Below are 144,179 nucleotides of genomic sequence, written 5' to 3' on the forward strand. Positions count from 1 at the left end.
TCTAAGCAGGACTGAGAACAAATAGCAGAATTTTCTCTGCACAATTCAGTGCTAGATTGAGTGATGTCCTTACCCATTAATTAATCAGTAAACACAGCTGCATAAAGAATCTCAATGGACCTGAATTTAAAATGTTTTCTGAGGGAGAAGCTTGTTTTAAAGGCATTTGTTGTCGAATCAACTGGGAGACTGCAGATTATGCAAGATTATATTTTATCAATTTGGGAGAAAGCACAGAAAATGCTGGGAATGCACAACATCAGTATTTGAAAAGAGGTTAATGATTTGGATAGATAACCTTCATCAGAATAGTTTGAAGAAAGAGACTATAACTTGCTGCATACTTCAAACATTTTCCATTCTTAACCATGTTCAATCTTTGCGTAAATCAAATCTACTGAAAGAAATAAAAAGCTTCACACTGTGCGAATATGTAGCATTTGAAGGCACAAAATGTATAATGCACAGTGAGTTATTCATTCATGATCGATTAAGATATTCCTTACATCATCTCAAGGCATATTATTCTAAGGTATTTGTATAATATCAGATGCGATATTGAAATTCATTTTGTATGCAAAACCAACAAAATGAGGCACAAACATATTGCACAAAATTAAAAGTTCTCTGCCTGAATATGTGAGTAAAATGTCAAACCTGCTTTGTCTGTGATTGACAATGCAACCTCCACTCTTATAAATTTCAATCCATTCCAGCACAAACTAATTACTCGACTGGCTTGAACTGGTCCTGACCAGTATGTGATAGAACATGCTACGAATATTAAAGAAGTGAAGTAATTTGATCTTCATTTAAAGAGGCATAATACACTTCTATTTTCAAATATAGCTTGGAGCAGATTCCACTATTCTTAACTGAAGAAGTTGATTGTAGCAGTTATAAAATATCAAAAAACATTGTTTTTGAATTGCTGTGGAGGTATTTTCTCACAAAATAGTGTCAACGATCAGGAATATGTGGTAATCAAAACTCAGAGATCATCAATTAAAGTTAGTCACTCGGAGCTACCAATTCATTCAATGAGGAATTCAGGAGAAACTTCTTTACCTGAAGGACAGGAAAGCAATCTGGCACCTTTTCAAAAGTGATGCAGTGGGCCAAATGGTCTCCTTCTGTGCCATCATGACTTTATGACCCTACGACATGGAGCTTTTGAGCAATTTATTTTTCAGGGAAAGCCATACAAACAAATGAGGAAGAAAGACATAGAAGGGTATGTTGGCAGTCTAAGGCGAAATAAGGTTGGTGGTTACTGTGGAATGTAACCAACAGGCAGACCAGCAGTGGTGTGGACCTCTGCTGCAACTTCTACATTTCCGTGCAGGGCCTTGTGCTGTTTTATTATGCTAGAAACATAATATAAATAGAAATAGTTATTCTCTGCTGATTTCACCAATATCTGGATTAGTGGTGCTGGAAGAGCACAGCAGTTCAGGCAGCATCCAAGGAGCTTCGAAATCGACGTTTCGGGCAAAAGCCCTTCATCAGGAATAAAGGCAGTGAGCCTGGAGCATGGAGAGATAAACTAGAGGAGGGTGGGGGTGGGGAGAAAGTAGCATAGAGTACAATCGGTGAGTGGGGGAGGGGATGAAGGTGATAGGTCAGGGAGGAGAGGGTGGAGTGGATAGGTGGAAAAGGAGATAGGCAGGTAGGACAAGTCCAAACAAGTCATGGGGACAGTGCTGAGCTGGAAGTTTGGAACTAGGGTGAGGTGGGGGAAGGGGAAATGAGAAAACTGTTGAAGTCTACATTGATGCTCTGGGGTTGAAGTGTTCCGAGGGGGAAGATGAGGCATTCTTCCTCCAGGCGTCTGGTGGTGAGAGAGCGGCGGTGAAGGAGGCCCAGGAGGCAGAGTGGGAGGGGGAGTTGAAATGTTGGGCCACGGGGCGGTGTGGTTGATTGGTGCGGGTGTCCCGGAGATGTTCCCTAAAGCGCTCTGCTGGGAGGCGCCCAGTCTCCCCAATGTAGAGGAGACTGCATCGGGAGCAACGGATACAATAAATGATATTAGTGGATGTGCAAGTAAAACTTTGATGGATGTGGAAGGCTTCTTTAGGGCCTTGGATAGTGGTGAGGGAGGAGGTGTGGGCGCAGGTTTTATAGTTCCTGCGGTGGCAGGGGTAAGTGCCAGGATGGGAGGGTGGGTTGTAGGGGGGTGTGGACCTGACCAGGTAGTCACGGAGGAAACGGTCTTTGCGGAAGGCGGAAAGGGGTGGGGAGGGAAATATATCCCTGGTGGTGGGGTCTTTTTGGAGGTGGTGGAAATGTCGGCAGATGATTTGGTTTATGCAAAGGTTGGTAGGGTGGAAGGTGAGCATCAGGGGCGTTGTGTCCTTGTTACGGTTGGAGGGGTGAGGTCTGAGGTCTGAGTGCGGGATGTAGACAAGATGCGTTGGAGGGCATCTTTAACCACGTGGGAAGTGAAATTGCGGTCTCTAAAGAAGGAGGCCATCTGGTGTGTTCTGTGGTGGAACTGGTCCTCCTGGGAGCAGATCCGGCGGAGGTGGAGGAAATGGGAATACGGGATGGCATTTTTGCAAGAGGTAGGGTGGGAAGAGGTGTAATCCAGGTAGCTGTGGGAGTCGGTGGGTTTGTAAAAAATGTCAGTGTCAAGTCGGTCGTCACTAATGGAGATGGAGAGGTCCAGGAAGGGGAGGGAGGTGTCAGAGATGGTCAAGGTAAATTTAAGGTCAGGGTGGAATGTGTTGGTGAAGTTGATGAATTGCTCAACCTCCTCGCGGGAGCACTAGGTGGCGCCAATGCAGTCATCAATGTAGCGGAGGAAGAGGTGGGGATTGGTGCCGATGTAATTACGGAAGGTCAACTGCTCTACTTAGCCAACAAAGAGACAGGCATAGCTGGGGCCCATATGTGTGCCCATGGCTACGCCTTTGGTCTGGAGGAAGTGGGAGGATTCAAAGGAGAAATTGTTAAGGGTGAGGACCAGTTAGGCCAAACGAATGAGCGTGTTGGTGAAAGGGTACTGTTGGGGACGTCTGGAGAGGAAAAAACGGAGGGCTTGGAGGCCCTGGTCATGACGGATGTAGGTGTAGAGGGATTGGATATCCATAGTGAAGATAAGGCATTGGGGACCGGGGAAACGGAAGTCTTGGAGGAGGTGGAGGGCGTGGGTGGTGTCTCGAACGTATGTGGGAAGTTCCTGGACTAGGGGGGAATAGGACAGTGTTGAGGTAGGTAGAGATGAGTTCAGTGGGGCAGGAGCATGCTGAGACAATGGGTCGGCCAGGGTGGTCAGGCTTGTGGATCTTGGGAAGGAGGTAGAACCGGGCAGTGTGGGGTTCCCGGACTATGAGGTTGGAAGCTGTGGATGGGAGATCTCCTGAGGTGATGAGGTTCTGTATGGTCTGGGAGATGATGGTTTGGTGATGGGGTATGGGCTCATGGTCGAGGGGGCAGTAGGAAGAGGTGTCCTCGACTTGGTGTTTGGCTTCAGCGGTGTAGAGGTCAGTGCGCCAGACTATCACTGCGCCCCCTTTATCCGCTGGCTTGATGGTGAGGTTGGGATTGGAGCAGAGGGATTGGAAGGCTGGGCGTTGTGAGGGTGAGAGGTTGGAGTCGGGGAGGGGAGTAGACAGGTTGAGGCGGTTAATGTCCCGGCGGCAGTTGAAAATGAAGAGGTCGAGGGCAGGTAATAGGCCAGCGCGGGGTGTCCAGGTAGATGCAGTGTGTTGGAGGTTAGCGAAGGGGTCCTCGGAAGATGGGCTGGAATCCTGATTGTGAAAGTAAGCTCGGAGGCAGAGGCGACGGAAGAATTGTTCAACGTCACGGTGTGTATTAAATTCATTGATGCGTGGATGGAGGGGGATGAAGGTGAGTCCTCAGTGAGGGGGAGGTCTGGGGGGATAGTGAAAACTCGGCAGGGCTGGGAGCTGGGAACTGGTGTTGGTGTAGAGCTGGGAGTGGGGGCGGAACCTGTAACTGGAGTGGGTGTGATGGTGGGGGGATTGGAGGTGGAGTCATGAGCAGGGGTAGTGTTCCCCTCGTGGTTCTGTGGGGGTTGGGATAGTGACAGTGGGGTTTGTGAGGGGCATGTCAGCAGAATGCAGGTGAGTGGCGCTGGTGGGGGCGGAAGTGGTGGTGACCACGGCAGTAGGGGTGGCGGAAGTCACTGAGCATGTGACATCAGCGATGATGTAAAGGGCGTAAGTGGTGTCACGTGTGATGCATGAGGAATTGTGAGGTGTGGAAGTGGTTGTGGGAGTGGCCATGATGGGGGTGGAAGTGACATCATGAATCAGCATGGGGGTGGCAGCTGCATCAGCCGCTTGGCCAGGGGAATCTTCTGGAATGTTTGAGGAGCACTGGTTATGGAGGTGGGTAGATAAAAGTTTATTGTACTTACCGTTTTTGATGTTTGAGATGGAATTGAAATACTGTTTATTGAGAGTATGAATTCTCCTGAGGATGTAGTACAGAGTGGGACACCAATACTCTTCCAAGTTCACAGCAGCATGTCAGGAGAAACCTCCCTTCAGAATCGGGACCTGAGGAACTATTCTTGCACATTCTATTTCCAACAGGGACCATCATGAGGCTTATATTATTTAGGTGTCATAACACTATGATTGGTACATTGGTCACTATTCTGCTGCATTGAGTTAGACATTCTTGGAAGGAGCTGAGTAGAGATAGTTGGTGCACAATTTCTAATGTCCAGAGCACGAAGAGTTCTCTAAGTCGGTGGAGACAGGGAGCCTGAGGGGAAACAAGAAACCCAGAGATAAAAGCAGCAGCAGAGAATAGCAAAAGTATGTTTCAATCTTTCAAAGATCAGTTTCTAAGAAATAGAAACACCAAACCTGTAGTAAAGGAGCACAGACCTGAGAAGGTTTTATCTAGAGCAGCAGAACTATGGTGTATCCCTCAAAGATGACCTCAGCTGTGGAACTCAGTGATAAAGCAGTGACATACATAAGGAAAGCTGATTGATGAGTAGCTGTAAAGTATTTTCATATTTTTCCAGATCTCTCATTTCTGTGGTTTGTGGTCTAATAAATAGTGCAGCCACATACATGTACACCCTGTGCTGTATACGAACTCCAGGACACTTCGGGCTGGATTTAATGTTAAGGGTGGGCTTCTCACACCCTGGGACAAGGCTGTCACGTGATGCAGTTTTGCCTCCAACCGGGTGTTTTACCTCATACCACCAATGTTGACGTTATTTCTTGTAACCTAAGAAACTGAGTGTGGGCTCAGGATAATGATGAACCTGTCATAAATCACAACACCAGGTTAAAAGTCAACAGGTTTATTTGGAAGCACTAACTTTCGGAGTGCTGCTCCTTCATCAGGTAGTTGTGGGACAGGACCATAAGAGACAGAATTTATAGCAAAAGACTACAATGTCATGCAACTGAAATGATATACTGAACAAACCTAGATTGCTGGGGTTAGAGTGGTGCTGGAAAAGCACAGCAGGTCAGGCAGCATCCGAGGAGCAGAAGAGTCGACGTTTCGGGCAAAAGACCTTCATCAGGAATAGAGGATTGCTGTTCAGTCTTTCATCTTTTCGATGAAAGTTCATTAATATGTAAATCCCAGAACTACTTTTAAGTCTCATTATCAAGATAACTTGTGGGCGGCACGGTGGCACAGTGGTTAGCACTGCTGCCTCACAGCGCCAGAGACCCGACTGACTGTGTGGAATTTGCACATTCTCCCCATGTCTGCATGGGTTTCCTCCGGGTGCTCTGGTTTCCTCCTACAGTCCAAAGATGTGCAGGTTAGGTGAATTAGCCATGCTAAGTTGTCCGTAGTGTTAGGTAAGGGGTAAATGTAGGGGTATGGGTGGGTTGCATTTCGGCGGGGCGGTGTGGACTTGTTGGGCTGAAGGGCCTGTAAAGTAATCTAATTTAAAAAACTTAAGGTTTTATATTAAAAAAAACCTGTTGTCACTGCTCATAAAAATCCACCTGGTTCTATGAGGGAAGGAAATCTGCTGTCCTCACCTAACCTGACTTACATATGAGTACAGACCAATCATAGAGTCATATGATTTTAAGTGTTCTGCGAAATAGCCTAGCAAGCAATTCAACTGGATCAAAACACCGCTAAAAACTCTCAAATGAAACAGACAGACCACCTGCCATTGACCGAGGCACCAGAAACAACTACGGCAAGCTAGCTCTACGGAGTCGTCTTTACTAACATCTGAGGGCTTGTGCGAAAATTGAGAAAGCTGTCTCGCAGACCAGTCAAGCTACAGCCTAATGTTGTAATACTTATGGAATCGTACCTGTCATACACAACCATCACCATCCCTGGGTATAGTCTGTCCCACTGGTAGGATGGATCAAGCAGAGGGGGGGCGACACAGTTATATACAGTTAGGAGTGAGTTGCCCTGAGAGTTCTGAACATTGACTTTGGAACTCATGAAATCTCATGGCATCATATCAAACCTCCTGCTGATTACCATGTTCTGTCCACACTTGGCTGACGTGGAACACCACTTGGAGCAAGCCCGGATGATGGCAAGGGGGAAGCTTTGATGTCCATCATTTAGTACTATCATCACTGAATGATCTGACCCAATTATAGACACAGCTAGCAGAATGGGTCTGCAGCAGGGGGTGAGGAAACCAACAAAAGTGAACGTACTTGAACTCATCTTCAACAATCCACTTGGTACAGATGGAATGGTCCACAACAGCATTGACACAAGTGACTATTACACAGTAATTGTGGAGATGAAGTCCCATCTTCACATTGAAGATATCCTCTATTGTTCTGTGTGGCAATAACATTTTGCTAAATGGGACAGATTTTGAACTAGCAACTTGGGTGAAGTGACCAGGAAGGTTGAAAAAGGCAGGGTGGTAGACGTAGTCTATATAGATTTCAGTAAGGCCTTTGATAAGGTTCCACATGGTAGGCTGATCTGGAAGGTTAGATCACATGGAATCGAGAGGAGCTGGCAAATTGAATACACAATTGGCTTAATGGTAGGTACTTAATAGTGGAAGGATGTTGGTCATACTGAAGGCCCGTGACTAGTGGAGTGCCTCTGAAGTTAGTGCTGGGCCAATTACTGTTTAGTTTCTATATCTGTGATTTAGGTAAAAATGTCCAAGTCATGATTAGTAAGTTTACAGATGACACTAAAATAGTTGGTGCCATGGGCAGTCAGGAAAGTTGTGAGAAATTGCAATAGGACCTTGATCAGCTGGGAAAGTGGGCCAAGAAATGGCAAATGGAGTTTAATATAAATAAGTGTGAGGTGTTGCATTTTGGAAAGTCAAATCAAGGTAGGAGTTTCATGGTGAATGGCAGGGCCTTAAGGAGTGTAATGGAACGAGGGACCCTGGAGTTCAGGTGCACTGTTCTCTGAAAGTGGAGTCACAGACAGGGCAGTGAAGGTGGCCTTTAGCACACTGGTCTTCATCAGTCAGGGCATTGAATATAGAAGCTGAGAAGTTATGTTGCTGTTATACAGGACATTGTGAGGCTGTACTTAGAGTATTGTCTTCAGTTTAGGTCACCTTACTACAGAAAGGAAGTTATTAAACTGGAAAGAGTGCAGAAGAAATTTACAAGGATGTTGCCAGGACTCAACAGTCTAACATTATAGGGAGAGGTTGGATAAGCCAGGACATTTTTCTTTAGAGCATAGGAGACCGAGGTAGGGATCTTACAGAAGTGTAGAAGGTGATGCAAAGCATGGATAGGGTGAATGCACTCAGTCTGTTTCCCAGGGTCAGGGAATTGAGGATTAGAGGGCATCAGTTTAAGGTTGGCAGGGAAAGAATAAGAGGGAACCTGACTGGCAACCTTTTTACACAGAGGATTGTACGTGTATGGAATGAGCTGCTAGTAGAAGGGGCTGATGCAGGTACATTAACAACATTTAAAAGGTATTTGGTAAAATACATGGTTAAGAAAGATCTAGAGGAATATGGGCCAAGTGCAGGGAAATGGGGTTAGTGTTGATGGACATTTTAGTTGGCATGGACCAGTTTGGGCCAAAGGGCCTGTCTCTCGATTCTACAACTCAAGATAGGACAAACATGGGTAGTAAAATTGTACTCAAATATGCACTGCAAGCTTGTGGCTGAGCATACCCATTACCATAAAGTCAAGGAATCTGCCCTGATCGGATAAAGGGGGCAGAAGGACATGCCAAGAGCAGCACCAGATATACCTAAACACGAGGTGGGAAAATGGTGAAGCTACCAAACAGGACTACTTGCATGGCAAATGAATTAAGCAGCAAGTGATAGACAGAAAAAAGCAATTTCCCAGTGTGCAGTTCTGCCAAATGTTCCTCCATTAATGGGGGAGCCCAGCACATCAGTGTAAAGGGGAAGGCTGAAGTATTTCCATCTATCTCAGCTGAAAGCACTGCAAGGATGATCCATCTTGGCTTCTTCTTGAAGTGTCCAACATCATAGTTGTCAGTCTTTAGCTAATAGGATTCACTGCACATGATTTAGACTTTTAGAGTTGTACGGCACGGACACAGACCTATCGGTCTAACTTGTCCATCCCAACCAGATATCCTAAATTAATCTAGTCCCATTTGCAAGCATTTGGCCCATATCCCTCTAAACCCTTCCTATTTATATACCCATCCAAATGCCTTTTAAATGTTGCAATTGTACCAGCCTCCGCCACTTCCTCTGGCAGCTCATTCCATACACGTAACAACCTCTGCATGAAACGCTGCCCCTTAGATTTAAAAGAGACCTTTCTTCTTTTAAACCTATACCCTCTAGTTTTAGACTCCCCTACTCGGAGAGAAAGACCTTCGCTATTCACCCTTTCCATGCCTTCATAATTTTTAAAGGTCACCCTATTCAACACCTCCCTATAACACCAAACCTGGCAACATCCTTGTAAATCTTTTTGCACTTTTTCACTTTTAACAACATCTTTCCCATAGCCAGGGATCAGAATTGAATGCAGTTTTTCAACAGTGGCCTAACCAATATCCTGTACAACTACAATATAACATCCCAACCCCTATACTCAAAGCACTGACCAATAAAGGCAAGTGCACCAAACGCCGCCTTCACTATCCTGTCTACCTGTGACTCCACCTTCAAGGAACTATGCATCTCCAGTCCAAGGTCTCTTTGTTCTCCCCAGGATGCTACCATTATGTGTATAAGTCCTGCCCAGATATGCCCCAACAAAATGTGGTGCCTCACATTTATCAAAATTAAACTCCATCTGCCACACTTTGGCCCATCAGCCCATTTGATCAAGGTCCTGTTGTACTCTGAGATAACCTTCTTCACTGTCCACTGCATCACCAATTTTTGGTGTCATCTGCAAACTTACTAAAGTCGCTGAAAGGACTGGATACAGTAAAGGGCATGGGCTCTGACAATATTCTGGCAATAGTACTGAAGACGTGTCCTAGAATGTGTCACACCTCTAGCCAAACTGTTGCAGTACCACTACAATACTGGCATCTACCTGGCAATTTGTTTAAATATATCCAGTCTACAGGATATATCCAAAAGCAGGACAAATCCAAAGACTACTCTTGATTATCAGTAAAGAGATGGAAGGATCATTACCAGAGGTATGAAATATTTGTTCAATGACACCCAGTTCCATTCAGCTCCTGACCGCAATACAGCCTTGACTCAAATACAGATAAAAGTGCTGGATTCTAGAGGTGAGATGAGAGTGATAGGTCTTGTTGTAAAAGCCACACCTGACTGATTGTCGCATTAACGTGCCCTAGCAAAACTGGAATCAGTGGGAATCGGGGAGCAAATTCTCTGCTCCTCTGAGTCATGCCTAATGTAAAGGAAGAGGGTTGTAGCTATTAGAGATCAGTCATCTCAGCTCCAGGATATCTCTGCAGAAGTTCCTGAACCAACCTGCACCGCTGCTTCACAGCGGCAGCGACTTGGGTTCGATTCCATGGGTGACTGTGTGTGTGTGTGGAGTTTGCACATTCTCCCCATGTCTGTGTGGGTTTCCTCTGGGCGCTCCAGTTTACTCCCACAATCCAAAGGTGTGCAGGGCAGGTGAATTGGCCATGCTAAATTGCCCCTGGTGTTCAGTGACATATATGTTAGGGGCATTAGTCAGGGGAAGTGTACAGTAATAAGGTAGGGGATGGGTCTGGGTGTGTTACTCTTCAGTGGGCTGGTGTGGACTTTTTGGGCTGAAGGGCCTGTTTCCACACTTTAGGGAATCTATGATTCTATGAACCACTGTCAGCTGCTTCAACAAACATAAGTTTATAAAAATGTTAAGTGTTCAGATAGTCCAAGGCAAAATGCTTTGACAAAATGTATCCTTTCTCAGTGATTCCTAAGTTCTGTATTGCAAAATGAATATTTAGATACTCCAATTGAACCTTCGTCATAAGGACAGGGAATGCAAGACAAAGAATCTCAGTTGTAGAATAGAGTGCTAACACATAATGTATAGTACTGCCAGTTCCAAATTGAAGCTCACTCTAGATATGTTTTAATTAATCTGATCAGAGTTTTTAGTGTACCCCTTAAAGAAGATGGGGCTTTGAACCTGGAACTCTTGGTCCAGAGGAAGGGACACTGCCACTGCACCACAAAAGCTCACTTTGGATATGTTGTAGATTTTTAAAATCAATTTGTTCAGAGGTGACATTGCACTCCTCTGGAGCAGGTTGGTCTTGAACACAGGCCTCCTGGTTCAGAGATAAGAACACTACAACCATGCCACAAGAGTGCCTGAGGCTTGCTGTCCAGGCCCTGCCTAAATCAACATCTGAGACTGGATTTTCCACATTTGTCACACCAGACAGTGAGTATATCAACTTTGAGGCAGGAATTTCCTCATGGCTTTTTTTCTTTGAATGAGTTAGTTAATGTGGAATGCCTTTGTTTTTGATTTGAACACAGCTTGCTTAAAATACATCAGTTGCCTACTACGCTGAAAAAAAATTCAGCCCTTTGTGTCAATTATGCTGAATTATGGGGAGATTTGTACTGTGGACTCACATCTGCCAGAGATTGTCTCAATTAATTTTATTTATAACTAGAGACGGCTTTCAACTCATCAGCCTGGGCTAGATTCAGGCCATGTATCAAAGGTGAAACAGCAATGCACAAATTGACAGTGCAGCTCAGTATAGTTCATCTAGATAAGACAGAGAACCTTTAACACTTGAAAGACCAATTAAATGTACAAGACCTTGACAAAGAAATAAAGTTACAGTACTGCCTGCAGTCAAGGAAATGCATGGATGTTCTAAGATTATTCATAGGTGAATTTATTTTCATAACTTATTATAAGTGTAATATTCTTCTAAATACATGAATTGGAAAGATTACGGGAAAACAAAACTTATTTAGTTGCCTTTGAAGGACAGGCAAGTTCTGAAAGGAATGGGTTTGTGTGCATGATGATTTGCTCAATGAGGATTACTCGGTTTGAGAATCCAAAGGCCACTAATTGAAAGCAGAACGAGTCCTCACTGCGGGCTAGAAAGGAAATATTTTATCTCTTCAAAGGTTTGAAGGTAATTGTTTCATAAAAGTTCAATGTTTTCAGAGACCTATAGTTGCAGGCATTAGGAACAACTGAGCAAATGAGTGGAAAAACCTGATGGCATTATAATTCTCCTCATCATTGTTGCTATTAAACTTTGATGTGGAATATTATATTTTGCAGGTGACAATGACAACAAAGCTTTTTAAATGTAAACATTTTGTGTGCACTTAGTTAAAGCAAAACTGATATAATTTAACATGAAAAAAAATCAATGTGCGTACATTTAAACGTTTTGCATCTTTGTAGAATGACTTTCCATTGAAAAATATTTACTATAGAAAAGTTGTTGAGTTTGAATAATGTAAACAGAAATTTCTCTAGCATGTATGCAATGAGTGTAAAACAAATCAGTTTATTAACTGAATTGTCGAATGTGTTGACCTGATTTCCAAATTCTCAGGAAATTGCTCGAAACAGGTATAAGACAGAAATTGCTGGACAAACTCAACAGGTTGGAATGTTGTGAAACTTGAAAAGGCGCAGAAAAGATTTACAAGGATGTTGCCAAGACTACAGGCTTTGAGCTTTAGGGAGAGGCTGAATAGACTGGGGCTTCTTTCCCCATCAAGCATCGGAGGCTGAGGGGTGACCTTATAGAGGTTTATAAAATCATCAGGGGCATGGATATGTTGAATAGCCAAGATGTTTACCCCCAATGGGGGAGTCCAAAACTAGAGGGCATAGGTTTAAGGTAAGAGGAGAAAGATTTAAAAGGGTCCAAAGGGGCAACATTTCCAGGCAGACGGTGGTGCAATGTATGGAATGAGCTTCCAGAGGAAGTGTTAGAAGCTGGAACAATTACAACATTTAAAAGGCATCTGGATGGGTACATGAATGGGAATGGTTTAAAGAGATATGGGCCAAGTGCTGGCAAATGGGACTAGGTCAGATTGGGATGTTGTTCAGGGCAGACAACTTGGATGGAAGAGTATGTTTGCATGTTTTATGAATTCAAAACACAAGCCAGATCAGCCATGATCTTACTGAGTGGTAGAAGACTCCGAAAGGCTTACTTCTACTATTGGTTTGTATGAATCCAAAACGCTCTCCCTGACCTGCTTTTTCAAATTTAAGTTCTGCTTCTTGACACTATCATCGACGAGCAAGGGGTCAGCTTCCATCTGTTTGCTGATGACACCAGTTCTGCATCTCTACCTTTATCACTGATATCAGTGAAACTCCTGAATCAGTACCTTCAAAGCCCATACCAATACCATCTAGAAGGACAAGGGCAGCAGATACATGGGAACACCATCCCTTGGAAGTGTCACTCACCCATCCTGACTTGGAGATATATCTCAGCTCCTTCAGTATCACTGGGTAAAAATCCAAATGGATTGCTGCAGTTTAAGAACTGCCAGAGTAAGTGATAGATGCAAGTACGGTTATGACATTTAAAAGAAATTTGGATTGGTACATGAACAGAAAAGGCCTTTCCTTGACTGGCCAATTTAATATCCTCCTAGTGGCCTATCCCCAGTGTGATATTATCTCAGTGCTGAATAGTCTACAATACACTTAGAGCAGAACTTCTTGTGAAACCAGCTTCCAACAGCAAACATCAGCGTTGTGTTCTCCTCTTTCTTTAAAAGAAACTGATATTCAAAGTTCATTTCTCAATTGCAACTCAGTTAGAAAAAAAATAGGGACTGTCTCATCACTGGTCATAATTTATCTTCATATTTTCCTTGCAAGCGTCCTTGTAGCAAAGATATAAAGACCCAGAAAATCAGTGCCCCAAACGCCACCAAATACATCGTTGTTTACATCACTTCCTCTGGTGACATCACCCATGACTTCACCCAATGATCCCATAACAACACCCACTCCAGAAACAGTCTTAACCTCCACTCCCAAGTGCAGATTGGTACCAGGTCCTATCCCTCAGCTCTGCTGAGTTTTTATCATTCCCCCCAGACCTTGCTTTCATGGAGGATGAACGTTCAGTCCTCAGTAAAGGTCTCAACTTCATCCCATTATGTTCCCGGGTCAACAAATTCCATATGGGCTGCGACATCAAATTTTTCTTCCATCACCTCAGTCTTCCCCTCCATGCTTACATTTTTAATCATGACTGCCACCCACCCTCCAAGGGCCACTTCTTCCACCTCCAAAATACTCCATTCACTTGACATCTCATCCTCGTCTGTTACCTGCCCTTGACCTCTTTATTTCCAACTGCTTCGTGACATTGACTGCCTCAACTTATTCACTCCCTCACCCACTCCAACCTCTCACCCATTCAACACACAGCCCTCCAGTCGCTTTGCTCCAACATTAACCTTAACATTAAACCAACTGACAAAGAGGGTGTGCAGTGGTAGTTTGATGCACCAACCTGTAAACCACTAAAGCAGGCGCCAACTTGTGGACATTTCCTACTGCCGCCTTTGTGACCATGACCTCATCTCCATTCATCTCACAGACCATCCACAATCTCATCACCTCAGGGGGTTTCCCATCCACAGCCTCAAACCTCATAGTCCTGGAACCCTGCCCTGCGTGGTTCTACCTCTTACCCAAAATTTACAAACATGACTGTCCTGGTCAACCTATCATCTCCACCTCCTCCTGCCCCACCGAACTTACCTCCTCATGTCTAGATACCATCCTGTCCCCTTTGGTCCTTGGTCCAGGAACTCCTCACATACATTCAGGATATCACCCATGCCCTCCACCTCCTCCATGATATTTGTTGCCCTGGCCCCCAACACCTCATCTTCACCATGGACATCCAGTCCCTATACACATCCGTCCGCCATGATGAAGGCCTCCAAGCCTTCCATTTCATCCTCTCCCACAGATCCAACCAATACCCTTCCACTGACATACTCTTTCAATTGACGGAACCAGTCTTCACCCTCAACAACTTCTCCTTTGAATCCTCCCATTTCCTTCAGACCAAAGGGCTAGCCATAGACACCTGCATGGGCCCCAGCCATACCTGTCTCTTTGTAGGATATGTGGAACAGTCAATCTTCTGCAGTTACACCTGCACCATTCCCCATTTCCTCCACTACATTGATGACTGTATCAGTGCCACCTCATGCTCCCATGAAGAGGTTGAACAGTTCATCAACTTCTCTAACACCTTCCACCTTGACCTTAAGTTCACCTGGACACTTTTGGACACCTCCCTCCCCTTCCTGGATCTCTCTGTCTCCATCTCCAGCTACCGACTCAACATGGGCATCTATTTCAATCCCAGCGACTCCCACAGCTACCTAGACTACACCTCCTCCCACTCCTGCTCTTGTTAAAATGAGATCCCTCACTTTTTCTCCGTCTCCATCGTATCTGCATCCAGGAGGATCTATTCTACTCCAGAACATTCCAAATGGCCTCCTATTTCCAAGACTGCAATTTCCCCTACCACGTGGTCAGCAATGCCCTCCAGCGTATCTCCTCCACTTCCCGCATCTCAGTCCTTGAACCCCACTCCTCCAACCGTAACAAGGAAAGAATCTCTTGGTCTGCACCTTCCACCTCACTAATCTTCGGACACAGCACATTATCCTCTGCCATTTCCATCACTTTAAATCAGCCCCCACCACCAGAGATAAATTTCCCTCCCCACCTCTATCTGCATTCCAAAGAAACCAACTCCTTTGTTAGGTCCATGCCACCCACCAACCCAACCTTCACACCCAGCACCTTCCCTTGCTGCCACAAGAAGTGTAATTTCTGTACCCATACCTCCCCCCTCACCTCCTTACAAGGCCCCAAAGGACCTTTTCACATCCATCAGAGAATTTCCTGCACTTCCAAACTGCTCATCTACTGTGTCAGTTGCTCTCGATGTGATCTCTACATTGGGGAGACAGGACACCAACTCATGGAATGTTTTCAGGAACATCTCTGGGACACAGGCACCAAACAACCCCACTGCCCTGCGGCCAACCACTTCAACTCCCTCTCCCACTCCCCCAAAAACATGCAATTCCTGGGCCACCTCCACTGCCAAATTGAAGCCACCTGACGACTGGAGGAAGAACACCTTATCTTGCGCCTTGGGATGCTTCAAGCACACAGCATCAACTTTGATTTATCTCCCCTTCCCCTCCCTCATCCCAGAACCAACCCTCCAGCTCAGCACCACCCTCTTGAACTGTCTTACCTGTCCATCTTCCTTCCCACCTATCCACTCCACCCTCTCCAACCAACTTATCACTATCACCCCCACCTGCATCTACCTATCACCTTCCAAACTACATTTCCCATAGCCCCACCCACCTCATATTCATCTCTTAGCCCCCGTCCCCCCACCTCCCCTCATATTCCTGATGAAGTGCTTACACCCGAAACATCAATTCTCCTGCTCCTTGGAGACCTGTTGTGCTTTTCCAGCACCACACTTTTTGACCAAATGACCAATATAGTGTACAATAGATCTTCATTTTACAGAAAGTACCCCATATATCATGGGTATAGAGCCTCAATTAATGTGACCAAGGTAATGCAGATGTTGCTCACTTAGCAATGGGTGCATCTGGATGGAATTAAGATGTTTCAGGACGTCTTAGTGAAGGTGAACACTTTATTTTCTGTTTCCTGTAGTCCACATCTCATGTGAGAAATGTACAGAGGATGCAGTGTTAGTAGGTTTAGTATTCTCAGTCAGATTGCTTTATATCCATGGTCATTTGCTCAGCTTGGATGGAACTGTGTGAAAGTGAGGACTGCAAATGCTGGAGATTAGAGTTGAGAATGTGGTGCTGGAAAAGCACAGCAGGTCAGACAGCATCTGAGGAGCAGGAGAGTCGATGTTTTGGGCAAAAGCCCTTCATCATGTAACTGTAGCAGCTTATTTGTTGCCAGTGTTGATTACAGCAACAGGTGACAGCTTGGTGGCAACTGTGGTACTTAGATATGTGTAGCCGTCTACAATCTCTAGTGTTGCTTTGTCAGTGCTGACATATGGCAAAACCTCAGACCATTATATTTGTCCACATAATGTTGATGATTAAACTAAGCTCTCTGTAGACATGAAATAGTCTGACACATTGGCCATTGAAGGTATCTATGGGTATGAAATACTGGTGAGGCTTCATCAATGTAGATCTGATGAGACTTGGATTTCAGCCATCGAGAGCTTTCTGTCAGTTCTAGCATGTAAGTGGACATGTAAGTGAAGAAGGGCTTATGCCCAAAATGTCGATTCTCCTGCTCCTTTGATGCTGCCTGACCTGCTGCACTTTTCCAGCAACACATTTTTCAGCTCTGATCTCCAGGATCTGCAGTCCTCACTTTCTCCTGGCATATTACAGCAGCAAAGAGACGAATATGCGTCAATGTTAGTGTCAGCACACGGTCCTGTTTGACTTCACTGTGGACCTCCGAGAGTTCTGGTGTTGCATGGTTAAACTTGATCTTTCCCAGATTGTCAGGAAAAGGGGAGATCACACAGGGCAGCTCCAGCAGCAAGCCAGTTTTCCCAACAGCTTAAATAAACAAGCTCTGCTCAGCTAGTCAAACACTTTGAAAAGATCAATTAAGGCAAGATATGGCGAGCTCCACCATTCACAGTAAGTCTTTCATAGAATACGAGCATCATAGGCTAGACCAGCATTTGTTGACAATCTCTAACTTTCTTTGAGAAAATGAGCTGCCTTTTGAACTGCTATAGTCCATTCAGTGTAGCTGCACCCACAATTTTATTAGGGAGGGAGTTCCAGGGTTTTGACCAACTGACATTGAAGAAGTAGCAATATTGTTCTGACTGCAAAACCAAGGAAGATAAAATGAGTCACTATAACATACTAGTTTAGGCACTACTGTGTTGTCATATCCAGTTCTGGGCATGACATTCAAAAAAGAAAGCTTTTGAGAGGGCGTAGAAAAGACTTACAAATATGATTCTAATGTTGAGGGAGTTCATTATAGACATATATTAGAGAAGCTAGGTTAATGCTGATATCTGGTAAACCTGTACAAAATCATAAGGTGCCTTGTCAGACTAGACTGATAGAATCTCTTCCCATTGAGGAAAGGTTAAAGATCAGAGCATGCAGATTTCCGCTGATTTGTAAAAGAAGCAACAGCAACATGGAGATTAACATTTTCATGCGGTGAGTGGTTAAGTTTTAGAATGCATGGACTGAGTTGTGGTGGAGGCAGATTTAAATATGTCTTTCAAGTGGATTTGCTTAGACCCTTGAGTGCAGAGCAAAGGGAGGGGCGTGGTTCTAGCTGATGAGCTCTTGTAGACAGCCAGGCGAATGGATTTATTTGCATCCTCTGTGTTGTAAGTGTTCCATGATTCTTTATCTAGCCACCCCCAGATTCTCTGAAATATTGACATTTGATGGCACTTGCCATTTCATCCTTGCCGTTCAGTTTTTTTTAAAAGTGTGTATCCATTTTTTGCTTTTACTTTCAAAAAGCATTTCCATTTCTCTTTCAACAGTGTTCACTTCTCTCTGCTTGAAGCCTTTGGGAAGTCTGTTTGCTGTTTGGCAATCCCCAATTTCAACTGCTGGCAGTTTCAGAGAATGTTCAGATCAATTCTAAATGCTGAAAGAAAACACAGATCCTGATCATTGGAATATATCCTTGCCAATTATATTCTAATCCAAATAATGCCTGTTTACCTAATACCTTGTGCCAGAGTCTCTTTGGGAGCTGCTACCCCTTTGCCTCAGATAGAATGATGAGCATTTCTGGGTTTGCTATCCCATTAGTATGTATCTTCTGATGCTAATATCTCTCAAGATAATTGCTTTACAGTCAGAGGTGGTGAAATGGCTGCATCTACTTCTGTGCCTATGTGCCACACCATCCCCTGCTATTCTGTTTGGCTCCATGTCCTAACTGATTGTTTGGTAAACGTGCTTGGAAAAATAACGATGAAACATGCCATGGTGATTGCCGAATGTTGTGAGTGAACTATGTCTTGCTCCTTCCTTATCTCTGTACCTCACAGTGTGCTGAGGCAGGCCCTAGTAAGAATTGTCTGTTTAAAGACTGCAGTCCAATTCCAGACTCTCCAACAGGTTATGTCTACTTTACAAATTTATTTCAATGATACTTCCAAAAGGCATGACAAACAGCTTACTCAAGAAGCCTTTAAAAAAAAGCTATTTTGCCAGATCATCAATGGGAAATTTTATTTCCTATGATGCAAAACTGGCTTCCCTCATCTTGTGGAAATTTGCAATTACGCACTCCCTGGTCCCCCAATACTCAGCCCCACCACCCCTCTTCCACCACCCCCGCCCAGCTCGTCAATCTCCTCAGATTTAAGGATGTTGTATTCTGAAATGTATTCACAAGACTGGAAGACTGGAGTTGTGGTCAAAATGAGACCACGTCAGGAAGTCTTTCATTGATCTTGGCACCAACTATTTTCACCAAATGGGCAATGGTGACAGTTCGTAGTTTGCACAAATGCAGTTTACACGGAGCAAGCTAAACATGTAAAAGAGCAGCTGTGTTCACAAATACACATTTCATTAGTTTGGTGTTTAAAATGTGAGTTCTAGGCTTTAGATATTTGAACAAAAGATCTAAAGATGCTGAGTATTGGCAAGGAATGGTATCTCCCCCTTTCAGAGTTGTTATTTTTCACATCCACTTTATGGCCTTTCATTATTTTGTAAATTTAAATCGGATCCCCCCTCATTTTTGCAAATTGCATCGAGTACAGACCCAGGGACATTGACTCTTCATGTGGAAACCCTCCATCCCAGAGATCATTCTTCTAAACTTCCTCTGGACCCCTCCAAGGCCAGCACATCCTTCCTTAGATATGGAGCCAAAACTGCTCACAATAATCCAAATGCGGTCTGACCAGAGCTTTATACAGACTTAGTTGTATCTCTCTGCTTTTTGTATTCTAGCCCTGTACCAAATGAATAGTAACATTGCATTTGAATCTGCATGCTAATGTTAAGAGAATCCTGAACTGGGATTCCTTAGTTCCTTTGCATTTCAGATTTCTGAAGCCTTTCCCTATTTAGAAAATAGCCTACACCTCTCTTTTTCCTACCAAAGTACATTGTGTCACAGTTTCACATATTCCATCTGCCACTTCACTGACCACTCTCCTAGCCCTTCTTCAGCTATATGTCCCTCCACATATCTTTGTGTCATCTACAAATTTAGCAACAATTGCCTCAGTTCATTTGCTCAGTTCATTAATGTATAACATGAATAGTTGTAGCCCCAACTCTGATCCCTGCAGAACTCCACTAATCACTGGCTGCCAACCTGAAGAAGAGCCCTTTATCCCCACTCTGTGCCAGTCAGCCAATTCTCTATCCATGCCAATCCCTTGCCCCTAACACCAAGGGCTCTTATTTTATTCAGTGGCCTCCTGTGTGCCACTTTGCCAAAGGCCTTCTGGAAATCCAAATAGATCACGTTCTCTGGTGCTCCTTTCTCAAACTTGCTCATTACCTTCTCAAAGAATTCTAACAGATTTTTCAGGCATGACCTCCACTTTACAGAGCCATGCTGAGGCAACCCTTTTACCTATGTGCTTCTAAGTACTCCGCAATCTCACCCTTATTTATCCACCTTTAGACCTTTGGGCTCTCCGCACCTTCTCCTTAGTGATAGCCATTACATGTACCTCTGCCCTCTGACTCTGTTGAAGTTCTGGGATGCTGCTGGTGTTTTCCGCCATGAATAAAAAATTCAATGCGGGCAAATGTAAAGTACAGCATATTGGAAAAAAACCAAACAAATGCACACAGTTCATGGTTGATGTTGAACCAATCATAGTCGAAAAGTGCGGGGCTAGAAAAAGCACAGCAGCTCAGGCAGCATCTGAGGAGCAGGAGAGTTGACTTTTTAGGGCATAACCCTTCCAACCATGGCAATATAATGTTGAAATACAATTGCAAAGTATCAGAATAAAATCAGATTAAACTGTGCTGCTGAGGCTACAACTTGAGCACTCTGTCTAAATCAAGGGGAACATTCAAATGCAGGGGCTAGTGTAAAGAAGAACTATGCAGCTGATCGCCATTTATGAAAAGCTGAGAGACACATGGGGTTTTTGGTCTTAAAGGCATCTGTCTTAAAGACATAAATATATTACATCGAATTATTAAAAATTTACAGCATAAACGTAGGCCATTTATTCCAAATAAGGGAATCAATGGCCTCGTGGTATTATCGTTAGTCCAGGAATGTAGGTAATGCTCTGGGACCTGGGTTCAAATCCCACCATGGTAGAATTTGAATTGAATAAATATCAAGAACTAACAGTTGAATGATGACCAAGAATCCATTGTCAAATTTTGGAAAAACCCATCTGGTGAACTAATCTTCTTTAGGGAAGGAAATTGCCAACCTTATTTGATCTGGCTGAGGAATGATTACTGATCCAGATCTTAATTGCCTTTTGGACAATTAGGGATAGAGAAGAACTTCTGGCCTAGCCAGGGATGCTCTCATTCTGTGAGTGAATACAAAAAGTAGTCTTTGTTGGTATTTATATGTCTTGTGTGTCATCTTTCATTCCATCCACTTCATGTCAATTTGTTAAGATTTCTTTCTAATCCATTTCTTTGTGTTTATTAACAATTTTTCTTTTGAAGGAATGAAAGTTATTTGTTTCAACCAGTTCCTATGGTAGCAGACTTCACACTTCAACTCTTGAATAAAAGCATTCCTCCTTGAACCTGTCCTGGATTTATTAGTATCTATCTTGTACTCATGAACTTAGTTCTTGTATATGTTCTGGTTCTGAAGGGGATTAATGTTACATTGATTCCACTCTTGCTACTAATATCATATATAACCTGTGAAGAGACTAATACTTCTCTAGCTTTCAGAGGAAGCAAATATATTTGTACAAGCTCTCTGAAGTTCTAGTGATAATGTCTTGAATAAAATTAGCTGTTCTTACTACCATCATACAATAAACCTTCTAGTTATCTGAGAACACTGTCTCTTCTGTAGATACTCCTTGATGATGTATTATCTACTACTAATCAATAACTAGACCCAAAACAAAGCAAAGACAAAGGAGGATAGTGACACCAACCTGCCTGAAAGAACCCTTACTCCATACCACATACTGGTACAAGAACAGAAATTGCTGGAGAAACTCAGCAGGTCTGGCAGTATCCGTGGGAAGAAAACAGAGTTAATGTTCGAATCCAGTGATTCCTCATCAAAACTGTTAGCAGCGAGGAAAAAGTGGTACTTGTGCTGAAATCGAAGTGGTGGAGGGGGGAAGAAGGGGAGAGGTGAGCAGATAGTTGGAAACGCAGTCCAGAGAGAAACAGGGGGAGGGGAGAGCGAGAGAGAGAGAGAGAGAGAGAGATAATGAAAGGCATAAGAGAGAAGAAAGACTGAATAAGTGATAGCAAGGTGTAAGAAGAGAAAATGGGTTAGCTGTGCTGAATGCAACCAATATGATGTGTTAATAGGCCAAGGAGTACTTGGGGAATGGTTGACTATGCTAAAGCAACGCATGTCATGACAGGAGCGGGTGTGGGGGTGAGTTAAAACAATGGAATCAGTTGCAAATTGAGATGTTGTTTTTCAAGCTTGTGCTGAGGCTCTCTGGAATACTGCAGCAGGCTGTGATAGAAATGTTGCCACGGGAACACAGTGGTGTGTTAAAGTGGCAGGCAACTGGCACCTCAGGATTATTTTTGTGGACAGAGGATAGGTGTTCTGTGAAATAGTCACCAAATGTAGAGGAGGGTCCACATTGTGAGCAGTGAGTACAGCAGACTAGATTGATTGACGTGCAGGTAAGTGGCTGCTTCACCTGGAAGGTGTCTAGGGCCTTGGATAGTGAAGCGAGAGAAAGTAAACAGGCCTGTATCATACCTTCTGCCATTGCATGGGAAGGTGTCATGAGAGTGTGAGGAGATGTTGGGAGTGGAGGCAGAGTAGACCAGAGTGTTACAGAGGGAATTGTCCCTGCAGAATGCTGACAAAGGAGGGGAGGGGAATATGCATCTGGTGGTGGCATTGGATGTGACGGAAATGGCAGTTTACAATCCTCTTAATAAAGAGGCTGATGGGAAGGTAAATGAGGACAGGATGGGGTGGGGGATCCCTATAATCGCTTTGGGAGGGAATGAAAAGGGTGAGGGCAGAAATGTGGGAGCTATGGCAAAAGTGCCAGGAGAGGTCATCAGGGGAAAAAGTTACAACAGATTGGATTCTCTCATAAGTAGAACCATTCTCTCCTACATCTGTCCTATCCAATCCATTTATAATTTTAAATATGTCTGTACATTGTGCTTGAAGTCCTCTCTTCTCTAAAGAAAATAACTTTTAATTATTCCATATTTCCCAATAGAGGTCATCTCTAAAATTCTGGTACTGTTCTTGTGGATTTTTTTACACTTTCCCCAGGGCTTTCATATTTTATTTAGAACATGGAGACTGACACAATATTCTAAATGCAGTACAAACAGGGACCTATTCTTGTCTAAAATAGTTTCACTAATTTAGAATTCCATCCTAGAAATAGATCCCAGTGCTTTGTTTATACTTAAGTACTTTGTGAGCTGCAATGCTGCTTGTTTTTATATATATATATAATATCCCCAGATACATCCCAATTCTCGTCTGCCCCATTTAATTTCTAGTTTTGCATGATGTAGATAATGTTTCTATTTTCCTTATCATCGAGCATAAAGCTTACACTTAGCTGTGTTATCGCTAACTTTCTCGTGAACTGCCTCATCTGTAAGTTTTCTAATTTCACACTGCATTATTATGTCCTTCAGTTTGGTTTCAATTACAAATGTTGAACTAAGTTACTGATTCCTGAATCAAAATCATTAATCTTGATTGATTAAGCATGGTCCCAGCATTGATCATCGTGGGACACTTAATTCTTATTCCCCTTCAGCCAGAAAAACTAGCCTTTAGCCCATTCTCTTTTTTTACCCCTCTTCAGTTCATCTACTACTCCTTCAGGTGTTAGTTTGCTGGCTGCATATCTCCCAACATTTTTTATTACTCAAGCATGCGGCAAACACACCATGTGGAATCCTTGTAAATTCCTGCAAAGTTAACTTGCAAACGTAGGGCAAGGGGTCACAGTTTACAGGATTAAAAAGCAAATTTAGACTAATAGCTGGAATTTTATCTTCCTAACAAGTTGTTATTTTAACTTGTTTATTGTGGTGTGAAGAATTGGTGATAACAAATCAGTCAGGTGGGGACTATTCCCTCTGGAGCACTCTGGTGAACACTGGCTGAGATTTAAAATGAGGTGCTGATTTTCTCTCATCAGATTTTCATTCAACAAGAAAAGTTACATTCCTGCATCTCTTTGCCGCAAAGATTGAGTGGTTGAGGTTTCCTCCTAATCGGAAAATTAAGTAATCAGAAAAAAATTAGGAAAACAAAAGATGTACGAGAAAGCATTGGTCAGTAGGATAAAGGGAAATCCAATAATTGGGCAAAGAAGAGGGCTATTTAGAGACCAAAGAGATAATTTGTGTCCAGACCCAAAAGACATGGGCACAGTCTTCAATGAATATTTGCATTAGTCTTCATATTAGAAAAAGGGGGTGCTAATATAGACAACCAGGTGTACAGTGAAATGTTAGAATAAACTGACATAGAGCAAAAGAGAGAGAGAGAAAGAGAGAGAGAGAGCGAGAGAGAAGGAGAACAAGAGAGAAGGAGAGGAAGTCCTAGCGGGGTTTAACTAGCGGCCTTCAAGGTGGATAAAGTCAAAAGCCTAGATTTCCTTGGACCAGCGAAGTTTAAGCAGGGACTTGACTGAAGTGTATAAGACTATAAGAGGGTGGATTAAAAGGAACTGCTGCTGTTAGTAGAGGTGTTCATGAGCAGGGGCATAGATTTAGTAAGAGGTAGAAGAGCATTGAGGAGCAGGTTTTTGTGTTTGCGTTTGTGTTTTGAGTTTGTTGTGAATCTAAAAGAGTGGATGAGTCAGATTTTTTTAACATGTAAGCAGTATTTAGATACTCACTTGCGTTATCATAGACTGAAGAGCTACAGGTCAAGAGCTGGAAAATAGGATGAGAGTAGTCAGGTGTTTGCTGACCTTGGTGGAAACAATGGGTCAAATGGCTCAGTGATGTAAATACTGATGAGTCGATCAGCCTAGGAATCAGCCATGGAAGCCAGCAATTTTTGTTTCTGTTTCTGTTTCAGATTTCCAGTATCAGCAGTTCTTTTTTTTTAATTTTAGTGCGAATCTACCTATCTCTGACTTAGAAACTTTAAGGATTTTGCTTCCTCCACCTTTTCAGGCAGAGAGTCCCAAAGACCCTAACCTAAAACTATGATCTGATCTCTGTTTTAAAATGGAAACCTTTTGATTTTTAAATAGTGATACCTCGATCTCAATTCTCCCATAAGAGGAAACATCCTCTCCTCACCTACCTTGTCAAGATCCTTTGAGACCTTTTACATTTCAATCAAGTCATCTCTTACTTTTTTTTACTCCAGTAGAAACAATCCTAGCCTGTGCAACCTCTCTTTATAAGACAACTCAGCCATTCTAGGTATTATTCTAGTAAACCTTCTGCATTTTCTGCAGTTACATTCGTCCTTAAATAAGCTGACCAATGCTGTACACAATGCTCCAGATGGAGTCTCACCAGTGCAATGTATGATGAAGCATAACCTCCCAACTATTTTGATTCAATTTCTTTCATGATACATATTATTGTCAGCATTATACAAAATCTTTAGATTCTAATGTTGACATAATTGCAGTTCGTAAGTATCAGTGATAGGACACTAAAATCTTTAAAGTTTAGGGATGTATTCAGTGAATACTTCTGCTCAACTGGCTGAAGCAACCTGGATATAGGACAGAAGCTGGGTCCTCTATACAAAGTGGAAGTTTCAGATCTTATATACCTTCTCTGTTGGGGGACACATAACTTTTATTTCTTAAAGAGTCAACCCTTATCTTCAGGCTTTATTCCCTGTCTGGAACCGAAGTGTTAAAAAGGACCATCAACATATATATAAATGCTGTGGCAATTAAAGTATTCCCAGAAACTTGGAAAGCTCTGATGCATTATTCACTTCCTGACTTTTTACAATTTAGAAGACACAACTCAGGAGTATGATGGAACAAACTCCACTTGTCTGGTCAATTACCACACCATCAGTCTACTTTCACTCAACAGTAAGTTGATGGAAGGGGGCCATCCATGATCTATCCAGCAGTATTTGCTCCACCATAACCTGCTCACTGACACTCAGTTTGGCTTCTGCTGGGGTCACTGAACTCCTGACCTCATTGAAGTCTTGGTCCAGAAAGGGATAAAATATCGCAATTCTACATCAGAGATAAGAGTGACTACCATTGATGTTGAAGCAGCATTTGACTGAGTGTGGCATCATGAATCCCTACCTGAGTGTGGCATCACGAATCCCTACCTGAGTGTGGCATCATGAATCCCTACCTGAGTGTGGCATCACAAATCCCTACCTGTAATGAAGGACAGTGAAAATCAGGAAGAAAACTTGAAGTTATACCTGCACAAATGGAGCCGGTTGTGATTGTTGGAGTTCAATCATCTCAGGCCTAGAATACCACTGCAGGAGATTCTCAGTTCCTTCAGCTACTTCTTCAATGATTCTCCCTTCAGCCTAAGGTTAGAGTCGGGACATTTGTTAATGACTGCACAGTGGTTAGCACCATTCTGCAGATTCTGAAGTTGTCAATGGCCATATATAGCAAGACCTGGATAACAATAAGCCTCAGGCTGATAACATGTACAGTACACAAATGCTAGGCAATGGCCATTTCCAACAAGAGAGAATCTAACCATCTCCCTTCCATATTCAATGACATCACCATCATTGAATCACACACTATTAATATATAGGGGTTTGCCATTGACCACAAACTGAACTAGACTTGTTATATCCATAATGGGATGACAAGAACAAGTCAGAGATTGGCAATGTGTTGATGAGTAACTCATCTCCTAACTCCCCAAATCTTGTTCACCATCTATAGTACACAAGTCAGGAGCATGGTGGAATGCTTTTCACATGCTTGAAAGAGTGCAGCTCCAAAAACACTGAAGAGGTTCTACACCATTTAGGATGATGCATTCTACTTGATTGGCAGCCCATTCACCAATTCAAAAATTAGGATCCATTTTAAATGTTGGCCCAGAGAGTGATGCCCATATCCTACGAATGAATAAAAAGAAAATTCAACACTCTTGAGAAGATTTGTAGCTCAGGTTGAGGTGCTAGATGTAGGTTTGCTCACTGATCTGGAAGGTTCATTTTCAGATGTATCGTCACTGTTGTAGGTGTAACATCATCAGTGAACCTACGGATGAAGCGTTGGTGGCATGGCCTGCTTTCTATTTTTATGTTTAGGTTTCCTTGGGTTGGTGATATCATTTCCTGTGGTGATGTCATTTCTTGTTCTTTTTCTCAGGTGATGGTAAATTGGATCCAAGTCACTGAGTTTATTGAAATGTATGGTTGGAATGCCATGCTTCTAGGAATTCTTGTGTGTGTCTCTGTCTTAGGATGGATATATTGTCCCAGTCGAAGTGGTGTCCTTCCTCACCTGTATGTAAGGATACTAGTGAGAGTGGGTCATGTCTTTTTGTGGCTAGTTGATGCTCATGTATCCTGGTGGATAGTTTTCTGCCTGTTTGTCAAATGTAGTGTTTGTTACCGTTCTTGCAAGATATCTTGTAAATGACATTAGTTTTGTTTGTTGTCTGTATAGGGTCTTTCAAGTTGATTAGCTGCTGTTTTAGTGCATTGGTGGGTTTGGGGGCTACCAAGATACCAAGGTCTGAGTAGTGAGAACTTGAAAGCAATCCAAATTTGAGGTGCCTTTCAAAAGACACTGAAATCTTTTCAGAGTTCTTGACAAATTATTTAAATGCGCAAGGACACACTGCAGCAACCCAGAACTCCAGAGGCAGAACAGAAACACCTATTCAAAGGATTCAAACAAAAGGGGTATCCCAAGAATACACTCCTCCGGTATTACGGGACAAACCCAAACAAGAAAACATTGCATATGCAGACACGATAGTGATCGTACCATACATCAAAGGCAGTTCGGAGAAAACCACCCAACGACGCAGACCCCTGGGAATCTGAGGGGCCCACAAGCCAGTAAACATCTTCCACCAGCTCCTCACAAAAATTAAAGACCCGACACCTACATCCAACTGGATGAACTTTAGCGATAAGATACCCTCCAAAGACAGTGAAAAACACTATCTAGGACAATTCTGAAGAAAACTGACCATACAAGTGCACGAACATCAACTCGTCGCTATCAGACATGACCAGTACACTCATTTCCAACCACACAGCCAACAAAGGACACAAGTTCAACTGGCAACACAGAGACACACCTGAAAATTCCTTGAAACCTGGCACTCCAACCAGAACTCGATCAATAAACACACTGAACTGGACTCCGTATACAAACCACTCAGATGCAGAAGCAGAAGTACCAAAAAACAGAGACATATAAATGCCAGGTGGAACAGTGCACCAACATCTTATCAAAGATGCACTGATGATGTCCCCTAGCGAGGCGACAAAACATTTGTGGAAAAGCACACCAGTTTGGCAAACGAATCCACACCCTCAGATTGAAATCTGTCAATCAAATGTGTATCATTGGTTTGGTTTATACATTTATGAAAAGTTGACACATATTTGATAACAAAATCGCTTGCAATTATCTGATTTGGAAACAAAGAATCCAAACTTGGGAACACACGAATGAGTTATATTTCAGGGAACTGCTTTGACAGGGCAATAGAAATAGGTTTGTAACAGAAACTGAAGAAGCCTCTCTCCCTTTACTCACTCAGAAAGGACCAAGGATCTAAAGGCAACACTAATTGGAGAACTATTTGAACATGAGAACATAAAGATATCTTCAATATTTGTGGCTGAAAATGTGTTGCTGGAAAAGCGCAGCAGATCAGGCAGCATCCAAGGAGCAGGAGAATTGACGTTTCGGGCATGAGCCCTTCTTCAGGAATATTTGTGGCTGCCAAGATGTTCTTAAACAACCATGGTTAATCAACTAAACAGTTACCTCCTCAAAAATTACCTAATAATTTTAAAACTTCATTCTTTTAGTTTCCCTTTGTTTCTGTGCTTGACATTGTCTTTTTTTTCTTGAGGTTAATAAGTAGATTAGATTAGATTAGATTCCTTACAGTATGGAAACAGGCCCTTCGGCCCAACAAGTCCACACCGCACCGCCGAAGCGCAACCCACCCATACCCCTACATCTACCCCTTACCTAACACTACGGGCAATTTAGCATGACCAATTCACCTGACCTGCACATCTTTGGACTGTGGGAGGAAACCGGAGCACCCGGAGGAAACCCACGCAGACACGGGGAGAATGTGCAAACTCCACACAGTTAATCGCCTGAGGCGGGAATTGAACCCGGATCTCTGGCGCTGTGAGGCAGCAGTGCTAACCACTGTGCCACCGTGCCGCCCAATAAGTAATAAAGTTCCTCTTCCTTTCACTTATGAAATCTTGTAATTGGCTCTTTATATCATCTGACAAAACGATTAATTGCATTTTAATTGGAAAAGGAATAATTGTGTGTTACAGTGATTTTAAAACATTTTGTTGCAGCCCACAAAGCAGGTTGAACAAAGGGAGAGGATTCACCTCTCCACAACTGGTTGTAACAAAGTCCACATCTTGAGAACGAATCAGAAGAAGATTTATAGTATACTAGAAAATGAATACCAAGGCAGTAATAGTACACTGCCCCTGAACATCAGTATTGAGGCAGTAGAATTGCAATGCACTTTTTTTTATTGATGCACTGGAGATCTCTGTTAAATTACTGACAAAAGTACAATATTATGTCACAGAATAATCTATTCTTAATTTCAAATTAAGAACTACATTAGTAATTAAATTAACATAAACAATTTTTCTTACTCACCCTCAATTTAATGCATATCTTTAGGTTTCAAATGCATAGAATTGAGTCTAATGGTGAAGTAAAAAGATACAATGCTTTTGCCTTCCAACCAGGAATTAAGGAGGGTTTGTCAGAAACTTTTTTAAAAAATCCGCAAGGAGAGAATACAGCAAAATCAAGAATCAATATTTTCTTTTGAATTCAAGAAAATATTGATTCTTGATTGCTGTCTTCTCTCCTTGCATTTTTATTTGTGGTTGTAAGACTTTACTTCATAAATTAGCAAATTAATATGAATTAAAATGTCTAGTACTGTGGGGTCACAAAAGGAGGGAATAAATATTGTTTTGAGATCAAAGTAAATATTAAAGTAAAATTTCAATGGCTTAAAGGCAACTTGCCCTTTAGATTTAAAAAAAAGTTAGCTAAAGTATATTAAAATGCAGCGCTGTAGATCAATATATTACTGTACTTTCAGACAATCCGTTGCACTCAGATTATTAATAGCAGTAACCTGAATTGTTCTATGGACCTGCATTTTCTGAGGCCATCAGTTAAATTGACAAGTTATAGAAAGTTTAGTTGTTTTCAATTATTATGCTAAAGGTAGTGATGGAGAGAGATCAAGACTAGATCCTATTTAAAGCCACCCTTTCTCAGCTATGAAGAACTTTAATCTCTAGATGTTTATTTGCAGTTACTTTTATTCCAACTAAACCATTATGATTGATACATGCTCTTATAACTGAAGCTATTTTCTAGTGTCTTTTATATAAGAGATAAAGGTTGAACTGATTCATCCAGAAAACAATTAAGAACAACAATACCAGAAGAAATTGTCTGAATTACACCAGCATTAACTATGTAGTTAATGTTATAGTGTTAATTTTATGAAAGAACAAAATTTATCGTGAAGTGACCAAACTTGAAATACATTTTACATAATTTTTGCTGCAGTATTGGCAAATTGAGAAAACCTGGAATGACTAAAAGCAATTCAGCCTATTGGGTCCTTCCCACTCGGATCTTCTCTGGAGATTGGTCTTCAGAGGGAAAGTTTATCACAAATACTCTGTGATTTCCAAAGATGAATCTAAGCCAGACTATTCATTTGAGCCTAACCTAGCTGACAACAGAGAAAACAAATGATATAACAAACTCTAGATTAATTTCGAAATAAGACCATAAAATGTTAACCCTTAGTGCTATTTGAAGTGTGGAAGAAGGTTTCTTTGTGGCTGCTGTATATTGGCACTTCTGCAAAGCTGAACAAAGTCATAAAAAAACCTTCTTTTAAAACTTTCTTGCAATTTCATCACAAATAATCTCTATGTTTACGTCACAGACATTTGGCAGTCAATGGCGATTCCAAACATCCAATAGCTTCGAACAATTTTCAATGGTTTTATATTCCACATCATCTTTCATCATTCCTAGAGTGTATGGTTTGCTTTCGACTCTTTCACTTCCCTGCACTAAGGAAGGGTTAAAAGGCTTATTGTCTTATTAGACATCTTATAATTTCTGGTTTGGGATTAATAACACAAAGAGCCTAGTCCACTGGGTCTCATTAGCAGCTTCACTTCCTCCTCAGTATCTGTCAATGAAAGGGTTCTGTAAATACCTCAGAGCCAGAAATCTCTATGGGAGTGTAGTACTACTGTAAAAGCAGCAAAGATTGATCGGTCTGAGAATAGGGACATGTTCTAAGGATTGTACTGTTGGATGATCATTCTTTTATTTCTAACAATTATCTACCAAACATGACTTCTGTGGTTAAAGCAATTTAAGTAAAATGGGAGGAAATTACATTTTCAGAGAAATAAAATATAATCTTTTACTCTGTATAGCCAGTCGTGTTATTTTTGAGTAGGGTATTATATTAAAGAAAACAACTAATTTTCACATCTAAAAGCCTTGTAGTTGGCAAACAAAACAATGTGTGATTAGCTGCATAGCACTGTTTATTTTACTTGTGTGAGAGATCTGTGCAGCTTCCTTTGTTGCTTGTGAAATATTAAAAAGGTATACCATCCCACATGTTAAACTTCAAAAATATCAGACAAAATTGCTTCAGTTAGCTGACTGCCAGTCAAAAGTAAAATTTGTGTTTAATTTTGTGCAGTTATAAATTGATTTTTCTTCAGGTGGCAAAGTTTATATCTTTTTATATATAATCCTTTTATGCAGAAAAAAAATCACGAATTAAACTTACAGGAGCATAATCTAAAAAAAATTCAGCCAACCAAAATATAAGAATTGGCCATAAGATTGCTTTACAGTCAGCACGTGATAAGGGAGAAAGAGTGAAGAGGTTTAAGGCTTCTCCATGACGCCCAGAGACATTTTTGGCCCATTAACTACCCATCATGCCACTCGTGACTGATGCTAGTCCAATTCTACCATCTCATTGCAACTGGAAGAACATGGCACTCACGATAGATTCTAGAATGGACCCGCATCCATTGTCTTTAAAAGGCTGTGGTATGACTTCATGAGCATTGCCATGCAGCATAATTCCCGCCCGTTTTCCGAAGAACAACAAACCAGGATGAATTGGTGCCCTGCTTTGTGGGAAGGGACCTAGACTTCCTTGTCGATGGGATGGGGTAGAGAAGGAAAACACTTCCAGGACTGGCGGAGCAGACAACACCATCAGATCCTGGCTGCCTGGCATGAGGTTGTCACCTCAGTCCATGCAGATTCATATTCAGTAGCATCATAATGAATATCAATGACCTTCTGGATGTAGGTTTGCTATGAGCTAGAAAGTTCATTCTCCAGTCATTTTGTCACCATGCTAGGTAATATCATCAGTGAGCCTCTGGATGAAGCACTGGTGGCATGGCCCACTTTCTATTTATGTGTTTAGGTTTCCTTGCATTGGTGATGTATTTCCTTTTTTCTTCCTCAGGGGGTAGTAAATGGGATCCAAGTCAATGTGTTGCTTGATAGAGTTCCGGTTGGAATGCCATGCTTCTAGGAATTCTCGTGCATGTCTTTGTTTGGCCTGTCCTAGGATGGATATGTTGTCCCAATCAAAGTTGAGGAAAACAACAACTGACTGTCATTCCTAGATGTCGCAGTAGAGCAAAAAGCCAATGGGGAACTTCAAACCAGCGTCTACAGGAAAACAACACATATTGACCAAATACTGAACGACAGAAGCAATCATCCGAACACCCATAAACGAAGTTGCAACAGAACATTATTTCAACAAGCTATCACATATTGCAGCACAGAGGAATTATGCAGAGCAGAGAAAAATCACCTATACCGTGTATTCAAAAATAACGGTTACCCAATGAACACAGTCTGCTGATTTCTCAGCAACAAACCCCAACAAGCAGTCAAAACACATCCAGAAACCCGAGCTACTCTCCCGGGTTTCCTCGGAACACCTCGAAAATGACTGCCAGACTACTCAGACCATTTGGCATCATGGTAACCCACAAAACCACCAAAACAGCAGCTAATGAACTTGAAAGACCCTATACAGACAACAAGCAAAACTAACGTCATTTACAAAATACCATGCAAGAACTGTAACAAACACTACATTGGACAAACAGGCAGAAAACTAGCCACCAGGATACATGAACATCAACTGGCTACAAAACGACATGACCCTCTCTCACTAATATCCTTACGTACAGATGAGGAAGGACACCACTTTGACTGGGACAACACATCCATCCTAGGACAAGCCAAATAGAAATGCACATAATTGCAAGCATGGTATTCCAACTGGAACTCTATCAACATACACATTGACTTGCATCCCATTTACCATACCCTGAGAAAAAAAGAACAGGAAATGACATCACCAACCCAAGGAAACCTAAACACATTAATCAAAAGTGGGCCATGCCACCAGGCTCATTGATGATGTTACCTATTATAGTGACGAAACATCTGAGAATGAATCTTCCAGCTCAGCTAACAAACCTACATCCAGAAACTCAACCTGAGCTACAAATCTTCTCAATACTCGTTATCAATGACCTTCTGCATTCCACTGCCATCTTCTCTCTGCTCCCTCACACTTACCCATCCCTGCTACTGCTGCACCTGCCACTAAGACTAGTGCTCTCCTACTCTCTGTTACATGCAACATTTTTCCTCATTTCACTCCCCACCTGCCCAAGTCTTCCCCACTACTAACCATTGAAAGCCCTCTGTGCAGCCTACTCATGAACCGTGGGCACCTTACCATCTTTCTCCACTTGTACCAGCTGTGCTAGCCATTATTATATAACTTAACCACCTCCTTGTCCCCTCAACCAACTTTCTCTCATTCCAGGAGAGGGCAGCGCACACAAATAGACTTCTCAGATGGCCATAGGACAAAGGTTGGGACTTGGAGGATTGCCGGAGACCAGGCATGTGCCTAGCCCCAGGAAGGAGAGGCCTGCATTGTGTTGGTAGTCAGGAATGCCATGCATATGCTGAAACAGACCCCAGCAGAAAGGTAGATGTGAGGCAATGCCCCCATAGCTCAGCGGCTGCAGGTCTACAGTTCCCTACTGGCACAAGGATACAATCACCTGACTGCCTCCATGAACAAGTTGCTGGCTGCCATGGAGATCCAGGGCCATCAGTCTCAGGGTCTACTGGAGAGGTGCACAGATGTACACTCCATTGTTCCTCAATACCAACTGCAAGAAGACAGGAGACATTGGGTACATTGACTTCACACTGGGTTGTCTGTCCTCACAAGCAGGCAGGGCACACTGATAGTAGGCACCCAACCTGAGGAGGACCCTGACATGCTGAGCAGATATCGCCTCTCAGAAGATTTAGCTTGGTCTTTCCACCACTAACCTACCTGCAATCCCCACACCCAAGGGAGCTCAAGCTGAAGAAGGCAAGGAAAGGCTCAGAATTTCTGGTCTTTCGAGGGTCAACCGATAAAACCTCCAAAGGCTCCTCTCTGCTTAAATATAGTATTCCCCAAACCACCCCAACCCCCCACCCCATCTTGTTTGAATGTAAAGTTTTTAAGTAACTAAAAAGCACTTTTCTAATCTAAGACAGCTTACCTGTGTACAGAGGTTGGTTAGCTGTGCTATTTTGACACTAGAACTGATGTAAGTATACATGTGTCATCATGCCTTACTTGTTGTGCATGCTATCCCATCACTGAAGCCTGTGACTACAAGTTTGTACCTTTTAAACTAACAGTTCCAATGTCATTAAAACTTGAAAAAAAAGGGCTGCAACAGTGAAAAAAGAAAGTGATGAAGTAAGAAATTAAATAAAATAAAGTCTCACACCATAATCTTGTTAATGATAGGGTTCCAGGATTTTGACACAGCAACACTGACTGAATGGTGATATATTTCCAAGTCAGGATAGCGAGCATCTTAGAGAGGAACTTGTATGCTTCAGTGTTCCTACACATCTGTTACTTTTATCCTTCTAGATGGTAGTGGTTGTGAATTTGAAAGGTAATGTCTAAAGAGCCTTGGTGAGTTTTTGTAATTCATCTTGCAGATGGTACACACAACTGGTATTGAGCATCGGTGGTAGAGAGAACTTTTAGATATGGTGCCCATCAAGCAGGCTGCTTTGTGTTAGTGGTGTCAAGCTTCTTGAGTGTTGTAAGATCTGCATTCATTCAATAAATCACACTCCTGACTAGTGCACTGTAGATGATGGGCAGGATCTGGGGAGTTAGGAGGTGAGTTACTTGCTGCAGGATTCTCGCCTCTGACTTGCTCTTGTAGCCATAGAACTTAAATGGGTAGTCCAATTCAGTTTCTGGTCAATAGTAATTCCCAGAATCTCATAGTGGGGGCTTCAGCAATGACAATGCTATTGAACATCAAGGGGTGATGGCTGAATTTGGTCATTACCTGGTAGTTACATGGAGTGAATATTAATTGCCACTTGTCAGCCCAAACTTGGATCTGGTTCCAGATCATGTTGAGTTGCTTCAGTATCTGAGGAATCTCAAACGTTGCTGAACATTGTCAATCATCTATGACCTTTCCCATTTCTGACCTTAAGATGGAGGACAGGTCATTCTTGAGGCAGTTGAAGATAATCGAGCCTCGGATACTACCCTCAGGAACTCCTGCAGCAATGTCTTGAAGTTGAAATAACTGATGTTCAACAACCAAATCCATTTTCATTTGTAGGAGATATGACTCCAGCCACCTGAGAGTTTTCCCCTGATTCACATTGGCTCTAATTTTTCTAGGGTTTCTTGATGCCACACTCAGTCAAATGCAACTTTGATATCTTATAACTGCTACTGTTGGCAGTGTTTGCATTAGCCAATTTCCTATGTCAATTTTTAAGTTTCTCATCATAATTCTTGGATAAGCCATATTTATATTGAGTTTTCTTTTGTTTTTGAGGTCAGGTGTTTGAACAATCTTTGTTCAGACAGCTTGGTGCCTTTGATACTTGTCCACATTTTAAATCCCTGTTAAGTGTCTTTGAACCATCTTGCATTTTCTTTGCATCTAATTGTAGGAATTTGGACATTTTAATGAACATAGTCTCATAGGCCTGAATTTTCACATCTGGTTTAGAAGTGCAGAGATGAGATATTTCCTAGTTTCACACAAAGTGACCCAGTAAATGCTTGCAGAGAACTGCAATTTGTGAATACCTTGTCACCCACACACAATTCCCCATGCATCATCCACTCCAATCTATGCTGCTTCCTATTACACCCAGATGTATGGCATGTTTTACCACAATTTCAAACTATGCTCCAGATATGCCCATGATCCTTTACAACTCCTATGCTACTCCGTGTCCCCTAATTGTCCCACACAGTTTCTCATACCCAATCCATCCTCCGTCTCCTCAATTATCCCATGGTCTTTTATAGTCATTATGCCACATTAATCTTCCTACCTATTCTGCATGGTCCGTTATATATCCCTGATACCCCTACTTATCCTCGCAGTTCTTCATAGTCTCAATGCCAACTTAGTGCCAACTGATGCCAACGCATAGTTCCATCCATTATTGTTTGCGCTTCCCCCCCAATGCCAATACACTTACTACCCAAAATGGGTTGATCTCAGGAGCTATACTGATATAAAGTAAAGCTATCTGGTTATTGCATTTTGTCATTATTACAGTAAAAATCTCTCACTAATAAAAATACATTTCAATGCAGTTGAATTATTTCAACTAATATTTTACGATAAATAATTCTGTAAGCAATCAGATGCTTTCAATCAAATTGATGAATTAACAGGCACTGGGAAAATGATATTTCAGGAAGTCAGGCATGTAGTACAACCTTATAATTACAGACTTCAGGCTTGTATGAACAGGTACTGTGAAGTACTTTAGCTTGGACCATTTTTAGCTCTACAATTATTTTTAAAATTTGAAATGCAACCAAGTTAAATCTCTTAGAGGCTCTGACAGTTCTTTGACAATGTTGACAGTTCTTTGACAGCTTGGCACTTTCAGTGTATTTACGCTCTTTCCCAGCACGTTTACTTATCCAAAAGGAAACCTGATCTCTCTTTCAAAAGGGTACCTTAGCTCTCCCAAGGGGAGTCTGCATCTCTCAAAAGGGTGGCTTAGCCCCACTAAAGAACAACTTATCACACACCCTTATTTCGGTGAATTGGAAGTACTTTCCAAAGTGATAGCTGATTTATTCAAGAGTATACTTAGAAATGTTCTGATCTTTTCAGTTTTATACACATCAGGTTCCACACTGCAAGGATGGAAAATCTGATTTGTTTGGAGGCAGCTGATCATTTCAATAGTCATGTAGCCCTGTGAAACATGCATGTGTTATTCTAGCCTTTCCCTGGCTCTGTGACAAATGGGACTTCGGGTTTGCAGGCTTGTTAGCTTTTTTAACGCTTTGACTGAAACTTCCTTGTCACCATTTAAATCCCGAGAGTAAGTTTCTGCCAAACATAACTCAGGGACATCCACTTCAACATTCTGCTGCCTTTATTGTTAATTCTCTTCCTTTCCTCGGTGTCTGTCTTAGCCTGGCTAAATTCTGCTGACTGTCCAGTCCCCTCTTAAATCATTACGGTCTCTGTTGTCTCTGATGGATCTTTGTGACTTTGTCATCACTCTGCAGCAGTGCCCCAGACCTTCTCTCCCTATTCGTCCAGTCCCACAAACATCCTTTGATATCTACATTATTGTCATTCTGACTCTTGAGCATTCCCACTTTGAATTGCTCCACCCCAGCAGGGATGCTGTCTCAGTCCTTGCTGCTGAAGTTCTCTCCCTGACTGTCTCTTGATTTCTACCTGGCTTTCGTTCTTTAAGACACTTCTTGGAAATGATTTCTTTGACCAAGCTTTTGCCCATCTGCTGCAAAATTGTCTAATACTGTTCAATTTTGCTTTGTAACACTCCTATTGAGTGCATTGAGATATCTTCTTATAGGGCTTTTGAGGTGCAGCAATAGTGTCTCTGCCTCTGAGCTAGAAGACTCAAGCCCCCTCTGCTCCAAGGTGTATAATAATGTCTCTGAACAGCTTCATTTAAAAAAATCGATCATAGTAAGTCCTTGTTACAATAGCAAAATATTGCATTTTCTATGAGAAATATTTAGCTGTTTGGCAACATCTGTAGAGGGAGAAACAAAGTTAAGGTTCAGGTTGATAATCTTGACATTAGTTGTTTCAAGTCTTCCATTTTTATCAGCAATACAGCTGGTTCACCAAAAAGAAACCAATATCTTAATTAGAACTGCATAACAAACAAAAAGGGCTGTCATAATCTAAAATTTAAATTATATAAAGTATGCGTATATTGGCATGCATGAGAATAATTCCATAATGATCAATTAATCAACTATTTGTTGTTGGGTTTTGAATTCCCAGTTATTTTGCTGTGAAACAATGAATGATATTGAAGCTGAATGAAAAAAATGGATGATTCAATGCATTCGTGGATAAAACACACTTTTTATTTAAAATCACCTCGACTGAAAGTGTTGGTGTACTTGTATTCAAATACTCGTGTTGTCCAGTACACAGTGTAACAAATACATGAGGTTAAGATCCAAGGCAAAAGGAGCTTTGCGGTGCCCCAGTCTAGATGCACCTACTATTTCATTTACATTAAAAGTAATGAAACACATAATTTAGTTTACTTTTTACTAAAAACTGCAATGCTACCTATATTACTCCTGAGTTCATGATGGAGTAGCCCTTAGGTGGCAAATCAAATGCTGTCAAAGTTGACTTAACTGTGGATCCTTCATGAGTTGCATTGAGGCTTTCGCCAACAAGAGCTCTCTATTCTTTCCTGCAATGTGAGCTGACATGCACTAGTTAGTGAATTATTCACGAAACAAATTATCCGGAGAATTGGAGTAGAGTGAAATCGGTTGAAAGTTTATCAGAATAGGGAGATAACATTGAGACAATGAGATTCACTGATGCTAATTACCTCATGATGTGATTGCTAAATGTTTTACTTCTTCCTTCACTATAAAGGATACAAAGAAAATTCCCAGATATCAGGAGTTTGAAGGAAGAGAAGAACTTGATGAAATCATTAAGCTAAATCTTAGCAGAAATGTGTTAAGTATCAATTCCATCCAGTTTGATGGAGGGTTTCTTCAAGGCCTAGTGAGTTTTCTCATGCTATTGTACCAAACTCGCCTCATTCACTGTATGCAATGCCTTCGTGGTATTCTGCTCATTTGGTGCATCTCACTCATCACAGGCAGAAGTACTCACTGCCATGGGGTAATCCCAGGATTTCTGACACCATCACCCTATTTAAAACAGCATTGTGCACTCATGTAAGACCTATCAGCCCACAGTTTTTCTGTACAGTTAATGATATTGGCCCCAGACATAGCAGATATGGGGGAAACATTCCACTTGCATGGACCTCCTGGTGGATGGGATGTTGCAGTGTGCCTTACACATTATTGATGATGGTCCTAGTTATGTGCACATTGGTACTGGTTGTAACCACGTTATAGTAGTGAATACACTTCAAAATAATGACAATAACAAGCCGTTAAATAGGATCATGAACAGTGCTACATAAATGTAAACTATTTGTCTCAATATACTTAGGAACAAATATAGAGCCTTCCCAGGTCTAACAAGGAAATGAGGTGGAGATGCTGGTGTTGGGCTGGGGTGGACAAAGTCAGAAGTCACATGATACCATGTTATTGTCCAACAGGTTTATTTAAAATCATAAGTTTTCGGAGCACTGTTCCTTCGACAGGTGAAGGAGCAGTGCTCTGAAAGCTCATGATCTTTAACAAACCTGTCGGACTATAACCTGGTATCATGTGACTTCTGATTTTATCAAGGAAATAAAAGCACACTTTTAAGATCCCAATCAAACTCTCAGTTCGACTTTATTAGCTGTGGGAGGCTTGGAAGAAGATGTAATTCTCAAAAATTAGATCGATAGATATTTGAGAATTAAAATAATTTGCTGGGATATGATGAGACAGAAATGAAGTAGAATTAATCAAATAGCTCTTTTAAAGAGCAGGAAGAGGAAATGTGGTGAAATGGCATTCTTTTGTTCTGTATCATTCAAAGGCTCTGTGTAGTTTCAAAGTGAGGGATTCCACCAGCTTCTTTGCATTAATTATAATGAACTCCTCGAGCACAGCCCATAGTCAGGTGGAACTTGAATGTAAATACCTTCAGCCCTGAATTGCATACTTCAATAAAACATTCTAACAAAGGAACCTTGAAAAGGTTCTTTTGATCTTTCTGTAATTCTGCATTTAGATTACAGAGTTCTTTCCCTATTGTTATTCTGTGTACTATATGGCTATTATTTTAGTTGCATCACAATTACTTGGTCAGAGTATGCATGAATTAAATTTTTATGATGTCTTTAACTACCATAATTTCCAAATTGTTGAGTATATTTTAAAGATTGGATGAAAGTGAGTGAAAGCACATCAAAATTTGTAATTTTGATGTTAACATTCTTAATTTGCACTCACTGTTTATATTGCAACTCATAGAATCATACATTATAGAAACGTGTCCATGCAGACCAACAGACACCAAACTACAGTGATCCCTTTTACCTGCACTCGGTCCACAGCCCACTCTAGCTTGGTATTTTAATTGTTCATCCAGGTGCTTCTTAAATATTGCAAAAGTATCTGCCTTCACTGCCTCTTCAGGTATGTATGCTTTGCATCACAGCACATTTTAGGTACAGACTCTCGGGACAGTTTTTGCTGCTCACAGCAGTGCGTTTGTCCACTAGCCGGAGAGTTGCTGCAGCTATTCACCTCTCCCACTTCCCCCTCAGCTTCTTACTACCCACAACCTCTCCCCCATCCCCCCGAGCAATCAGAGAGAGAAAGCAGCAAAACAAAAGGTGTTGTGACACAAGGAAATTAACATAAAGGTCTTCTGGGTGATCACTCAGCTACTTACCTGATGATGGTCAGAATCCTCACTGGACTCAGAAATTTCCTGCTTTTGATCGTATATCTTTAAGAGTCTTGACCTTAACCTTTAAAAACTTCATGTGCTGTGTGTACATAATGTTGTGACTCAGCCTGACAGTTAGCCTGTTGTGGGTCTGCAAGCTGCTCTCAAATATAGAAATCAATTGCTTTACTGTCTGTTTAATAACTTATCATTTGTTTTGCTGCTTTAAGTAAAGTGACTCATGGAATTAATCAATTCCCCAGTGAGTGATTGGTTATGACACCATTATCATTAGCATACTTCCTGTTGTGCCTGGAGATGGAGCCTGGGCTAGTATATGAGTTGGGGGCATGTCCCTGATTATACAATGTCCTTGCTGAAGCATTACAAAAGAAGTTACCTGTGCAGCACAATGTGCAGCTTTGAAATACAGAAGCATCCTGTAGGTGGATCATAGATGTGCTAGAAGGTTATTACAAATTGGGCACACGCTGGATGCCAATGTTTGTGGATGTATGTGTGTGGGCAGTGCCCATGGGACCGTGCCTTTAGATGTTGGTGCCTGTTATTCAACATGGAGGCCTTCCCAGCAAGGTGCTCACTCTGGTTTCATTGTCAAGTCTTCCTGATGTTGAATGTATTTGGTGAGTTTGGTAAGATGGGAGGTTGAATGTTAATGAGGGGAGTTGCACTAACAAGGTGTTTAACAAGCAATAATCCCTATCAAGTGACAACTAGCCACAGCCTAGTGAGAATGCCACCCTGCTGTTGGGGAAAGTATAGAAGATGGAGTGAGATGAACGCAGCATTATTACACTTGTCCCCCAATGCTACTATACAGCTTGCACAGTCAGCACTGCTCAGACTCCTATAAGATTCCACCCCATGCTTTATTTTTCAATCTTATGCCAAGTTGCTTGAGGCACAGGTAGTAGCCCGAAGATTATTACCAATGCCACTGAAAGTGGGTGGAAGTTATGCCTTCTTCCATGTTTATTAGTTGTTTTGTCTGCAAGCAAAACCTGGTGCACAGATGACGCAAGGAAGAAATGGTTAATGCTTTGTTGAAGGTATGTGCCCAGATACTAGAACTTTATAATGTTAGTTGGGGTAGAATATGCATTTCTTTGATTTAGAACATTGTTGCTTGTCTCATTTGCTGTGTAATCAAAATGGCATCAGAGTTTTCAGAGCAGGTTGCTGGATATAGATTTGCCTGGAGCTTCTTCAGTGAGTTGATAAAAGTTTTTTTTTAAGATTTGTTGTTACAGAGCTTCAACAAAGTAGGGAAAAGCCTTAAGGAAGAGCTACACCACCATAATAATACCTAGATAGCAGAGCACAGTGAAGGAATGTGCACTATGAGTATCCTTTTCACATCTTACTTTTCTACTTTTTTAATGGATCCTCCAGTAGCTGATACTCCCTCAGAAAAAAAAACTTTTCTTAAGCTTCACTATTCTGTTTGTGTCCAACTGCTGACAGTTAGATGCCACCCCTCCTAAACTAATATTTTTTTTCCCCAGCCCTGATATCATTAATCCTGACAATGGACAGACAACACAGCCTTTAGTGGTCATGGTCTCAGTTGAAGGGAACAGTGAGGGGTTTATCACCATAACTATGACATTCCCTCCTCCTAAAGTGCTACTACATTCCTCTCTACCAGCTTCCTGACATTAGGGAGACTTTTCATGAAGGCAGAAATTTTGGAAATTGCCTAACTGGTGCTATTCACTTCAACAGCAAACTCCAGGTTGCAGCAGCTCTCCAAAACAGCTGTGGCAAGTTTGAGATGGCAAAGTTTGTGATCGATTGGAGAGCAGCAGTGATTAAATGAGAAAATAATTCATGGCGAAAGTTAAAGGGAATAAAAAGAAGTGCCAAAATGAGGTGTGAATGATTGGACAGCAGTTGTCTGCATGGAAGCTAAAGGAATGAGAAAAGAAGCAAGATAAACCAAAGCAGTTAAAGAAACAAACTAAAATAGAGGCAGAAGTTATAATCTAAAATTGTCGAGCTTCATGTTGAATGCAGAAAGCTACATCAAATCAAAAGAGTCCATTCCAATGTTGCTGCCTGGATCCTGTCTGCAACATCAGCTAAAGGTTGAAGCTGGTGGGGGGTTAGGAGAAGGTGTGTCAGTGTGATGGTGATGATAATGTCAGCACCTTGTTCGGTGAATATCTGCCTGAAGCCAGCTCCTGGCCTTAAAAATCCCAGTGGGTAAGTCTAAAATATATTGTATAGGTTTTACTATACAAGCTTACTACCAACAACTCTCCCACTCTAAATTTTAATATAACTTATATTGAGTCTCCTCATTCTTTGTAGCAAAATGAATAACTTTGCATTTTGCTATGTTATATTTAATCTGTTTCATGTCATGGGGTACCTACGTCTGGTTGGAAGGTAAGCTTTCATTCTCTGGGACTTTATCCTTGTTATACTCAAGTCTGTTCAGCCCACTAATCCTTAACCTCACCCTCCCACCCATTACCCTAGCCACCTCAATGCCAATTAATTCTTTAGTCTCCCATTCAATGTCCAGACAGACTGATAGCCTGCCTAGTAAGGAGGCGAACTTAGAAAAGGCAGGAGGTGGCAGGTCAGGAGGAGCAGAAACAAGTTAGAGGGAGAGATTACAAACCTGTGTAGACCAGTGTAAGGTTCAAGACTTCCTTGTGAGACTTGGAGGAGTATGCACAAAAGGATGAGCATAGACAGAATAGGTGGGGAAATTCCATTTCAGTTAGTGGAGAAGGGGTTGCACTTCGAGAGGCATCATTATCTGAAGGGAGGTTTGCTAGTGTTGAAACTAGTGTGGTAGGCTGGTGGGAACCAAAGCAGTAGATCAGCATGTGAAGTGTTTGAAGAGAACAGAGGCACTACATCAAGTAAGTCTAATAGGAAGAACAGGTAGGTCCAGGTTAATGAACATGGCAGAACTAGCAACATGAAGTGTAATTATTTAAATGCACGAAGTGTAACAGACCAGGCAGATGAGCTTAGAGCCTGGATTAGTACATGGGACTATGATGGGGCAGCCATTACAGAAATATGGTTGAGAGAAGGGCAGGACTGGCAGCTCAATCTTCCAGAGTTTAGATTATTAAGGCGTGATAGACATTTAAAAGAACAGGTGTATGGTAGTGGATGATTTTAATTTCACCAAACTTCACTTAGACTCCCTTCGAGCTGAAGTCTTAGATGGGGCAGAATTTGTTAAGTGCATTTAAAAGGGTTTCTAGAAAACAAATGTGGATAGAGAAGTGGCCATACTATACTTTGTATTGGCGAATGAGCCTGGCCAGGTTATCGACATATCAGTGGGGGGGAGCATTTTGGGAATGGTGAGCATAATTCCTTAAGTTTTAATGTAATTATAGAAAAGGATTAGACGGGTCCTCAGGTGGAAGTACTAAATTAGGGGAAAGCAAATTACAACAGTATTAGGCAGGATATGGAAAAATTGTACTGGGGGCAGTTGTTTGAAAGTAAATCTGCATCTGATAAGTGGGAGCCTTTTAAAAACCAGTTAGTTAGAGTTCAGGAGCAGCATGTTCCTGTGAGAATGAAAGCTAAGAATGGCATGATTCAGGTAACTTGGGATGACAAGAAATACTGTAAGTTTAGTTTAAAAGGAAAATAAAGCATATGTAATGTTTAGGAAACAGAAATTAAACAAGGCCCAAGGGGAGTATAAAGGAAGCAGGAAAGAACTTCAAAAAAGAAATGAGGAGGGCTACAAGGAACCATGAAATTTCCTTGGCAAGTAGGATTAGGGAGAATTCCAAGGCATTTTATACATACATTAGGAGGAGCATAACCAGGGAATAGGTCCGCTCAAGGACAAAGGAAGAGCCAGAAGTAAGTGAGGTCTTCATTGTGTACTTTCATTAGTATTCATCAAGGAGAAAGACCTGGATGCTGGGAAGTTCAGGGAGGGGTATATTGATAGTTTAAGTCATGGCAATATTAAGAAAGAGGAGGTATTGGGTGTGTTGAAAAAACATTAATGTAGGTAAGTTCCCAGGGCCTGATTGAAAATGTCAGGATAATGAAGGAGTCAGGGAGGAGATTGCTGGGGCCTTGTCAGAGATCTTTGTGTCCTCTTTAGCTACAGGTGATGTCAAGAAGATGGGAAAATAGCCACTGCCGTTCCTTTGTTTAAGAAGGGCATCAGGGATAATTTAAGAAACTAACCAGTGAGGCTCACGTCACTGGTAAGGAATTTATTAGAGAAGATTCTTACGGACAAGATTTACTCACATGTCAAGAATAGGGGATTTATTAGTGATAGTCAGAATGGCTTTATGCAGGAGAGGTCTTGTCTCACAGACTTGATTGAGTTTTTTGAGGAAGTGATGAAGATGACTGATGAGGGTAGGGCAGTAGGTATTGTCTAATGTAGTTTACTAAAGGATTTGACAAGGGTCCTTATGGTAAGCTGGTCCAGAACATAAAGTCACATGGGTTCCACTGTGAGTTCATAAATTGGATACAAAACTGACTTGGTCATAGATGACAGAGAGTAGTGGCTGGAAAATCGGTTGAACTGTGGATAGTGAGGAAGGATATCAAAGGGTGCAACAGGATATAGACCAGGTGGAAAGTTGGGCAGAGAAATGACAGATGGAGTTTAATCTGTACAACTGTGAGGTGATGCATTTTGGGAGGTCAAATGCAAGAGGAAAGTGTGCAATAAATGACAGGATCCTTAGAAGCACTGATATACAGAGGGATCTTCTGTTGCAAGTCAATAGCATGCTGAAAATGACAATGCAACAGTAGTTGGGGTGGTAAAGAAGGCATATGGCATGTTTGTCTTCATCAGTCAGGACACTGAATATGAAAGTTGGCAAGTCAAGTACAAAACTTTGATCAGGCCACATTTGGAGTACTGTGATACAGTTCTGGTCACTGGAGAGGGTACAGAAATGGTTTAGCAGGATGTTACCTGCATAATGAGAAGTTGGACAAACTTGGATTGTTTTCGCGAGAGCATCAGAGGCTGAGGGGCCACCTGATACAAGTAAGTAAAATTATGAGAGGTATGGACAGGCTGGATAGTCAGAGTCTTTTTCTCAGGGTGGAAGTATCAAATTCTAGGGGATGTAGGTTTAAGGTGAGAGGGGAAACTTTGAAGATGTATGAGAAAAGGTTTTGCACAAAGGGTGGTCAGTGCCTGAAAAATGCTGCCAGTGGAGGTGTTAGAAGCAGATATGTTAGCAAACTTTAAGAGGAATTTAAACAGACACATCAACAGACAGAGATATGGTTTCTGTGCAGACAAATGAGATTCGTTTAGAATAACATCATGGTCAGCACAGATATAATGGATCAAAGGGCCTGTACCTGTGCTGTATATAATATGTTCTATAACATTGACTGATCACTACTGACAATTATAAAAGCTGATTGGCTGTGCGCCGATTAAACAGCAAGGCAAGACAGATATAAGTCAAGACAGAAATATTATGAGCCTTTAAGTTTTTCTTAAGGGTCAAAGCATAAAAAGGCAAGGCAGAGATATTTTTAGCATTGTAGCACATGCAACATGAGTCAGTACTAAGACAGCAAGTGAGTGGCCCTGAAACTCACCTCCAGCCAAACCATGAAATGAGCACTTCTCCCTGCACCGATAATGTCCTGCAGGAGCATTGTAATAAAAGGCACTGATGCTCTCCACTGTGCAGTATGGAAGTGCTGGACTATCTGGTAAGTGGATCGAAGATGTGCCAGGAAGCTGCGAACGTTGCTGGTACGTGTTGGATGCTAAGACCCATGAATGGGATGGGTGAGTGTCATTGCTGCTCATAGAATGCGCCCTGAGATGTTGGTGCTGGAAATCCATAATGGAGGTCCAGAGGAGTAAGCAGTTAGCTGGAGTATCAGGAAATTGTTCAGACTTTCATACTGGGAATCGTCACTGTCTGGATTCAATCCAGTAAGTGTTGGAAAGGGAAAGTGCATATAAATTAGGTGAAATTGATAGTAATTAGATGCTAATACATCCTAACTTTGGCAACTGTACTTCTCATTGCTCACTAGCGAGAATCTCATCTTGCCATTTAAAGCTTGTTTACAAATTGGGCCATTTTTCTATCATCGTTGAGAAGCTCCTTGCTGGCCAACTCTCTCAATTTTCCTGCCAATTGCCCACCTCAATCAGGGCCTTTTCCGTCATGTTTTGAAGGGTATCAGCAGTTTCAAACAAAGTCAAACTGTATTTCTCCACATAAATTAAATAATGTCATGCTTTATGCTATATGTTGTTTGTGTTTCTTTTTACTAACATCAAAAATTATGGAAAATCAATCATAGAGTTAACTGCTGATTCCCTATGAACTTTAAAAGGGAATTTTCCAGCTCGGTGAGATGGGTGTGCAACACTTTGAAGCTTCACCACAGCAAAGGGACGGGCAATTCTGTGAAATGAGTTGGCAAAAAATTTGCCTGCTTTAAATTAAAAACCCTGCTTTACATCCCTGTCCCAACAGCGTAAGTAGAGATGATCAAGATGAAGTTTTCAGAGGCTCAGAGTATGCATTAAAACTTCATAGCATTCTTTAACTTGAGGAAATTATGCTGCAGAATAAAGGTCTGCTGCTGATCAACTGATCTGAGCTGAAAAGTGTTAAAGAAACTTACATCTACTGTGTAATAGAATACAAAAGTACACCTGGCTTTAAAACAAATTGATATTTAATACTATGCCAACTGTATTAGCTGTTCCTGAAATGGAATTAATGAAAAGTTCAATGTGAACGAGAGTGGACAGAGGAAGTAGGAGTGATACTTTGTGTTATAGGGAAAACCTCAGAGGAGTAATCACAGCAAGCTGTCATCAGAAAATGTGCAACTTGCAAGTGGTGGGCCTCTTTTCGGAACCTGCTTTGACACGCTTTTTATCTTGGCGCAGAACGAGGCCAGGGAGGTGGGGGTGGGTAGCGGTGTGGATTCGACAAATGCTTTTCACATTTGCAAACAATCAGCAATCAATCTGAAGATATTGGGGCTTAAGCAGATCTGAAGAAAGTGAGTAATTCAGAGACGGCTGGTACTTTGGGTCAAATATTTGTTGAGCAGCTGATAGCAGATGCAGCTGTTATTATGGTAATGTAGCTGAAAGGAAGCTGAAGGGGGAAGAAACATTGCTATACATTTCAACTTCTTGCACGTTACTGAAAATGAGAAAAGTCTTAAGGAGAAAATATAGAAGAATGTTGGAATGTCACAAGCAATTGATACAGTTGCATTATTTTATAGGTCCTCCAGACAGTGGTTAAATATAGAGCCTCAGACTTTACAGACTAGACCTTGTGATGTCTTCCCATCCTGTGTTAGTACATCTATTGAGCACAGTCGTGAATTGTAGCACTTTTGTGTAAATTAAAAATCTAAAGTACTTTTGTGGTTTTTTTGTTTGTGACAGGAAGTCAGCTAATGGTCTGGCCTCCCACATGAGTGGGCAGTTGCCTGCAGTTATATGTAGTAGCTTGTGCTAACAAGTTTCTGAAGAAAAGGGAGTATTTTTTGTTAGCAGGAATTGTTATGAATAAATTCCATTTTAATAGAAATGAAAAAAGGTGATGTAAGTGGTGCCATCATTCACCATCTCCCCTGCTCTGATATTTTCCACTTTTAAGTTTAATAAAAATCTTTCTAGAATGGAGCTCATTTAAATTAGTATTAAAAATTCCTCCTTGTCCTTTTTTGTTGTCAGGGCATGATAGTCAACACATTAACCACTGGCGTTCCTGTATTTTGTTTCGCAGTTATCCTGATCTTTGAAGTCAGACATCTAGTCTGTTGTGAGCTGAATGTATGCAGCTTGTTGCAATTTCAATATGCATATTCCATTAGATAACTCTTAACTGGACTCTGATTTTTTTGAAAGACATTTTTCAGAGGCAGTATTTACCCTTACATGTTATTTTCTGGGTATTGCGATCACAAACTCAGTTTGTTTTTAAGTTTAACTTCATTGTACTTCACAATTTTGATAAGATTTTAATTAACTCGCACTTCTCCTCCTGTGTGTTTCTTTCCCAGACTGCCAAACAAAAGTGAAATTCTTTGCATTAAAACAACCGATAAATTTAAACAGTAATACAGTATAGGCTAATGCTTTCCAGAAGAATGTTCCTTCAGCCAATGTAAAGGTGGATGTTAATTAAAGGGGTCAAAATATGTTTTAAATGAATGACAGGAATGAAAATTGCAATAAGAAATGAAATGCTTGCATTATAATAATCGACTCTTTCTCAAATATATAAACAAAATCTGTTCCTTTGAGACTTTCAGCACTTTTTTTCTTCATTACTCATGGGCTACCATTTTGTGTACATCTATGTGATTTTACATGTAGCCGTCACACTATATTGACTAAGGACATTGGCATTCTCTCCCAACTTGGTTTAAAATGTAATTCACCCTCAGTTGTTCAATGTGAATGCTGAATATTTTAAGAAAATAAATGAAGGTTGAAAGCATTATTTCCAACAGTCCATAAGCCTTTCTCTGTGATCCTCATTAACCCCCTCTTTCTATATTTCTCTCCTTTTGCTCAAATGGTCTGTTTTATTTTGTACTTTCACCATGGCATATTTGATAGTTTCTTTCTTTAAATTGTTCACAAGGTGTGGAAGTCATAGACCAGCTGAACATTAATTGTCCATCCCTAAATTGCCCACGTGGTAGTTGAGAGTCAATTATATTGCTGTGGATCTGGAGTCACATGTAGGCCAGACCAGGTTGCTTACAGGTGATTAATGAACTGGATGACTATTTAACAGCAACTAACATTGGCTACTTGGTTGCCATGAGACCGTTTGCTTTCTTTAATTCCAGATTGTATTGAATTCATAGTGGGATTTGAGCCCACATCCACAGACCTTTGGCATGGGGATCTGGATTTCTGGTCCAGACACAGTACCATCATGCACCACATGCCATGCTCTGATATTTTCCACTTTTAAGTCTTAAATCTTATCAAGATGTCTTGCTTTATTTCCCTTCTATCTTTATTGATTTTTTTTTTACAACTTATTTATTGATTCATCCTTTATATTATTTGTCTCCACCACTTGGTCATATCCTCGTGACCACCAGATCCTTTATCCAGATGATCTATTGATTTTGGGGACTTGATTAACAACCACTGTTCTGATAACTTATCAATAAATACAGCACTATTTAATGAGGAGTTTAAACAATCTTTTAATTTTAAGTGATTTGGAACAACTTAAAAACTGCTAAAATGCAAACAAAATACTTCTGGATAATCCATATTGAAACACATTTTAAATAATTTCCATATTTTGGATGAAAACAGCAACACTCACATTTATGACACATTCTTACCAGAGCATATCATTCTAAACTCCAAAAGAAGGTAATAGGATAGATGGTCAAGGAAATAGATTTTGATGAACACCTGAAAGGAGAGTTACTTTGAGGAGGAGAAATGTTTGGGAATGCCTAGGACAAGAAAAATAAGATGCAAATGAAAGGACTTTTTTTGTTTTAGCAGGTCATGAATCTTTGGAAGTATTTCTCAAATCTTGGCGGAAGTAGAGTCTTTGAAAATTTTAAAAGTGGAAGTCTATAGATTCTTGATTCTAGGTTATTGAGAAACAAGGCAGGGAGGGGCATGCAGGAATGTGGAGAAATTAAATCAGCCATGATCTTATTGAATGGCAATGTGGGCTTGATGGCTGAGAGGCCTTTCTCTGCTCCTGATTCGTAAGCCTGTGTGATCAGGAAGAAAGTCCAAAGCTGACTGTTCAGGAAGAGGTAGGCATAGCTAACAGTGGTGGAGAGATTATAACTGGAATGTGTAAATTACCAGAATTGAAGGACTGCAATGATTTTACAAGTTTGCAGGCTGGACAGAATGACAGGGAAGGGCAAGTGTGAAACAAAGTGAAAGTTGAATTGAAGGCTCACTCGGATAATCTCAGGATTGGAGGGCTTGTCTTATGAGCAAAGGCTAAACTGGTCGAGATTCTAATCATTGGAGCTTAGAAGAATGGGAGGTGATCTCAACAAATCATAGAGCATTCTTAGGGGGTTTGACAGGACAAATGCTGAGAGGATGTTTTCCCTCATGGGAGAGTCAAGGACAAAAGGGCGTGGTACAGAATAACGGGATGCCAATTTAAGACTGAGATGAGGAGCAATTTCTTCTCTGAGGGTTGAGAGTTTTTGGAACATCATGCCACAGAACTGTGAGGACAGAGTCCTTGTGTATATATATATAAGGCTGACATAGATTCTTGATCAGTACAGGAATCAAGTGTTATGGGGAAAGGGCAGGAAAGTGGGTCTGAGGAATGTCGGTTAGCTAGGATCCTATTAAGAGAAAAGACAGGGAATAAAAGCGAAGGAAATGAAAAATAAACCGAAAGAGCAGAGGAGATCTTCAGGGGCTAAACAGCCTACTCCTATTCTTAGATTTATGGTCTTAAAGTAACAATGGTAATTTTAAAATTGAGGCACTGCCAGATTGGAATGGAATGTGGATCATCAAGTCCTTGTGTGGACGGCACTGGTGTGAGTTAAGATATGGGCAACATAGTTTTGGATGAGTTCAAGTTTATGGAGAATGTAATGTAAGAGGCTGGTCAGAAGAGTGAGAAAATTGTTAAATCTAGAGAGAGGAAAGTGATGGATGAGGCATGTATACGGGTTTCTTATTCATACAATGTGGGTACCAGTGACTAGTATTTATTGACCATTCGTAACTGCCTTGGATAAGCTGTAGGAAGCTGCGTTCTGGAATGCTGCAGTCCTTGTGGTTTGGGTACACCCCCAGTGTTGTTAAGGGGGGATTCCAGGATTTTGACTCAGTGACAGTGAACCAACAGTAATATCGTTCCTAATTAAATGGTAAGTGGCTTAGAGGAGAACTTGCAAGTGGAAGAGCACCCATCCAAGCAGATGATCTGAGAAAGGGATTGAGTTATATTACCAAGTGTAAGTAGGATTAGGTTATTGTTTGAAGCTTGATTCCATATCACAAAATGAGAAACATATTGAAATGTTTTAATTGTAAAATTGTATATCTCATTGTTGATCATCATTGAATACTGATTATTGAATATTGATGTAATAGATACTAAATTACATATTACAATTGCTAAATTGGAAGTAGTGTTTTTCTCCCAGGTGCTCCCCACACTCTTTAGAAGGACTGATATTAATGTACTTGGGTTTCTTACTAAAATGGCCATCTTCAATGGCAGGCTTTGTTAAGGTATTTACCTAATAGGTATCATACCATTAAGATCAGACTGACGATCACTTGTACACACACGTGTATCTTCAAGCGGAGGTTATTAAATGATAATATAAATGATTTGGATAAGGATATAGAAGGCATGGTTAGTAAGCTTCCACTCAAGATGGTGGTGGAGTGAGAAGCTCCAACCAGATCTCCTCTGCTCTTTCAGTTTATTTTTCATTTCCTTCTCTTTTATTCCCTGTCTTTTCTCTTTTATTCTTCCTTTTGGTGTTTTTGTCACCTTGATATTCACCTTCACTGTGATGGGTCTCAGTCTGGTCTCTCCATGGCTAATGGTGGGTCTAGACATGGTAACTCGGTGGATCATGGTGGCTCTCAGCCTGGTCTCTCGATGAATCACGGTGGGTCCCCGCCTGGTCTCTCGGTAGATTATAGTGGGTTCCAGCCTGGTCTCACAGTGGATCATAATGGGTCCCAGTCTGGTCTCACGGTGGATCATGGTGAGTCCCATCCAGGTCTCTCTGTGGATCATGGTGGGTCCCAGCCAGGTCTCTTGGTGGATCATGGTGGGTCCCAGCCTGGTCTCTCGATGGATCGTGGTGGGTCCCAGCCTGGTCTCTCGGTGGATCGTGGTGGGTCCCAGTCTGGTCTCACGGTGGATCGTGGTGGGTCCCAGCCAGGTCTCTCTGTGGATCATGGTGGGTCCCAGCCAGGTCTCTCTGTGGATCATGGTGGGTCCCAGCCTGGTCTCTCGGTGGATCATGGTGGGTCCCAGCCTGGTGTCTCGATGAACCACGGTGGGTGCCAGCCTGGTGTCTCGGTGGATCATGGTGGGTCCCAGCCTGGTCTCTTGGTAGATCTTGGCTGCGTGTTGTGGTTGCCGGCCTGGTCACTTGGCCACTTGTGCAACTCATGGCCTGCTCTCTCGGTGGTATGTTGGCCAGTGTTTAGCGGCTCATGGCAGTGTCTTGGCTTGGTCTGTGAGTGGATCCTGCCCAGTCATGTTTCTGAGGCACTGAGGAGAGATTGGAGAGGTGACTGTTTCAGCAGCAGGGACAGTATCTGTGATGGCAGGATCGAGAACAGACAGCTGAGGTGTCCCAGAGAGCGAGATAAATAGAGGACCCATCAAAGACTATTGAACTTGTAACTTATTCCGTTAGTTTCCTAGATTAAACTACGAAAGACTTTAATATAACCTATTGCCATGTTGCTTTATTTTTCCACTTATGCTATGAAGCAATTCTGAACTTTTAACTCTTGTTTCTCTTACTAATTTGTAACTAACTGTTTTATACCTGGATACCTTGGTAGCTAAGATGATGCCATGTGTGGTGGCATTATACATGACTTGGAGGTGCCAGTGTAGGACGAGGGTGAATAAAGTTAAAAACCACACAATACCAGGTTATAGTCCAACAGGTTTATTTGGAAGGACTAGCTTTTGGAGCGCCGCTCCTTCATCAGGTGGTTGTGGAGGTTAAGATCATGTTCACAGAATTTATAGCCAAAGGAGTCCTGTGTAATGGAGATGCGATACAGTAAATGATCTTAGATTAAAACTTTCATCTTTTATAATGGGACATGCTGGCTTCTATTCTTTGACATGTAAATCCCAGAACTTCTTTTAAGTTACATTTTTTTTAGATTATATTCCCTACAGTATGGAAACAGGCCCTTCGGCCCAACAAGTCCACACTGGACCTCCAAAGAGTAACTCTTCCAGACCCATTCTCTTACCCTACATTTACCCCTGATGAATGCACCTAACACTTTGGGCAATTGAGCATGGCCAATTCAACTAACCTGCACATCTTTGGATTGTGGGAGGAAGCCCTTGCAGACATGGGAGAGTGTGGAAACTCCTTGCAGACAGTCACCCAAGATGGGAATTGAACCCGGGTCCCTGTTGCTGTGAGGCAGCAGTGCTAACCACTGAGCCACCATACCACCCTATTTCTAAGTTAGAGTTATAGAGTCATAGAGATGTACAGCAGGGAAACAGACCCTTCGGTCCAACTTGTCCATGCCACCCAGATATCCCAATCCAATCTAGTCCTACCTGCCAGCACCTGGCCCATATCCCTCCAAACCCTTCCTATTCATATACCCATCCAGATGACTTTTAAATGTTGCAATTGTACTAGCATTCACCACTTCCTCTGGCAGCTCATTCCATACACATACCACCCTCTGCATGAAAACGTTGCCTCTTAGGTCTCTTTTATATTTTTCCCCTCTCACCCTAAACCTATACCCTCTAATTCTGTCTCCCCCACCCCAGGAAAGATACTTTGTCTATCTATCCTATCCATGCCCCTCATGATTTTATAAACCCCTATAAGGTCACCCCTCAGCCTCCGACGCTCCAGGGAAAACAGCCCCAGCCTATTCAGCCTCTCCCTGTAGCTCAAATCCTCCAACCCTGGCAACATCCTTGTAAATCTTTTCTGAACCCTTTCAAGTTTCACAACATCTTTCCGATAGGACGAAGTCCAGAATGGCACGCAATATTCCAACAGTGGCCTAAACAATGTCCTGTACAGCTGCAACATGACCTCCCAACTCCTGTATTCAATAAAGGAAAGCATACCAAACGCCTTCTTCACTGTCCTACGTACCTGCGACTCCACTTTCATAATAAAAAAAATGAAAAGAACATGCAATCAAGATAGCTCAAGGTAGCTCAGGTTTTTAAACAATCAATGTGAAGTCTGTCTGGGTTCCAATGCTATGTCAGACTGACAAACCCTCTGTATAGTTCTACAGAGTTTTACATGGATTCATGCAGCAAAATAAAATGTAATTCTGCAAAAAACAAATTCACCCATAAGCTTATAAGTGTGTGCATGTAGGGGTTGATTGAGTGTGCATGTGAGTGCACATGATAGAGTCTGTGTGTATATATGCGTGTGTAAGCTTGGTTGAGTGTGTGTATGAGGGAAAGTGATGGCTTTCAATGGATCCCCAGCTCCTCTTTATGTCGGGTCCCTCAGTCAGGCACACTGAACCTGAAACCAAGAGAAGCCCTGGGAAGCTACTGATTGCTGGTTGAATCTCAGCAGTGCTGCAATGACATCCCTAAGTAAATTAGCACTGGGGTGGAAAGGCCATTCATAAGCTGTCTGACCCAGACCTCATTTAGACAGGGGATGGAAGGCACTAGGATTCTCCCACCGCTGACACCCTCCTGTATGATTTAAATGCCCCTTTGTTACCAAAAACACTTAGTTGGACAGCATTAAATACTCTTCATATCTAAGACTCAATAAGCCACTACCTTGGTGTTTCAAGGCTTCATTTTCCTTAATTTCATAGCATCAAAAAGAAGAGGTTTAAAAGGTTGGAACATTTTTATGTACTGAAACTTTTGACCACCACTATTCTTTGAGAAAACAAATCAAAGGATGGAAATGAATCAATTACAGAACAAATATGTCCGGATGACTGATGTGTTTATTCGACCTGTGTTGCTAAGAAATTGCTTCCATCATTCTTAGTATTATGTTTGTTCATGATGTTGGCCAAATTCCTGTTTTAAACAGAAACCTTTCCCATTAATAGCACAGAATGGTCTTCATCTGGATGTCTTGAACATATTTATTATCCCTTTGAAAGGTATAAGTTAGTCAACAAAAACTGTATTCGCTTTCAACCTATGGAATAGCATAGCTAAATGCCAAACCTTTGGTAACTTATTAAATTAAGTGCTCTGTTTATCCAGTTCTGAATAGTGGATTCCTGCCATCTGAGTGATGAAGACAGAGTTTTTTTGCTAACAACCATGCATAAAGAGAGGCATAGATTTTATTTTCCTCTTGTGGGCTATGTTTCAATTCTTTGCCTCCCAGAGTGAGCTCCTTGCAATGCTGCACTATGCCGGGCAGACTCCATTAGTCTTTCAGTTATTTCACAAGTGCCTTGAGTGCTTGCCTGTGGTGATGATTCATTCAACCATGATCCAAAAATGACATTTGGATGGGCTGCCGGAAATACAAGGCTGAAAATTGGGACTTTAACCTGACTCAACTGGCAGACGACTGAGAGGTGGTCAGATATAGAAGAGAATTGTCTCACCTCCAACCTCAGAACTCGATAGAATCTTTCTTTGTAACATACATATGTGGTCCCAGTGATCTGGCTGCAATCTTAACTGGAACAGCATGAATCAGGGTCCAGGGACTTTCCAGCAAAGTAATGATTAGGGCAGGAGACTAAAGAGTTATTTCATTTTCTTGGAAGCCAGGAGAACTGGTGTGACTTTGAATAACACTCTTCAACCTTAATCTTGGGGCCTTGCAGCCAACACCACCACACTGCCAAAATATAAAACTGTTGACATCATTAAACTTACCAATCTGCAACTTTTGTGGGAGAATGGATTCCATCCATGCAGGATTCCATATTTTCTTGCCACTTTCCCATCCAATGGTACTTAGAGTTGACGAGGCATTGGGATTGGATGATATGCATCCAAGAATTTTGAAGGCAGTGAGGTTAGAAACTGTGCTCTTTCAGTCTTCCCTCAACTCATGGGATGGGCCAGAAGAGTGGAGAATTGCAAATATGATAGTCTTGTTCAAGAACGGTTCTAAGGATAAGCCCAACAATTACAGATCAGTTAGTTTAACATTAGTGGTGAGAAATCCTCTAAAAATGGTGATTCAAGTTAGGATTGGTAGTCACATAGAAAAAAGTGGGTTGATTAGGAAGAATTAGCCAAGATTTCTAAAGGGGAAATCATGATTAATTAACTTTCTGGAGTTTATTCAAGAACTAGCCTTTTGGACACAACTGGCTCGAAAATAGGAAGCAGAGGGTGGTGGTGGGAGGTGGCTTTTCAGGCTGGAGACCTGTGACCAGTGGTGTGCCACAAGGACCGGTGTGGAGTCCACTGCTTTTTGTCATTTATATAAATGATTTCGGTGTAAGCATAGGATGTATAGTTAGGAAGTTTGCAGACGTCACCAAAATAAGAGGTATAGTGAGCAGTGAAGAAGGTTACCTTAAGAATACAATGGAATCTTGATCAGATGGGCCAATGGGCTGAGTGACAGATGGAGTTTAATTTAAATAAATGTGAGGTGCTGCATTTTTGGAAAGGTAAATCAGCACAGGACTTCTGTGTTGAGGTCCTGGGGAGTGTTGCTGAACAAAGAGACCTTGGAGTTGCAGGTTCATAGTTTCTTGAAAGTGGAGTCGCAGGTAGATAGGATAGTGAAGAAGGTGATTGGGATGCTTTCCTTTAATGGACAAAGCATTGAGTATATGAGTTGGGAGGTCATTTTGCAGCTGTACAGGACATTGGTTAGGCCACTGTTGGAATATTGTGTGCAGTTCTGGAGTCCATCCTATCGTAATGATGTTGTGACACTTGAAAGTATTCAGAAAGATTTACAAGGATGTTGCCAGAGTTGGAGGATTTGAACTACAGGGAGAGGCTGAATAGGCTGTGGCTGTTTTTCCTGGAGTGTCGGAGGCTGAGGGGTGACCTTCTAGATGCTTATAAAATCATGAGGGGCATGGATGGGGTAAATAGACAAGGTCTTTTCCCCAGGGTGGGGGAGTCAGAACTGGAGGGAATAGGTTTAGGGTGAGGGGGGAAAAATTTAAAGGGAACTAAGGGGTATCTTCTTCATGCGGAGGGTAGTATGTGTATGGAATGAGCTGTCAGAGGAGGTGGTGGAGGCTGGTACAATTAGAATATTTAAAAGACATCTGGATGGGTATATGAATAGGAAGGGTCTAGAGGGATATGGACCAAGTGCTGGCAAATGGATTAGATTGGGTTGGGATATTTGGTCAGCATGGACGAGTTGGACCGAAGGGTCTGTTTCCATGCTGTACATCACTATGACTCTGACTGTAAGTGACAGGCTCGATTTGCTGTCTAACGTGTTGTGCATGAAATTTCAGTAGGCATTCGATACACTGCCATGTAACAGACTTGTGAGGAATGTTGTACGTCATGAAATAACAGCGTCAGTCACAACATGGATACAAAATGGGCTGAGTGATAGGAAACTGGAAGTAATGTTCAGTGAATATGGTTTCTCTAAAGGAGGTTTTATAGTGGAATTCCTGAGAAGTAGATATTGGAACTTCTGCTTTTGTTGATATCTATTAGTGGTCTGGGTTTTTATGTGCGGGGACAATTTTGATGGTTTAAGGTAATGGAAATGAATTGAAAACTGTGAGAAGGACTGTGTGGAACTCCAATAAAACAGAGACAAGTCGGGGGGAATGGATGAATAGATAGCAAATGAGTTTTAATGCAGAGAAGTATGGGCTTGTGCATTTTGATGGAAAGAGAATTGAAATACAATATAAAATTGGGGGTACAATTCCAAAGAGGGCGCAGGAGCAGAGGGTCATGAATGTATTGGCACAAATAATTGAAGGTGGTAGTGCAAATGGAGAGCAGTGAGCAAAACATACAGTATCTTAGACATCATTAATAGTACTACTGTTCACAAATGCAAGGAGTTGATGTTGCAATATATGATGTTATATAAAACACTTGCTAGATCTCAGCCTCAGTATTGTGCAGTTATGAGCATCACATTATAGGAAGGTGTGAATGCATTGAGAGAATGCAGAAGTGGTATAGAACAATCATTCCAGTAGGGTGTCATAGGGATAGAAGGTATTATAGACAAATTTGCTGTTGTTAGTAAAATAAGTAAAAAAGCAAGTTGCAATGAAGAAATGTACAAATGGATATGGATATGTTTGGTGAATGGCCATAATTTGGCAGATGGAGTTTAACATGGATAAGAGTGAAGTTATCCATATTGGTTGGAAGAATAGAAAGGCAGCTTATTATCTAAATGGAGAGAAACCAAAGTGTTCCTGTGCATATGGATCTGGATATCCTTGAGCATGAATTGCAGAAAACTAGGTAATAAAGAAGGTAAATGGAATTATGGCAGTTATTGCTAAATGAATAGAGTATCAAATAGGGAAAGTTGCTGCAACTATGTAAGGAAGGAGTCAAACTGCAGCTGGAGTGTTGCGGACTGTTTTAGTCTCCTTACTGAAGAAGAATATAGTTATGTTGGAGGTAGTTCAGACGCGTTTAACTAGATTGATTCTAGTGAAGATTTTTCCTTATGAAGAGTAATTGAACAGTTTAGGCCTATATTCTCTGGAATTTAGAAGACTGAGAGGTGATGTGATTGAGGTATGTAAGATATAGAAGGGATTTGACAAAATAGATGTTTCCCCTTCTGGAGCAATCTTACTAAGAGGTCATAGTTTTAGGCTATGGGATAACAGATTTAAAACAGAAATGAGGAGGAAGCACTTCTCCCAAAGGGTTGTGAATCTGTGGAATTCATCACCCAGAGTGTGGTAGATGCTGGAACATTGAGTGAATTTAAGGAGAAGATAGCAAATTTTTATTCAGTAATGGGTTGAAAGGCAATGGAAAGTGGGTGGAAACGAGAATTGAGGCTGACATGAGATATGCCATGACCGAATTAAATGGAGGAACAGGATCAAGAGACTAAATTGCCTTTTGTTGTTTCTAGTCTTATGTTCTTATGATGAACTTCAGTTTTGAGGATAGATTGATGAGGTTGGCACTGTTCTGCTTGGAGAGAAGTAAGTGAAGAGGAGGTCAGACAGAGGTACATAGAACATAGAACATAGAACAATACAGCGCAGTACAGGCCCTTCGGCCCTCGATGTTGCGCCGATCAAAGCCCACCTAACCTACACTAACCCACTATCCTCCATATACCTATCCAATGCCCGCTTAAATACCCATAAAGAGGGAGAGTCCACTACTGCTACTGGCAGGGCATTCCATGATCTTACGACTCGCTGAGTGAAGAACCTACCCCTAACATCAGTCCTATATCTACCCCCCCTTAATTTAAAGCTATGCCCCCTTGTAATAGCTGACTCCATACGCGGAAAAAGGTTCTCACTGTCAACCCTATCTAACCCCCTAATCATCTTGTACACCTCTATCAAATCACCCCTAAACCTTCTTTTCTCCAAAGAAAACAACCCCAAGTGCCTCAGCCTTTCCTCATAGGATCTTCCTACCATACCAGGCAACATCCTGGTAAACTTCCTCTGCACCCGTTCCAGTGCCTCCACATCCTTCCTATAGTATGGCGACCAAAATTGCACACAATATTCCAGAAGCGGCCGCACCAGAGTCTTATACAACTGCAGCATGACCTCAGGACTCCGGAACTCAATTCCTCTACCAATAAAAGCCAGTACGCCATATGCCTTCTTCACTGCACTATTTACCTGGGTGGCAACTTTCAGAGATCTGTGTACATGGACACCAAGATCCCTCTGCTCTTCCACACTACCAAGTAGTCTACCATTAGCCCAGTAATCCATCTTTTTATTACTCTTACCAAAGTGAATCACTTCACACTTAGCTACATTGAACTCCATTTGCCACCTTTCTGCCCAGCTCTGCAGCTTCTCTATATCCCGCTGTAACCTGCCATATCCTTCCTCACTGTCTACAACTCCTCCGACTTTCGTATCATCCGCAAACTTGCTCACCCAACCTTCTAACCCTTCCTCCAGGTCATTTATAAAAATGACAAACAGCAATGGTCCCAAAACAGATCCTTGCGGAACACCACTAGTGACGGCACTCCAAGATGAATCTTTGCCATCAACTACTACCCTCTGTCTTCTTCCAGAGAGCCAATTCCTAATCCAAACCTCCAACTCACCCTCAATGCCATATCTCTGTATTTTCTGCAGTAGCCTACCATGGGGGACCTTATCAAACGCCTTACTAAAATCCATATATACTACATCTACCGCTTTCCCCTCATCTACCTCCTTCGTCACCTTCTCAAAGAATTCAATAAGGTTTGTGAGGCACGACCTGCCCTTCACAAAACCATGCTGACTATCCTTGATCACATCATTCTTATCCAGATGTGCATAAATCCTATCCCTTATAATTCTCTCTAAGACTTTGCCCACAACAGAAGTGAGACTCACTGGCCTATAGTTACTAGGATTATCCCTACTCCCCTTCTTGAACAAGGGAACCACGTTTGCTAGCCTCCAGTCCTCTGGCACTACTCCTGTAGACAAAGAGGACACAAAAATCAAGGCCAATGGCTCTGCAATCTCCTCCCTTGCTTCCCAGAGAATCCTAGGATAAATGCAATCAGGCCCAGGGGACTTATCTATTTTCACCCTTGCCAGAATTTCCAACACCTCTTCTCTACATATCTCCAGGTATTCAACATTATGCATGGGCTGGACAGAGTAGACAGTGGGAAGCTTATAAATAAACCAGAATGAGAGGGCGTGGTATTAAAGTGACTTGCAAATGAAGTAAGCGTGAAATGAGAACATACCAGTGAGTAGTTAAGGTAAAGAATGGGCTGCTTGGAAGTGTGGTGAAGGAAGGGTCAAATGAGACAGTCTCACAGATACTGGATAATTATTTGGATTAAAATATTGTTCAACGATAGGGGAAGAAGATCAGCACTAAGTAATGATGCTCATTTGAAGTTCAGTTGAAGGCCCCATTGACTGAATGGCCTCCTTCTGTATTGCAAAACCTCAATGATTCTGTGAGTTCAAGTGGACAATTGGTTGGCTGGATTCTTGTAACTGCTGGCTGTTAAAATTGGTTAGGTTTCATACTGATGTATGCAGGCAGTAAATTCACTCATTGCTGGAAACCTGCTGGGAGGTGAAATGCACCCAAAAACATCGGATACAAACTGTTTCAAATTCACAGAGAATAAGGAGTGTCAGATTTTCCCTTTAGAGTTGAGAACCATGCACAGACCATTTCCTGATGTTGCGGTCCAACTTCTACAACGTGATCTGGAGAAGTTGGTTTTGGGAATGCTGTCCCCCAGAAGCAGAGTCTACAAAGCAATAGTGGCTTGGGAGTGCTGGTTAGAAGGCCTGGCTCAGTGTGTTGGAACATCTCTGATTGTTAATCCCTCCAACTCCTCGTATCCCTCCAGGTTCAATCTCATCACCATGTCTCCTCCTTGCAATTTCCTTGCATCATCTACACCCGCTCTTCCAGAATCCATTATGGACCATACCAATGAGTTATTGGCAGGTCTGGCAAGTCATTAAAATGTTTCTGAAACTGATCAAGTAACCAAATGCTCTTTGAAAATCATCTTTCTATAAAATTCATTGCTAATGTCCCTTAGGGAGGGAAACTGCTATATTTATCTGGTCTGGCCTACATGTGGCTCCAGAACCACAGCAATGTAATTGACTCTTAACTGTCCTCTGGGCATTTAGGGATGGGTATTAAATGCAGCTTAGTCAGCAATGCCCTCATCCCATGAATGAATAAAAAAGAACTCCTACAAGTGCCATTCAAACATGCCATTCAGCACATCAATTATTAAAATATTAAACCCCATAATCTTGTCCACATAAAGAGAAAAGCATTAAAAAAAAAGTCAATGAGCAACTTATTACATTGTCTTAACCATGTCTAACAAATAAAACTAGCACTCCAATTTGCAATGAATAAATCCTTGTTGAGATGAATCCTCCTGAAGTGGATTCTCAGTTTCCTGACCCACAGGCCACAATCAGTGAAGATCAGTGAAGACTTTATCCTCACTAACACTCAACACTGGAACACCTCCACACCCCCCCACCTCTTGCCAAGGGGTGTGTACTCAGCCCCCTGCTGTATTCACTGTATCCCATGACAGCATAACCAAATACCAGGCTAATGCCATTTACAAGTTCGCTGATGACACCACCATAGTCAATTGAATTTCAGATGGCAACGAAACAGACTACAGGTGGGAGGTGGAAGACCTGGAAAAATGATGCACTGAGAACAACTTAGCTCTCAATGCCGGCAAAACCAAAGAAATCATTATTGACTTTTGGTGGAATATTACTCCTGCCCCCTGCACATTAACAGCACAGAGGTGGAACAAGTGGAGAGTGTCAAGCTCCTGGGAGTGGTCATCCACAACAAGCTTTCTTGGACACTTCATGTGGATGCACTGGTTACAAAGGCCCAACAAGGTCTCTTCTTCCTCAGGCAGCTGAGGAAATTTGCCATGATGGCGAAACCCTTGCCAATCTTGATAGGTGTGCCATTGAGAGCATTCTGTCAGGAAGTATCACTACCTGGTATGGCAACTGTACCATTCAAGATCAGAGATGGTCACAGAGAGTGGTGAACTCAGCCCGGACAATCACAAAGGCCAACCTCCCATCTATAGAATCCATTACCAGGTTTGCTGTCAAGGAAAGACCACCAGTATTCTCAAAGATCAATCCGACCCTAGCAATGTTTTTCTACAACCTCTACCATCGGGGAGAAGGTACAGAAGCCTGAACACACGTACCAGCCAGTTTCTACCCTACTGTTGTTAGAATATTGAATGGACTCACACTCTCTTAACATTCACCTGTACCTGTGTTTTTGTCTTTGCTGCTGTTTACCTATTATTTACTTATCTATGCTACTTAACTATGTGATCTGCCTGTATTGTTCACAAGACAAAGTTTTCACTGTGACTCGGGACACGTGACAATAAATTCAATTCGATTCAATTCAATCCTGCAGCCCTTCTTGGAGGTCAGTCAAATACTCATTATGGGGCTTATGGCACCTTACCAATGGAAGTTGCTTTTGCAGACTGCGTTATGAATGTAAGGTTAAGAAGTATAAAATGGATGGAAGCTTCTGTAATTGATGCAATGAATTGAGAAAATGGATCTTAGTGTATGAATGGAGCATGGGATTTGAGGGGGCACCAATTTGTGGAAGGGATATGAGAATTATGGGAGTTATGGGCAAGTATTTTCACGATTTTGTAAACCAACCTGTCCAAAGATTCCTGATATCATAAACTGGTGGGGCTCCCACTGCCCTCAGGAACCCACTGAAACCAGGGAAAATACCATGTGATTATCACACAGGAACTTCAATTGCATATACATCACTTCAGGTGTGCACTAAATTATGATCCATCATGCTTCCTGATCCAGAGAAAATGCCTGGCAGTAGTAATGCCTTGGCCCTAGATGTCTCATGCTTTGGCCTCCCACATGGGTTCTCTAAGCACCAAGAAGGAAAATCTAGTGCAGAATGACAGATGAGTCGTATATCACTAGTCTTGTTTAAAATGCTAGCCAACAACAACAAATATTATTAAGGTACTTCATAATTCAAACATGGAAGCATTTAGAAATAGTTCCCCCAGCTCATGATCTGTAGCATTCTTGCTAAATTGTGTGTAAAACAGGAAATCTATCAAGTCGTTTGTCTTGTTAACAAATCAATGTAAATATGTTACCATCAATTGCATTTGCATTGCCACTGATTAGTGCTATAAATACAATTAGGGAGACTTTTTAGCTGTACCATGGCAAATTGTGAATAAAGTTTTCACATGGTCTGTCTTTAATACATTATTTCATCCAAAATAAGGCTAGCCAGCATATGGTCCCATTTATCATTTGCTTACAAAGACTATTATAGACTATCTAGATGAAAGGCTTCTTCAAATGGTTTGCCTAACGTGACAACACGTACAATCTCCTTGGTAATAACCTTAAAAAAACAATATGTTCATGTTCTCATGACATCATCTGTCGAACGGCCTGCGTGAGGTATATTTTATTTCAACAAGATGTAGGTTATAAAATGGGAATGTAGGATAGAGTCTTGACAGTGAATTTACTGGAATTGAAAACAGTAATTTTTTTTGTCTGTCTCTAATTTGTTCAAAAGCAATGGGTATAGGGCGCTTAATTTCAGAATGTTGAATCTAAAGTCAAAAACATGACTTGTAGTCATAAAAACAGGAAAGTTGTTTGAAACCTTTATAAAACAAGAATTTTGTCCTGCGGGTGTCATGTCCAGTTTTAAGTACCACACTTCAGGCAGATATGGAGGCTTTTGAAAGGAGTGAAGAGGAGTGTAGGTGAAATGGTTTCAGGAATAACGGATGACAGGGTAAATGCTGAGAGAATGTTTGCCCTCATTGGATAGTCTAGGTTAGAGGGTATAGACTCAGAATAAAGGGGTGCCAATTTAAGACTGCGGTAAGGAAGAATTTCTGCTCTGAGGGTGTGAGTCTGTGAAACTGCTTGCCACAGCGAGCTGTGGAGACAGAGTCTTATCTATTGTGTAAAGCTGAAATAGATAGATTTTTGATCAGTAGGTGAATTAAGGGTTGTGGGGAAAGGGCAGAAAAGTGGATGTGAGGAATGTGAGGTCAGTCATGATCATATGACTGAGCAGACTCCTGTTCCTATTTCTCATCATCTTATGGTCTTATAGACTGGAAAAGCTGGGGTTGTTCACCTTAGATAAAAGAAGGCAAAAAGGAGATGTTAAGGAAGTGTTTCAAAGCTTTAGATAAAATAAATCAAGGTAAACATTTTTGATAGGCTGAAGGATTCAAAAGGTTTCAAGGTCAGTTTTGAAAGAAACAAAAAAGTGAAAAGGAAGTTTTTTTTAAATGAAAGAATCATACAACACAGAAACAGACCCTTTGGTCCAACTCATCAATGCTGACCAAGTTTCCCTTTTTAAACTCTCTGTGACTATAACATATCTCTTGGACTAGAGGCCGTTCGACAGATGATGTCATAAGAACATGAACATATTGTTTTTTTAAGGTTATTACCAAGGAGATTGTACGTGTTGTCACGTTAGGCAAACCATTTGAAGAAGCCTTTCATCTAGATAGTCTACATTTGCACACCATTATCCTATATGCATTGCTGCCTTTCCTAGGTAACATGGGGGTACAGGTGCTAGGAGATGTTAGTGTTCTTCACACCACACTTGTACTTCCCTGTTGTACGTGCTTAGCATGTGTCTGAATCAAGTCAGCAATGTAAAATGTGGAGCCTTCCCATTGCATTCCTTGTTGAAGTCCTTCACGTCCAATGTTTAGATGGCAAAGTCTAAATGTTATCTGTGTATGCTCTAACTGCTCACTTACCACATTACGGAGGCACTAAGGATGGCTAGCATGTCTACCTTTATTGTAGCAGCTGCAGATAAAATCATTATCGATGACACAGCTAAAAATGAAAAGTAAGTATTTAATTTACAAATACGAGATGCTATCTAGAAGGAAGTGTCCTCAATGCCATCTATCTGCGCTTACAAGGTTTTAGTTTTCCTATCCCCCTCACAATGTTGCAATGCAGTCCTAAGGTTCACATCTAGAGTGGAGTGCAGCTGCTGTATAGTGGAGCTTGAAGGTTTGGGCAGGGGGATATGCTGAGAGTGTCCTGGTTAGATGCAGTTTACCTTCCTCAGCTGGAACAAATGTTAGAGTTCAGGATGTGAAGTGAGCAGTGCCTGTTAAATGTTTGGGAAATGTGGAATTTAGGTGAAACTTGATTGATTGTATGACATTATCTATACTTCCTAGCTATTAATAGGATTGATTTGTAATATTCAATGATATGATCAAGATTGCTTGCAGCTAGGATTTATAGTCAACACGACTGTCGATGCATCACATGCTGAATTCTGTGATACCTCCCATAAACACTGCTGCCCTTTCATATTTCACAAGGAAATCCTGCACCCTCAGAGATTAAACAAACAAATACACTGTCTGTAGTGACTAGAATGAGGTCAGCCAGGGGAATCTCATGGAATATGAGTTCCCTGATTGGGGCTGTTCACCTGGTCAGGAGGGTCAGGGGTTCTGTTCCCTCTCAGAGCTAGCTCTAAGTTAGCTGGGTCAGTCTCATGTATTGTGGATGTGTAAATAAAGGTGACTTGGTGAGGGGTTACTGAACTTTGTGTAGCTATTTTGCTGCCCATTCTGGGTGTGGTGGCAGCAGCTGCTTTCACTTTGATAAGTACATTGTAATTTGGATGTTGATGGAAGGCTGCACAGGGAGCCTTTCATTGAGTAAGTTACAGGCCTAGCCTCTCACACTATGTAGAGTCATAGAGTCACACAGCACAGAAACGGACCCTTCTGTCCAACTAGTTCACACTGACCATGTTTCCAAACTAAACTAGTTCCACTTGCCTGTGTTGGCTCATATCCCTCCAAACCATGTATTATCCAAATGCTTTTTAAATGTTGTAACTGTACCTGCATCCACCACTCCCTCTGACAGTTCATTCCACACACTAACCACTGTGTGAAAATGTTGCCTTTCATATTCTTTTTAGAACTTTCTCCTCACCTTAAAAATATGCTCTTTCTTTTGAACTCTCCTATCCTGGGGAAAAGACTCTTGCTATTCACCTTATCTATGTCCCTCATGGTTTTGTAATCCTCTAAAGGTCACCCGAAAAGTCCCAGACTCGTCAACCTACTTTTGTAGCTCAAATCCTCCATTCCTGGCAACATCTTGGTAAATCCTTGCTAAACCCTCTACAAATTAATAATATCCTTCCTGTAGCAGGGTGACCAGAACTGTACATAGTACTCCAGAAAAGGCCTCACCACGTCCTGTACAACCACAACATGATGTCCTAACTCCTATACTCAAAAGTCTGAACAATGAAGACAAGTGTGCTAAACACCTTCATGACCACCCTGTCTACCTGTGACACAAATTTCAAAGAAGTGTATACCTGAACCCTTCGTTCTCTCTGTTCTACAACATTACCCAGGGCCATACCAATAATTGTACAATTCCTGTCCTTGTTTGTATTGATCAAGATCTCTTTAGATAATCTTCTTCATTGTCCACTATACCACCAATTTTGGTATCATCTGTAACTTTACTAATCATGCCTCCTATATTCTCATCTAATTCATTTTTATAAATGACAAACATAAGTAGTACCGATCCCTGTGCAACATTGCTGATCACAAGTCTCCAGTCTGAAAAAACAACCCTCCACCACCACCCTCAGTCTCCTTCCATCAAGATTCAGGACAAAAGTAATTCATATCAGGTCTCATCATTAACAGGAAAATGATTCTATTTACGATAAACAAACAGCTTTAACAAATTACAATAATGGACTGAAGATTTTCTCCAAAGTTCCAAAACAATGCAACAGCATATAAAATACTAATTGCTGCTCCTAGAATTCAAGGGAATCACCTCCAACACTAAAATACCTCAAAAACCAAGCAGCCTGTTACATCCAGAATTTGTTTCCTGTCCTCCATCTTGGATTACCCAGAATCCTCAAAGTGCTGCATTTTGGGAAAGCAAATCTTAACAGGACTTAAACACTTAATAGAGTGTTGCTGAACAAAGAGACTTTGGAGTGCAGGTTCATAGCTACTTGAAGGTACAGTCACAGGTAGATAGGATAGTGAAGAAGGCGTTTAGTATGATTTCCTTTATTAGTCAGAGTATTGAATACAGGAGTTGGGAGGTCATGTTGTGGCTATACAGGACATTGGTTAGGCCAGTTTAGGAATATTGCGTGCAATTCTGGTCGTCTTCCTATTGGAAAGACGTTGTGAAATTTGAAAGGGTTCAGAAAAGATTTACAAGGATGTTGCCAGGGTTGGAGGATTTGAGCTATAAGGAGAGGTTGAATAGGCTGGGGCTGTTTTCCCTGGAGCATCGGAGGCTGAGGGATGACCTTATAGAGGTTTACAAAATTATGAGGGGCATGGATAGGGTAAATAGGCAAAGTCTCTTCCCTGGGGTGGGGGAGTCCAGAACTAGAGGGCATAGGTTTAGGGTGAAAGGGGAAAGATATAAAAGAGACCTAAGGGGCAACTTTTCACTCAGAAGGTGGTACGTGTATGGAATGAGCTACCAGAGGAAGTGGTGGAGGCTAGTACAATTGCAACATTTAAAAGGCATCTGGATGGGTATATGAATAGGAAGGGTTTGGAGAGATATGGGCTTGGTGCTGGCAGGTGGGACTAGATTGTGTTGGAATATCTGGTCAGCTTGGACAAGTTGGACCGAAAGGTCTGTTTCCATGCTGTACATCTCTATGACTCTGTGACTCTAAGTCAATTTTGTATCCAATTGTCAAGCTCACCCTGAATTCCATGTGATCTAATTCTACTCATGAGCGACTTGGAGAACAGTGTTCAGTTTTGGTCACCTGTTCTAGGAAAGATATTAGTAAAGTGGAGAGGGTTTAGAAACGATTTACCAGGATGTTGCCAGGAATGGAGGGTTTGAATTATAAAAATAGGTTGGCTAGTTCTTTAACTGAAGTGTATGAGGTTTATAAAATCACAAGGGACATCACAAGGTGAGTACTAAGGGTCTTTTCCCTAGGGTGGGGGTGTTCAAATCAGGGGCATATTTTCATGGTGAGGAGAAAGTGTGAGGGACAATATTTTTTTACAGAGAGTGGTTAGTGCGTGGAATGAACTGCTAGAGGAAGTGGTGGTTGCAGGTACAGATATAACATTTAAAAAGCATTTGGATAAGTACATGAAAAGGAAAGGTTTAGAGGCATTTGAAATCTTGTCAAAGGCTTTACTAAAGTACAGGTAATCAATATCTACCGATCTGCCCTCAATAATCTTTTTGGTTACTTCCTCAAAAACCTCAATTGTGTTTGAGAGACATGATTTCCTATACACAAAACCATGCTGACTATCATTAATCATTCCTTGCCTCTCCAAGTGCATGTAAATCCAATTTGTCATAGTCACCTCCATGAACTTCTAAGGCTTACAGGTTTTTAGTTCCCAGACTTCTCCTTATAGCTTTTCATAGTAAGGGCACAAGTCTTCTGTCCTCCTGCACCTCACCCGTGATAATAGACGATCTACATATTTCTACTATGGGCTATGCAATTTCTTTCCTAACTACCCACAACGTCCTGGGATACCCTTGATCAGGTCCTGGAGATTTATCCACCTTAATGTTTTCTAAGACCTCCAGCACTTCCTCTACTGCAATGTGAACTGTTTTCAAAGCATCAATATTTATTTCCACTACTTCTCTAGCCTCCATTTCTTTCTCCACAGTAAAAATATTAATTTAGTGTCTCTTCTATCTCCTGAGGTTCAATAAATGGACAATCTCATTGATCTCTAAGAGGTTCTATTCTCTCTCTAATTGCTCTTTTACTCTTAATATAAATGTAGAATCCCTTTGGATTATCCTTAATGTTATCTGCCTCTTTGCTCTCCTGATTTCCCTCTTATGAATGCTCCAACACACTTTATATTTTTCAAGACATTCATTTGATCCCAATTGTTTATATCTAGTATATGATTCTTTCTTAAAATCACAAACCTTTATGTTCCTTTCTGCTTTGATCTCTCTGTCAATCCATTAGGTTTAATCACCCCCATTTTCCCATTTATTCAGCTGGCCATCTCTCCCTTTTATTTCATGAGCCCCGGCCCTACAATTTGGTTACCCCAAACATAGTTAGGCACTGTAGTCACATCAAGGCCGGGGTGGTAGGGTCTGTCAATGACAGAATATGAAAGGGCATGGGGTACTATCATCTCCCACCTTTGTATATGTTAAATTCATAACTATTGTCCCTTCTGAAAATGGCTCACCATCCTTCCCCAGCCCCGATCATGCCAGAAGGAAAACCCTGACTGATGAGTGCAGCGGTTGCCTACACTCACTGTACCAACCTCATCACATCATTATGGCACACATCTGATTCACTTACAATAGTTGACCACTTCAACGTTGCACTTTAGAGTGCACCACTGTTTTTCATCATTTATATCAGTGATTTGGATGTGAACATAGAAGGCATAGTTAATAATTTTGCAGATGATACTAAAATTGGAGGTGTAGTGGGCAGTGAATAAGGTTACCTCAGAGTAAGACAGGATCTTGATCAGGTGGACCAATGGGCTGAGGGAGTGGCAGATGCAGTTTAATTTAGATAAGTATGGGGTGTTGCATTTTGGAAAGGCAAATTAGGGCAGAACCTACATAATTAATGGTAAGGTCCTGGGGAGTTTTGCTTAACGAAAGACCTTGGAGTGCAGATTCATAGTTCCTTGAAAGTGGAGTTGCGGATAGATTTGTGAAGAAGGCATTTGGTATGTTTGCCTTTATTGATCAGTGCATTGAGTATAGGAGCTAGGAGGTCATGTTGCAGATGTACAGGACATTGGTTAGGCCACTTTTGGAGCATTGTGTGCAATTCTGGTCTCATTCCTGTACGAATTATGTTATGAAACTTGAAAGATTCATGAAGATGTTGCCAAGGTTAGAGGGTTTGAGCTATAGGGAGGGGCTGAAAAGGCTGAAATTTTCCCAGAGCATTGGAGGCTGGGGGATGACCTTGTAGAGGTTTATAAAACCTTGAGTATAATGTATAGGGTAAATTAGCAAGGTCTTTTATCCAGGATGGGCGAGTCCAAAACTGGAGGGCATAAGTTTAGGGTAAGAGGGGAACAGTATAAAAGGAACTTTAAGGGGCAATTTTTTCACTGAGGATTGTACGTTTATGGAATGAGCTGCCAGAGGAAGCGATGGAGACTGGTACAATTAGAACACTTAAAAGGCATGTGGATCTGTATACGAACAGGAAGAGTTTAGAGGGATATGGGCCAAATGCTGGCACATGGGACGAGGTTTATATACAATGTCTGGTCGGTATGAATGAATTGGACCGCAGGGTCTGTTTCCGTGCTGTACAGCTCTACAACTCTATGTCTCTATGTTGCTGCATTGTCATTTTGCACACAGGTCAAGCACTGAAACAGGGTGCAACAGAAGACTCTTCATTTATTATCTTTGTGCTCAGAGACTTTGGTTACTCACTATATCTCTGCCTTGCCTTGGCTTTTTGCATACAGCCGGATCATTCAGACCTTGTAGCCACACTGTACTCTAATGTAGCCCTGCCTTTCAGTGTAGATACGAAGCCAGCTAGATTGTCATGTTTGCCAGTACTGAGCATTGTCATCATATTTACCCAACTATTTCACCAATGACCACATCAAGCAAAGGTATTAAGGGATAGAATCATCAAATCTCTACTACCTGTAAGCAGGCCATTTGAACGATCCAGTCCAAACCACTGCTCTGAACAGCATCCCATCCAGACCCACCTCCTTACCCTCCATTTCCTATGGCTCATCCACCTAGCCAGCTCATCCCTGGACACTATGGGCAGTTTAACCAATCCACCTAACATGCAAATCTCTGACTTTTGACCTTGTCCAACACTAGCACCTCCACATCATAGTTACCATAGATACCACAAACTGCCGGCTCAAAGTGGAGAGGATCTCCAAGAAGATTGTGCATATTGACACAGACATCAAGTTTCTGCAGAGATGCAAGAAAGCAGAGAGGATCCCAAAAAGGCTATCACTTGCAAGACCTATTATTTGGCCAGCCAACACTCCACTCACACCATTTATATGATCTTTTCATGTCTCTGATTATAACATCTGTGTCTGGGTGCTGTCTTCACTACATTTGAACGAGGCGCAATACTCGGAGTGCTTGTAATTTCAGATAACCTGGCGTGTGACTTTCAACCTCATTCTTGAACTGTGGGAGGAAACCAGAGCACCCAGAGGAAACCCATGCAGACATGGGGAGAATGGGCAAACTCCACACAGACAGTTGTTCAAGGCTGGAATCAAACCCAGGTTCCTGGTGCTGTGAGGCAACAGTGCTAACCACTGAGCCACCATGCCAAATCTGGGTCAAAGAGGGATATATGGAGTTGGGTCACAGATCAGTCATGATTCCCCTGAATGGTAGGACAGTCTTGAGGGACTGAATGGTCTACTCCTGTTCCTCTGTTCCATTCAGGGGTTGGAAAGTTTTCTGCACTATTTCTTGATCTCCCTCTTATTCAACCCATTCTTAATCCTGAAGGTTGCTATCAGGTTCTAGAGAAAAAGCTTCAGTCTGTTCAGCTTTTCCTGATAATTATAATGACTTGGTTCTAGTATCATTCCAGTCTTTCTTTATTGCACTTTCCCCAATGCCTCTACCTCATTCCTATAATATGAAGAGCAGAATTGACAATACTCTGTGTGTAGTCTAACAAAGACTTCTATAAAAGCTGAACATAATTTACCTGCTTTTCAATTCTGTCCATCTAGTTATGAATAGTGTGCAAGGTTTGCTTTGTTAGGACTTATCACTCAGTATTGCTATCTAATAATTTGTGTTTCAATGATACTATTCTGAAAGCATTTGCAGATATGTTGAATTTGTGTGCCAGTGTGAGGGGCAAATTAGCCATCCTTTTTACATGTTTCCAGATAAAAGTAAAGAGGAAAGAAAATTAGGGCTGACGTAAAAGAGCTGCCAGTTTTCCACAGATCATCACAGTCAAAAGTATACCCTACCTTTAGTTAGGTGACAGCATAAAATAACTCGCTCAATTTATTGCTGAAATCTATAGAAACGTAGTGACATTACAGTACAGAAAGAGGCCATGCAGCCTTTCATGGAGAAAGTGAGGACTGCAGATGCTGGAGATCAGAGCTGAAAATGTGTTGCTGGAAAAGCGCAGCAGGTCAGGCAGCATCCAAGGAGCAGGAGAATCGACGTTTTGGGCATCTGAAGAAGGGCTTATGCCTGAAACGTCGATTCTCCTGTTCCTTGGATGCTGCCTGACCTGCTGCGCTTTTCCAACAACACATTTTCAGCTCATGCAGCCTTTCATATCTGCATTGACTGAACAAACCAGCCATCCATTCTAACTCCATTCATGAGCTCTTGGTCCATAACGTGGCAGGTGCAGATCCAGGTTCTGTTTAAACCACCAAAGTGGTCAGCAAATTTCAGACTAACTATCCTTTGGCCAAAAAAAAAGTTCATATCCTCTTTAATCTTTCTATCAATCACCTTTAATGATTGCCCCCTAGTAACTCACCTCTCCACTGGGAGAAACAGGTCTCCACTGTCTGTTGTACCCAAGCCCTTCATTATTTTGGACACCTCAATGAAGTCAACCCTCAGGCTTATCTGTTCGAATGAAAATATCCTTAGTCTATCTAAACTTTCCTCATACCTGTCATCTGTAAGTCCTGACACCATTCTGTGTTCTCTCCAGAGCAGTTATGTCTTTCCTATAATTTGAACCAGGACTGCACACAAAACTCCAGCTGTGGCTTAACCAGTGTTTTATGTCATTTCTTTATATTTATGCCAGATTCAGGAAATCTGAGGCCTATGGAGTATGCCCCTAACACAGACTCAAAAACAATAGTTCCAAACATGTTGATCCCTCTAACTTCTGTTGGCTCTAATGTAGACTTCATAATGCTGACTGTTTAGTCAACCATGCGCAAAAATTGATGTATTAATAGTCTTTATATAGACAGCCTTCAAGAAAAGGGATCCAAAGCACCAAGTTTCTGAAATCTCCAGGTGCAGCAGTTTTCCATTACATTGCAATTTTCAAAATCCAACAATTGTACATTATTTGCTCAGCAGTCGTGCTGATTATGTTTGAATAGTACCTGGAGATTAAAGCAGCAGGGAAGAACAAGACAATTGCTGGGTTGTGGACATATTGAAAGCAGCATGTGTTCCAAGTCCACGTATTAAGTTCTATGCTTAGTTTCTATGGGTCATTCCAAGAACAGCTTTGATTCATATCTCTCTCTTGATGCACAATCAATTGTAGATTCACAAATGCTGGTTTATACAGGCTTATAATTATATTATTTGCATCCTTATTTTTTCAATTCAGTAAAAATGACACCAGCTGCAAGAGGTTTTTATCTGACATAAAGCTAAATCAAGGTAGAAAAGAATAGCATTTAAAAATGAAGCTTTGAAACCTTTGTTCTAAATGTATCATCACGGCAGTTTCAGTGATAAAACAACACTTGGTGTCAGCCTTGCTGATTTCAACATTGCTTTTTATACAGATACATCATGTACAAACAAACTGTTAATCATCTCTCCCTAAGTCACAGAACAACATTGCTTACAATTGTAAATGTTCTGTTTTCATCAGCCAATTGTTTCATTTTTCTGTCTATAAGTAATGCTTTCAGCGTAAATTAATTTGTTTATTTCACAATAGATCAAATGAAATAACCAGTTATTGGAAATATAAGTTGTTGTTCCTATCAGCAATATTAGATGCTGGTTGCCATTTATCTTGTATGTTTGTAAAAAAAAATTAAATATAATTTGGAATGGACTACTGAGTGATATCAGAATACCAATTACTAAAAAGCAGACATGTCTAAAAATGTCAACCTATAATTGCATTTATATTAATAGCATCTAGGCATCATTACCAGAATGGTATGTGTTTCTCATTCTTAATTACCCATGAGAAGGTAGCAGTGAGGCACCTTTTGAACCAATGCAGTCCATGTTGTATAAGTTCACGCATAGTACTGTTAGGGACAGTGTTTCAGGCTTTTGACTCAGTGACAGTGAAGCAAATATGACATTTTTTTTGCAGTCAAGGTGGTGTATGACTTGAAGGGAAACTTTGCTGGTGGTGCTGTTCTGATGTACTTACTGCCCTTTGCCGCCTTGGTAATTGAAGTTGTAGGTTGGATGTATACTGGTAATGGGGAGACTGAATGTTTCAAGTTGATGGAATGGATGATAATCAAACAGGCTGCTTACTACTGGATGGTGTTGAGTTTTTGGAGTGTTATTGAAGCTGCATCCATCTCAAGCAAATGGAAAGAATTTTATCACATTCCTGATATCTGCCTTGTAAAATATTGGAAAGGCTTTGGGAAAGAAGAATGTGCACTATTCATTGCAGAATTTCAAGCAGTTGACATTTGTAGCCATAGAATTGTATGGGTGGACCAGATCGGTTTCTGGTCAATGGTAATCCTGGGATATTGATACTGAGGGCTTTCAACAATGACATGATTATTGGGAGATAGTTAGATTCTCTCTTACTGAAGATGGGCATTGGTTGTGGAGTCAAAAGTGTGGTGCTGGAAAAACAGAGGGTCAGGCAGCATCTGAGGAGCAGAAGAATTCTGATGAAGGTCTTATGCCCGAAATGTCAATTCTCTTGCTCCTCAGATGCTGCCTGACCTGCTGTGCTTTTCCAGCACCACACTCTCAACTCTGATCTCCAGCATCTGCAGTCCTCACTTACTCCTAATTGGCTGTGGAGTACAGAGTTAACTGCATTTTTGCTTTAAAAATCTACTGAGAATGCGCAAAAGGACTCATGACATTGTTTCATCACCTGGAGCTGAGACCTGAGCCTGTAAGATGCCAGAGATGTCCTCTTTCACCATCCACTGTATATAGTTATACTCAATAGATACTGTTAAAGTTCACTCACTTGGATCTGCTCTGATTAAATAGTGGCAATAGACCCGCCCCAAAGAATTGAGGCAAAGTGCAATGAGTGCCTGAGGTGAACACTAGCTGCTGTAAATACTATGGTGAAGGATCAGTTCAGACCAACCACCCCATCTGATCTTACTGTGTTTCCTGGCAATTGAGTGGTATAGATATTATCACTTATCACTTAACGTTGTCACTAATTGGTCAAAACCTAACCCTTGTCCAGTTCTTATTGCAAGTGGACAAGATAACATCAGTGTCTGAGGAGTTGTATTATGCAATGATCCTTATTTCTGACTTCATAATGGAGGCACTGTCATTGTTGAAGCAGTTAAAAATGTCTTGGCCTAGGTCACCATCTAGAAGAACTCATGCAGTGATGTCCTGTAGCTGTAGCTGACCTCCAACATGGGGGTCTCCATGGGGTTTTATTCAACCATGGAGAGACTTTTCCTGATTCTCATTGACTTCAGTTTCTCCAGGTAACTTTGATGCCACAGCTGGTCAAGGGCAATCACTATCCTCACACCAAAGAAATGCACCTTATTTGTCCATATTTGAGCCAAGGTTGAATGAGATCAGGAGCTGAATGGCCCAGGTAGAAATCAAACTGAATGCCAGTGGGCAGGTTATTGTTCTGTGTAAATGCTGCCAGATAGCAGACCATTGATCATGAATATTAAAGATGTACTGATGAAATAAAGTTTAATAACTGTCAATTTATTAGACAAATGCTTTGGCATAAGTAGACTGGAGGTTTTATTGAAGACTTCCTGAAAATGCACATAGAACTGATGATATGCTATTCTCTTCATTATGATGCAGGCAGCACGGCTGACTCATGAGAGTCATAACATCCAGAAATAATACAGTACACTCTGTCATCCACTTGTCTTTCTCCTGTTGGAGAAAGGTTCTGAATAACAGGAGGCAGACAGGAAAAGCTTGTGGAGAACATACATAATAACATGCTCGCCTGTTTTAACACTCCGAAAAAATTGTACAGGACACCCTGGGAAGAGGCATCACAGACAGATGGTTACAGGAGGAATCCATGTTGAAGATAACTGCTTCCCTATTTGTCTCTCTCTCTCTTTCTTTTTTCACTCACCCTCAAGTGTCTTCTGACTCACCAGCTATAGATGGTTTAAGCATACTTACTTTCGCCTCTCCACACCACAACCCAACTCTTGAGTTTTTTTTAACCTTTCAGATGCCCAAGAATTGATACCTTCACAGCAAGGAGGAAGGAAAGATAGTGAAGATTAAGAAACACCAATACTCAATCTAACAGTCACTAACTCAGGCACTGAGAAACAGGGCACTAACGGGCATGATCCAGGCAGGCAGAAATAAAAGCACAGGTGCTTCTTTGCTCAAGGATAAAATCATCAATGAGTTCTTCTACAGAGAATACAGAGGGGGATTTTGCTGAGCCAAGACATGGAAGAAGTCTGCTGATTGCACCTAAGCAAATGTTTGGCTCAGTGGATACCTGCCAGAAAACCTATAGACAATGTCTATGTGCATAAAAGAGTCTGATTCCAACTTAACACAGGATCTATTGCAGAGCTCAGAGCCCTCCTGTTCCAAATGGATTAACTGGCCACCCCATCAGCACATCTATGTGACTAACTGTATAAGGTAAGGATTCTGAAAGGATTGAGGTTGGATACTGCATTAATATCCATCCAATTTAATCAGAGGGAAGCAATGTTAGCAGTGTTCGGCCTGGGCCAAAGATAGTGGCTCTGGTCTTGCCAGTATTTAATTGAAGCAAATTGTGGCGCAAAGTGCACAGTAGCAAGATAAAGTAAAATAAACTAAACTAAAGAGAGTTCCTGCAAGCTGCAGCTCTGGTTTATTGATCGCTGATCTTAAAAGTGTCTGTTATTACTTCATTGCAACTTATGTGCATGTTCTCATGCAGGTTCCCCTCCATTGGAAACACTATCCTGACTTGGAACTAGATTACTGTTCCTTCACCATATGGGCTTGAATGAGGATAAAGCTGAACAACTTACAACCTCAAGGAGTAAAGACTTCTAGCCACAGCCTTGGTAATAACATTCATTCAACAATGTAACTTGGTCTTGATTGCTATCATGTGATAAGTTATATTTTGTTTACCATAAGAGCCCTACTTGCTAAGACACAGTTGGTGCCCCAAGCACAAAATGTCAGTGGATGTATTCCAAAACCAAACATGACAGAACTCACCAGGATTCAGGATCTGATGGCGAACATCACAGCTTCCATTATAACTCTGACTGCAGTTTTGATTAAATCTCTGATTGCAATAATGGAAAGTCAGACTTCTGCCATTACAGCTCTGAATGGCAGTGATGAAAGTGGCTTGCAAGCTTTTATAGCAATCCATCCATCAATCCTGCAATCCTTGAACATCCTTACCCTCACTTCACCTACTTGTCTCTGATATGTGGGTGTGAGAGAAATGTGTTTCTGTTTGCATAGAGAGGCTCCTTGGCTCTAGAAGCAGTATTTCATTGCAACATTTTCTCCAGAAGCAATCTGGATGGAGTCAGATGTATAAAAGATAAGAATCATTGTCATTTTGCCAACCAAAGATGACATTGTCTTTGCTCTGTTTTGAAGTTGCAATTGTGGTTGCAAACAGTTGGCAGATTTTACTCACAAGTTTTCATTTGAAGCTAAGATTCATTGCTCTTTGTGAAAGATGAAGGAAGAGAATTATTCTATGCATCCCTCATCCCTCCACCTTGCTTCTCCTCTGGTAGCTTCTCCCACCCTGAACAACATGTCTTCATTTTCTCAGACATGTTAAATTTTCAAAGGTTGTCTTAGCACCCAAACAGATCTGGAAGTAATTTCTTTCAGCACTTGATTTTAAATGACATAAAAAAACTTCAAGATCAGCAGAGAACTCCCTGCCGACTTAGATAAACTTTAGCCAAGTACAAGAAAGCCCCAAAGATGCAAACAAAACACAAGTAGACAGTAGAAATGATCCATTTACTAATCTGCAAGTAGTTCAGGATCTCTTTCAATAGGACTTGTAGGATAGCTATCATATTATTTAAGTGCAGTTCAGCTGTGCAAGACTAAGAAACAGTGTGTGGACTTCTGAAATGACCTGTGTGGCTTCAGGTCAGTGTTTCATATGGATTCACATTCTCATCTTTCCTGTTATATCCTGCCAATGATCATCAGGCATACAAACCTATACACGAAGGTGGAGTTCCACTCAATTCCTGATTAAAGTGCATGTTCATACCTCAGACCTCCTTTGCAAGTCTCATGTGAGATCAAACTAAAGTTGGTCATAATGTAGAATGGGTAGATGAACGGAAAATTATTTCTTAGGTAAAGGAAGACAACCAATCCACTCCCAGAAGGACAGTTTATTGTTTTCTCAGGAGGCTGTCTGCCTGTGCAGTATTTTAACAGGGTGTTGTTTTCAACCCACGGAGATCCTCAAGGCTTGTTAACCTATGAGGTAAGTAAGGAAACAAAGGGCTAGTTCCATGAGGTAAACAGCTTCATGGTCAGTGAAGCTGGAGAGATTTGTCTCACCCAACAACTTGCCTCTTTATACAACCTACAACTGGCTGGACTCCATCACCCCACACCCTCATTCTCAATATCTCACTCCAACTGTCATTCAATCTTTCTCTAAACTTCACAATGTCCTTCCTATATCGACAGTCACAATTTTCTCAAACCATGACCACCCATTTCACTCATGATGACTTCCTTCTTCAATCCTCTTCATCCCCTGGCTGCTGCCTTATATTGCAAGCTTTTCTGCTGGTAGCAATGCTCAGCCTGGGCCAAAGATAGTGTCTCTGATCTTGCCACTATTTGGTGGAAGCAAATTGTGACTCTGAAAGCATACAACAGGATGATGAAGAAAAATAAATGAAACAGAGTTGCTGCCAAGTCACAGCCCTGATTTATTGATTGTTGATCTTGAAAGCATCTGATATCACTTTATTGAATCTAATGAAACTGTGGGCTTGTTCTCATGCAAATTCTCCTCCAATGGAAACACTATCTTGTCTTGGAACTAGATTGTTGTTCCTTCATTGACATTAGGTCTGCTGACAAGATCAAAAGATATGGTGAGGTCTATAAGAGTAATGGAGAGTGGTCTGCACTATATTCAATGTTTCTCCCAAATTTGCCAAAGTGAGAAAAACATGCCAATTGTCAATCTACTAGTTCTGAAGTTGTATTGAGACTCAGAGTAGATGCAATGTACTCCAGGATCTGCAATCTGGTCAGAGGGAAGCAAGCAAAGCTGTATCCCATAATACTTCACAAGGACATGCCTTGTACTTGTTGCAGCCACTTTTGTATTAGATGGCTACTTTAGCATCATATATGCTTTCACGAACACATTTTTCTTTCAAGGACATAAACAACAATGGAGCTGCAGCAATACAGGTTTGCCCCTATTGATGGTTTCATGTGGAATGTGACAGAGTACAAGGGCTAAGACATTATGTTGAACTTATGTAAGTCCAGCCTCAGCTGGAATATTGTGAGTATTTCCAGTTCTGGAGGACTTTTAGAAAGAGGTGAAGCCATTGGAAAATGTCTGTGAGAATAATGTCTGTGCAGAAAATGTCTGTGAGAATAATTCCAGAGATAAGGAATTTCAGTTATGAAGATAGAGTTGAGAAACTGAAACTGTGCTCTGTGGAAAGGAAAAAGGCAGAGAGGACATCTCATCGAGTCATAGAGATGTACAGCATGGAAACAGACCCTTTGGTCCAACTCATCCATGCCAACCAGATATTCTAACCTAACCTAGTCCCATTTGCTAGCACTTGGCCCATATCCCTCTAATCCCTTCCTATTCATACACCCATCCAACTTTCTTTTAAATGTTTCAGTTGTAACAGCCTCCACTACTTCCTATGGTAGCTCATTCCATACATATACCACCCTCTGTGTGAAAAAGTTGCCCCTTAGGTCCCTTTTAAATCTTTCCCCTCTCACCTTAAACCTATGCCCTCTCGTTCTGGACTCCCTCACCCCAGGGAAGAGACTTTGTCTATTTACCCTATCCATGCCCCTCCTGATTTTATAAACCTCTATAAGGTCACCCCCTCAGCCTCTGAAGCTCCAGGGAAAACAGCCCTAGCCTATTCAGCCTCTCCTTACAGCTCAAACCTCCAACCTTGGCAACATCCTTGTAAATCTCTTCTGAACCCTTTCACGTTTCACAACATCCTTCCAATAGGAGGGAGATCAGAACTGCACGCAATATTCCAACAGTGGCCTAACCAATGTCCTGTACTGCTGCAACATGACCTCTCAACTCCTGTACTCAATACTCTGACCAATAAAGGCAAGCATACTGAATGACTTCTTCACTATCCTACCTACCTGCAACTCCACTAATAAGGAACTATGAACCTGCACTCCAAGGTCTCTTTCTTTAGCAACACTTGCCAGGACCTTACCATTCGGTGTGTAAGTCTTGCCCCGATTTGCCTTTCAAAACTCTGAACTTTTCAAAGTCATGAGGTTTTGGGCAGAATAAATAGGAAGTAAATAATGCCACTTGTGAAAGCATCACAAACAAGAAGAAATAGACTTAATGTTTTGCTTCTTTACTCAATAAATTATATAAAGGACTTTTTATCTTGCAACAAGTAATTAAGGTCTACAATGCCCTACCTCAAGATATGATGGAGATCGGCTCAATTAAGGCTTTCAGAAGAGAAATGGGGACAGATATTTCATAGAGTCCCTACAGTGTGGAAGCAGGCCATCTGGCCCATCAAGTCCACACCAATCCTCCGAAGAGCATCCTACCCACAACCCCCCACCCCCCCACCCCTGCCGCCTATAATCCTGCATTGCCCATGGCCAATCCAACTAGCCTGCACATTTTTGGACTGTGGAAGGAATCTGGAGCACCTGGAGGAAACCCACGCAGACACAGGTGAAACTCCACACAGACAGTCACCCGAGGATGGAATTGAACCCAAGTTATCTGGTGCAGTGAGGCAGCACTGAGCCACCATGCTGGCCCATTGCAAATAGAAGAATGAGCAAGGTTACCAAGAGTGGGCAGGAGAAGGATGCTACATGGGATCTTCATTCAGAGAGTCAATGCAGACATGATAAAATGAATGTGCTGTAATAAGTCCAAGATTCAGCATACCTTTCCTATTTTGTACTTCTCCCCTTTAATGAAGCCAAAATCCAATGAGATTTGATAATTATTCTAAATATATCCTGCCACATACCATTGTCCCTGTATCCACTTTCGAAGTACATCATTAATTCTGTATTGGGTGTTCCTATTCCTACAGTTAAATGTATCACCTCACAGTTTTTGTACCATCCTTATTATTTAACACACCATCATTAATATTATTGGCAAGTTTTGACATTTTTCTCTGTACTCCAATATCCAAGTTACTTATAGACAGCAAATGTTCTTAGTCCTGACCCTTAGGGACCATCACCAACTACTAGGTTTCACTCTGACAAACAACCATTTATCATGACTCATTGTTTTCTGCCCCCCAGTCAAATTTTTACCTAAGCTCACAGAGCCTCTCCTACTCAATCTTGTTTAGCGAGGTTTTTTTGTGATGCTTTGTCAAAAGTTGATCAACTTTAGCTACTCCATCAAAGAATTCTATTAGATCATTGCGGCATGATCTATCTTTTGTATCGAAGCTGGCAATCCTTAATTAACTCAAGTACATCCGACTGCAAGTTTATTTTTTTCCTGAGTATTGTTCATCAAATTTTAATCACCATTGATGTTAAACTGATCAGCTGTTCTTTGAGAAGAGTGTCACATTTTCAACTCTTAAATCTTCTGACAATCCCATATCTAGGGAATATTGCTAGAGCGTGCTAGACATTTCCATATTCTCCTTTAGCAACCTGGGATGTAAGCCACTTATACCTGCCAACACATTCAGTCTAATTACAGCTTTTCTAGAGCATTCTTCCTATTGATTTTGGCCATACCCTTAAAAAAATGTTGTCCTCAAATGGTTAAAGAAGTTGGATAAAGTTAAATATCACACAAACATCAGGTTATAGTCCAACAGGTTTATTTGGAAGCACTAGCTTTCGGAGTGCTGCTCCGTCATCAGGTGATTCTTTAGGTCAAACACCTGATGAAGGAGCAGCAGGTTATAATCCAACTCCTTGTTGGATTATAACCAGGCATTCTGTGATTTTTATCTTTGTTCACCCTAGCCCAACATCAGCTCCTCCACATTAAAGAAGTTGAATTGAGTAATTAATGTAGAATGTTGCAAGTAGTTTGTCAAACACTTTTTTTGATTTATGTCAGTCATTATCATCTCTGATCTGCAGGCTCATTTTTGTCTCCTTGAATCACGTGAAATAATTTATTCCTTTTGCTCTATTTTTGTCATCTACATTTAATCACTGCAGTCCTTGGTCATGGTGGTTTACTCACCAAGGTGGTTTCTTTATACACATGTCTGCTAATGCAGTCAAAGAACCATCAATTTGCCAATGCGATTGGATCCACTTACAGCAAAATCAACACTAAATGTCATCTTATCGCCTAAAGTTTGCCCTTCTAGATTGAACTGCGTTTGATTTGAGCGTCTTTTTTGACACTACTTAAGTTTAAAATCTCGCCTTGTTTACATACACTCAAGAATTCATCTATTTTTAAGGTAATGATGATTTTTCGTAGAATGTTAAATACTCAACATGTCCATATTATCGAGTTAAATTCTTCAGGAGTTCTGTTAAGCAATTGCCAATGTTTATAATTTACTCAAAAAACCCCACATATTTTGGGTGGGGAATGAAAAATGTGAATTAAGAATAAAATTATTGCTGTGACAGTAAGGATCAGGTTAGAAAAAAATTCCTTTACATGGTGAACTGTTGCAGCATGGATTCTCAAACCAAATCAACAAGTGTAGTTAATGTAGTTTTGTTTATTAACAATGTAAATCAAATATTTGAGGAAGATAAAGCGAGTCTTAGTCAATGGGATTAGTTTTGGATTGGAAAAAAAAGGTGACACAAGTATACTGAGCTGACTGGCTTCCTCCTGCTTTGTAAACTGAAAGGTTTTAGAAGTAACAATGTCGTCAATTAAACATAACATAAGTCCTGATGACTCATGTGGGCTATTAATTTATAAACACATTAACGGACATATTTGTGCCTTTAGTGCTATAGAGTGTTTTGTTATGATATACGTACATTATTATGCTGTTGTTGCTTTCAATCTTATCTTGACATGTTGTCTGACAGAGTAGGGAGTAGCCTGTAGGGATGTTCTTGCATTATATTCTTGATGCAGCCGAATCTGTGAGGGCCCACCATTCTTTAACCGCTTCACACTGTGGCTCATCCACAGTTTCCTTTTGGAAGTCAGTGACATTGTTGATAATGTAAGGTTGTGTGTACATTCCTCAGTCAGCAATAAAGGCCTAGTGGCCAGAACTAACTGACAAATTCCAAAAGAGTGTTCATGTATAAGTTTGAGCATGTGCAGTTTGTGTTGCGCAGCACTGTGGAATATGCCCCTCAGTGTAAATGAAGAAAATTTTAGAGATCTAGCAGGCTAGACAAATGGAACAACTTGCAGTGGTTTTGTATAATGTAAACTCATTCTTGCTGTCAGCATCAAATCTTCATCCGAAAACAAGTTGTCAGGAAGATGGTCGAGGTCATAAAATCATAAACACCATTTATGGGGAGAGATGGGAGAAATCACGGTGAAATGTTACCCTCTGGCAGGTAGAAAATGATTTCTACAGGTAGGTGTTAGCTTTGGGTGATTGGAAAATACTAATTTGGCTTTCAGCAGTTTAAGGACAGTTTAACAAAAATGGGCTAATGTTTTTTCCATAGGCTGCAGTTTCCTTGCAATCTGCCTTGAGCAGATGTATTTATGATACAACAATTTTGATATTTTTGGTAATCTGCTAATGTGAGTACATATTGAGCGAGAGTTTGGGGGCCTGCTGAGATTAGGAACAAAGGCCGAGGGGGGACAAAAATATCGAAAGCTAACTCTGAATATTAAGAGTTTTGTTAACATTAAATAAACTGGGATGATACATTACTGCTGACCACACACTAGCTGCAAAACATTGAAGTAGAAACCCTTGTGATTCATAAAAGCCACAGGATCATCTAATGATGCCTGCAGGGTCAAGTAAATCAGTGCTGGGTTTATGTGTTACTACAACCTGTGTGCAGCTGTTTCCAGTTGTCAGTGAGGAAGCTGATAGCATTAGTCTCTGTTTAATGTGACCATAACCTGCGGATTGACCTGTTGTTGTATTTGGCTGTTGTTCTTATTACAGGAGGCTGAAGTCATACCCAAGACAAACAAAAATGGTTGTGGTGTTTTGGAGGTCAATCATCTCAGCCCTAGGACATCGCTACAGGAGTTCTTGTGGATAATGTCCTAAGTCTCACCATCTTCAGCTGCTTTGTTGACCTTCCCACCATCCTAAAGTGTGAAGTGGGATTCATTCATGATTGCACAGGATTCAATGCCAGTCACAACTCCACAGATAGTGATGTCTAAATGCAATAAAACCGAGACAACATTCGGGCTTGGGCTAATAAGTGGTAAGTGACAACCATGTCATACAATAGACAGATAATGATCATCTTTGACAAGAAAGGGAGCAACCATCTCCCTTCAATATTCATTGCTGAATTTCCTGTTAACATACTTGATCAGAAAATATATCAAATCATGTAAACATTTTGGCTCCAAGAGTAGATCAGAGCCAGGGAATTCTGCAGAGAGTAATTAACTTACATCCAGATTCCTCAAAACATGTCTACCAATTACAGCACAATGTAAGAGAGTGGTAGAATATTTTCCACTTGCTTAGATTGGGGAAGTTCAATGCCATCCAGGACAAAGCAGTTCACTTGGATTGGTAACCCATCCAGCACCTTAACATTCATTCCCTTCACCGCAGCAGGGTGTATCATCTACAAATAAACTCCAGTAACTCATCCAGGATCCTATAATAGCACATCTTGGTTTGTTCCTTGTTACTAGGTCAATAGCCTACAACTCCAAGAAGGCATCTCGCCATTACTTTCTCAAAGGTAATGAGGGATGGGCAATAAATGTTGGCCTCGCCAGCACCACCTACAACCCATCAAATAAATTTTAAAAAGTCATGTCTGATGTTCCCTCTCAGCTGCATGTCATGTGACAGGACAGCTATTGGGAAGCAGAGTGCATGTGCTCACTAGGTCGCTGAATAGCTTCTACCTCTGGATGTCACTGCCACACATGGTATTCTGTGCAGCAGGGGAAAAGAAGTGACTGGGAATGTTGCTCATGACTCTCTATAATACTGCCTGGGCCTAGCTTTCACCAATGGTGTCAATCCTATTCTCTTTCCCTGCACACTTTATGCAGGTGGAGTCTCCAAATGCTCTTGCCTTCTCCATCCTCAGTATAGTCCTTGGATTCACTGTGACCTTTTACTAATTCCTGTATTTTTGGCAGTTTGCCTCATCCTATGTCATAATAATGATCTTTACTCAGAGAAGTGACAGTTAATAAACTTTATTAAACATAACTATTTACAATGGTTTGTTAGAGTGGACATTGCCTGGAACCCTAGAGACACAGTTCCTTGTGATCTAAACCACCACTCCCTTGCCTCTTACACACATGCTTCGCAGTTATTCTTAGAGTAAGGATAACTCTGTACTGCAGAGCAACATCTCCAAGAGCTTTCTGGCCAATCTAAGAGCTAGGAACTTCACAGTGCCAGTATTATTGGTGGCCAAGTTGGAGACAGCTGCTGCAACAAGAGGGTGCTCCAATGGCCTGTCATCCTCAAACTAAGGTGATCAATGTGGGATTATGTCAGAGGGTCCAGCAACTTTGCTTTTGAGAGGGCATTCATTGCAACCAGGAATCCCTCCATGACCCTGGAGAACCCATAAAGAATGATCCACTCCCACCCTTTGACCTTGCAAGATGGCCCAGTACTCTCCCAAATGGTCACAGGCTTTGCCAATATGGAAAAAAGAATGCCTGAAGAGAACGTTAATTGGCTCATTTGAGTACCTGGTAGGCGACCAATCTACCAACATTCCTGAAGTTTGTGAAATAGGATGGCAAAATATTGAGCAACTCCTGACATGTTGCCAATTATTTTGCCAGTCACCAAAAGGTGAGTAAAGCTCAGGCTGTGTGTACATGCTGTTACCTATGCTGTCTACTCTCTCAATTGTTCGACCATTGAATTGAACAATTATATAACATAGCTGAAGATTATTCAGCCCATTATCTCTGTGTTGGCTCTCAGAAAAACTATCAAATAATTCAGTTTCTCCATTCTATCTCTATAACAGTGTGTTTCTCTATGTTTTAGTTATATATTCTTTTTAAATTTACAACTGAATGCATTTCCATTACCTTTTTCAGGCAATGCATTTGAGATCATGACAATTTACGGTGTATAAATTATTTCCATATCTGTGTCCTGGCCTTTCAGCTAATTATCTTACATCCATGTTCTTTGGTTAGCTACTATTCTTCCAGAGGAAATAGGCTATCATACCTATTCAATCAAAATCCATCATCATTTTGAAATTGTTACTGTCAATTCGCTAACCATTATTGTACAGTTCTTAGGAATTCCATATCTTGCTTCCTATAGCTTTTCACTTCCTTTCAGGCTTGTAATTGCCTCTTCAACAACTTTCTGTTTGATTTAGTCACTGCAGCCATCCTTCAATGCTCTCTGTTCCCTAATTCCCCTGTTTATTTCATTTTATTTCTACTTAATGTGAAGTCCTTTTAGATATAATCTTGTACATCTGGAGATATTTCCAGTTAAAAGTACTGTTATTGCATTAAAACAATACACGAGGTATAAAACATGAAGCATCAAAATTAGGCAATCAAATAACTAAATACAGAAGTAGTCAACATTGGTTGAGGGGGAATCATTTGTGCTTTTCAAATGAGTACAGTCAATTCTGACATAACACGAATGTTCCTTTCTTGTGCGATCCCACATTATAAGAAAATCGTTCAATCGTTGGACTGTTTAAACTAATGGGGCCAGAATTGCATTATAGCCAATACAGGTAAGGAAAGTTTATGTTCTATAAATAAGGGTTTCAATTGTTCAATGGCTTTAAAACCAATTTGTGTTGAAGGAACACGTGTTACAGCAGAACTGACTGTACTCTTGGAATATCTGGCCTATAGTCAACACAAAGACTTGGTGATAGTAAAAATGTGTCTTTTTTTTCTGTTCTACTAGACCTTCTTGAGTTTAATTAATCTTTGAAGCATTGATTACCACTCATAATATAAATATATTTCAAAGATATAGTACATACTAGAAAAAAAGACATAGGAACAATGACATATAACCCACTGACAATTGCACTTGCTATCATCTGATATGCTATAACAATGCACTCTCCTTGTAAATTGAAATACATACATTTTGCACGAGTCTGGGATTGCACAGCTGTTCCTAACTGTTACAGTTTCCAGACAAATGATTTTAACATTTGGCTCAAGCCAAGGGTCCACCATGGTTTGCAAACTGTTCAATTGAAAACACAGAACCATTGCTTTTGCCAGCAAGAACATAATTTAGCACATCAAACTTGATTCTGAGACAGTTCAAAGGAGATCCTTATGGTGGACCAGCCAGTCTGGTGCCGGCTGCCATTTTAGGTTTAAAGAGACATGACATAACACATTTGTACATATTTTCTGAAAGGTGTTAATGTTGATTAAATTTCAAAGATGGAGTGGATGTTTAACTGCAGTAAAAGTATTGCCAAACTAAAGATTGCTGGATCATAATTAAATCCAATCATTCTTATAATGCCACAAATTTAAAAGAATACAACATCTTTACTAGATTTATTAGGATCCTTTCAAATAGAAGATGTAACATGCAAAGATATTGAGTAAAAGTTCACCATCAATGAATGTCCATCCACATGGTTAGTAGTAATGCACAACATATAGTTTTCTACATATCTATGATTTTCTACATTGTCTGTTCATGGAAATGCTGCCAGGTTAATAGCAATTGCAGCTGAAAGATAAATGAGAGGTTGCCTGATTCCATAAAGAGAAGACAAATTTATAACCCAGTGTTGGATAAATCTAATTGTAATAAATACTCTACATCATATTTAAATGTGGAATGTTTAAATCAAGTATCAAATCGAATGTACGCTGGAATCCTTCTGCGTGCAGCTGAATTGGATTTCTGGTGTGATTTCTATCATTTAGATTTCTATAATCTGACTGGAATTAGTTAATTCAGAAAAGAGCTGACTCACCAAGATTTGGTGACACCTATAAACAAGACAATTGGAAATTTACTTCAGTAATGGTAACACTTCAATAAGCTCTAGCAGACTTTTAATGACAGTAATGAAACATGGCAGATAAAGAATGAAAATGTACTCCATCCACTGTTGTCAATGGTTCTGTAAGAAAGTAACTGAGCACTTATTAAAAACTGTTCAATTCTCTCTGACAGCTCTCCTCACCTGTTTGTGGAAGATAATATTGACACTGAAAATGGAACCTGGCAGCTCTATGAGAATACTTCCAGAACAGGTGATGGAGGAACAGTTCCAGGAGAAAGGAAAATATGAGCTAAGGAATAGCACAGTTTAGTCATAACAAATGACATCCTATAGAGGCATGTACAATGTAGGCTGAGATTTGTGGCAGAACTGAATGAGGCATCTTTTGAATCCAATCTCAATGATGGGAGCAACTCATATCTTTAATGCTTTTTCCTAATAGTGAGGGAAGGTTCTTTCTGGGCAGCAGAGAGTAGGCAATTAAAGGGGATCATAGCTTGTTAACCATCTTGTTGATGGAAACATGACCCTTTTTATCAGGGTTCAGCATATGACACTACATGGAGGAATGCATGCAGATTGTAGAATGTGTCGCCAGTGCCTCTTCTGAGACCCAATGAGCTCTTTTCTGCTCCATATGTCCCCAATGTAGATCATTTCCAGTAGGACACCGCTGGCTGGCGTGATGTTCGTTGTAGCTGTCTTCCTTAGAAACTAAAGGTGGATTCAAGTGAACCAGCACCAACTACAAGCCCAAGAGCAGCAGTAGACAGTGCAGGTGCTGAGGGAGAGGTTGCAGTCATAGGGCTCTCTGGGATGTATTGGGTCCTCAGATGGATTGGGCTTTTGGCCCTTGCTCAATTTTCTGGCAATGAGCTAGAAGTGTTATTGACGTAGACTCCATATGTCCTGAGACTCTATGATGGAACTGTACCAGATGCTGGATTAGAACCTGAACACTGCAGGAGTGGGAGGCCATCCTCTCCCAGTGGCTGCAAAGGTGACAGCCATTTTGAACATCTATCTGACTGGCTCCCCCTCAGGGAGCAGCGGGTGACCTGTGTGGGACCTCTCAGTTATGCACATCCAATGCAACAGGACAATGACTAATGCCATCTGTGCTAGATCACACCAGTTCATTACCCATTTATCATTCAGACAAAACAAAGGTACTTAGATTCGAATGCTGGTCAAAGGTAATTTGCAACATGCCATTGGTCTTTCAATTTGCACATTTTAATGATGCTGACACTAGCAGCATTGACTTAAAATAGGTGAATACTGGCTAAAGGTGATCCAATGTTTGTATAACTTAAAATGGATCTGTGGGATGGGGGCCCATCGCTTTCTTATCTGCTATGTAAGTTTAACAATGGTCTGTGATGTAGACAGTGAGATGTTGAATGATAGATTTGGGTCTGAGATTGACAGGGAGCTGTCAAACAGCAGGCCCCCTCTTTTTGATATGGCCACTCAGCTGGAGCAGCACCTTCACCAAGTTAGTGAGACTGAAGGTGGATGATGGTAATATGGCTCTTGCTCTGTACTTCAGCATGTTTCACTGAATAGATATTGGTGTCCTAGGTGCAACCATCTATAGCTGCTTTATCAATGATCTTCCCTCCGTCATAAGGGGATGATCACCAATGTTCAGTAGCACAATGTTTGCATCATTTGCGACCCCTCAGATACTGAAGCAGTCTGTGTTCAAATGCAGTGAAACCTGGACAACATCCAGACTTGGCCTGATAAGTGGCAATTATCAGGTACCAGACAATAACCATCTCTAACAAGAGAGAATCTAACCATCACCCTTTTACATCTAATGGCATTGCATAGTTGAGTTCTCCATGATTAATAATGACTAGAAACAGGACTGGACTGTTGAATATGAATATTGATGCTATAAGAATAAGTCAGAGGTTAGGAACCTTGCCATGAGTAACTCATATCCTGTCACAGCAAAGCCTGTCCACCACCTACAAACCACAAGTCGGGAATGTGATGGAATACTTTCCACTTACCTGGATGTGTGCTGCTTCAACACTCAAAAACTCGACACTATCAAGATCAAAGCAGCTCACCAGATTGCTAGCCCACCTACCACCTTCAGCTTGCACTTCCTTCACCATTGACATACGGTGTTCACCTTCAAAGCTTTAAAATGGCTTTTGAGACTGATTTGGCAGCATCTTCCAAAGCCATGACCCCTGCTACCTAGAAGGACAAGGGCAGCAGCTGCAAGAGAACACCATCACCTGCAAGTTCCCCTTCAAGTCACACTCCATCCCGATGTGGAAATATATTGCTGTTCCTTCACCATCACTGTCAAAATCCTAGAATTCTCTCCCCAACAGCATTGTGGGTGGCCTACACCACAATCACTGTAGCAGCTGAACAAGCAAGCTCAACAGCACCTTCTCCAGGGAAATTTTGGATTGACAATAAAGCTGACCTAGTCAGGGAAATTCACAGTTCATGAACTACTGAAAAAGAACACACTGTTGACTTATCTGTGGGTCAATGCCAACCATTAGAATATCGAACTTTTGCATGCAGCCTAATTCTGTCTTCACACCGTCCACGTTTCCTGCTCTTGTGGGTTCCATTAAACACCAAATCCTATCCTGCACACCCACATAAATTTTGAGCTACAGTTCAGAGTTCATGAGAAAGGAAGAAATCAGAATATTCACTTTAAACTGTCTACATGGTGTGGTAAGATTCACCTTATAATTATCAAGGTTGTAAATAGAGCTGTTAGACTTTCAGAGATTTGTAATTTTATGTTCATAGCCCTGTATTGTTTGATCATTTTATGTGAGATAGATTGGACGGATCAGATAATTGCAAGCACAAGGCATGTTTTTAGAACCTTAACTGTGTGGCAGAATTAGAACATCGAACAGCTCAAGATATGTCAGAGTTTCTTCCAAGTGAGTTCATCTGCAATTGCTTTCAGTGAATGGTTTTCTGTGAACATTAGCCTTTCATCTATACATTGTGCATGTTCAAAACAAATAGAGATTAATATTAGAAAATGTATTCATACGGCGTATCCTCTGCTTTTAAGAATGTACATTAGGACCATAAAAATTGCACCATTGTGCTATTTGAAAATTTGTCCACTTATCAAATGGCTCAGAAATTACCATGGAGTCTCATTAGCATAAATAAGAAGGCTTGCATGACATTCCAAACATAAATATCACAAGAGCTCATGCATTTTATTTACTGTTGAAAAGAAATATGAATTTTAGATAACGTTCACTTTGACAGATATTTTGTAGCTTTCTTCTGCACTCAGTTTATTTTTATTTTTGAGTTAATGGGGATATCATATTTTGGCCTACTGATGTTAACATGAAAGTGGTATTAAATCATGAGATTAGAACATAACAGATATAAGAATTTATTTTGGCAGGAGTGTTATAGGGAAATGTTATTTCTTCTCTGCTACTTACATTTCAAACAATTGTTTTATTGGCAAACTTGGATAGATAGCCTTCTTTTTTGTTATGTAAGTTGTGAATAAGTATAGTATATAGTTGAAATCCAGAATAGATATTTGTGGGCATTATTAATAATTTCTTTCAACTGGGTACGCATACATTATCACTATTATCTATCATACAGTCGTACAGTCATAGAGTTGTACAGCACAGAAATAGACCCATCGGTCCAACTCGTCCATGTCAACCAGATATTCCAATGTAATCTAGTCCCATTTGCCAGCAGTTGGGCCATATCCCTCTAAAACCTTCCTATTCATATACCCATCCAGATGTCTTTTAAATGTTGCAATTGTATCAGCCTCTACCACTTCCTCTGGCATCTCATTCCATACTCACACTCACACTCATACTCTGCTTGAAAATGTTGCAAATTAGGTCTGTTTAATTCTTTTCCCCTCTCATCCTAAACTCATGCCCTCTAGATCTGGACTCCCCCACTCCAGGGAAAGGACATTGTCTATTTATCCTATCCATGCCCCTCATGATTTTATAAACCTCTACAAGGTCACCCCTAGCCTCCGATGTTCCAGGGAAAAAAGCCCCAGCCTGTTCAATCTCTCCCTATAGCTTAAATCCTCCAACCCTGGCAACATCTTTGTAAATCTTTTCTGAACCCTTTCAAGTTTCACAACATCCTTCCAATAGGAAGGAGACCAGAATTGCATGCAATGTTCCAAAAGTGGCCAAATCAATATCCTGTAAAACCACAGCGTGACCTCCCAACTCCAGTACTCAATGCTCTGACCAACAAAGGCAAGCATACCAAATGCCTTCTTCACTTCCCTATCTACCTGCGACTCTACTTTCTAGGAGCTATGAACCTGTACTCCAAGGTCTCTTTGTTTAGCAACACTCCCTAGGATCTTACCATTAAGTGTTGCTAAGATTTGCTTTCCCAAAATGCAGCACTTTGATTTATCTAAATTAAACTCCATCTGCCATTCCTCAGCCCATTGGCCCATCTGATCAAGATCCTATTTTAATCTGCGATAATCTTCTTTGCTGTCCACGACACCTCCAATTTTGGTGTCATCTGCAAATTTACGAACTATACCTCCTATGTTTACTTCCAAATCATTTATATAAATGACAGAAAGTAATGGACCTAACACCGATCCTTGTGGCACTCCACTGGTCACAGGCCTCCAGTCTAAAAACCAACAGTCCACTATCACCCTCTGTCTTCTGCCTTCGAGCCAGTTCTGTATCCAAATGGCTAGTTCTCCCTGTATTCCATGAGATCTAACCTTGCTAACCAGTGTCCAATGGGGAACCTTGTTGTAGCGCTCGATCAGACAGTTTTTCTGTCTCTAAATATGGATTCCAATAGTTTCCTCACAACAGTGGAAGATCAACTGATCAACACTAGTTTCTCTTTCTTAGCTGGCTTAAGTAATGGAGTTACATTTGTATGTTTTTGACATAGAAAGCACTTTGAATCATTACGATGAAACATGTATAATTTCAAAACCTATTTCCCTCAAAACACTGTTAAAAATCATTAAGTGCTGGGAATTTATTAACCTTCAGTGCCACTCATTTTATTACTGTTTACTATTTGCATTAAGTTTTGCAATGAAATTTTGGTTCATTATTAGTTTCCCTGGAATGTCAGGTGTATTATCGCCTTCTAACATGAAACCTAACAAAATAATTAAGATAATTATAGCTGTCAGGCCAGTAATGTATACAGGTAATCAAAGTAAAAGTGAACCGTTATTGGGTAACAGGTAAAAGGAATGCTTTCTCTATCGTAAATCAGGATGCTGAAACCAAAAGCAAATTGCTGCTACAGTTGAGTTTAGCAAGTCCAGAAAAAGAATTCATCTGGTATTTTCCTAGTTGGTTTGGCACATTGTGTCAGTGCCAAATTTTGAGCTCTTCTCATCCCTTTCCATGGATTCATAGAGTCTTACCACATGGATGTTTGGCCTAAACGGTCCAATCCAATTTAAATGTCCATCAATGCTAACCCCATTTCCCTGCACTGGACCCATTTCCTTCAAAACCTTTCCTGTCCAGTAGGAACAAAACTGTCGCCAAAGCTTGGTGTTGAATCAACTCTGAAATTCTGCTCCTAAGTTGAGCAGCATGAGTCAAGAAATGCTGGAATTCCCTGCCTAACAGGGTTGTGGATTAACCTACACCAAATGAACTGCAGTGATTCAAGATGGCAGCTCACCACCATCACCACCACCTTCTCAGGTGTGACTAGAATCATAGAATCCCTACAGTTTTGTGTCCACACTGACCTTCCAAAGAGCATCCCACCCAGATCCACCCCATTTCTGTATGCCTACATTTCCCATGGCTAATCCACATAACCTGCACATCCTGGACACTATGGAAAATTTAGCAATTTAGCCAATCCTCCTAACCTGCGTATCTTTGGACTGTGAGAGGAAACCCACACAGAGAAGGGGAGAATGTGCAAGCTCCACACAGACAGTTGCCCAAGACTGGAATTGAACCTGGGTCCCTGGTGCTGTGAGGTAGCAATGCTAACCACTGAGCCACTGTGCCATCCTAAACTAGGGATGGACAATAACTGGTAGCCCATCCAGTCAGGTCCAAATCACCCAAATAAATTTTTAAAATAGATTAGAATTAGATTAAGGTTTACTGCCCCATGTACTCAAGTACAGGAGTACAGTGAAAGGTTTACAATGTCACACACACAGCGCCATCTTAGGCACAAAGTACCAAGCTACAAATCTTAGAGAAATAAAGAAAACCAAGTTACATTGCCTCACAGTTATTTATAGCATATGTTAGAAAAATAAGAAATAAAGTTAAAAGGATAAACATTGCAGTCTTTCGATTAAGGGCCTGTAGTAGATCAACATGGGGAGGGGGGGAGGGTTTCCACACGTGCTCTGGCTGGACTCGCAAAGCATTGACTGCTCATGCCGATTTCCAGTCCAACAATCCGGCAGGCTGTGCTCGGGCCTCCATGTCAACCCATTCCTTTCCCTGCATCCATTATGGGCAGAACATTCCAAAATAATATAGCCCAAAGAAAACTTTAAAAATACCCTCAAATACTCCCAGTAGTTGATGGGAAATTGAGAAACAAATTTGCAAGGAGGTCTCAGTTATCTGTAAGAATAATAGGGTGGTTATGGCAGCGGATTTTAACTTTCCAAATGTAGGCTGGGACTGCCATAGTGTAAAGGGCTTGGTTGGAGAGGAACTTGTTTATTTGTACATGAAAACTTTTCAGATTCAGTATGTGGATGCACCTACTATAGAAGATACAAAGCTTGACCTACTCTTGGGAAATAAGGCTGAGGTGTCAGAGAGGGAGCACTTTGGAGCCAGCGACCATAATTCTATCAATTTTTAAATATTGATGGGAAAGGATAAACCGGATATAAAAGTTAAAGTTCTAAATTGGAGGAAGGCCAATTTTGACATTATTAGGCAAGAACTTTCAAGATTTGATTAGGGGCAGATGGTCACAGGTAGAGGGATGGCTGGAAAATGGGAAGCCTTCAGAAATGAAATAACGAGAGTCCAGAGACAGTATGTTCCTGTCAGGGTGAAAGGAAAGGCTGGTAGATATAGGGAATGCTGGATGACTAAAGAAATTGAGGGTTTGGTTAAGAAAAGAAGGAAGCATATGTAAGGTATAGACAGGATAGATCGAATGAATCCCTAGAAGAGTATAAAGGCAATAGGAGTGTAATTAAGAGGGAAATCAGGATAGTAAAAAGGGGAATTGAGATAGTTTGGCAAACAGGGATTAGATAAATCCAAAGGGATTCCACAAATACATTAAGGACAAAAGGGTAACTAGGGAGAGAATAGAGCCCCTTAAAAATCATTAAAGTTGCCTATGTGGAACCATATAAGGGTGGATAAATCTCCAGGAGTGGATCAGGTATACCCTAGAACTCTGTGGGAAGCTAGCGAAGTGATTGTTGGGCCCCTTGCTGAGATATTTGTATCATCAATAGCTACAGGTGAGGGGCCAAATGACTGGAGGTTGGCTAATGTGGTGCTAATATTTTAAAAAGGTGGTGAGGACAAGTGGGGGAACTATAGACCGGTGACCTTGACATCAGTGGTGGGCAAGTTGTTGAACGGACTCCTGAGGGACTGGATTTACATGTATTTGGAAAAGGAAAAAGTGAGGACTGCAGATGCTGGAGGTCAGAGTTGAGAATGTGGTGCTGGAAAAGCACAGCAGATCAGGTAGCATCCGAGGAGCAGGAGAATCAACATTTTGGGTACAAGTTCTTCATTCCTGCACCACACTCTCGACCGATGTATTTAGAAAAGCAAAGACTGATTAGCGGAATGTCAACATGACTTTGTGCGTGGAAAATCATGTCTCACTAACTTGATGGAGTTTTTTTGAAGAAGTAACAAAGAAGATTGATGAGGGCAGACCAGTGGACATGGTCTATGTGGACTTCAGTAAGGCATTCAACAAGGTTCCCCATGGGACACTGGTTAGCAAGGTTAGATCTCATGGAATACAGGGGGAAATAGCTATTTGGATACAGAACTAGCTTGAAGGTAGGAGGCAGAGCGTGGTGGTGGAGGGTTGCTTTTCATACTGGAGGCCTGTGACCAGTGGAGTGCCACAAGGATTGGTGCTGGGTCCACTGTTTTTCATCATTTATAAAAATGATTTGGGTGTGAACATAAAAGGCTTGGTTAGTAAGTTTGCCGGTGACACCAAAATTGGAGGTGTAGTGAACTGCAAAGAAGATTACCCCAGATTAAAATAGGATCTTGATCAGATGGGCCAATGCTCTGAGGAATGGCAGATGGAATTTAATTTAGGTAAATGCGAGGTGTTGCATTTTGGAAAGGCAAATCAGAGCTGGACTTATATACTTAATGGGAAGGTCCTAGTGGGTGTTACTGAACAAAGAGACCTTGGAGTGCAGGTTCATAGTTCCTTGAAAGTGGAGTCGTAGGTAGATAGGATAGTGAAGAAGGCATTTGGTATGCTTTCCTTTACTGGTCAGAGCATTCAGTATAGGGTAAGGAGGTCATGTTGGAGCTGGACAGGACATTGGTTAGGCCATAATTGGAATGCTGCATGCAATTCTAGTTTCCTTGCTATAGGAAGGATGTCGTGAAACCTGAAAGTTTTCAGAAAAAATTTAAAAGGATGTTGGCAGAGTTGGTGGGTTTGAGCTATAGGGAGAGGCTGAATAGGCTGGGGCCGGTTTACTTGGAGTATCGGAGGCTGAGGGGTGACCTTACAGAGGTTTATAAAATCATGAGGGGCATGGAAAGACTAAATAGATAAGATCTTTTCCTTGAGGTGGGTGAGTCGAAAACTAGAGTGCATAGGTTTATGGTGAGAGGGGAAAGATTTAAAGAGGACCTAAGAGGCAACTTTTTCACACAGAGAATGTGCGTGTAGACAATGACTGCCAGAAGAAGTGGTGAAGGCTGGTAGAATTATAACATTTAAAAGGCATCTGGATGGATATGTGAATAGGAAGGGTTTAGAGGGATATGGGCCAAATGCTGGCTAATGGGACTAGATTTATTTAGGATATCTGGCTGGCCTGGAGAAGTTGGACCAAAGGGTCTGTTTCTCTGCTGCATATCTCCATGACTCTATGTGTCTACTCAATCCCTTATCAAAACAAACTAACTTGTATTCATAACCTGACACAATAAACTAATTCATGAATATTCTTTTGGCGTTGTAAATGACACTGAACTTACAAACCTCTCTTCAGGAACAATTGTAGTTTCTGCATAGCAGCCAATCATTAATGGTGATTTAATGATAGCTCTTGGATTATGAAAATAAACAGTCATTGTAATTGTAAGAACAGCTTTTTTTTTCTTATCTCATCATTGGGGAAATCTGTTGTTTATTCTAATTTTTAAAGACCTGGGGATTTAAACAACATCATGGCTTGACAATTCCACAGACCTTACCAATCCCTCAGGAAAATTAACAACTGTTCTGAAAATCTATGCCTCCAATACTGCAGGTTAAGTGCCATGTTCTTCTTCTTAGGCAGTCATCGAGTCACAGAGATATACAGCATGAAAACAGACCCTTCAGTCCAATTTGTTCATGCTGACCAGATATCCAAAATTATTCTCTTCCCATTTGCCATATTAGCCCATATCCCTCTAAATCCTTCTTATTCACATATCCATCCAGATGCCTTTTAAATGTTATAACTGTACTAGCCTCCACCACTTCCTCTTGAAGCTCATTCCAAAAACTCACCAATCTCTGTGTGAAAACGTAACCTCTTTGTTCCTCCTTTAAATCTTTCCCCCTCATCCTAAACCTATGCCCTCTAGTTCTGGACCCCCGCCCCAACCCAGGGAAAATACCTTATTTGTTTACCCTATCTATGCCCCTCGTGGTTTTGTAAACCTTCGTAAGATCACCCCTCAGCCTCCGACGCTCTAGGGAAAATAGCCCCAGCCTATTCAGCCTCTCCCTATAGCTCAAACCCTCCAACTCTGGCAACATCCTTGTAAATCTTTTCCCTCTGTATTGCGATGACTTTGTTCCACACTAATACTGTGAGTCCTGAAGTGAGTCCAATACTGGATCTTCAAACCTTGCCTGAGTAGGGGCAAGTGATATTTGCTGAAATTACCATGTGGGTTGCTTGGATTTCTTTCTGTTATTTGTGGTTGTCCTCCGCTTGGGCCTGTTGAATATGTGTGAAATGTGTGGCTCCTTCATGGATGCTTCTTGTCCAATTTGGGTGCTTTAGGGCTTGAGATTCTCATTAGTCAGTGAGGCAGTTGAGTAATCAGGGTAGCTTTGAGAGCATCCTTGAAGCATTTCCTCAGTTCTCTTGGGAACCACTTACAGCAATGAAGCTTTTATGAGCCTTGTTTCAGAAATATAGATGATGTGGCCTGCTGAATGCAGTTTAATGATTGTAACCAGTGACTTGATATTTACCTGAGAAAGGATGCTGATATTGGAGCATCCATCCTTCTAGTGGACCTGCAAGATTTTGAGGAGCCATTGCTAGTGATAGTGCTTTTCAGGTATCTGCTATACATTAACCAAGTCTCTGACACCTACAGGAGGGCTGGTGATACCGCCAACCTGCAGACCATGAGGTTGGTATAGAGTTTGAGGCCTTTGCCATGTAGCACTTGTTCCTCAGACATCTGAAGGCTGTACTGGCAAGCTTGAGGCAATGATGAGTTTGATTATTAATGTCTATCTTCACTGAGAAGGAGCTCCCAAAGAAGTGATCAATGTATCCAATGCCTCACCATGCATCCTGGCAATTGGGAGGCAGTTTTGCATGACAGAAGCAGCCTCATGGAGGACCTTTATCTTCTAAATGTTTTGCCTCAGGTATCTCTCTCATATACACTTATGGATTTAGGAACAATGATTTGGAGCTTGGCCTCTATGTGCACACGCAAGCTTTATCTGCATCTTGCATTCATTAAAATGTGGAAGTTGTGTGTTAAAAATAAATGAAATGTTTGCTTCAACTGACTGTGGAGACTAAAAATAGAGTGAGATGATCACCCATTCTCAACGATATGAATTAGTGCTATTTGGGTGATAGTGGGGTGATGAAGTCCATAGTTCTGAGGGGAAAGATTAGAATAAAATTTGGGGATCAGAGCTAAACAAACAGCTTGGATACAAAGGTATTGAGCCTCTGGCAGAGAGAATGTATTAGGAGCTGCATGCATCAAGCTAAAAATATCAACAATATGATGATGATTAACACATCATTAGTGATTTTATTTTGCTTGTGATTTTTAGTGGAATTAGTAGTTACTAGAAAGAGATTTATTTCATACTATGATTTGTAATTGTTTAACACTTATCAGAAGCAGCATTTGTGTTTCAGAAAATGCTTTTGTAAAAGGTTATAACTAAATATTGCTGTGAATTCAGTCAGAAACGCTAAGAAAATGTTCAAAAGAAACCCAGGGAATCTATATACCTCACATGCTTTAATTTGTGAACTGTATTCAGTTTTGTTTAACTTTCCTGGTTTTAAATAACCTAAACATTATTCTTCTAAATGCTTGTTGCTTTCAATTTATTTTTTGTTCAATATTTGTTGGTTGAGTTTTCTGCTTTATCTTAATACCCACATTAGAACTGAGACAATGTACATTGCAAATAGTAGTGGAAGTATTAGAACAAGAGATAAGAAATGCCAGCACACAAGGGAAGTCTTCATCCATCACTAAACGCATCTTTTAAATGAATCAGGCTCAAGTATTTACTATGTGCATATTATACAAGGAAACTTGTATAATAACTTACATAGCATTTTTGAAACTATCATTCACGATTTTTCTTGAAATTTCAACAACATTAGTTACGTCTGATTCTTTGTTTAGTATTGAACTAGCAAGGATTTGGAAGAAATACCAAAGGCCCAAATCTGCTTTAAGCTCCTAAGATTGAGTTTGGTTAGAGCAGGAATGATGGAAATATTGTAACTTTGTGTGGGATGATGTGGATGGTGAAATTCTATTTGGATTGGAGTTGGATGGCCAGTGGCGATGTTGAATCTGGAGGTAATGACAATGGGTATACAGAACTGAGCAGAGATGGCTATGAGGTTGAAAAAAAGGAGAAAACTGCATTAAAATATGGGAACTAAGGCAAAGTGCTGAAAAGGCTCAGCAGCTGTGGAGAGCAACACATTTAATGTTCTACTTCAATATGATTCTTCTTCAGAACTGGAGAGGTGGGAATTGGCTGGCTTAATGGTGGACCTGATGTGATTTTGAGATTGAGATTGGGGTTAAACACCTTATTGAAATTACGCAGTGCTGAACACTACCACTGTTCCACAGGAACCCATTCGCTATTAGAACATGAAATGTAATTGAGATTACCTGGACAATTATTGATTTAGTTGCTTGAGTAACTGAGAAGAGGAATGGGCAAAAACAAAATACCTTTTTGTCCCTTCTTTTGGTGAAATCATTGAGATCTGCATCTAAAGTTTTAAAATCCCTGGTTTCTGACATCTGCTCCAAGTAAACAGCAAAACCATATTTCTTTGGTGTGATGAACGTGGAAGGGTCAAATGGGGTTTGTAGTTTGCTACTTTATCTGTAGTAATTTAATTGTGTAATGCACATAATTGAAATGTCACAAGGTCAAACCAGCTGTGTCCACGATCACTGTTGCACTGGAGCTTCTTTTCCTTGTCAGCTCCATGAGACTGAGCAAATCTGTTTCACCTTGCCACAAGATTAACCGTATTTGTCCTCAAAGCACACTGCGTGACCAGCCCAAGTTCATTCATTATGTGTATGATATAGTCACGTTCATCGTCCATGCCTGTTACACAATTGTCACTTCAGTCCTTTAATTATGCTTCAAATGTGATTCATTTTGTCTTCCTGCTCCTTACAAGGACAAATAACAAAATGTTAAATAACAACAGAAAATCCTGTTTCCAAAGAGCCCTTCCTTTGAGCTGGAAAGAGTCATTGCTTAAAAGACATAAGCATTGGGTTGTAATTCTATGGGACAGTGTTACCGTGTGTTGGAATAGAGATACACATTCCTGACAGTATTGTGAATCCATAGAGCTATATTGTACGTAAAGACCATGAATCATAGCATCGTCACCGCATAGGAGAGGCCATCCAACCCATTGTGTCCATGCTGGTTCTTCTAAGAAGTAATTCACGCGCTGTTACTCCCCTAACCTCTGCACTTATCCCCACAGTTCCTCTTTTCAAACACATAGAATGTTTAGAAAATGTTCAAAGGTTTATGGCTTAGAATGAAGCCGTTCTGCTATTGTCAGGGAAAATATGCCATTGAGCCTAAACCAATTTTTCAGCACTTGGAGCATATCCCGGGAGGTGATTCATTTCGTTTCAATTAGGTTGGGGAGGAGGGGCCAAATAGAATTGGAGACTTGAAGTTGAGTGTCAGCAGAGCAATACTGGTGAAATATAAATTGGAATTTTATCAGTGTTCTGCAAGTCCTGAACTTGGGACCAAATTGAGGCCCAGCCTGTAAGGTGACCACAGTGTTGTTTTACTGCTGTTCAATAAAGAGCTCTCTTCCTTTCAGCACTACGTGTGTTCCATTCGAAAGATTGCAGTGGTTCAAGAAGACAGGTCACCGTCACTTCCTCCAGTTCAATAGCAATGGACAATAAACACTGGCATAGCCAGCAACACCCACATCCCAGGGCACATTAGAAGAAAAGGTGGCAAGTATATAGAGTGGCATGTGAGTAGGGTGAGCAGCTGGATAGGGTAGCAGGATGGCAGCTAAATCGGTACATATTTTGGGAAACTTGTTTCAGGGATAAGGAGTCAGGTTCTAGGGAATTGGTTCTGGCAAGGCTGGTGTTGGATGGAAATCTGGGATTCGACTGGGGGCTTGTTGGCTGTATAGAGGGCATGCTGACTGCAGAGATCACTACTGAGTTTAATGTCAGTGACGGACAGTTGTGGGGGATATGTATCTGGTTCATGGGTTGGAGGAGGTAGAGCTGGATCGTGTTGGGGATGTGGATTTGATGCGGGGCATTCAAGCCTGAGAAGAGGGTGCCAGGTCCAATGGGTTATCATAGGCATTCAGGTCATAGGTCAGGTGTGGAATGGTGGGTCAGTGAGGATTTAGGGGATAATTAGAAGGGTCAGTGGTGAGACAGCTTGTCAGGTTATTGATTTCTCAAGAGTTACTGTAGGTTTTAAAGCCTTCACCCTTAGCTGGCTAATTATTAAGCTAAGTAAGTCAGGACACTCCAAAGTTTCTCTCTCTATGTCAGGGAGGGTTTCAGCTACTACTGTGTAATTGCCTATTGGATGTTAAACATCCTGGGATTTCACACGCAGTCAGGGCACTGGATTTGCACATAGCTCCAGAAGTTCCTGTCAATCATGCTGCAATATCTAACTTCTTCCCATCCTAATATCCAAACAACTGCACTCCCTTTATAACAAGGTGACTGACAACAAGGAATGCTGCAAGGCAACCAATAGCCTTCCTTTAAAAGGATCAACGTCACGGTTTGGATTTTGCCATTACACCATAAGATAGACATGCACATTGGGCTGAGTACATAAGGCTGAAGAGATCTGCAATGGGGAAAGCCTGACCTCGTTCTTTCCACAAACTCACTGAGATTGTGTTTAACCCACTGAGGAATTGGGCAGTTACCTGGCAGAATGCAGACTGACGTTGGGTCTGCCATACTGCTGCCTCCATGCAATTCAAATTTTGTCACATTTAAGATATTAAGTGAAACAGGTAGCTTCCAGGAGCTTGTGTGAAACACTTTACCTCAGTGTGTTTGTGACAGTGACAAATATGGGCAGTTGTCTCAACTACACAAATAAGGATGCTTTTCTGTTACATTGGTTGCAAAAGTGTTCAGGTAAGGCTTGGATCTGTGCCAGTGCAGGTGGCAGGGGAGAGCATTCCTGATGAAGGGCTTATGCTCAAAACGTTGATTCTCCTGCTCCTCGGATGCTGCCTGACTGGCTGTGCTTTTTCAGCACCGCACTCTTCGACTCAGATCTCCAGCATCTGCTGTCCTCACTTTCTCTCTGCAGGGGAGAAGTCCCCAACCACACGAAGCATGGCTATAAATCCTCACCCATCAGGAGGTCAGTACTTTAAGTAAGGCCCTACTTCACAGCCTCTTGTGACAACACCCTGTTCAACAGCAAGACATTTCCCGATGTGTGACATCCCAAATTGCAGACACATTTTCAGTCTTTCCCTTGGAAGAACACACAAGAAACACTAGTTTCACCTCCACTGGAGTGTGCTAGTGAGACTGAATACTCTTTTGTGCAGTAGCCTGGGTTCAAGCATACCTTGAAGGTCGGAGTCAAAGAACTGCAGGGGGTCCACGGTGTAGGTTATTGCAATGTGCATTTTGCACTGATGTCTTGCACATTTTGAGGAACTACAGTCACATTGTTGTGTCATTTTCAGCAACGTACAAATTGTAATGTGTGGCTGTGCATCTGCTCCCAACACTGTCTGATACTTTTGAGTCACTCATGTTCTCTTGCATTGTTCATAGCAAGTTTTCGGGATAATCAATTCTTGCAATCCTTCAACAATGAGTGGCAAGTGTAGTGTTTGGAAAAAGTGCAGTTGTATTATGCTAGATACTAAATTAGTTGAGATAAAACAAAGTAGAAAAGGTGAACATGTAATTGATATTGAAGACTGTTTGAATCTTCCTCCAATAAGGATACATACATTTGGAAAGAATGCTGAAAAAATATAAAATGTAAAGCTAAAGATGTTTAAAACATTTTGAGGTTAAAATAACAAGGCAAAGAAGTGTTAACATGGGAAAAATGGAACGCTTGCTGGTGTTATGGCCTGTGGATGTGCACTAAAAGAACACTCCAATCAGTTTCTCTTTTCAGGCGAAGGCCCTGAGAAAGGAGCTCAGAGAGGAAGAAACATCAAGAGAGGAACCATTCTAGACCACCATGGATGGTTTCACAGGTTTTAGGCAGAATATAGAATTAAGAACATTAAAACGCAGGGAGAGTCAGGCAGTGCCACAGTGCCAGTAGATTCCACAGTAGCAGCACAGTGGTTCAGTGGTTAGCATAGCTGTCTCACTGTGCCAGGGATCCGGGTTTGATTCCAACCTTGGGTAATTGACTGTGTAGAGTTTGCACATTCTCCCCATGTCTGTGGGTTTCCTCTGGATCCTCTGGTTTCCTCCCACAGTCCAAAGAGATGCAGGTTAGGTGAATTGGCTGTGCTAAGTTGACCATAGTGTTCAGGGATGTATAGATTAGGCACATTAGTTCAGGGGAATAGGTCTGTGTGGGTTACTCTTCGGAGAGTCAGTGTGGACTTATTGGACTGAAGCACCTGTTTCCACACTATAGGGATTCTTCTATTCTATAAGTGTTTCATGAAAAGCTTAAAAAAATCATCAAAGAAGTGGGGTATATGATCCAATACAGATCTTCATGTTTATGGGAACTGCTGAAATAGTAGCATTGGAGGGTACTGATGTCAGTGATGTTGATGATCCTCCAATTGCATCTCCATCCTCCACCTAATGCACTCTCAACACCTCCCTTATAAATTGTAGGTTAAAATACATTTTTACATTGAACATGCTTTTGTTTGAGTCATTGCTGCAAACATGTCACAAGTCCATTTTCTATTACTGTAGAATGAGTAAAGTGTTTTACAGGGGCTGTGTGTGCACTGTGTTGTACATGTATATTATGTATTTTGGTGGCTAGGCTTGAGAGACTCCATTTCTCTAAGCTACAGTCGCTATCCCTATCTTCATTGAATCAAAGAAGGTGTAAGATTATTCATCATTATTATATTATTTAATTGTTTCTTATGGGAGAAATTGCTCCAGTATGGGTCAATTAGTCAACTTTAATGCTTTTCCAGTGGGGGGGTGGGGAGGCATGGGTGGGGTGCAAGGGCTGGGGGTTGCGTGATGTGTTATGCCTAGTTTCCTGGACAGGGAGCGGACATAGCAAGTGCTTGCTCTGTCAATCCCATTGAAGCGAAGTAGAGGCGGGGAGAGGCTTCAGCACTGCTGCAGGTCCCTTACACACACGTGTGTGTCTGCTCAGAAACAAACCCTGAGACAGAAAGAGGGAGCAAGGAAAAAGGAAACTTCAGAAAACTCCGAGTCCCAGAGGAGAGGCATTGAATTAGTTATCCGAATAATCAATTATCTGAATGAAATACTACCCGCCCATCTCATTCAGATAATCAAGTTTCCTCTGTATATGTATGCAGCATCAATAATTCCTCTCACATTTGGTAATTAATAAACACACTCTCCTTGTTAACTTGAGAAAGCCTGGTTAAATTGGCTCCTCCTGAAACATAAGTTCATATGGGTCTGGGAGGAAGGTATCTACAAGAGGAGGTTTCTGTCTCAAAATAAATTTTGTTGCAATGTTTGTGTGTGCAAATGAAGAAGTAGAGCCAGTTTATCCTTCCTCATGCGTGTGATGATGCTGCTCCTTTAACAAAGTTAGGTTGTCCTTGGGATTTTTTCAGAGAAGTCGTGAAGACAGAGGCTCCATTTTGTCTGCATTTATCTACTTGAAGAAGCCTTTGAGTTAAAAAAAGTACTTGTATAATGAAAGGGGAGTGGCCAGTTCTCCCAGCTCAGCTTTTCTCTGGTTTGGTCTGGTTTGGTTTGCTTTGGTTGGGTTTTAGCAGTCTGGCTGGTCAGAAGAAGCAGTCAGTTTTGAGGCTGCTGGTCAAAGAAACAGTTATATGGATGAAGGTGTTCCATGCTGAATCTCTCCACCATCTCTCTCAATGACATCTCTCCTGCAAGACCCTGTGATTGATTTTTATCTTTTTTGCCAAGGAGTGTTTATGGGTACTGTTGCAGGAATTTGGAACAGCATCATTAAGTTGGATAGTCTGTTGGGTTTTCATATAGATTAAGTTATTTTTTATTCTGTTCTCTTTTGTTGTGTTCCCGGAATATCCTCTTGACACCTGCTCAAAACAACTAGAAAATTTAGGGTCTGGACTACCTTCTAGAAAGTTTTGAGAGGTTTGGCCTGGTCCATAACTTGCAGGAGCTCAAAATTTGGGATACCCCATTCGAGACTATAACAAGTTGGATAGCTTCACCCAGAGGTGCACTGAGGAGTGTCCATCTTGCAGCAGGTTCCCCTTTTGAGAGGTATTGACCTGAGGACAGGAGAAAACTTTGACTCTCCAGAGTCAGTCAACAGCCTGCGCACACCTCAATGATGATGTGGCTTCAAGATCAACCCATCACTACGAGCTGCTCATCATGCTAGGTTCACCATGGCTTTCAACCTCATGGTCTCAGGTTTCTTTCTAGAACCTGTTGCTAGACCTCTACGGGATATTCTAATCAGCTGCTGACTGATATCATGATAGCATGACCATTGACCTTTTTGTGAAGTTGGCTGAATTCAGAAGGTAGTCAGGTGATGCAACCTATCAGATACAGAAGGTAACTGGATTTGCGTTTGTAGCTCAGTTCCCTGCAAGTCCCGAGCATTGTGGGTTACACACATGCTACCATCAGGACGCTGAGGGAGATCTAGACAGACCCGGATTTGTGAAAGGTAGCAGTAACATTTGTAAAATATCCAGCTGGCAGGTGACCATCACAATGACCTCCTGCACATTTGTGCCTGTTTTCCAGTTAGTTGCCATGATGCACCTTAAACTGTGTGTGTTAAGGGTGGATAAGCCTTCTACTCCTGCTCTTTCAACTCTCGGCATAGATATTGGAAAACAAGGGATAGCCTCAAATTCTTTGAGGAAGGATCCATAGGCAGACATTGTCTATCTTTGCAGACACAATGATAGACATCTCTATCCAAGGTCACTCATTCTGATGGGCTGACTACTCTGACGGTAGACTCCAATATGTGCCTGCTAAGGTATCCCAGATAGTTGTTGTCAACAAGTATTCAGAGTCAATCACTCCTGCCATGAAGTTGTATCCAAAAGCAGTCATTCCAGGATGGTGCCAGAGGCAGGCAGGACACTTCTGCACACAATACAGATTATGGTGCTGTTTCCTCATCTGGTCTCGGTAGGCCCCCAAAACAACTCCAGCCTCTGACTCCATCATGTGAAAATAATGACATGGGAGCACAGCATTGCAAAGTTGGCCAACTCGTGATTCCTGTCGGGAATGGTGAAATCCTGCTCCATGAATCAAGATATGAACAAATTCAGATTTTCAGAATGAGATCAGGCACAAATTCTGACAAGCTCAGCAAAATGAGAGAGCATCTCATAGGATTGTCTTAGATTCCCATTGGGACTTCAGAGGAAAGCCAACAAAATCCTTTGTTGATTAACATCAAATTTGTGAACACCCATTTTTAGCTTTTCAAACCATTTCACTGCAAGTGGCCTGACACACAAATCCCAAGTTATACTTTAATTTCAGTCTAAACTCCAATAGATGGAAGTATTAATCAGACATGCAAATGTAGCCTCAACATTTTGTTCTTGAAATTCTTTTGTAGCTATATATGTAAAAATTTATTAGTTTCTCAGTGTTAGTATTTTTGAAGTTTATGGTTAAGGTTAGGGTTAGAATTTTGAAGGTGCTTGAATTTTGAGATTGAATCTAGCCTGAATCCTTTATCCAGCTCCTTAGGTCAATGGCAAAGTAGATGTAAAGAGGATATTTCTTTATATGGGACAATCTGAAATGAGAGGTCATTGCTTTAAGGTAGGGATGGGCAATGAATGCTGGCCATCCAGCTCACATCTCGTGAATAAACTTTTAAAAATGTGGTGGTTTTTCTGGACTGGGGCAGGAACCAGCAAGGTTTTGACACAGAGGGGAATCCAATCTGACACTAGTAACCTGTGTGAGGGTCAATAAAATCTAGGGATGCCCTCATCAATGCAGCACGCAATAGTAGGTTTACTGATTAATTCCTGCTGAATGTACAATGGCATGGTGAGGATGGCCCACAAAAGTTTACAATGTAACAACCAGGAGCATGGATTAAAATAAATTACAAAGAAATCAATAAAAACAAAAATGGGTTTGGACTTGGAGGGAAAGTATGCAAAGATGGAGTTCGAATACAAAAGGTCACATGAAAAGTTGTATTGAATCAATTAATTAAGTGGAGCTCATAGTTTGTGTAAAAGACGTGGACAAAATGTAGAATCATAGAATGAAACAGCACAGAGGAGGCCATTCAGTCCAATCAGGCAGAGATTACCAAATAAGGATCATGACCCCAAATGAGTTGAAATATTTGGGTCAGGAGCTCAAGGGCAGCAGTAGCTGTTTCCTTTCCTCATGCTGTAATGTGTCTCCTCACTTCCCCCACCCCTTCCCCACTCACCGCCTGTGTGCTGAGGGATCGTGATAATTTCCAAGCCTTGAAAAGTGTTCACACTGGAGGGCAGTTTATGAAACACTGAACTCATTCCTCCAATGATAGGCTTCAACTTTCTCCCAAACCTCCCTTTAAACTGGACCAGCATTTGAAAGTGTTACATTTCTTAAACTTATAACAGCAATAACTTTACTGAACAATGCCTGAACCAATAAAGCAAATGTTTTGGTTTCATATTGCGTACCATATGAAAATAGGCCAGGAGTTGAATGACCTGCTAACACAATTAGATAATAGAATAAAATGGAATGAAGGTATGCTGGAGGAAGATGTTACAGATACTTTAATAGACCATTTCATAAAGCATGGAAAGGGATATTTTGAATAGGAGAGATTGTCTTGGTTACTGTTGAGCCCTGAAGCAATGTCCTAGTTTTACCAAGTAAAGTAAAATCAACTTTATTACAAAGGGACCCTGGCCTCACCCTGCCTGGAGACCAACACCTTTTCCTTATTACACAATAGAAAACACTCTCACGAATCCATACGTCTTCATTTCTCACCATCGGTTTAGATATATTAAAAATCAGAAATGTTTCAAACAAAGAAATAACTGTCAAGAGGTTTTCTTTAGCTCTATTCATCTTCTTCCAACTGTTAACTAAATTGTTATAGCTACAAAACCACTTGCTTGAATGTTGGGAAATGTAATTGCTACACATATTACAACAGTAACTTGTACCTATACAAAGCTGTTAATATTGAAAATGAACCCGAAATATTTCACACATTATGATCTCTGCAGCAAAACCACATTTCAAAATAAATAACCCATAAAAATAATAAGTCATGTCAAAAAATGTCTGATGTTTTAATTGTTGGCAGCTCTAATTTCTATCAAAATTACTGTGCAGTTTTAGAGGGTACCAAACCCTACCATACATTGACTGAAACTTTTAATCTGTGACTCTGAAACAAAATGCACATGAGAAATAAAGCATTTATTGTTACAAATCCTGCAATTTCTCCCTGTCATTCCCCTGAAAGAAAGTGGCACAGGTATCCACATTTAAGAGCATTTATCCTGTCAAGCTGTCATTTTCAGAAGCTTCAGCTTTAACCAACATTATCAACTGCCCTTACTACAAGATGTTTAATCATTTGTGGGCGATGTTTTGCATTAAAGAGCATTGCACTTTGTTGCAGTGATTATACTTCAAAAATATTTCTTTGGTTGTAATAAAAGCAGAAGGTTCTGGAAGACACAAACTGCCTGGTTTGAGTTATCCATCATTGCCACCTCATTCACATATTTTTTCCATTTCTGTCATATGACTATGGCTATTATGAATGGTGATCTTCCATTCATAGCTTTTAAAACAATTTTCCACTTTTTGGCTTTATCTTTGTTACAGTGAGTCCAACTTTAGTGTTTACTGTACAGGTTGTTATCATTATTCCATTGCAGAAGTCCTTAATTGTCTCTCACTTACAAACTTACAGATACTAACTTTAGTCCTATTGTACATACTCTGGTAAACCAAAATGGAATTATCATCACTCGTTGTGATTTGCAGCCATCTCTGATTGATTTAACAACTTTTGGAAAGTTACATTCACTTTTTTTTTTGTAGTAATGGAATACAGGTGGGTTGTTCAGAATGCCATTTGAGACTGCTACAAAATGTTATTAGCTGCCTCACATCATTAACTGCTTCTTCATTGTTTAAAATTTATATTTAGATCAAAGGTAAAGTCACCATAGCTCCCGTCTCTCTTCAGAGAGTGCTAACTCATGGCAGTTTAACCTGAGCGTCACCACACATCAAGCAAGGGGTGAGGTTGAGAAAGTGGGATCTTCATTGTAACCTCAGTCCGTACAGAAATTGAATCCACGCTTTTGGTGTCACTCTGCAAACTACCCTGTCCAGCCAACTGAGCTAACCAACCCCTAGTAATGTTACATTTAATGTAATGGAAAGAAACTGGTGTTCTGGTTTTCTCCCACAGTCCAACGATGTGCAGGTTAGGTAGATTGGCCATGGGAAATGCAGGATTACAGGAATCGGATAAGGGAATGGGTCTGGCTGAGATATTGTTTGGAGGCATTGGTGTGGACTCAATGGGCTGAATGGTCTACCTCCACATTGTAGGGATTCCATGATTCTATGATTATGTTTATCCCTTTATGTAAGTTGTAATTCATAAATAAATAAAACAAAATTGTTTCAGAATATTGGAAGTGGAATTAGAGATAAAGTAATGAAATGGACAGGAAATTCAAAAAATTAGCATCTTGCATTGACTTTTATAAGATCACAGATGCAGTAGGAAGTACATTAATTTGTTTGAGAAAGATAGATTAAAAAATGACATTATCAATAGCCTTTGCCTTTCCAATAAAAAGCTCTCACATATTTTTAGCTTAGTTCACTAGAGCAATATGCCAGCCCACGTACTATTTCTGAGCTTCTTTCTCCCCAACCGTCTCACCCTCTCGTGTTTTTGTCCACCACTCCTCTGTCAGGAGAAAAACAATGAGGCTTCTGTAGAAGGTGGCTCCAAAAAATGAAAGGTGATTGAAAGGAATTTCAGTCTTTGACATTAGGTGCATGTTGTGTTTGTTTATGCTGAGATCCTAACATTAGGTCTGGCAGATCAATTAACATAAAGGGCTAGAATACTTCAAGATTTGAAGTGTGTGTTGAGCTACTTCCTTTATAGAAGAGATATGTATGTTACCATTAGGTGTATGGGGGTTATCTAAACTTTTAAGTACATTTGTTCTATGGTAAATCTGATACCCTGCTTTACATAGTGGGGTTCCTGAGAAACTGGTATGACAGTTGTAGCTTAAGAGTTTTTGTTCTCAGCAGAATAACTTGTGCAATTTTTTTGTGAACAAATACTTGCTTAAAATTGTCAAAGGCAGAGAAATGAAATTATTATTTAGCTACTACTGGAATTAGTATGATGAGCTGAAAGGCCTTTTGATATATTATGGGTCACTAATTTTCTGATTGCATAATCTCGATAATAAATAGAAAAATACAAAGATTTGAGCCTGTTAATGATTGCATGTGAAATTAATGGTTAAGGTATTCCTTTGTCCAGTATTTTAACAGAGGTGTTAATCAATTTAGATGAAATGGATTAACAACTATATGAGGGGAGGACAAAGGAACATCATTTAAACTTGCTAAGCATTCACTTGCTAACAGTAATTTCTAGGAAATTGGTTGAGGATCAACAGTTATTCTACAGACAAATTAGAGCGGTTTTCAGTATTAACAAGTAGATGAATCAGATGCATTTGGAAAAGAGAAGGTGAATTGGTTTCACCAGAAGCCTCACCTGACAACATTTACCCACAAATGTGCAATGTCTACAAAATAATTCTTACAATGATACGAAGGGTTACAGAAAGAGTGCAGAAAATGATGAAGTTGATCAGTCATGATCTATTTGAATGGCAGATCAAGCTCAAGAGGTCCATTGACCTATGCAACTACATGTATATGGAAAGGCAAAGACTGATTAGGGATAGTTAACATAGTGTTGTGTTTGGGAAATCATGTATCACAAACTTGATTGCGTTTTTTGAAGAGGTAACAAAGAGGATTGATGAGGGCAAGGCAGTGGACGTATCTATTTGGATTTCAGTAAGGTGTTCGACAACGTTACTGGGATAGTAAGGTTAGATCTCATAGAAAACAGGGAGAGCTAGCAATTTGGATACAGAACTGGCTCAAAGATAGAAGACAGAGGGTGGTAGTGGACGGTTGTTTTTCAGACTGGAGGCCTATGACCAGTGGTGTGCCACAAGGATCGGTGCTGGGTCCACTACTTTTCTTCATTGATATAAATGATTTGGATGTAATAGAGGAGGTATAGTTCAGTAAGTTTGCAGATGACACCAAAATTGGAGGTGTCGTGGACAGCGAAGAAGGTTACCTCAGATTATAATGGGATCTTGATCAGATGGGCCAATTGGCCATGGAGTGGCAGATGGGGTTTAATTTAGATAAATGCGAAGTGCTGCATTTTGGGAAAGCAAATCTTATCAGCACTTAATGGTAAGGTCCTAGGGAGTGTTGCTGAACAAAAAAACTTTGGAGTACAAGTTCATAGCTCCTTGAAAGTAGAGTCACAGGTGAATAGGATAGTGAAGAAGGTATTTGGTATGCTTTCCTTTATTGGTCAGAGTATTGAGTCAGGAGTTGGGAGGTCAAGTTGTGACTGTGCAGGTTATTGATTTGGCCACTGTTGGAATATTGTGTGCAATTTTGGTCTCCTTCCTATCGGAAAGATGTTGTGAAACTTGAAAGGATTCAGAAAAAATTTACAAGGATGTTGTTAGGGTTGGAGGATTTGAGCTATAGGGAGAGGTTAAATAGGCTGGGGCTGTTTTCCCTGGAACGGCAGAGGCTGAGGAGTGACCTTGTAGAAGTTTATAAAATCATGAGAGGCATGGATAGGATAAATAGACAAAGTATCTTCCCTGGGGTGGGGAGTCCAGAACTAGAGGGCATAAGTTTAGGGTGAGATGGGAAAGATATAAAAGGGACCTAAGGGGCAACTTTTTCATGCAGAGGGTGGTATGTGTATGGAATGAGCTACCAGAGGAAGTGGTGGAGGCTCGGTCGATTGCAACATTTAAAAGGCATTTGGATGGGTATATGAATAGGGAAGGTTTGGAGGGATACAGGCTGCGTGCTGGCAGGTGAGATTAGATTGGGTTGGGATATCTGGTCAGCATGGATGGGTTGGACCGAAGGGTCTGTTTCTGTGCTGTACATCTCTATGACTCTATTGAGTAAAAAAATGTCAAGCATATGTTTACTTTGCTGACCCTTTGCTCTGTATATGATAATACAATAACCTTTATATTTATAATAGATTTTTATCAGATATTAATTGATAGTGTTTAAAAATAAGTAAAACATTAACTAGTTAAAGTAGATTTGGAATTCTATTTGCTGAGTTGTTTATTTGTAATTGCAGTGGTCAACAACATTAAAACTTATTATGACAAAAACCTTTCCGAATGAATTAGATCAGACTGAATTCAGGTATTACTCAAACTCACAGGGGGATCAGTTATGTAACTGACATACTTTCAAAAGAAGGGTAGTTGGCTTTGCTCTTTTGAATTGTTGTCTTCATTTAGGTTTACAGTTGCCAAGTGTAAATGCCAAGTTCTGTATCATGTATTTGTTAATGGGATGTTACTTTGGAAATCTATCCTTGCCAGTCAACGTAAAGTCATGTATTGTTTCTAGGATGTTTGCCAATGTAAATGTCAGAGATGACTGTATTTTTACTGGTGTTTTGTGTCAATAATGCTGGCAGGGATGTGTGAACAGATCAGGTAATAGATTCCAAAGTATCTTACTGCATAAACAGATTTTTTACTTCCTAATCAATTCAAAATTTTCTTGCTCAGTATTACAGTGCTATATTGCTGTCTCCATGATAACCAGTTGGAAGATAGAGATGATGGGGTTGATATGTAGAAATTGGTGCACAATTTGCTGCCTATTTGGAGGTAGGGGTGTTTCTTCAAACATGGAAATAATATCAAACAACCAAATTTTCACATTTGGCTCTTCAGCAACATTTGGTTGCCAAAAATACCTGTGCATTCCTGATGTTGTTGAACATTACTCAGTGTCAGGAGTTGTTAGTTATAAACACTTACAGTTTCTTGAGAAAATAATCTCCTCAACAATACCATTGAATTGTGTTCCTGAGTTTCTATGTGCTAGTCCCAAAACAACATCCTCAAATTATCTTCCAGTTGCATTGCTAATATCAAAAAAAAACTGAGGATACAGGAAATCAGCAACAAAAACAGAAATTGCTGGAAAAACTCACCAGGTCTAGCAGCATCTGCAGCAAGAAAACAAAGTTAATGTTTTGAATCTAGTGATCCTTCTTCAGAACTTTCCACACTTTAATAACACCAGTCAATGTCCAAAACATTGAAATGCTCTGATGTCAGGATTTGTCATGAGATCAAAGGCATCCAAATTCTGTCATGCCCACTTCTACCCTCAAAAAGCCATTTGAGGAAATGTGGCTTCTTTAACATTCCAAAGGCTTTTTTTGATAATATTTTGATTTAATGTCACTGCATAGTTTGCATAATGTTGCGTTAATAATTAATAATTGTCACACCTAGGTAGACAGTCCACAATCCATTTCGAGGAAGCAGATGTGCAGCATTGTCCAACATTGTGAGTCTTTAATGAAATAAAAGGACTACCAATGTTGGAAATTTGAAAGCAAAACAGAAATTGCTGGAGAAACCCAACTGTTCTAACAGCATCTGTAGAGAGAAAAAAAAGAGTCAACATCAGCAAGTAAACATTATTACTGCTTCTCTCTGTTCAGACATTATCAGATTTGCTGAATTTCTTCAGGACTTTCTGTTTTTGTTTCTCTTACGAGGACTAATTGTTTCCCTCTGCAACATCTTTATGATCTTACTATTACTTGCAATATTCTCAAGTGATTTCATACAGGAAATTCTAAGAAGAACTCATTCCCCTTCCTTAATATGATTTCTTAACAGATATCAAGAGATATGGGCCAAGTGCTGACAAATAGGACTAGATTAGGTTAGGATATTCAGTCGACATGGATGAGATGGACTGAAGGGTCTGTTTCCGTGCTGTACATTTCCATGACTCAATGACTCTATATCCTCTTTGATGGAAAACAAACAAAGTTGTGATCTGTCCCAAATCTGGCACAAATTACTGACTATAATCACATCCAAATTACACCCACTTCTTCCAGTCATCAACATTGCTCTTCTCTCATCTCCAAAGGAAGTAAAGGAAATCTTCAGCATGAGAAGTTCAGAGTCAAAATATTCTAGACATTTTCTGATACTTTTGTGCTGAATAATATTTTACTCCATGCAAATAATAACAATTGGTACAACTTGAAATGTTACCTAAGCTAAAAGTGGCAGGCAACACGAATACTTTCCATCCTCGTCAAAGCATATCAACAAATCACACTAGTCCTGTTGTAAATGTCAGGAGTGGAGTTCATTCAATGTTCAGAGTGGGTGCCTTGACTGTAACTCGCATACCGATCTCAGCTGCGGAATTTAGAACAATGCCCTGCTGTTCTAAGGGAAAGATTGGTTAATTCAGCACTTGAATCAGAATGGAACTCTTCAATTCCCGCTGACTCAATAGCATATAAGCAGGTTCATTAACAATGGGTGACTTGCAGTGTACACGTTACCCAGATTGTCTTCTCCCAACCTGCCCCTTGTTTATCACCTGAGGATATTCGCTACTGTCCACATCCACCTAATAGGTCACTGTTAACAACCTTGCTGACAGGCTAATTTATGTTTTGTTTTAAATTTTGAGGGTGGGCATGTTAAGTGGTGATTAACACATTACCCCATCACTGAGAAGACCCATCCCACTGTCCACCAACTAGGTCAGTAAAGCTGACAGAGTGAGGGCGAGTTTGACGATGACTGGGTAGATGAATCAGAAGCTGGCTATTAAAATCCAGGTCTATTCCTGAAGAAACCAGAACTAAGAAGATAAGTGCCTTTTTCATCAGTATTATTCATTTACAGGTTTTGCATGCATGATTAAATTCAGAATAAAGCTATCTGCCGTGTTCCAACTCAGAAGTGTATCACATTCACATGTGACATTTTCACACTTCTCAAATCAGGCAAGTTAATATTGTATGAAGGCAGTTTTGTGCAGTAGCCCATGACTATTAAGAACTGGAATGACATTTTCCAAATAATTTCACACAGGGCCATGCAAACATTAGAGCAGACTTTAATCCTAACTATCAGGACTTAATTTAAATCTGGAACCTGGAAGTAAAGGAGCAGCGTATACTTTGTTCATTGTCTCTTTCAGGAGATAATTGTTCCACCATACAGAGGGATTGCAATTTCAGGTTTCTAAACTCACAAGAATTGCTCAGTTTTATTAGATATGTCACAGCAAGATGTGGGCCTGTAGGATTTAACACAGATCATTTTAAACCTGGATGTCACTTGAGAAGAAACCCAAGTATGAAAGCTACTGTACTGTATTTATTTTTCAGCACTACTAAAGCTTTAATGTTTTGTTTCATCAAGCTCAGTATCCTTACTGAAATTATGATTAATACTATGTTTCCTATAATACAATATTAACTACATTTCAAAACTGGTTCATTGACTATAAACTGCTCTGAGACATTAAGTGATCACAAAAGGCAGGATACAGAAACATAGTAATGGTGTAGGCCATTTCGCCTGTCGTACCTGCCCTGCCATTCAATATAATGTGGCAGATCTTCAATGCTTTTGTTTCACCCCATTCTCCAAACCCTGTACATCACTGATAATTAGAAATCTATCAATCTCTACCTTAAACATATTAAAAGATTGAGATTCCAGAACTCTCTTTGGTAGACAGTTCCAAAGCTTTACAATCCTCTGAGTAAATCTTCCACATCTTCAAACTAAGTGGCATCCCTCATCTTTTTAAATTATGTCCCTTGTTTTAAACTTTCCAATTCGAGGAAACACCTTACCTGTATCTACTCTCTCTATCCCTTTAAGTATGTTTATAGGTTTCAAAGCTCTCCAGCACATTTTTGACACCAACAGGGACAGGCAATAAATGCTGGCTGGTCAGTGATGCCCTTGTCCCATGAATGTATAACAAGGGATCATCTCCCATTTGTCAAAATCCTACAGAATACAGGTCAGTTTGCCCAATCTATCTTCATAAAACAGTTCCACCAAATTGCGAATAGGTCTGATAACCAAGACAATTGTTTTTTTCTTTCTTTCATAGATAGACATGACCTTTTAAGCTGGTTTACCATTTTAGCTAAAAGGAGATAGCTCTGTCAGTGCAGTGTTCCTTTCAGTAATGCAGTAAAGTATCAACATAGATCATGTGTTCAAGTCTTAGCATGAAGCCAGAATGCAAAACATTTTGATGCAGGACAAGACTGCTCCCAGTTGGAGCAGTTTACAGCTGCTACCTGTCTGACATGTAGATTAGAAAATACTAGGTATAGTGCTTTATGTATGCATGTTTTATATGTATGTTTTAAATAAAATGCACCTGCAATAAAATGGGGGGAAATGTCTGAAGGGTTTTCAACACTGATTTTGGGCACAAGTTTGACAAAAGCCCAATGAAGGAGAAAGTGAGCACTACAGATGCTGGAAAAGCCCAATGAAGCAACAATAGTGGAGCAGGTTAAAAAAAATGACTGCAGATGCTGGAAACCAGATTCTGGATTAGTGGTGCTGGAAGAGCACAGCAGTTCAGGCAGCATCCAAGTAGCTTCGAAATGTCGATTTCGAAGCTACTTGGATGCTGCCTGAACTGCTGTGCTCTTCCAGCACCACTAATCCAGAATAGTGGAGCAGGACATACCACAAAGATATTTGTCTGCAGGCTCACTCTCTAAAACAAGCATATCATTTATTCTGCAAGTTTGGCGAGATGGTAGAGAACATAAAGAAAGAAAATGCAGTCTGACCAAGTGCTCACTTTGATGGTTATTTTTAGTGAATCTTTCAGTCAGTTTGTTTGAATTACATGGAAAATTATGTGTAAAGTCACTTAATTTTCATTTGGCTAGAAATGCAGCAATCTGGCAAGCCTGGAGAATAACAAACTTGTTCTTTTTTAAAATATTTGACGTTGCATTCTGATAGATTTCATTTTTAACCCCCCGCCCCCATCGGTGCCTCCTATTGACGCCAGACTGGGGTTACTGGAGTCAGCCCTTTTCCCCACTGGAGCACTGCCATTGTTTCCTAACCCCCTAATGACTCACTGGGGAAGCAAGTGATCTGTGACCCAACAGTTGAGGCCTTTAGGTGGCCATTAACTGACTATGGAAAGGCATTAGGTTGAGAAGATTGTCCTTAGACATTTTCACCAGAACTTATTTAATAAGGGGCAAGATGGCATGAGTTTCTCTCCAGGGCCAACTTGCCCAATTATTGTTTCTTCCTACCACCACGCTCCCCACCTCTGGAAAGGGGAATGTTCCACCTTACATGTCAAATGAAAGACATTCATTACCTTTAAGGCCTCAATAATACTGTTACATTCATTATAAAAATATATACTCATTTTGCAGCAGCAACAATAACAAATGTTACCAATCAGGAGTGAGAACAGCAGCTCATTTTCCCCTTCATGACCAGTATTGTCTCTTCTATTACCTTATCGAAATTCAGCTCACTGAATATTGAGCAGAAATTGAACCCCAGTGGTTTTGTTTCTAGAAGCAACTTATGCACTTTTTTCATGAACTGAGTCATCAGGATATTTTGCATATACGATCTTAAATTCAGTTTCTATATCGGTTCTATCCTTACCACCACTCACTGTCACAGTCATGGAGCCATACAACATGGTCCAACTCGTACATGTTGACCAGGATTCCCAAATGAAATTAGTCCCATTTACTTGCATTCAGCCCCATATCCCTCTAAACCTTTCCTATTCATGAAACTGTCCAAAAGTCTTTTAAATGTTGTAACTGTACCTGCATTTACCACTTCCTCTCGCAGTTCATTCCACATATGCACCACCCTCTGTGTGAAAAGGTTGCCCCTCAGGTCCTTTTTAAATCTTTTCCCCCCTCACCTTAAATTGATAGGTTTTGATAAGGTTCCCCATGATAGGCTCATTCATAAAGTCAGGAAGTATGGGATACAGGGAAGTTTGGCGATTTGGATTCAGAATTTGCTGGCTGACAGAAAGCTGAGAGTGGTTGTAGATGGAAAGTATTCTGCCTGGAGGTCAGTGTAGAGTGGGGTCCTCCAGGGCTCTGTTCTTGGGCCTCTGCTCTTTGTAGTTTTTTATAAATGACTTGGTTGAGGAGGTTGAGGTGTGGGTTAGTAAATTTGCAGATGATACAAAGGTTGGAGGTGTCGTCGATAGTATCGAGGGCTACTGCAGGCTGCAGCACGGCATAGACAGGATGCAGAGCTGGGCTGAGAAGTGGCAGATAGAGTTCAACCTGGATAAATGCGAAGTGATGCATTTTGGTAGGTTGAACTTGAATGCTAAATATAGGATTAAAGACAGGATTCTTGGCAGTGTGGAGGAAGAGAGGAATCTGGGTGTGCAAGTACATAGATCCCTCAAAGTTGCCACTCAAGTGGATAGGGTTGTTAAGAAAGCATATGGTGTTTTGGCTTTCATTAACAGGGGGATCGAGTTTAAGAGCCACAAGGTTTAGCTACAGCTCTACAAGTCCCTGGTGAGACCACACTTGGAATATCGTGTCCAGTTCTGGTCGCCCTACTATAGGAAAGATACAGAGGCTTTGGAGAGGGTGCAAAAGAAGGTTTACCAGGATGCTGCCTGGACTGGAGGGCTTGCCTTATGAAGAAAGGTTGAATAAGCTCAGACTTTTCTCATTGGAGAGAAGGAGAAAGAGAGGAGACCTGATCGAGGTGTACAAGATAATGAGTGGAATAGATAGAGTCAATAGCCAGCGACTTTTCCCAGGGCAGGATTGACTGGAGTCATAGTTCGAAAATATTAGGAGGAAGGTATAAAGGAGGCATTAGAGGAAGGTTCTTTACGCAGAGAGTTGTGAATGCATGGAATGCGTTGCCAGCTGTGGTGGTGGAAGCAGAGTCATTAGGGACATTTAAGCGACTGCTGGACATGCACATGGAAAAGCAGTGAGTTGAGGAGTGCGTAGGTTAAGTTACTATATTTTACATTAGGATTAAACTTCGGCACAACATCGTGAGCCAAAGGGCCTGTTCTGTGCTGTACTTTTCTATGTTCTATCTATGCCCTCAAGTTTTGAACTCCCCTACCATCTCAAATGTGCAGAAGGGGCTTAAAGTTCCAAGTGTAGCTGTACGTTCAATATTCGCGTTTATTTGTCTGTTCATGGCTTGAGGGCATTATTGGCTCATCCTTAATTGCCCTTGAAAAGTGTTGAGCTCCTTTCTGGGAAAGTTGCAGCAAGTTAACCCAGAGACAGTAAAGATGGTAATATAATTTGAGAACAGATGAGAATGAACTGTGTTTGGAATGTGTAAAAGAGTGTTGGCAAAGTTAAGGAAATTAATTTTTCATTTAACTCTGTACTGAACGTCAATGTATTTAGTTCTTCCTAAATTGTCAATAGATAGCACTATAAATTAACTGAGTCATCAATATGATATGGTATCATTCTCGTTCCATGCCAAGCAGGTTTATAGCAGAGCAAGTCCCAGAGGAATTAATGAATCAGTCCACTACAACTTCAGCTTGGCAGTTGTTCTGATCATCGCATTACTTCAGCGAAATAAGATTTGATTAAGGGTTTTAGCAAATAAAATTATCATTAAAATTGCAGATCTCAGCATCTACAGATTACAACTACATGTCTCTGAGCCATATTGGGTAGAAACTCATTTTCTACAATAATGTAAAGCATGTTCCTGAACCAGCAGCCTGTTTTACTTCTCTCTTCATTCTTATTTCATTGACTTTGATGGAAATGTAATTCAGGTGAGATGTAAAGCATCCTGATAATTTGCTATCAATCATTTAACTTTTTAAAAAAGGATAACGTAAGACCAGACGACATGGGAGCAGAAATTAGACCATTCAGCCCATCGAGTCTGCTCTGCCATTCAATTATGGCTGAGAGTTTCTCAACCCCATTCTCCTACTTTCTCTCCATAGCCCTTGTTCATGAGCTGTGAGTATTGCTGACAAGATCAGCATCTGTTACCTGCTCCTAATTAGACTAATGAAAGTAGCGGTGATCTGCCTTTTTGAACTGCATAGGTATCCCCTCAGTGCCATTGGGAAGGGAGTTCCAGGACTATGATTCAGTGACTGTGCAATATAGTTCCAAGCCAAGACAATGTTTTGCTTGGAGGGGAACTTACAGGTGGGAGTAAAGACAAGTACCTGCTGGCCTTGACTTTCCAGGTGCTTTGGAAGGTGCTGTCAAAGGTGAATTTGTGAGTTTGTTGCACTTTGTAGATGGTACACATATCTCCCAATTTGGTGAAGTGAAATTTTGAGATGGTCAGTCAGGACCAGTCAAGTGAGTTGTTTGTTGAGTGTTGTTGGAGCTGCATGCATAAAGGCTGGTGGAGTGTATTCCATTACATTCCTGGGTTGTGTCTAGTAAATAGTGGTCAAGAGTGTGGTGCTGGAAAAGCACAGCAGGTCAGGCAGCACCCAAGGAGCAGGAGAATCAGGATGTATTGGCCCTTTTCCTGATGAAGGGCTTTTCCAACACCACACTCTCGACTCTGATCTCCAGTATCTTCAGTCCTCACTTTGTCCTCTGCTTTGTAAATGGTGGACAAGCATTGGAGAATAATTAATTACTCAGTACAGAATTCCCAGCCTTAGATGTACTTTTGAACATGTTATGACCCCCGGGTGAATTGTATGCTAGAAATCAAACACAACTATTCCACAAGGCATCAAGCATGTGAAATATGAAATTGTGACACAGACAGCCTCACATAGGGCACCTCACACCTTCAATGCTTTTTCTGAGACGACAAGGCACCTATTGTGAAAGTTCACTTGAGAATGTAACTTTAAACAAAAGTTCTAAGATTTACATATGAAAGAACTGAAACCAACATGGTCATTCTAAAAGATGAGAGACTTAACAAAAAATCCAGGTCTTTTTCAATATATCATTTCAGTTACATCACACTATAAATATTTGCTATAAATTCTGTGTCTTATGATCTTATACTCCACAACCACCTGACGAAGGAGCAGCGCTCTGAAAGCTAGTGCTTCCCAATCAACCCGTTGGACTAAAGCCTGGCATTGTGTGATTTATAACTGTGAAATATGACCAATGTAACCTTTAGGATGCAAATTCGCCTGACTCCGACCACTGTCTAAGATAAAATGAAAACACACCAGGTTTCATCAAGTAAGAAAACAAAAACTTATTTATTTTCATAAACTTATATTCTAATGTATGTCAAATATACTACTTATTCTTAGTGCAAACTTAAACCATATCCACCTTTAATTAAAATACACATAAAATTAATTCACATATAGAACGGTCAGGAAAAATGAGGCAAACAGTTATTTTTGGAATATTGTTGGTGAAAAATATAAGGAAAAAGTTACAAAGTCTATGGATTACAGCCCAAACCAAATGGGATAGAATGAGATCACAATGCTTTCTCTGTTCTTGGCAATAATATATCATTGTTGTTAACTGCAGCATTTCTCAATTTGATAGCTGTTTTGGTTTTGGCTTGAGTTAGCTGTTTATTTTTCTTTTTGCAAAGTCTTTTAGTATGTCAACACATGCATAGAGAGAGAGAGAGAGAGAGAGAGAGAGTGTGTGTGTGTGTGTGAGAGAGAGAGAGAGAAGAGAGAGAGAGAGGCATTCTTCCTTAATGCACGCTCTCTTGATGTCTATGTTCCACTGCTCCACAGATTTGTGACAAACTGCTTATATCTCACAAAGGAATAAAAAGAATAATAAATTAATCAACATTTTTAAAGACACCTGGTTCTGTCATGTTTCCCTAAAGTAGCAAAATCTAGTTTCTTCAAAAAAACACATCTTTGTGTAACCAATAAGTGACCAAATGGATTAAATTTTCTTGCAAAAAAACCAAAAGGTTCATGCTCCAACAAAACAGTCCAAATATCTACTTTTTCACTTTATATATTCCCAAACAAAATAACTGTAATCCTTACAATTCATACTTTGTCCATTTAAGGTTCTGGTCCATTGTAATCCTTGGGAAATTGATGATAGGCGATTCAGCTATAGCAATATCATTGAATGTCAAAGGAAAAATAGCTAAAGTCCCTCTCGTTGAAGATGGGTCATTGTCAGGCAATTGTGTGTGGTATAACTATTATTTGCTATATATCAACTTAAATCTTTATGATGCCCAGGTCTCACTGCATGTAGCCAACATCTGAGGAACTGTGTAAGGTACTGACCATTGTCCATTCAATACAAAAAGTCAAAATCTAACTGTTCTGGCTGACCTTCACCTACTCCTTTCCAACTCCCCATGGTGATGTATTTCAAAGATATATTATTAAATCTTTCTTAAGATTATTTTGTTCATTTTGAGCATTAGCTGGCCAAGCAAGCAGATGTATTTAGAAATAATTCATCATATTGTGAACACTTTTTACCAGCTAGTTGCAAGTTCATACTTTCCATAGACTACTTTATGTCCTAACAACTTTGCTTCAGTAAATCCCATATAACTCAGCTTTTAAACATGTATATAAGGGATAGAGACTCAAGTAGCAATATCTCCTGGGAGACAATTCGATCAACAAAGACCACAGTGGGGAAATGTCAATGTTGATCATCTTTGATGAATATGTTTAAATGCATCTGGGGAGCTCTTCTGCTTCTGCTGTGAAATTTTGTGTAGTGTCTCTATCGCAAACTCATATAGGATGAAGACAAACCCAATTACACTTCTAGAGCGTTGCAAAAAGTGGATAGCAATTTAGGACCATAGGAAAGTTACAGCATATAAATATCAATTCCAGTAAGTTGCCAACCCGGGGCCTATCCCTTGCAACCTTTTAAATAATGTTGCGATACTTGTACACCTTAAATTCTCTGGTACCTCACCTGTATTTAGTGAGGATTGGAAAATGCTCCTTTGAGCATCCACTATTTTCTCCTGGGTTTCCTTCAACTCTAGAGGATACAATCCATTGACCCTGGTGATTTATACTCCTTCAAGGTGTCAGTCTATCCAGCCTTTCCCTTTTCCATTCTGCTTATTCTATCTAACATTTCACATTCCTCTCTGACTATATTATTGTAAAACAGAGGAAAACATTCAGTAAGAACCCTGACAATGTCTTCTGCATCCATGCACAGGTCACCATGTGTATCACTGAAAGACCCAGTCCTTTCCTTAGTCATCCCCATCGTCTTAATATATTGATTTCCCTGGATGGGAAATTTGCTGGTGCTATTCGAGTGGGTTTAAACTAGCTCAGCAGAGGGATGGGAACCGGAGGTGTACTTGCAGCGTACAGGAGGATGAGACTAGGAAGAACAGGGACGGGATTTCAGGGTCACAGGAATGTGCTGGCAGACAGCGAAGTGATTTGAAGTGTGTTTACTTCAATGCTAGAAGTATCCGAAATAAGGTAAATGAGCTTGCAGCATGGATAGGTACCTGGGACTTTGGTGTTGTGGCCATTTCGGAGACTGGATAGAGCAGGGTGAGGAATGGATGTTGCAGGTTCCAGGGTTAGATCTTTCATTAAGAACAGGCAAGGCGGTAAAAGAGGGGGAGGTGTGGCCTTGTTAGTCAAGAATAGTATAATGGTGGCTGAGAGAACCTTTGATGAGGACTCATCTACTGAGGTAGTGTGAGCTGAGGTTAGAAACAGGAGAGGAGAGGTCTCACTGCTTGGAGTATTTAATAGGCCTCTGCAGAGTTCCAGGAAGGTGGAAGAGAGGATTAGCAAAATTATTCTGGATAGGAGTGAAAGAAACAGGATGGTCATTATGGAGGACTTTAACTTCCCCAACATTGACTGGAAATGATATAACTCTAGTATGACGGATGGATCAGTTTTTGTCCAATGTGTACAGGAGGGTTTCCCCTATGTCAAAGGGCTGACAAGAGGGGAGGCCACACTGGATCTGGTGCTTGGTAATGAACCAGGCCAGGTGTTTGATTTAGTTGTAGGTGAGCACTTTAGAGAGAGTGACCATAATTCAGTTATGTTTAGTTTAGTGATGGAAAGGGATAGGTACATACGACAGGTCAAGAGTTATCGATGGGGCAAGGGCAATTATAATGCGATTAGGCAAGAATTAGGATGTATAGAATGGGGTAGCAAAATGCAGGGGATACAGACAATGGAAATGTGGAGCTGGTTTAAGAGACAGATATTGCATGTCCTTGACAGGTATGTCCCTGTCAGGCAGGGAGGAAGGGATAAGGTAAGGGAACCGTGGTTTACTACAGAAATTGCATCTCTTGTTAAGCAGAAGAAGGAGGCTTATGTGTTGATGAGGCAAGATGGTTCAGATGAGGCAATGGACAGTTACAGATCAGCTAGGAAGGATTTAAAGAGAGAGTTAAGAAGAACAAAGAGAGAACACGAGCAGTGTTTAGTAAATAGAATAAAGGAGAACCCTAAAGCTTTCTATAGGGATGTGAGGAATAAAAGGATGACTCGGGTAGGAATAGGGCCAATCAAAGACAGAAGTGGAAAGTTGAGTGTGGACCCTGTGCAAATCAGAGAGGGGCTACACGAACATTTCTTCTCGGTTTTTACTCAGAAAAAGGAGAATATTGTAGAGGAGAAGAATGAGGTACAAGATATTAGACTAGAAAGGATCGAGGTTAGTTACGAAGAGGTGTTATTAATTCTTGAAGGAGTGAAAGTAGACAAGTCCCCTGGGCCGGATGGGATTTGTCCGAGGATTCTCTGGAAGCTAGGGAGGAGATAGCAGCACCTTTGTTTTTGATATTTGAGTTGTCATTGTCTACAGGTTTGGTACCAGGGGACTGGAGGATTGCAAATGTTGTGCCCTTGTTCAAGAAAGGCAGTAAAGATGACCTAGATAATTATAGACCAGTGATCCTTACTTCTGTTGTAGGAAAGGTTTTGGAAAGGCTTAGAAGAGATAAGATTTATAATCATCTAGCAAGCAACAATTTTATTTCAGCTAGTCAACATGGTTTTGTCAAGGGCAAGTCGTGTCTCACAAACCTCATTGAGGTTTTTGAGAAGGTAATCAAGCATGTAGATGAGGGTAGGGCAGTTGACGTGGTATACATGGACTTCAGTAAAGCATTTAATAAGGTTCCACATGGTAGGCTGTTGGAGAAAATGCAGAGGCATGGAATTGAGGATGATTTAGCAGTTTGGAGTAGAAACTGGCTTTCTGAAAGAAGGCAGCGAGTGGTGGTTGATGGAAAATATTCAGCCTGGAGTCCGGTTACTAGTGGTGTGCCACAAGGATCTGTTTTGGGACCACTGCTGTTTGTCATTTTTATAAATGACTTAGACGCAGGCATAGGTCGATGGATTAGTAAATTTGCAGATGGCACTAAAGTCGGTGAAGTGGTGGACAGTATGGAAGAATGTCATAGGTTGCAGGGCGACTTGGATAAACTGCAGAATTGGGCTGAGAGGTGGCCAATGGAGTTCAATACAGCTAAATGTGAGGTGATGCACTTTGGGAAGAATAACAGGAAGGCAGAGTACTGGGTCAATGGAAAGATTCTTGGTAGTGTGGATGTGCAGAGGGATCTTGGAGCCCATGTACATAGATCCCTGAAAGTTGCCACCCAGGTGGTTAGTGCTGTTAAGAAAGCATTCGGTGTGTTAGGTTTCATTGGTGGAGGGATTGAGTTCCAGAGCCGCAATATCATGCTGCACCTATACAAAACACTGGTGCGGCCACACTTGGAATATTGTGTACAGTTCTGGTTCCCATATTTCGGGAAGGATGTGGAAACATTGGAAAAGGCGCAGAGGAGATTTACCGGATGTAGCCTGGTCTGGAGGGAAGGTCTTGTGAGGAAAAGCTGAGAGACTTGAACTTGTTCTCATTGGCAAGAAGAAGGCAAAAAGGGGATTTGATAGAGACATACAAGATGATCAGAGGGGTAGATAGAGTAGTTAGTGAAAGTCTTTTTCCTAGAATGATGACGTCAGCGTGTACGACGGGGCATAACTACAAATTGAGGGGGTGATAGATTTAAGACAGATATCAGAGGCAGGTTCTTTACGCAGAGAGTGGTAAGAGCATGGAATGCTAATGAAGTCAACTCAGCCACATTAGGGAGATTTAAACAATTCTTAGATAAGCACATGGATGATGATGGGATAGTGTAGGGGGACGAGCTGAGAATAGTTCACAGGTCAGCGCAACATTGAGGGCCTATTCTGTACTGAACATCGCAACATCGAAGAACAGGTTATCACTAAGCAAGTTTACTTGCAAACACTGTTGAGGACATCTTCCATAACTTTATTGATGATCTAAAGTAGACTGATAGGATGGTAATTGGATTGCATTTGTCCTGATTATTGTGTACATGTCATATCTGGAAATTTTTTTCCAAATTGGTGGGTTTATGTTAATGTTGTAGGAGTACTGGATAAGCTTAGCTGGGCCACTTTGCTTCAGTACTGGGAATAGTTTTCAATTCCAGTCTTGCTAATTGAATATTAATTCCACAGGTCATGGTAAGATTTGAACCAGAATATTAGCATAATGGCGCAAAATTGCAAGAGCCAGTCCATTACTCTTACGTTTGTGTGTTGGATTATCCAAGGTAGTAGTCTAATGGACAGGCTTTAACAGTGTCGGGGGTCATCTTATTTATAAGCAAAGTAACGTTGATATTGTGAGCTTGAACTTGAAACAGGAAATGCAGGGTCTGGCAGCATCACTAAGAGGGAATCAGATTTGCTCTTTCATGTTGTTGACCTTGATGAAATTTCTCGTTGCCACGGAAAGGCTGCCAACATCATCCCTCCCACCCCTGTTATGATCTCTTCCAACCTCTTCTGTCAGGCAATGATACAAAAGCTTAAACCCATGTCTGAACAGGTTCAAGAACAGCTTTCTCTCCGCTATTGTTCGATGTCTGAATGGACCTTTTCAAATTTCAAATGTAATGTTGATCTTGCTTTTCGTGCACCTTCTTTACAGCTGTAACTTTTTATTCCTCACTCTGTTCAATCATCTATGATCTTTGTGTCTTTGTATGTTATGATCTGCCTCTACTGCATGTAAAACAAAACTTTTCACTGTACTGAGGTACATGTGAAAATAATAAATCAAATCATATCACAAATCAAATGAAAAGGCTATCAATGCTGAATTGCTCACACTGCTCCTCTCTTCAGGGACATGACCAGACCTGCTGATTACTTCCATCATTTTTGTTTTTGTTACAGCTTAGTGTCAACAGGGACTAAACATTGAAATGGAGTTCTCCAGTTTGTGACCCTGCCTCTGTTGTCGATCACTAAGAGCTAAAAACTGAGTTTAATCCTTAGACTTTAGTAAACAGCAGATCCCTCATTGTTTAATGAACTCTAAATATGCTATCTATCAACAAACTTTATTGATAACCTAAGCCATTTCTAAATGACAGTGTCTGTTTCAGCTAATTAACCATTAGGGATTCCTCACTCTTTTAAATCCATGGAAACTTACATCAGTAAGAAATAAAGATGTCAGCATGCCTGTTTAATCTATGATGAACCAGCAAATCTTCCCTCTGTGGGATGAATCATCACTGCAAATTACCAAATAAGCTGCTGATTTCAGTCTTGTTTTCGAATTCTTGGAGCAAACATAACAGGAGGATTATGATTTTTTTAAAAGTCCTGTTCTGGCGCTTTCCGAAGGGATTGAGTGATTGCTTCTCTTTCGGAAGACTATGAAGTGGTTTTGTTGTAGAAAATTGGGCATTTTTCTCCAGTCAGATAAACATCTAATCATTATAATTGTCTGTTTCATGTCCCTTAGCCAATTACATGCCAAATTTCTTTTTTAAACAAATTGTTCCTGGGTTGTGGACAGAGACACAGATACGTGCACACACACATGCACAGAGACGTGCACACACACATGCACACAGACATGCAGACACACACACAAACCTTCTGCAGTTCCAGGGTATGCCTGTGTATTTGTATGCGATCACAAGTAGCCAACATCACAAAGCCTTCTCTTGCCTGGGGCTGAGCAGGACCTTGGTCACCAGCAGGTCATCTGAGTACTAAGGCCTGGGGTGTTTCTTCCTCAATGAGCAGTAAGTGCTCTGACCCTAATCTGGCTAAGGTATCTTCTGAAGGGTCAGTATCTGAGCTGGGGGAGGGTACAGGAGTTAGCCTTGTCAGTGCTTTCTCTGAGGGTGCTGTGGCTTCTTCCTCAGAGGTGGAGGAGAGAGTGTGTGACAGTGACATCCTCTTGCCTGCTGAGATCTTGGATATGTCACTGGGATCTGCATGTCATAAAAATAAAAAGGTGTTGCAGCAAAGGGTTATAATGTTGAGCAGCTGAAAAAGGCATTGATAGTTGGAGCTGCGCTGCAAGTGACAAAGCTTCTCATTTAGTTGCGGGGACATATTTGTTTTGGCATCTCCACAAGAGTTGTCCCAGTCCTCTCCAGCCAGTGCCATACTCCTTTCCTCGCAGTGTGTATGAGGAGGAAGATGTCAAGCATCCAGGTCCCTTCCTGGCTCTTTCAGCCCTTTTATGGACTATTTTCTCCTGGAATGGGAGAAAGGGAGTGATTGAGTGCAATTAATGTGTCTAACTCATATTTTTGTATTGGTTTTAGGTGGAGGAAGTGTGGCGAAATGATATAAGTGAGTGAATGTACAGCATAGGGGGCATGCAGGTCTAAGCGGGTTGGTGGATGGGGTGTGTGAGTGAGGAAGGGGAACTTTTTGAATGTAAAAATGAGAGAGTTGCATGGTAAACTCAGTGGATTGTGGGTGCAATAGCAGAGGTTAAGTGAGTGTGATGTAACAAGGGAAAAATGATGGCAATTATCCTGGTGAAGAGTAGAAGATCATTTACCTTCTTCCTGAATTGCAGAATGCTCTACCAATGCACTGATCTGGGTAGTTAGCGTGAGCCATACTGTCAGGGGCTGGTGTTGTAGCCTCATCTGGTAGATCTTGGGCAAGAGGATGGCGCTCCTCTCCAGCAGCTCATCCGTCAGGATGTCAAAATTCCTGTTGGTAAATCACAGCACCAATTTCCCCTCATCCGTCATACTGTCTGGAAGAATGTGCAGCCTTTTGGGGAAGCTTTGGAATGCCAGTGCCTGTCTGGGTCTACAATAGCACTGATTTTTTGATTTCGTTTGATTTATATTGTCACACGTACCTAGGTATAGTGAAAAGTTTTGGTTTGTGAGCAGTATAGACAGATCATACCATACAAAGTGCATTAGGATATTAGAACAGAGTGAGGAATGCAGTCTTATGGCTGCAAACAAGGTTCACAAGGAGCAAGAACAACATTAAATTTAAAATTTGTGAGGTCCACTCAGAAGTTTAGTAACAGTGAGGCAAGAAGCTGGTCTTGAATCTGTTGGTACGTGTATATAAGCTTCTGTATCTTCTGCCTGACGGAAAAGGTTGGAAGAGATTATAACGAGGGTAGGAGGGATCTTTTATTATGTTGGCTGATTTCCCGAGACAGCGATATAGATAGAATCAATGGATGGAAAGTTGGCTTGAGTAATGGCATGGACTGTGTTAACAACTTTCTTTGGTTTCTTATGGTCCTGGGCAAAGCAATTGTCATACCAAGCCATGAAGCATTGGATAGAATATTTTCTATGGTGCATCTATAAAAATTGGTCGAAGTCTTTATGGATATGCCAATATTCCTCGGCCACCTGAGGAAGTACAGATGTTATTGTGCTTTCTTAACTGTTGCATCAATATGAGTGGACCAGGACAGATTTTTGGCACAGCACCAGGAATGCCAATGTTTTTCAGGACATCCAGCCAGCCACTGTCAAATTTTTCCAGCTACAGGAAGTGGGAGAATCCAGCTCACATCAAACACAAGTGGGGCACCATAGGTGAGGGTAGACAGTGAGTGGATGAGTTTGGGACAATAGCATGAGGAAACCTGCTAGGCCTCAAGGAAGGAATCTGTCTACAAATCTTGTTGAAAATTACATTCTGTCCAAAATATCACATGATTCAGTCCAGAGAGTTTTTAAAAAACATAATGATTTGAAGGTGCTGGTGTTGAACTGGGGTGAACAATCTGGATTACTCCCAGTGCTACGAGCTGGTGAGGGCAGGAATAGGAGGATAGAGCAGATGAATGCATGGCTGAGGAGCTGGTATATGGGAGAAGGATTCACATTTTTGGATTATTGGAAGCTGTTTTGGGGTAGAAGTGACCTGTACAACAATGATGGATTGCATCTAAATTAAAAGGGGACTAATATACTGGCAGGGAAATTTGCTAGAGCTGCTCGGGAGGATTTAAACAGGGAGAGGGGTGGGTGGGACCCAGGGAGATAGTGATGGGGGGTGGGGCCCGGGGAGATATTGAGGCAAGAGATCAATCTGAGACTGGTACAGTTGAGAACAGAAGCGAGTCAAACAGTCAGGGCAGGCAGGGACAAGGTAGGGCGAATAAATTAAACTGCATTTATTTCAATGCAAGGGGCCTAACAGGGAAGGCAGATGAACTCAGGGCATGGTTAGGAACATGGGACTGCGATATCATAGCAATTACGGAAACATGGCTCAGGCATGGGCAGGACTGGCAGCTTAATTTTCCAGGATACAAATACTACAGGAAGGATAGAAAGGGAGGCAAGAGAGGAGGGGGAGTGGTGTTTTTGATAAGGGATAGCATTACAGCTGTTCTCAGGGAGGATACACCCAGAAATGCATCCAGGGAAGCAATTGGGTGGAACTGAGACATAAGAAAGGGATGATCACCTTATTGGAATTGTATTATAGACCCCCCTAATAGTCAGAGGGAAATTGAGAAACAAACTTGTAAGGAGATCTCAGCTATCTGTAAGAATAATAGGGTAGTTATGGTAGGAGATTTTAACTCTCCAAACATCGACTGGGACTGCAATAGTGTTAAGGGTTTAGATTGAGAGGAATTTCTTAAATGCGTAAAAGACAATTTTCTGATTCAGTATGTGGATGTACCTACCAGAGAAGATGCCAAAATTGGCCTACTCTTGGGAAGTAAGGCAGGGCAGGTGACTGAGGTGTCAGTGGGGGTCACTTTGGGGCCAGCGACCATAATTTTATGCGTTTTTAAATAGTGATGGAAAAGGATAGATCAGATCTAAAAGTTGAAGTTCTAAATTGGAGAAAGGCCAATTTTGATGGTATTAGGCAAGAACTTTCGAAAGCTGATTGGAGGCAGATGTTCACAGGTAAAGGGAAGGCTGGAAAATGGGAAGCCTTCAGAAATGAGATAACAATTCAGAGAAAGTATGTTCCTGTCAGGGTGAAAGGAAAGGCTGGTAGGTATAGGGAATGCTATTGAGGGTTTGGTTAAGAAAAAGAAGGAAGCATATGTCAGGTATAGACAGGATAGACCGAGTGAATCCTTAGAGGAGTATAAAGGAAGTAGGAGTATATTTAAGAGGGAAATCAGGAGGGCAAAAAGGGGACATGAGAAAGCTTTGGCAAATAGAATTAAGGAGAATCCAAATAGTTTTTACAAATACATTAAGGACAAAAGGGTAACAAAGCAGCCTTTGTGTGGAGCGGCAGGAAATGGGGGAAATGCTAAATGAATATTTTGCATCAGTATTTACTGTGGAAAAGGAAATGGAAGATATAGACCATAGGGAAATACATGGTGACAACTTGCAAAATGTCCATATTACAGAGGAGGAAGTGCTGGATGCCTTGAAACGGGTAAAGGTGGATAAATCCCCAGGACCTGATCAGGTGTACCAGAAGTCTCTGTGGGAAGCTAGAGAAGTGATTGCTGGGCCTCTTGCTGAGATATTTGTATCATCGATAGTCACAGGTGAGATGCTGGAAGACTAGAGGTTGGCAAACATAGTGCCACTGTTTAAGAAGGGTGGTAAGGACAAACCAGGGAACTATAGACCGGTGAGCCTGACGTCGGTGGTGGGCAAGTTGTTGGAGGGAGTCCTGAGGGACAGGATGTACATGTGTTTGGAAAGGCAAGGACTGACTAGGAATAGTCAACATGGCTTTGTGTGTGGGAAATCATGTCTCACAAACTTGATTGAGTTTTTGAAGAAGTAACAGAGGATTGATGAGGGCAGAGCAGTAGATGTGAACTATATGAACTTCAGTAAGGCGTTCGACAAGGTTCCCCATGGGAGACTAATTAGCAAGGTTAGATCTCATGGAATACAGAGAGAACTAGCCATTTGGATACAGAACTGGCTCAAAGGTGGAAGACCTTTGGTGGTGGAGTGTTGCTTTTCAGACTGGAGGCCTGTGACCAGTGGAATGCTACAAGGATCGGTGCTGGGTCCTCTACTTTTTATCATTTACATAAATGATTTGGATGTGAGCATAAAAGGTACAGTTATTAAGTTTGCAGATTGGGGGTGTAGTGGACAGCGAAGAGGGTTACCTCAGATTACAACAGGATCTTGATCAAATGGGCCAATGGGCTGAGAAGTGGCAGATGGAATTTAATCTAGATAAATGCTCGGTGCTGCATTTTGGGAAAGCAAATCTTAGCAGGACTTATACACTTAATGGTAATGTCCTAGGGAGTGTTGCTGAACAAAGAGACCTTAGAGTGCAGGTTCATAGCTCCTTGAAAGTGGAGTTGCAGGTAGATAGGATAGTGAAGAAGGTGTTTGGTATGCTTTCCTTTATTTGTCAGAGTATTGAGTACAGGAGTTGGGAGGTCATGTTGCGGCTGTACAGGACATTGGTTAGGCCACTGTTGGAATATTGCATGCAATTCTGGTCTCCTTCCTATCAGAAAGATGTTGTAAAACTTAACAGGGTTCAGAAAAGATTTACAAGGATGTTGCCAGGGTTGGAGGATTTGAGCTACAGGGAGAGGCTGAACAGGCTGGGGCTGTTTTCCATGGAGTATCGGAGGCTGAGGGGTGACCTTATAGAGGTTTACAAAATTATGAGGGGCATGGATAGGATAAATAGACAAAGTCTTTTCCCTGGGGTTGGGGAGTCCAGAACTAGAGGGCATAGGTTTACGGTGAGAGGGGAAAGATATAAGAGAGACCTAAGGGGAATTTGTTTTGGAGGGATATGGGCCGGGTTCTGGCAGGTGGGACTAGATTGGGTTGGGATATCTGATCAGCATGGATGAGTTGGACTGAAGGGTCTGTTTCCATGCTGCACATCTCTATGACTCTACAAAGTTAAAAATCACACAACACCAGGTTAGAGTCCAACAGGTTTATTTGGAAGCATTAGCTTTCGAAGCGCAGGTGGTTTGAGCAAAAACTGCATGAATCCATGGAAGATTCTGTAACCCCACTTTTTTAGATTAGAATCAGTCTGAAACTTAGGGCACAGACAACCTCACACAGGGTACTTCATACCTTCAATGCAATATCTAGGCCAACATGACATCTATTGTGAAAGTTCACTTGAAGAAAGTTCTGGGATACACATATGAAAGAACTGAATCCAACATGCCCATTCTAAAAGATGAGGGACCTAACAAACAATCCCGGTCTTTTTCGATATATAATTTCAGTTACATTGCACTATAAATCTTTGCTATCAATTCCATGTCTTACGATCTTAGGCTCCACAACCACCTGATGAAGGAGCAGCACTCTGAAAGCTAGTGCTTCCAAATAAACCTGTTGGACTATAACCTGGTGTTGTGTGATTTTTAACTTTGAAAAAATTAAAATATTTTGCTTTAATTTTTTCAGTTTTTCTTAATTTCTAAAGTGATTATTTCAGCTCTAGGATAAATTATTGTCCTTAAATCATTTTTTTGATAGGTGCTTATTGTTGAATTGTTTTTAATATTTGAAAAGCACCAAGTGAATAACAATTATTCATATATTCCAGCATTATATTAAATTTTAACATTTAGAAATAAGTTGCAGGGTAAGCTATTTAAATAATAAAATTTAAAAGCAAAATACTATGGATGCTAGAAATCTGGAACATTTAGAATGAAAAACTTGAACTCAACAGGTCTCATGACATCTGTGGAAAATGAAATAGATTTAGTGTTTCAAGTCCAATGTGACACTTTGAAATTTTGAGCCTCCAGTTGGCTATTGTAGTTCTGTCCATTTCTATTTCCTTCCACACTTTCAACCTGGATTACAGGTAAAGTTTGCGAGTCCCATGCCCTTTCCTGCACACATATCCATGGATCAAGGAGTAAAGGTTATTGAGAATTATGTATATTAGATTTGTATCACTTAAAATTCATTTATAAATGAGGTGCACTCCTATCAAAGAAACACAAAGGCAATATCTAATGTGAAATCAGCATGAATCCTCACTGTGCTCCACAGAGCAAGCAAAATTCAGCCCTTAAGAGGAAGGGACTTAAGGAATTATCATGAGGAATGAGGAAATGGCAGAGATGTTGAACACATATTTTGCATCAGTCTTCACTGTACTAAGTACAGATGACATAACAGAAATAAAGGATAATCAAGGGGCTAATGTGATCTGCAAAATTAAGGCAATTAACAGCGGTAGTAAAATAAAATTTGAGAGAAACCTAAGGAACTAAATTTTGATAAGTCCCTAGAGATAATAAATGAATCCTATGTTCAAAATGTGATAGCTCCAGTGGTAGTAGATACACTTCAGGGTCATCTCTATGTTACCCAACATAACGTATATGATAGAGAGTCAGGTTTCTGTTGAGACAGTTAGCTTGAAGTTTTTGAACAACACACAATATCATAGATGTACATACATAGTTTGGTTCTAGGTTTACTGATGTTACTATACGCAACATATACATTGCTGACTGGCAGGGAAACTACACTATTAGATTCTTGTTAATTTGATCCATACTTGGTTGGAATACGTCCTGACTGATGATTAACCCAGGTGATAATCTGAGGAACCATTATCTTCTGAATCTACAGTCTCAACCAAAAGATCCTTTGCATCTGGGTCTAAATTCTCAAATTCCCTTCCCAACAGCACAGTGGACTATAGCAGTTCAAGCAGGTGACTCAGCATCATCTTCTCAAGGGTAATTCGGGATGGGCAACAATTGCTTCTGTTACTGATGTTGACATCTTGTGAATGAATAATGAAGAAAATGTTGGAAAGAAAGCCACCGAGGGTCAGGCATCAGAAAGACAGCTGCCCCACAGCATTTAACAGTCAATCAGCCATTAATCAACTGGTGGCAGAGCTTACTTAGGAATAGGAAGTCCTGCCTCCGAGAGCAGTCACTTATAGGCCAGGATCTCTACAGTACCAGCAATATCACAGGAGGCCGTGGCCATATTCATTACAGTAAATCTGAGAGGTAGTGTACCTCAATATGACATTTGAATGTAAACTTAAGATCCTTAGGTGTATTCAGTGAAGGAATGCAAAATATTAACATAGAATCCCTCCAGTGTGGAAGAAGGCAACTCAACCCATTGAGTCCAGACTAACCCTCTCAAGGGCACCCCAAATGGACCCAGCCCCCACCCTATTTCTGTAACCCCACATTTCTCATGGTTAATCCACATAGCCTGCAGATCCCTGGACATTACAAGCAATTTGACGTGGTCAATCCACCCAACCTACACACCTTTGGACTCAAGGAGGAAACCAAGTGCACCCTGAGGAAGCCCACACAGACACAGAGAGAATGTGTGCACTCCACACAGACAGTTGCCTGAGGGTGGAATCAAACCCGGGTCCCTGGTGCTGTGAGGCAGCAGTGCAAACCACTGAGCCACTGTGTTGCACAATGCATGTACAGGGAGCAATTAGGACAGCAGATTGTAAGGGGATTAGAATACAAGTGTAAAGAAGTCTTCATAAAAATTGAGGTTTGCTGAGTTTACGTCTGGAGTACAGTGTGCACTTCTGCTCTCCATACATAAGTAAGAATATATTTCAGAGCAGAACAGCAAAAAAACATTTTTTTCCCTCGTGTGACAGAGTTGTATTGTGATGAAAGGTCATGCACATTGAGCTTATGTTCTCTCTAGTTTAAAAGAATGAGAGATGATCTCATTAAACATACATGATTCTGAAGGGACTTGTCAAGGTAGTCATCAAAAGGTATTTCCCTTCAACTGGAAATCTAGGGCATGAGTTCACAACTTCGGGATAAGGAGTAGGACTGAGATGAGGAGAAAATTCTTCATTCAAAGAATTCTGAATTCTTGGAATTGTCTAATGCAGAGATGGAGGAGTTTTAGACTTTAATATTGTGGAGACTGAAATCAGTTGATCTTTGATCTCCGGAAATAAGAGAAATGAAGAGTGTGCAGAAAAGTATAATTGAGATAGAAGGTCAGCTATGATCATTTTGAATGGCAGAGTAGGCTTAAGGTCCCCAAAGGTGTTCTTATGTGCCTATTTCTAATGTCCTTAACTTATTATAAAATAGAAGAAAAATTATTTTGCAAGTGTCTGAATCTGTCAATTATTCTTCATATCATGTGGAATGTTTTTAAACCTGTGATGATGACACATTTATTCTGCTGTTCACTCTGGAAATGAGGCAGAATGCCAGAGATTTTCTTTTTAGGTGATACATTGTTAAAGAATTCAGCAGCCTCTCACAAAGCCTTCTATGAATGTGCTGAACTGAGACTCTTTTATCTTGTTCCCGCTGTGAGTTATCCAAGGAAACTCTTCATTCTCTGTCAAATGAACACGTGATAGCAGGCAAGCGTAAAAAAGTATTTTCTGTAATGGATAAATGTGCATTTCATAAATCAAATAATTTTTACGTATTAAGAACAATAACGCCATTACAAAATACTTCAGGATGTTCAACAATGTTATACTCTGCAGTAAAAATGGACTCTCAATACTCAGCTTTCAAAGGCTGATTTTAATACCTGAGACATTCATGAATTTAAGTGTTTTATTAAGAAAGATAAATACTGACTGAAAATACCACTTAAGATCACTTGACTGCAAATCAAGGAAAGCTGTAAAATTACTTTTATCCAAAGAAAGCAGAGTTAAACAATTGAGTCAGCATCAAGAAATGCTGTCTAATTCATGCATATTTGATAAGTTTACATGTTGGGAGATTGAAGTTTTACCTGTCAGTTAATCAGCTTGAAAGACAATGGAGCTAAACTCTAGAATATACACAGAACTATATTTCAATAAGTGATTTTGAGAGGAAGGAAAGAGACAAGAAAACATCATTTGGAAACAAGTAAAGGAAGACATTGGGCTGATTATAGAGTCATAAAGATGTACAGCATGGAAACAGACCCTTTGGTCCAACTCATCCATGCCAACCAGATATCCCAACCCAATCTAATCTCACCTGCCAGCACATGGCTCATATCCCTCCAAACCCTTCCTATTCCTTTATCCATCCAGATGCCTTTTAAATGTTGCAATTGTACTGACCTCCACCACTTCCTCTGGCAGCTCATTCCATACATGTACCACCCTCTGTATGAAAAAGTTGCCCCTTAGGTCTCTTTTACATCTTTCCCCTCTTCCCATAAATCTATGCCCTCTAGTTCTGGACTCCCGTACCCTAGGGAAAATACTTTGTCTATTTATCCTATCCATGCCCCTTACGATTTAATAAACCTCTATAAAGCCACCCTTCAACCTCCGACGCTCTGGGGAAAACAGCCCTCCCCTATTCAACCTATCCCTTTAGCTCAAATCCTCCAACCCTGGAAACATCCTTGTAAATCTTTTCTGAACACTTTCATGTTTCACAACATCTTTCTGATAGGAAGGAGACCAGAATTGCACACAATATTCCAACAGTGGCCGAACCAATATCCTGTACAACTGCAACATGACCTCCCAACTCCTGTACTCAATACTCTGACCAATAAAGAAAAGCATATCAAACGCCTTCTTCACTATCCTATCTACCTGCGACTCTACTTTCAAGGAGCTGTGAACCCACACTCCAAGGTCTCTTTGTTCAGCAACATTCCCGAGGACCTTACCATTAAGTGCATAAGTCCTGCTAAGATTTGCTTTCCCAAAGTGCAGCACCTCACATTTATCTAGATTAAACTCCATCTGCCACGTCTCAGCCCATTGGCCCATCAGATCAAGATCCTGTTGCAATCTAAGGTGACCTTCTTCAAGGTCTACTACACCTCCAATTTTGGTGTCATCTGTAAACTTACTAACTGTATCTCTTATCTTCACATCCAAATCATTTATATAAATGATGAAAGTAGTGGACCCAGCACCGATCCTCATGGTACTCCACTGGTCACAGACCTCCAGTCTGAAAAACAACCCTCCACCACCACTCTCTGTCTTCTACCTTTGAGCCACTTCTGTATCCAAATGGTGAGTTGTCCCTGTATTCTATGAGATCTAACCTTGCTCACCAGTCTCCCATGGGAAACCTTGTTGAATGTCTTACTGAAGTCCACATAGATCACATCTACCGCTCTGCCCTCATCAATCCTCTTTGTTACTTATTCAAAAAACTCAAAAAACTCAATCAAGTTTGTGAGACATGATTTCCCACGCACAAAGCCATGTTGACTATACTGAATCAGTCTTTGCCTTTCCAAATACATGTACATCCTGTCCCTCAGGATTCCCTCCATTAACTTGCCGACATCAGGCTCAATGGTCTATAGTTCCCTGGCTTGTCCTTACCACCTTTCTTAAACAGTTCTTAGGATATTCTTAATAAGTATAAGTTTATTTGAATTTCATGGGAGGTATCTCTCTGTGAGGCCATGCAAGATTTCTCACTGTATCTCACTAACCCATCTCAATAACTACATACTGGGTCATTATGACACTCCTATCTTCTGAGCCTAACCTGATTCTACAATTACATTGTAGTTAGAAGACCTCAGTATTCATTGGATATATCAGAATTAACTGGCAGCTCTTGTAACCAGGTCACCTTTAAAATGTGAGTACTGGCATTTTGAGGCTGTCCTACATGGTCCCTGACATTTTCTCCAGACATGACAGGATAGGGGAAATTGGTGACCTACTTTGCGGACAGGGAGCTGGATGTCTAGATTGATGGGGTGACGTGGATGACCTGCAGAAGTGGTCATACTATCAGACACTGCTAGCCTGGTCTGAGGTTGCCACCTAAACCTGTACAGTCTCAAATGTATGGAAGAATGCCCAGCTGTGCTTTTAAGAACAGCAACCTTTTATTCCCTACCAGGGGAAGTGCCACTACTTTCTCTCTGCTACTTCATGCCTACCCTATCCTTGCTACTGCACAAACATTCACTCAATGAGATCTGAAATTGATCTAAAAATCCTGTTGTTGCTATGAATGCAAGCAATAATTAATCAACTATAGCTTCCAGTTTAAAAACTAACACCTCAAAGTCTTCTAAGGACTTCAAAACTACAGAGCCTTATTCCTCTCTGTCTGTACGAGACACTGTCCTTTTTAAACCTATTGCCTCTGTGCTTCTTTGTGTAATTGCTTGGTGTTGCACTTTCATTATCTTTTTCCTGGGTTAGGTAATAAAAAGAATCCTCATTCTTTCACTCATGGAAACCTTGGTACTTGGCTCCCTCATGTTTTAGTGAACCACGTTTTAAGTGAAATGTAATACCTGCTTGCTTATTCCCTTTGACCTATTCACAATAAACTTGATGCTGACGTTTAAACAGTTGTAAAGGGTCTAGATTTTAACCTGAATGCAAGTTACAGGCAGAGCAGGACTGTTGTAATGGTGGACGTTCAGAAGAATTTCTTTTGTGAATGCCCTGTGGAGTTGCCTTACCAATAGGCAGCCAAATTGACTGGCTGGAAGCCTTCTCAATAAGGTGAAACCAACAAGCAGATCTCGGTGTATTGAGGGGAGTTAGAGAGTTTGAAGAAGATGGTGCTGAGATATGGTGCACAATATATTATTATCATTTTGTGAATTTGAAAGCATGGCTAAAGTAGATGCTAATTTGCAGTTCTGTGAAAGCTTTTTTTGACGAGATCAAGTAATTTGGAATAGTGCTGAAAATGTGTTGCTGGAAAAGCGCAGCAAGTCAGGTAGCATCCAAGGAGCAGGAGAATCGATGTTTCGGGCATGAGCCCTTCTTCAGGAATGGGGAAAGTGTGCCAAGCAGGCTAAGATAAAAGGTAGGGAGGAGGGACTTGGGGGAGGGGCGTTGGGAATGTGATAGGTGGATGGAGGTTAAGGTGAGGGTGATAGGCCGGAGTGGGGGTAGGGGGCGGAGAGGTCAGGAAGAAGATTGCAGGTTAGGAAGGCGGTGCTGAGTTTGAGGGTTTGGACTGAGACAAGGTGGGGGGAGGGGAAATGAAGAAACTGGAGAAATCTGAGTTCATCCCTTGTGGTTGGAGGGTTCCTAGGCAGAAGATGAGGCGCTCTTCCTCCAGCTGTCGTGTTGCTATGGTCTGGCAATGGAGGAGTCCAAGGACCTGCATGTCCTTGGTGGAGTGGGAGGGGGAGTTGAAGTGTTGAGCCACGGGGTGGTTGGGTTGGTTGGTCTGGGTGCCCCAGAGGTGTTCTCTAAAACGTTCCGCAAGTAGGCGGCCTGTCTCCCCAATATAGAGGAGGCCACATCGGGTGCAGCGGATGCAGTAAATGATGTGTGTGGAGGTGCAGGTGAATTTGTGGCGGATATGGAAGGATCCCTTGGGGCCTTGGAGGGAAGTGAGGGGGGAGGTGTGGGCACAAGTTTTGCATTTCTTGCGGTTGCAGGGGAAGGTGCCGGGAGTGGAGGTTGGGTTGGTGGGGGGTGTGGACCTGACGAGGGAGTCACGGAGAGAGTGGTCTTTTCGGAATGCTGATAGGGGAGGGGAGGGAAATATATCCCTGGTGGTGGGGTCCGTTTGGAGGTGGCGGAAATGACGACGAATGATACAATGTATATGGAGGTTGGTGGGGTGGTAGATGAGGACCAGTGGGGTTCTGAACTGGTGGCGATTGGAGGGGCGGGGCTCAAGGGCAGAGGAACGGGAAGTGGAGGAGATGCGATGGAGAGCATCGTCGATCACGTCTGGGGAGAAATTGCGGTCTTTGAAGAAGGAGGCCATCTGGGTTGTTCGGTATTGGAACTGGTCCTCCTGGGAGCAGATGCGGCGGAGAAGAAGGAATTGGGAATATGGGATGGCATTTTACAAGGGGCAGGGTGGGAGGAGGTGTAGTCTAGGTATCTGTGGGGGTCAGTCGGTTTATAGTAAATGTCTGTGTTGATTCGGTCACCCGAGATAGAAATGGAGAGGTCTAGGAAGGGGAGGGAGGAGTCTGAGATGGTCCAGGTAAATTTGAGGTCGGGGTGGAAGGTGTTGGTAAAGTGGATGAACTGTTCAACCTCCTTGTGGGAGCACGAGGAAGCGCGAGGCATAGTGAATTTGGAATAGTGAACTACCTACATCATTTCTAAGAAAACATGTGACTTCAGTTACGTTCAAAGCAGGATATCTTTGGTGTTAGTTGATGAAGGGTTTATAAAATTAATTTTTTATGATTGACAGAGAGAAACGACCCAGGACAAATGTGATTTGGATTTGGTTCAGAAGAAACAGGATTTAGATCAGGTGCAAAACAAAGTGCTGGAGAAACTCATCAGGTCTGGCAGAATCCATAGAGAGAAAAACAAAGTTAACATTTTGAGCCCTGCGAACCTTCTTCAGAACTGAAAATAGTTGAGGAAGACAGGTATTTCTGCTGA

General features: G+C 41.1%; 1 long non-coding RNA gene across 1 annotated transcript; it reads left to right on the forward strand.

Moving 5' to 3' along the window:
• Positions 1-47,792: 47,792 nt before the first annotated feature.
• On the forward strand, positions 47,793-91,100 carry LOC140482371 (uncharacterized). The gene is made up of 4 exons (XR_011961714.1): positions 47,793-47,831; positions 78,131-78,260; positions 85,524-85,794; positions 89,724-91,100. It is a non-coding gene; the product is annotated as an uncharacterized lncRNA (long non-coding RNA).
• Positions 91,101-144,179: the final 53,079 nt, after the last annotated feature.

The sequence above is a fragment of the Chiloscyllium punctatum genome, chromosome 1 (assembly GCF_047496795.1).
Source record: "Chiloscyllium punctatum isolate Juve2018m chromosome 1, sChiPun1.3, whole genome shotgun sequence".
Taxonomy (NCBI): Eukaryota; Metazoa; Chordata; class Chondrichthyes; order Orectolobiformes; family Hemiscylliidae; genus Chiloscyllium; species Chiloscyllium punctatum.